The sequence below is a fragment of the Aythya fuligula genome, chromosome 3 (assembly GCF_009819795.1).
Source record: "Aythya fuligula isolate bAytFul2 chromosome 3, bAytFul2.pri, whole genome shotgun sequence".
Lineage (NCBI taxonomy): Eukaryota > Metazoa > Chordata > Aves > Anseriformes > Anatidae > Aythya > Aythya fuligula.
Window position 1 is genome coordinate 75,045,437 of NC_045561.1, and position 115,130 is coordinate 75,160,566.

The 115,130-nt window shown below is 43.1% G+C and overlaps 2 protein-coding genes and 1 long non-coding RNA gene across 3 annotated transcripts; 2 read left to right on the forward strand and 1 right to left on the reverse strand.

The window, feature by feature from the left end:
• Positions 1–5,454: 5,454 nt before the first annotated feature.
• Positions 5,455–114,087, reverse strand: CEP85L (centrosomal protein 85 like). The gene is made up of 13 exons (XM_032185744.1): positions 114,045–114,087; positions 96,984–97,145; positions 68,156–68,925; positions 34,038–34,159; positions 22,296–22,413; positions 20,146–20,322; positions 16,038–16,190; positions 15,619–15,773; positions 13,920–14,037; positions 13,528–13,578; positions 8,193–8,300; positions 7,594–7,807; positions 5,455–6,712 (listed from the first exon to the last, which is right to left on the reverse strand). The coding sequence occupies exons 1-13, from the start codon at positions 114,055–114,057 to the stop codon at positions 6,549–6,551; spliced, it is 2,325 nt and encodes a 774-aa protein (XP_032041635.1). The 5' UTR covers positions 114,058–114,087; the 3' UTR covers positions 5,455–6,548.
• LOC116488269 lies at positions 49,985–61,606 on the forward strand. Its single transcript, XR_004253146.1, has 3 exons — positions 49,985–50,045; positions 54,900–55,010; positions 61,251–61,606. It is a non-coding gene; the product is annotated as an uncharacterized LOC116488269 (long non-coding RNA).
• Positions 56,706–57,017, forward strand: PLN (phospholamban). The gene has a single exon (XM_032185745.1). The coding sequence runs from the start codon at positions 56,804–56,806 to the stop codon at positions 56,960–56,962; it is 159 nt and encodes a 52-aa protein (XP_032041636.1). The 5' UTR covers positions 56,706–56,803; the 3' UTR covers positions 56,963–57,017.
• Positions 114,088–115,130: the final 1,043 nt, after the last annotated feature.

Consider the following 115,130-nt stretch of genomic DNA (forward strand, 5'->3'; position numbering starts at 1 on the left):
GGGTACCACTAAGCTCAGTGCAACAGGAGCAGCCAGGGGTTTTGGACATCTTCTGGCTCCCAGGTGCTGCTGTGTTCTCAGCTGGTAATGCAAGGGAGACGAGCTTTTGTGATATTAAATTCTACACGGTTCCCCCTTGAGGGGAAACTTCAGTCAGAAAACCCTCTTACCAGAAACTTTCGCATTACAATTCACTCTGGACCAGAGCTTGACAAAGGTTTCTTTTCTCCTTCTTCTAGGCAAATGCTTTCACAGGTACACAGACCAGTAAATCAGTTTTCTGCTCTATTAATACACACGGGCTGCATTCTTCGGTGTAGCTGCCAAGCTGTTCATGAAAGAGCCGAGAAGCATTAGCTGAACCTATCGGGTTCCCTACAAGCTGAGTAGGCTGTAACTCCACGGCTTGAAGTGTGGCTTCACCTCCATGAAATCAGGACCTGAAACATCAAGAAAAGACAGAAACAGCAGCAGCGTCCCCCAAAGGGGGAGTAACTCATGGAGAGGGAGAGAAATATGCATATACTATAACATAATTAAGAATCATAGTTCATTGTATACGCTTTCCCTCACCACTTGGAAGTTCTCCAAGTACACCGAACCCATTCATTTACAAAACAAATGACCCAGGGTTGTTAGCAAGTCCCGCAGAATTGTTTAATTTCCATCCAGCAGGTGATCTACTGCAGATTTAGCTGCTGCAAGGTGTCCTCATTCAAGAGGCTGCAGCGTTATGTGCAGCGTTATTGTCTGAAGTTTTATTTCTAACCACATTTGGACTTGTATTTTGTTTGCGGCGTAAAGGCAACAGAACATTTTCTACCACTACTATTGTTAGCAGTGCTTTAATCATGATACTTTGAAACCTAAACCTGACTTTGAACAGTTCACAAAAGGTCACCCTCAGAAATCTCACGGAAAGTTGGCACCTGTGCAGCCCTTTACATACATTTATACAGGGCAGAGGGGGTTTAATTGAATGAGAAGCACATCATTCAACATTCAGTCACAAGGTCTGAGAAAAGCAAGTGAGCTGTACCATGTATAATGCATTAGCTAATTAAAATGAATTTCCCAGCACCTTTGAAGAGAAGAGCAGAGATCCTCAGCTCTCGTGCTCTGCAGAGTGCAGTGCACTGGGGGATGAGAGAAGACGAGTCAAGGCACAGAGATCATCCAGCAATCGGTGCTCCTAATGGGCTCTTAGATTTCTCCCTGGGAACAGCCTGAAAAGAAGCCGTTTTTGGGTAACCACACTTTCCTCAACACTTGGAAAGAATCTTCTCAAGATTTTCTAAAATTGCAACTTTTCACTTTCCTCAAACTGTACTAACTTGACATTGAGGGGGAGTTGACATCGCCTGGTTATGTTGGGCTACGGTGACCCGTGGTGCTTCAGGCAGGCAGGATTTCTGTCTGCCTTAACTGCTTTTCAGTCCGACCAGTCAGTCATTCATGCTAATTGAAAAACAGAAATTAAAAACACTTGCCCTTTTTGATCCCTGGTTTCCCCCTTGGTACCAGACACACTGTTGCTTCACGATTATATATACATGCATATATATACACATATGTATATATATATATAATATATATATATATATATATATACATGTATGTATAAATATACATATAAATATACATAATATAATAATATAATATAATATAATAATATACATATAAATTTTTGCCCTTTATGATCAGCTCTGGGACAACCACTTGTTCCAAAGTTGATGAATCTTTCAGCAGCTCAAACCAATTATCGTAACACCTCTTCCTACCATTTTGTGCCAATTTAGTCTTTTTAAAAAGTCCAACCTATAACCTCTCCAGTTAGCATCTGACAAGGAACAGCAGCAGCAATTTCTAGAAAAGCAGCAGAGACTTTACAAGCAACTCTGCTCTAAAATCCTTTCATTACACACTGAAGTAGAATTTTTGCTGCCAATGCCCTGGTTTTAAAATAAGAACTAATGGCAGGACGAGAGCCTGGTCATCTGATAATGAGGCAGACAAACAGATCACCGGAGGAACGCTGGTTGGGTGTTGGGAAGATCTTGGATGATTCATTCCTTGCCTCCAGCCATCAGTCCAGCTTTGGTCCCTTCCGCTTTATGCCACGTATCAGACAAACGACAGCAATGAAGAAGTCAATTTTGTAACAAAATTTATTTTTGCTCTGTGGATACAAATCCCAAACATCAACAAACAAATTCCAGTGGAAAAATACCAGTCATTAACAATGAAAACTTTTATTATTATTTAATAAATAGAACTTTGGCATTCAAAATTCTAGCTGTAAACCCTACTTTAAAAAAAAATTACAAAAAGAGGCAAGAACAACAAGCCTAAAGCTGAGCCAGCCAGTGGCTCCTTTACTTTTTACAATGAACACATTTGGATTAAGTCATGACAACTCTATTTACATATGAGGTATTCTGAGCGGTTCAAAAATTGAACCCAATTTACAAGACTACCAGTCTGCAGAGACTGATCCAGTACATATGTCAGCTGTGCTTTTAAAAGATAGCTCCAGACACTCCTCCCCACTGAACTAATGATAGACTGTAATTAATATATACAAAATAAACACATTAGGGTTTGAGTTTCCTGCTCACACTTCAAGAAAGCTGCATACTACAACCAGCCTAACATTCAAAGTGTACACCTAGTACCTATTTCGAGTACTTATGCTTCTAGATATTATGCAAGAGTTCTTACTAAAGAAGTCTAGAAACAAAATATAGGCAGGTAAGAGGAAAACAAGGTGCAGTCATCAGCATTCTAACGAGTTATCTGAAGTTCAAAGGGAATACACACATCAGGCAAAAAAGGCACAAAGGTATGCAGCTGTGGAATTAATATTGCTAACAAGCTACTGGAATAAAATCATCCCTTTCGGTACTAACCACTGACTTGTTTGCAGCCTATGAATGCAGATTAATTCTGAAGATCTTTCCCCACTCCTGACAGGACTCATTACACCAGCGGGAAGAGCCCAATTCCACCTGCAATCCCACCTACATAACCAGCAGCAACAGGGACAAAAACTCAGCCCACGGTGACAGACTGCAGCGTGCCACTGCTACCAGTGCTAGGGCAACGGGTCATGGAGGAAGGGTTTTTCTTTCTTTCTTTCCTTCCTTCCTCGTGCTCTTACCCTGCAAGAAAAGTATCTGCAACAACAGGCAGGTAGTGAGGGCAAAGGAAGGAAAGAAACCTTTTGAAGCAAAAAGGACAAAATTTCAGCTCTTGCCATTATTTCAGAGCCACTGGCAGTCTCAAATGTTGAAGTCTGAGTGGGTGGTGACAGCAATCTCAGCAACTTCACAGAACTATCGCACTATAAAGCTACACAGCGGAGGCTAGGAACCTAAATCACGTATACACAATCGAGCTGCATTACTTCTATATAGTAAATACATAGCATCATCTATCGCTTGTCCCAAGACTTTTCTGTCTTTTTCAAAATACATTCTTGAATACAGTAGTTACTGTAAATATCTTCTAAAAGGACTGTATAAATTCCATCTGAAACTATACAAAAAAGCCACTGTACAAATTTGCTAGCAGACAGACCGGTACAGTATTCATTCATTAGCAGTTGGTTTTCAGCCCTTGAGATTGTCTACCAGCTACAGCCAAAAGTTGTCATGACTAAATCTAAGCGATTCCAACGTTAACATTCGTTAATCAACTGCGTATTAAATATGCTGAATGAGACCACACACACTACATTTTAACCAATTAAACTGTCATGCATATCGTAGACAAAGCTTATTCCATTTAGAGGCATCTGTAAACTGATGCATATATAGTAATTGCTACTCCTACAACAGGCCAAATTTTAAGAAATCAAAGCAAAATACTGTATCACTCTAGATATTCAGTCGGTAGCCTGTATCTTTGGCTCAAACATCCATCATTTACCTCCCTACTTGAATCTGACTGAGACAGGTAAAACTCAGTTGTGATGTTGTTGTTTGTTTGTTTTATATCAAGTGCTTTAAAGTTAACATAAATATTACAGGTTTCCCTAAAAACATATTAAAATGCAAGATTACAGCATTGCAATCCAGGTATTACAAATAAAATGGAACCTCCTTCCTGAGGGACTTTCAACTAATACTTACAGAGCAGAAAAGCTCCTCAAGTGCTTTGAAAATACGAACTTACTGATCTCAAATCTGCTGCACAGTATCACTACGTAACAGCTGGGACAGTGGAGCCACACCAGTCAAGTGACCAGCTTAACAGGACACAGTGACTCAAAAAACCTCCTGTTTCTAATTACCCTACTAAACTTGCTTCTTATTTCCACAAAATTGAGAAAAATGTGTTGCATGGTAATTTTTGCAGGTACATTTCCATCTAAAGAAATAATAACGTGCTACTTAGGTATTTAGTCTCTCCCTGATACTTCTGGTTTATTAACTGAAATCCTGTTGTTGAGTTTATGATACCAGAGAGTAGCCATAGACCGGGGACTGTTCCTTCACTGCAGGGCCCAAACCAATAAACTATGTGAAGGGAACTAAGCCAAGGCCCTTGTCACAGAAGCCCATACTGTCAGAGGCACGGGTAACTGAGCAAGCCAATTTGTGCAAAGCTCCTTGTTTTCAGTTTTGCACTAGTATAAAAGTACACCTTCAAAACTATAGAAAGAGCAGCGTATAGAAACATAAAATAAAATTGCCTCCTTTCTTTTTTCTTACCTGAAAGTAAAAGACACTACGCAATTTCACTGGAGATTTCACCTAGACAATGTTTCAGTACTGACAGGAGCTGGACCAGTCAGAGCAATCTATCTGAAAATGCCACATAGCAATAATACGAATTGTAACGCCATTTTTCACAGATTAGTTCACGTGTAGGTTCATGATAGAGAAAAAACATCAAATAAATAAGTCCGTATAGTTTAAAAAAATAAAAAGGAAATCACTAAATTATAAAAACATTAACGCTGTAACAATGAACAAAAAGCAAAATATCACCAAGTTAAAATTAGTTAACTGCAGGCTATGTTGCTATAACCATCTTTTTCTATTAACATAGATATCATCAGAAAACTGAAGATATTGACCCTTTTGCTATAAAAATGTTACCTTAGGATTTGCTTTGCTCTAACCGCTATGTTTTCTAAGCGATTTCTGCTGTTATCTACACTACAGGTCAGCACACTGTGACCTGTGCCGTAGTCACTTGAAACTTTCTTTTAATATCACAACTATGACTGATGCTCATCTATTTTTTAAATAATGGGATTTGAGAGTGGTTTTGCTCCTTACGAGTTCTTGTTTCCTTCAGTTAAATAGTATTTTACATCATGCACTACTGTTCAGCTACCTTTCAGCAATGTTCCAGGAAATTGGACGCGTTAGTATTTCATCTGTCCCACAGCAGTGAAATAGCACTGCCAAGTGACACTCACTGAATAAACTATGGAACATGATCTTTTTTTTTTTTTTTTTTCTTTTTGAAGTGTAATCTCTTCCTACGGAAAGGGAGAAATCAAGAATTACCAAACGACGTGGAAAATTTTGCAGCCCTCAGATAACACAGGATTTAATACTGGTAAAGGGAAATATTCTGTTCTGAGCCCTGACTTTGACAAGTGCCAAACACTCACTTTGTAGCTGCAGCAGAAAATGGTTGAAGTTGTTTACAACCTTGTCGGAGGTCTTTAGGGACACGGATACAGACCAGCCACATTTTGAAATGGAGATGGCAGAAAGAAAAGGTAAGTGTGGTATGAACACTACAATACAGTCTATTCTTTTTTTCAGACAGCCACGTACTATATACTACAGTTTCCTGCCTCCCAGCTTCTTGGGTTTGTTACAGACTCCATGCTATTGGAACTTCTCAAGGTAACGTGATAGTGCTTAAAACAATTTGATAGTGGTAAATTTTATGGACTTCAGGTGCATAGAGGAGTTGAAACTTGATTTTCTTCCACTGTTTGGAAAACAAGGCAGACATACATTACTAAAACCAATGTATTTCCTGTATCAAATTCTTTAGGCAACTTGAAGAGCGGTTAATGCTTGTAGCATTCTAAGACAGCTCTGATTACAATTCCTACAGTGAAATGAAGTTGCAGAACCCCCGTCTTCACCACATACAGCTACAGGTCTCCCTTGACCCTGTGCGCTGATTTCAGAGTACATGTAATACCATTCAGACCCTTGAAGGAGGGAAGGACTGAGAGTAGCAGCAGCACGGCTGTTCTGATGCTCTGATTCCAGAAACTAGTTGAAGCGATAAAACGAGTCCTAATGGAAGAAACAGAGTCCAACCGAAACATTCTTCACAGCTTGTTCCTACATTCAGTAGTTTGGAGAAAAGATTTCTTGTAGTTTGTACCACTCTATTTCAACCGTGACTCTCCCCATCTCACCCGACTCCCGAGATTAAATACGCACGATCCTCACAGAGATGCGTGTGCAGCGCTATTTGCAATCTTCCAATATGGCTCCTGAATAGAAATGCAAAGACCTGTGACACAGCAGCATTTAATAAGTCATTTGCTACCAGATGAAATGTTGTCATTGAGTAATACAATTGTCCCCCATGTCCTGAGCATAACGGTCTGACATTATAGTTCTTAACTCATCGATATCCTTTCGTAACTGACAAACGTCCGACAGCTTCTTCGAAAGAGTCTCTGTGCTGTGGTAATTTTCGTTCTCTTCAGCTGAACAGCTCAGTGCTACAAAAAGCAAAAGCCAAGGTTAAAGCTCTAACAGCTGTGCTCTGCATACTTAAACCGATCAGCCCCTCTCAAAATAAAGGGGAGGTCACTTTAATTAACTCAAATCACGCTTCACTATGATGCAAGGCAACAAAACGAGGTACGGTGTGAACTTGAAGACAGTTGAGAGCCCACCCCTGCTTCGCTGAAAGACATGCTTTTCTGATTGCACCAAGATCCAGGCTTGGTAAAGTCTAATGGCTCTCAACAACAGCAAAAAAAAAACCAAACAAACAAACAAAAAATGGACAGAACAACCATTTGGAAGTTCCTAGACACTCAGAGAAGAGGGGCAGGAGGGCTTGGGAAATGAGGCCAGGTAAGACTACAAGGTGGTAGTACAGATATGTTGCACTATTCACCCTGCTGGCTGATGGCAGTCTCATGGACCTGGAGACTTGGTATATGCTGCCCTGCCCAGAATTTCAGAGATTTCCAGTGCAGATGAAGCTATGTGGCATGTACAGGATGCTGTACTTCTACATCTCTACCTTGGTGAAGGTCCAGTTCAGCAACTGGTCTATCTAATTCTAAATAACACTCAGAAAGCAATTGTATATGATATATGCAAGTAAAAAAAAAAAAAAAAGATCTTGTTAAGAGGGAAAACAGCACAAACTCACTACACTGCAGGTTTGCCTGACTGGCTTTAGGATGTGGTTTCCACCTCCTGGATAACAGCTTAGGAGGTAGAGAAGACAGGACGTGCAACTAGCATTTCAGACGACAGAGCTGCCAGGCACTCAGACTTACACACACAAACACCCACCGCCTCCCCCCAAAGATTGATACTCTTCTATGTCCAAACCATGAATAAGCACTGGAACGAGATCACTTACATCTGATTCCTAGCAGTAAGGAAAGGTTAGGCTCCTTGCCCTGAGCTCTGTGGGTGAGAATACTGCACAGAGCTTTCAAGTCAAACAAGCAATGGGACATCTCCTTGAACAGCTGGTCTGCTACAGGCATCTTCTCAGATACTGGCTGCCGGGACTGCTCCACCTGCCGGATCTGCTCCTTCAGAGAGGCGTTCTCTTCCATCAGTCTTTGGTTCTTTGTGGAAAGTTAAAAGGAAAATAAGGGGCAAATTAGTCTGCAGCATGCAGTGTAGCAGGAAGTTTCCTGTTTCAAACCACAAACAATATTAACTAAAACCAGTTCCATACACAGAAAAATAGTTTTGTACCCCTCCAAAGAATGGTAGATAGACAGCTTCTACACAGCTCTCTCTTCCATGTTACCATTGCTCAGTGGCCTTCACACGTAAAACTTTCACTTCTTGAGGTAGGGATGGCATCTATCATATTTCAGCACAGCATCAAACACAGTGAAGTACGTATTAAGCTCCTAAAGCCCTACCACATGGTATCATAATGGTTTTTTAAGTTTGTTCTTAGTGGGTGTAGTGATGGATTGGGTTTTTAGAGTTTTTACTTACTTCAGAGAAAGTTTTATTCAACTGCTCTATATTCCTTTCTTTTTCTTCAAGCTCATTTGCCATCTTCTGAACTGTGCGCTTTTCTTGCGAAAGCTTCTCTTGCATAGACTAAATTGAATGAAAGCACAAATAATGATTTTACATTTTCATACTGCAGGTTAGCACCGACAAAAAAGCGTGTCCTCAATAATTCTGTACGTTTGTTACTCATTGCTTTTGGATTACACCTTTGTGTTTTTTTTTTATTTTCTACCAAGTTCCACCTCATGATGTTCAACTGGACCCCAAGAGCTCTCAGGAGTTTAGTTGTTCCAAATACCAGTGAAAGCCTTTAGATAAGCAGTATGTGTTTATAAACAAGAAGACTGTACGCATGCAAAATATCACTCCAACATGGGATCCATGAAGTCTAAAATAACCATGTCATCTTGTTTTTTGTATCCAAATTATTTCACTTGAGATAAGCAGCAGATTAATGACAACTGAACTTACTCGTGTACTTGCCAAGTTACTTGAAGACTTTTTTTGGCCTCTATTTTCCAGGGAAACCATGGCAGGAGTTGCCACAACCTTTCAGAACACTGAATTTACTTCTCGAATCTGCTATATAGCTGAGAAAAAAGGCTTTGATAGCTGATACAGAGTGCCAACCTCTTTAAAACCAGTCATGCACAGGATAAATCAGAAAAGCACACTACAATTTTAGGTGCTGAAGTAACAACTACTGCAGGCAAAAAAAAAAAAAAAAAAAAAAAAGCAACTTTTTTGTAGTTTACAGGGTCATTTTTAATGGATACAATAGTATCAGCAAAAAGTCTCTAGGATGCTGCTATATTTATGAACTGGAACTTTCCAGGTTTGATTTCCAGATGAGTCACAAGCAGCAGTAAGCCAACAACCCCTGCACAAGGAATCAGCTGCTGTCAGTTCCCCAGTTTTCACCTACAGAGCTGAAACTGATGATCAGGAGATATTTCTAAAGCAGATTTTTTTTTTTTTCTGATGAATTCAGCATGACCACAGTTATCTTAGATGTCAAAAGCACACACATTCACTCCACTGTCTGGCTTTCAGACCTGGAGGCGTGTCTTTCAAAGTCATCTGGCAAAATTCAGAAAAGGGAATATTCCAACCAGCTTATGTGAACACTAATAGCAATGCATACTAATTACATAAACTCCTGATGCTTTGGAACAAAGAGATCTTTTCAGCTGTCACAAGGAGAAATCCTCTTTTGTCGTTGATGGTATTACTTACATATCTGATGCTGTGCTACCACAGAGCACAGTGTCTTCCCCATCCCTAGCTCGTCACATTAATATGTAAAACCCGTTGGCCGATTTCAATTATAAGATGTAAATCCAATCCCATCATGCTCAAAGTACAGCTGGAGCACTAGTGACAACAGTGCATGCTTTGGCACCATTTTGATTGTAACCTTCCACAGAGTGGAACCAGAGACCGTGATGGGAGGAGGAGAAGGAACGTTTCATGAACCAATGGATCTCAACTTACAGAATGACACTGCCTGAGAAGAATGTTTTCTCTTGAATTTCTGTAGTTAAAATTCTAAAGATTCATCTTCCAAGGCAGGGAACTCTCTTAAACGGAATTCTACGTGGTGCCTTAAATGAAATACTACAGGAAGATCAAAGTCACTCTTCAGTAAGAGATAAGTTCAAATTGCTGCGCTATGACTCTGTAACTTTATTCAAAGATAGAAAAGAAATCAAGCTCCCCACCTGAAATAACACAGCAACTTGTATCTAACTGTGTTGGTTTTGGGGTCTCAGTAAGGCGATTAAGCTTTGGGAAGAAAACCAAACTTACCCTTCCACGAACTACTCCTAAATGGTATGCAGAATGGAAATTTCATGGACCTGATCCCATAGATTGTAACGCATAGGAGACCATCTCTATATGTGGACCTGCCCTATACCACAGAGTGGAGGAGAAGCCATTTAACTTGACCTGCCAGCTGTAAGGACGCTGCTGACAAGGAGGCATGCAGCAGTGAGGAGCAAGGCAGGGCCAGCAGGGAGTGGTATGCAGCCCCAATGAGGTTTCCTAGCACATTCAGCTCAATGTTGCACAAGCACTGAGGAAAAGCCAGCACTTTGTCTCACCTTTTTCAAAAATGCAAAACAATGGTGCTAAAATTTACACATTTAATGTGGACTAAAAAAAAAAAAACACCTTTATTTTCATCTAAGTAATAAGACTCATTAGGCAGAAACCCAGAAATGACTACTTGTTTTTAAAGCATTTTCACACATTTGATGTGCCTCCGTTCACCCACACCATGCCCCTAGCACGGAAGTGCTGAAATGGTGTGCGTCCTAAAGATAAGCTCTGCTAGAAAGCGCAGCTTCATGCTGCAGAGGAAGGGGAAGAAGAAAAAAGGCCCTGCTCCACGTCGAAGGAAACACTCCGGGCCGGGAGAGAGCAGGAAATAGCTCTGCTTGATGTATTTCCTTTGCTGTGCTTGAAGATGAGCGTAACCTGCAGTGGGTTTGAACAGTCCTCTTTCATCTGCTTTAAACACCATCTACTGAAAAAAACAGCCACGTTCGGTCAGACTGAAGGACCATCGAGCTCTGTCTTGATATCTGATAGTCTCTGATGCATTTCTATTCATGAGCAAGTTCAGGAACACCCTGAGCCAACTAGGATACATGCTCTAGTAGTGCCACTTACACGTTTCACATCTGTGTCAACGACACACATTAAAGGTTCGACCACGCAGCCTTCCTTAGGGTGGGTACATGGTGGGGAAGGGGTGCTCAGAAATAAGACCTTCCCCAGAGCTTCACCTGTCACTAACCTTGCACGACTCTGTAGCTCATCCTGACTTTTCCCTTTGGCTTTCCAAAGTTACCATTGGGTGGCATTACTCCCAGCCCTGGCACAGGTTGGGTTATTATGACTGACAGGATTGGCAGATGTACTTGGAGTAACACACGCACCATACAAGCAGATTTCTATCTGTTTTGTACAAAAAAAATGCTATTTTTGCAATATCTAAATTAATCATCCAACTTTTTGCTGTTGTTGTTTTTTTTTTTAAAAAAAGCCACTCTCATCAGTAATTTTTGCCTTTTGGAAGATGTGCTTTATATTCAGCATGACATCTTGTCATGACCAACCATAATTTTAAGCCCTCATGCTCAGGAGAACAAATCAACCAAGCCAAACCACACGAGGAAGATCAAAATCACTCCGTCATGATTATGAGCAAACAGAAACTAGTACTGCTCGATACACTTATCTGAAGCAGAATTTCCTTGGTTTTGGATTGCAAGTTAATACCAGTGAACTGAAAGACGTTCTCAAGCACAGCCTTACAATGAGGCAGAAGACAGGGAGTAAAGTAAGATCTCAGCTGAAGATAAATGATGTCTCCCTGCTGATAGCAGATTTCAATTTCTCATGAGCTAGTTTTCAATGTTTCCCAGGGAATAAATGAGGACAGCAAGGAGGATCAAGGATATAATGAAACTGCTGTAGTCCTACATGCAACTTGAGGGCTAACACCACTTTCAAATCTTATTTTCTGACCATATACAGAATACCTCAAAATGGGAAAGAGAAAGTCCTGGAGAACAGAACACTCTCCCGTTCACAGTCTGCCACAACCACTCAGCATTTCCCAGCCTCAGCTCCCTAAAGCCATTTCAGACTAAGCCATCTGTACAAATGTGCACAAAAATCACTAATGTTTTTAAAATCTCAAGACAAAGGTCATAACAAGAAAAAGACCAGAAAATTTTGGAAAAATGAAAAGATTTAGGGTGGTGAAAACACACGTAGGCAAGTTGTGTTTATCAGAACAAAAAAAACCTGAACTATGGAGAGGGACAGAGAAGCTGAGAATGGTTATGGAGTCCAGTTTGTGACTTTTATTCTTGAATTATTCTTGAATTATGAAAGACATGAAAGAGCTTTATTCGCCATGTCATAATTTTAATAGACAGCAGGCTGCTCTGTGAAAACATCCATTTGATAAATTTTGTCTGCTTCAAACCTGGGAGAGGCTAAATGATTGGGTTTGCTTTTCAGTTAACAGATACACGCAACTCAAATGCCCCCCTACTGCTTCTCTACAGATGTATTTAATACACTCTGGTTTAATTAAGCAAAAATATGGTTGTCAACAGACACCAGGCCTGCTTTTTCATCTGCATAGTTCAAAAAGGGAGCAATTTCATAGGGGAAGACAATTTACTTTTAACAGCTATAAATCAGCAAACCTGGCTCCAGCGTGCAAAGTGCAAGTAAGAAAGCATGTTCTCCTACCCAGCGTTACACGAGCAGTTCTGTATCTTTGCTATTTGGACTCTAGCTCCACAGAGAAGCTCTGCTTCAGAAGGAGCAGGCGTTCAGCTGATTGTTTACTACCATTTTGTTGCTCTCCAAACATAAAGTACACTGAGCCACAGCAGAAGTACCCTCTTTATCCTCAAGGGAAAACCTTGATACTTCATTTTTGCTGCAGGGCATGGAAAGAGGAAATGTGGAGGCAAATGCCAAACTGGAAGAAGAACACAGAATTTATTGAATTTGGCTTAAAATTTTAATGAAAACAGATTTTTTTTGTCCATTTTTTTCTCTAGAGCAAGTCACACCTTCTTCCTTATAACCTGTATAATGTTTCCTTTTCTCCACAACAAACACTGGTCACTAAGTACCTTTCAAGGACCAAGAGCCTGATGTGTTAATCTGATCCACGGTGCTGCCACTGACTCCTAGTAACCTCTGCTGTCTTGAAAGACCCTTGGCTCTAAGCTGGGTGCCCAAGATCCACCAAGAAAATTAAGATACCTAAGTGAGTGACATGTTGGAAACCATCTGAAGAGGGACCTGCTTCAGCTCTGCAATGTGAAGGGCTATGGTTTAGAAAGGCACCTGCCTTGCTAAGGATCTCAGCAGTGGATATCCTAACCAATGCCACTTTTTGTACCTCGGATTAGCATCTGAACCCCAAAGTTTGAGGGGAGGCTTCACTGTTACTTACAAAGGCAGTTCTCAAGACTTGCAAAAGGCAGTTTTGATACAACATCTACTAAGCCAGCTGGATAAGGATGCTATATAGCAACAGTTTTCTACTTAATAACAAATAGCTGCAAAGTGTTAAACCACAGAAACTTCCCTAATGAATACATTATAAGACTGCAAGAGAATGCAGGTCAACTACAGACCATAAGATTACATTCTTGGCATTTCTATCTTTGCCTCCTATTTTGGAAGGTAAAAGAAGAAAATTTAATTTTAATCATGTCATCTTTATGAGCTAAAAATGGACAGAATAAAAAACAGAATATACATTGTTCCTTACCTGCATGTCTAAAATCAGTCCAGCTATCTGTTTTTGTTGATTGTCTATGACCTAGAATATAAAATTGAATAATTTAAAAGGCTTGAATCTCTTCAGCTTGTTTAAAAAAAAAATCAACTTATGGGAGATAGCCATACATTTTACACAGAATCTTTGAAAATGTAGATGACAAGAAATAGCTAACTCTCACACAACTGGAAACAAATGCAAAATAATTCCCTCAAACAGAAACAGGTATTGAAGAGAAAACTGTTTTAGCTAGAGATGTATTATTATTTTATCTTTAGTGAGATACTGATTTCTGAATTTAAAAAACAAACAAACAAACAAACAAATACAGGATTCAAGGTTAAAGATGACACAAAAAGATAAAAGATAATTTGCAGGCTAACCTTACTGGCTTTCTCATTCTTTTCTCTGAGACATTCATTCTCACTCTGAAGCTGTTTTGTGTCCAACATGGGAAGGCGAATACCATCTTCCAGGCATTTTTCTACTTTCTGCTGCAAGCTGTCATTCAACATGAAAGAAAAAATGAGTGTACTGACAGAAACCAAAAGGGCTGTGTGTTCTGGCAAAAAAAAATTAGGAAGTTGCACCATCTTCCAACCAAAACTGTGAAACTGTATCTGGCAGAATCCAGCCTAATGAATGAGCAAACCAACAGTGGATGAATGATGTAAAAATCCTAAACTACTGAAATTACTGTGGCGCTGGCTTGAACTGACTCATGTGGGAATGGTTTAATGTGCCAGATTCTGAGCTGCATCTTCCCCAAGGCACAGCTCCAGCAGGACAGCGTAGTGAGAGGGCAGAGAGGCGCAAGGAACGCCTTTGTGGTACACACAGCTGCTCTGTGCTGCTGTGGGAGGTGAAGCCACCACCAACATCTGTCAGAGCAGTTTTTGAGCTTCTCCAAATTACGAGAGCCTTAAAATCTGGCTCTCCCACTGGGGTATGTATGACTCTAAGCAGAGTCCAGAACCACAGGCTGCTCTGAGTACTGGTGGCCCATCCTCCATGCCTGGCTTGTCAGGGAGGTCATGAAGCCACTTCCACTTCTGCCAGCTGCTCCCATACGAGGGCATGACCTTCAGGCCCTCTGCAGCTCAGCTCAAGCTCCTAGGTGTAGCTGGAGCTTTTGCCTGCTCACCTTCACTCAGAAAGAAAATACATTTTAATAGTGTTCATCTTGCTGTCTAATTTAGAAACCGGGACCACTTCAGCTATGTGTAGGCTTTCAGAAAAGACAAAATGATCCCCCTCTAGAGTATGAGGGCACGAAGAAAAAAGGCCTTTCATTGGTAAGATGGAAACAATGTGACAACAATTCAGCTGGCAAGGTGTCCCAACCGGCTTGCCTTTCATCATGGAAACACTTTCAGACTGCTGTGGCATGCATGTTTACGCAATGGCTGGACACTGAACTGCAGTGACATCCCCATAAATTATTAACAGTGATTCTCCCTGCCCCTTTTTGTTTGTTTATTATTAAATCAGGATTTAATTATCTCCCCTGATCAATATCCCAGTGCCTCATCTGGAATCTTCTCACAGCTATCTGTCCCACTGCTGTTTTCTTATGGTCACGCAAGTTCAATGACAGCAGATGAGCTGCAGCTAAATATCCCCATGAATATCCCCCAGCCTTGATGAAAAGGTGAGAAACAGCTCATTTAAATCTGTGACCCTTCCCTGATATACCCTCAGCCAATATGCAGGGAGCTTTCCCACAGCTCGTGACAGGATTAGTTACTGGGTAGCAGTGCTGACAGCCTCTATCCAGAGCTCCTTTGCTGCACGTTTACTCTGTCCTCTGCCCGGCAGCACTCTGCTGCCATTGAGGTGTTGTCAAACATCTTTAGAAATGACAGTGAAGAATTTCTAGCCAGGGCCTTCTCCTTGACTTGATACAAATCCAATTTTGTTGGATTTTCTCTTGCATTACTCTGTCATTCTGCACGGTAATATATTTGTGCTCTGAGAGGCCACTAGCACTGAACTAGACTGTAAGAGCAAAAACCATCATGTCCTGACATCAGCTGGGAAAGCACACCCGTTTCAGGGCACAGTTCGGGCAGCTGCTCATACCTCTGCACTGTTGTGACCAGCTCTTTTTCCTTCTTCTTCTGACACACCAGTTGCAGTTCTCGCTCTCTGCACTGAGATCGAGCCTCTCCAAGCTTCTTTTCCAACTCGGTCATAGTTTCTTGAAGTTGCTTGTTCTGCTCCTCTAGAATTTGCAGCTAACACAGATTACATTAGTCAGGCACGGTGCCGCATTAGCAGAAGGGCTTGCAGCAGGCCACAGCCTTGTGGTTACCACCTCCTGTATACTCTTAGGCCCACTGCGCTTAGATCTAAGTATGGGAAGCCCTAGTAGCTGCAGTGGTTCCTAATACTAAGCAGATGGGGAAAAAACACACAGTGAAACCGTAAAACCTTTCACAACAGATATTATGGAGCTTGTGGGTATTTTTAAGAAGTAAAGCCAGCGCCTTTCACCTTACCTGCTTAGTCTGACCTTCTATGTCATCCAGCGTTGGCAGGTCAGCCAGGTATTTTTCTAAGGTTTCAATTCGTCGCTGTTTTTCTTTGTTTTGCTCAGACTCTTTCTGGCATTTCTTTTTCAGGCTATTAATATATCGGTCTCTAGTTTTAAGCTAGAAGAAAGTAAGAGTACATGTTTTACAATTGCAATGGAAAATAAACCTGCTTTGGGAGCAGAGGCTGGTCACTCCTCGGGAATTGTGCTCTCAGCTGCACCTGTTGGTTACTGCAGGAAAACAAAACCAAAGAATGATTAATCTCAGTAGCTCAAAGTCCCAGACCTACAAGTGACCTCCAACCACAGCTGCTTCACCTCTGCCTAGAAGGCACCCTTGTACCTTGTGAACTGAAAACATTACAATTCAATGGCTAAAAAAGTACATAAGGGAGCGTGTTCATATCAGAATGAGAATAGGTTGGTTGGAAGGGATCCACAAAGGTCATTGAGTCCAATTGCCTGACCACTTCAGGGCTAACCAAATTTAAAGCATGTTGTTAAGGGCATCATCCAAATGCCTCTTGAACACTGATAGGCTTGGGGCATCAACCATTTTGCTAAGAAGCCTGTTCCAGAACAAAAAATAATGAGGAAATATTTTAGTCCTTCCTCTTCCTTTGGCCTAGGAAAACAACTTGAAACACGGAGCCCTAAGAGCTTAACCCAGTAACAACCACAGCCAAAAACCTGACTTTGATGCTGCCTGACAATTACATCAAACAGCATCAGAACAGAACGGCTGCTTTCCTAAAGCACCTTTTCCACAGGCATCTTCACTGTCTGTGTGTTTGCAAAAGGCTTTTTGTATTGTATCATGTTTGCTTGCATTCCTGGTACTCAGTTGCTTTATTACCTATGTGGAAAAAAAAAGGGTGGAAAGATGGCAGGAAAAAGAGTATTTTACAGTCAGTATCTCTACTGGTTGAAACAATGTGCAGTAGCTCTGAGATAAATACTTTTCATGGCAGTAAATGCAAAATGTACTTTCACTTTGGTGCTTGAGACATCCACCTTGCTGAGGAATGAACGTGTGACAGTGTCAATGTCAGAGGTCTGGGACGCAGCCTACAGCTTAAGTTGATAGTACCTGAAAAGTTTTTCCAGAAGAAGAGTCTTCTGAATAGGCCAGAAAGTTGAGGACTGCCAAAAATTCAGAAGTCTTTACATGTCCTTGTCTTGCACACATACTCCAGGGAATTTCCTCTCCTGCAACTTCTCTCCTCACAGCTACAGGAAGGCTTTAGGATTCCTCCTGCCCCCTCTACATCCCCAGCATCAGCTCAAGGGCTCTTTCTACCTTTTCTCTCCTGACATGAAAAAAAAATAAATATTTCTTTTAATTCACTCTTGCTCACTCTGCTGAGGAGAAATAAAAGCTGTGCTGTTTTTTTGTTTGTTTCTATTTTATTATTTCCTCCTTAACGCACATGATTCATTGAAGCAGGAAGAAAATAGCAAAGTTCTCACCTCCTGGCAATTAAATATTAAAGCAAGCCATAGAAAACGTAAGGCAGAACTACTGCTACTACAGGCGATATCCGTGGTGCCTTAGAGGAGTCCTTCGCAAGTAACCACAGCAGAAGGAGCCAGCAGGGTACAGGTATCTGAACTGAATAATTCCTAGCTCAGCAGTTCACTTTACAGATTAAATGCTTCAGAACTAAAGCGAGTGCTGCAAAATCTGCAGATACCAAGAGGCACACTCGTGCCTGGCAGAAGGAAAGGAGGAACCCAGGCACTGTGGACAACACTGCAGTCTCGACCTGAGCAAGCTCCCTCAGCTTGGAAGCTGCAAGGAGCCACCACGGCTGCTGATCAGCCACAGGAGAGAAGCTTTTTCAGGCTGCTGAAAGTTCAGTGCCAATTGAAATGCTTCCAGTCCCCTCAGTCCCACACCGAGTACACGTGGAGCCTGGAGAAAACAACCCTTCCTCTCAGGCACCAGCATCATCCACAGCGGGGTGCAAATACTCCCTTTGCTTGGCACGTCTGCAGGTAGCACAGCCAGGCATGATGCCAGCAGTGAGCAAAGGGCACCTCTTACCTCTGCTGGCCCTGCTGTTTCTCAGAAGGAAAGCATCCAGTACATCCACCCTAACATGAGAAGTGACACAAGCACTTCGGACCAAGTGTTCTTCTAGCTCAGTGCCTTGTTTCCAGTGGTGGCCATAAGCAGATGTCTTCAGCAGGGAAAGAACAAGGAAAACACATTTTCCAGCCCCCAGTTGCTTTTGACTTAGAGGCCCTCCTGAGGCAGTTATGACTTCTGTGATTTTCTGATGGATGTCTACCTTGTTGCCCTTCTCTGAACCTTCTCCAGTTCAGGCACATCCTGTCTTTGTGATGAGGGAGACCTTCCAGACCTCTCACCACTAATGACTGATGGCCAAGGAAATGGGAGTGTTCCTTTTATTTTCTTTCCTCCCACCTGCACCGGAACAGTCACAGCTTGTCCCTTGTTGTCCCATACTGTATTGAAATTCTGTATGTTTAAAATGCCAGCAGAGGAAAAGATAATATTATTTGCAACACTGGGTCAGACAGAGAATTAGATACGTATGCCAGCAACTTTAACCTAAACTGTGTGTTTCTTCAGGCATGCACTTAAAAGAAAAGCTCATCTCAACTTTAATTTACTTCAGCTTCCTAGCACTTCCCCACTCTCTGGCCATAGCTGGCTCTGGACTGACAAACCTTATCCTCTCTGATTGGTATAGAAATTGTTTTTTTTGCCCCCTAATGTCTGGCCCCACTAAGCACAGACACCCCAGGCCTCTGGGCTGTGGGTTCACCTCCCTGCGAGCACAGCAGAGGAACTGCAGGGGGCTGTCCCCAGGCTCCACACCCAGCACGCTGCGCAGCCTCCCAGCCTGCTGCAGGACCTCACCACCTCTCTTTCCTCCCCCTGCAGGCTTCCCTCAAACTGGAGGACACTGAATGTAAGATTCCAACATATCCTCTCCCTCCTGTTGTTTTTGCTTGTTGAGAGCCTTTTGTTCAGTGCACAGAATGGGTGGGGTGGGTGTCACGGGGTGAGTCAGGCTGCTGGCTGCCAACCATCCAGCTGACACAGGCACTGCTGAGCAGGTCCCCGCCACTGCCACCACTCCCAGCAGCAGTTCTGACAGGGAGGAAGGAGCACAAGCACTAGAAGCACTAAAATAGACAGGAGGAAGCAGGAGAATCCGGCTTCTGCCCTTCCTGAACATTGCCCTTAGTGAAAGGCGTACTGCAGGGTTTATTGGACACAAGAGGACAGAATTTAAGACTAACTGTGATTTTTTCCTTTTCTTCCTACCTGTCACTTCGCTGTGCCATACTGCTCCTGCCTCTTGAACCTGCATAAACATAAATCCAAGTCCAGCAGCAAGGCTCAGTGATCAAAGAAAAGGTAACAGTGACAACAGCCCCCAAAATATTACGAACCATTGATCAATGATGCATTCCTGCCTGCAAGAAAGGCAGGCTGGCAGGACATACAAAGCCACCCTGGGTATTGGTTCAGCTTCCAAAGAAACCTCTTGTCGTGACAGTTCCAACAACACAGCTATCTAAGCCCCTTCCTCGTCTCAGACTGAAGTCTATTCTGCATGTTTTAGGAAAGCTGCAGGAGAATCACTTCTGCTGAGTAGGCACCTTCAGTTTGGTAAGTGCATCTCAAAGCAGGAGGCCTGCTTCTACAGGCCATGTTAAAAACAGTGATTTAATTTCCATGCTTTTCCGATGTTTATAAACGACACTTTATTTACGGTAATAAACATTCAACCCAAATAAATTCTTAGTGAAGGGGAGCAGCTTTTCTTCACAGCAAGTTTAACCAGCATATTGTTAAAATAGTCATTACCAGGTTGGAAATATACATTTTGATTGCCTTTTCTTCTGGTTTCACTTCTAGAATGTATTCACTAGAAGTCCACTTATACTACCACTGTTAACTTTTATCATAGATAAAGTTTAGCTTCCTTTGGAAAACAGCTCTGCAGCCCACTTACTAAGTTGCTTACCTGCAAGCAAAACACATGCTCCTGTGACCGTGACAAAAGGAAATTCAGAACAAGAAAGACACTTACTTTTTCTTCCATCTTCTTTTTCTCCTCGCTAGATTTGTTAGAAATTTGTTTTAGAAGTTCTTTGAATTGTAATTCCTTATTCTCGTCTGCTGCAATCTTTCTCTCAAACTCCTCAAGGTGGGAAGCTGATCTTTCTGACACGTGAGGTTGCAGTGATGTGCCCTCATACTGTGGTTGCTTACAAAAAGAAAGAAAATCATATAAATGGACACGCACATACCACTGCATACTTCAGCAGCAGAGCAGAAAACAATCCTGCTTTTTTTTTTTTTTTTTCCACTGTCAGGAAGGGTGGGGTTTGATTTTCGAACATTAAAATATGTGCTAACAGCATGTATTCCAGGAATCTGCTGGAGAAAAGAAAAAAAGCTGGACACTTCCATTCACAACAGATGAAAATAAACATTGTGGGACTATTTCTCCCTCAGATTTATGGAAGAGGTATGACTTCCCCTCCCAACCTTCCTCCCCCAAAAACAAAATCCAAAGAAAAAATGTTTCACTGCCACTACACTACCATATTCTCCCCTAAAAAGAAAGCCACTGCATAAAATGGCTGTGAATTTGTTAAAGTAAAATATGCTCTGATCTCACAGACCTTGCTAAATCAGAACATTAGTCAACTAGTTAAACCTCAGAGCTACCACAGCTGAGATAAGAAGGGTGCGGGGCTAGCCTGAGATTACAGCCACACCAGACGGCAGGCCTCCCGCCTTCTGTTGTGTCTATGAAAATCCTCCTCCCTTTTCAGCTCCTGCAGTTCAATATTATTCTACCACTCCCACAGCCCATGGAGAGACAAGCACAAAATGGAAATCAACTGCATGCGGGATGAAAAAGGAGACGCATCCCATTAGTCTTTCAGTTTCAATATTCTTTTAATAACATAAACCCGTATCCTTAAAGAAATTATACAGAGAGCTTTTTAAATAATAGTATTCCTTCTGCAAAGCATTAGAAGAGATTAAAATCTCCATTAAAGGAGATTTTCATTTGTAAATTAATCTTATGGAAGGCAAACAAATCAACCAGAATTCCTAAGAGCCATTATAAATTGTTTGTACTTTATAAATTATGAAAGATGAAAGCATCTGCTGTCTTATTTGAAGTGTAATACGGTACACTAATATATGTACGTTCACATCTCAGTTTCTGCAGTATTTTTTTCAAAATCTTAATCTAGACAATTTATTTTTGTACGTATTTTTAAAAAAGAACTTCTGGAAGTACCAACAGCCACATTCTAAGATGTCTGAAAAAGTTCTACCCAAGTTCACACTGAGGTGCTACCTGAATTTCTTGCCTTTCTCAAAAACAGATTCTCACCTGATGCACATCTGTGTTATTGCAGCTTGTGTTATTATTAATGGCACGCTGAAGCATGTTAGCTGAGATCCTTGTACAGTGTTTGTGACAGAAATGATAACGTAATACAAGAGGGACAAAAAAAGCTATTTCTCTGTGTACCTGCCTTTAACGTTCTTTTTTTGTTTGGCCTTTCATATACCTGGAGGTGTTGAGATGGGTTGTGTGTGCTACAGCACAGATCAGTATTAGGACAGGTGTGCTCAGAGTTCAACATGTTCCCTTTCAGAGTAAGTAGTTCAGAGTAAATATTATATCCCTATATACTAAAACGTATATCCTTTTCAGATGACTTGTACAGAAGTACTCTGCCAGTCTCTTTGTTTTCTGACTTCTCTTCCATCTACTCTATCGACACTAGCTCCCTAACTATTCCTGTGGGTACTGCCTCCTTCTCCTTTTCAGAAAACCTTTCATCAGTTTCCAGATACTCCCTTATCAAACGATTTATTTCCTAATATTTCCTTGCACAGCTGTGTTACATGCATGCTGTTAATAGAATTATTCGTGCACAGTGCTGCAATACCTCATTCTTCCCCTATTTTTATCCGTTTTCAAAACAGGTATGTACATACTTGTATTAACATAACTTAAATTTCTGCAGATCTAAAATAAACTACAATATTTACAGGATATTGTACTCTATGCAATTTACAGCTATATAATGACACAACCATCAAACATAAACGCTCTGTATTTTATCCTGCAGTAAATTGTGAGCATCCTTTCAAGTGGCAGTTACTGGGTAATGGAAAGCTTCACTAAAAGAAAAACATCCATCCTACCTGCAAATTAGTCATGTAAGGTTCTTCGCAGTTCACAAGATGGCTCAGTCTTGCATGTTGAGCTCGTAATTCATTCTCTCTTATCTTTTGATGTAAATTGTTAATCTGCTGCTTTTGCCTGTGATAAATAGATTTTATTTGAAAAGGAAGAGAATAGAACAGATTTTAAAAACACTGATCTTAAGACTTACACGGAATGCTGTAAAAATGCTATTCAACTTACTTTCTCTCTTCCACATTGCCAAATGAAGCAGTAACGAATACTCAATAGAATCAGATTAAGCATTTCATAATCCTGAATCTACTTTAGCTGTGGGCTTTTTTCCAAGGCAGCCAGACTGCTACTAGCCTAGTTTAACACTGGAACTGGAACCTCTTCAAGATATGAGCTATTAAACTGAAGTTGCTGTATACCTTTCATTTCAGCATACCTCAAATGGCCTGCATCCAACAGGGAACCATAAACTAATCTTTTATAAATATGTATTTGAAAACTCTACCACAGTTTTGTGGGAGCTGGAGAGCCGCTTCTGTTGTCATTTGTTCCTACAGCCAGAAACGTAAGCTGGAAAAAAAAAGTATCTGGAAAGCAGAATGCAAAGAAACAGAACTCACGTTTTCACTTCACTGGGGCTTCTCCTGCTCTGGACCCGCTCTCTGTGAGAGCTGACTTTTGATACAATATAAAAAGACACGGAAATCATGCGGAGCAGAAAGAAATTTAAAAAGAGAAGGTGATTATACTAGTTGGACAGCATGGCTTTTTCCCTTGCAATGTCTTTCTTTTTGCTCTGCTTAAGACCTTTTCAGTTACTTTATGTAAAATATTTCCCACCCCTGCAGTAAAATACTGCACTGCAAACTAAGCCAGAATTAAACCTCCTACACCAATCATTTGGCCAGTGTACAGCAGAAACAGTATCGCTATTCTATCACTATTTAATTATATCATACATTCTATCACTATTTAAATCATGACTGCATTTGAGCTAGCATGACTAGATGGCAAATACAAGACAGGTCTCAACCCCAGCCCAAGTTACCCGGGAGATAAGGACTCTGAGGTCTGCTGGGCAGAGACTCCCCGGGGAGAGATGGGCACCTCAGTAATTAACCGGAATGGAGTTTGCACCAGAAACACATAGCAACCTTCTCAACCAATTTACAAACAGCTTTCATTCATGCCCAGCGAGTTTGTGGAGTCTCCCTCTTTGGAGACCTTCAAAAGCTGCCTGGGCATGGTCCTTCCTGGGCAACCAGCTGTAGGTGATTGCTGGGCATTGGACCATACAGGCTCCAGAGGTCCCTTCCAGCCTCAGCTATTCTGTGAGTCTGTGTACTCCTTCATTTCCATTTTCTTCTTTTGTTTTTTATTGTCTTTTTTACACCAGGAGAGCATAAAAGATGATGCATGTGCCCAAAACAAATCTTTTTAATGTTTATCTATTTCTACACCAATAAAAAATTGTAACAAATGGGAAATCAGTATAAATAAGCTGCACTTTGTGTGCCTTAAGACAATTCATTCAACATAATTCATTAAACAGAGCAACTGAATGTAGCTGCATGACTCCACAGCAAGTATTAAAATGTTCTGTATCATCACAGGTGATTCTGAGGCTTTCCGTTAGCATTTTTCTATCCAGATGGAACAAACCATTATAAACATAAATGTATTATGTGACACTGAAAAACTTTGCACTCAGACTCTACTGTTCTGGTTGGTGTCTTTCTGTACAATGGCACTACAGGCAAAAAGCTTCAAACTTGTTTTGGAAGAAGCAGATTTGAAAATCAGGAAAAAGAATATGCTCACAACTTGTACAGGAGCTCAAGAGCTTGTGTAATCATGTGAGAAAATATAAAGCCTTGCCGCCTACTGTTGCATGCTTGATCACAGACACCAGGATCATTTACTATGAGTTGTCCTAACCTCTGAACAGAAGTCATTTTTCATTTTTTATTACCTTATTACTTACTAGATATAGCTATTAAAATATCCTTGCCCCATTTGTTTTAAAATTATTTATTCATTTGCCTTTCATCCCTTGAAAACACTACGTGATTTTCTCTTTGTGGCTCATCTTAGCAGCGCCTTCCTTAACAGACAGGAATTAGTGGCCTGAACCAAACCCTACAGAGCGGGGTAAGCGTTTTAAAATATTTTTGAACCTCTAACTACATTACCGTATTTTCTTTCATAATCTTTTCCCTACCCTACCAAATCCATGCAGGAAAAAAGCTGAGACAAATTAATCCGTGATGAAACAGGGCTGAGCTAGCAAAGAGTGTAACCGTTTTACTTCTTTTTGCTCTGCAAAGCACGAAACTCTGCCCCCATCTGAAACCTGGCCAGCAAAACATGCCATGCAAATGGCTCACGTCTGCGTGGATCCTGCACAGCTTCTCCGCATAACTGCCTCTCTCAAAATATCATTAACCTCATGGCACCCAGGAACAAAAATCCTGCAAACAGCCCAGCAGTCACAAGCTGAGTGAAAGATAAGCACCATAGAAACATGTTTACTATTTACATACAGTCCTATAAGTCTTTGGAGGCTTCATACCAGATGCATTTTCTCACTGATGTTCTCATATGCTAAGACAGTTTTAAGCCTCTGTCACCCCACAGCTGTTACTATTAATCCGCTGCATAACCACGGGCTGTAAGCATTATTTAAAAGGAGCGTGGAGAAGTTCAAGCGCTCTCACAAACACGGCCTGCGTGCTGCCGCATGGACAGTGTCCCCACAAGCTCCCTATTACCAATCCATCATGAAAAAAACACACAAAACCATTCATCATTCAGATGCTTTCATATTTCTGATCAGGTATGCAGTGACAGTTGCTCTGGGTAGGCCACAAACATAAAAATAATCCTGAGATGGAGAGGTTTCACCTTCGGGGCAGTGGGGCCGCCTCCCCTTGGAGGCTTTACCTCACGCGCGTCCTCCATGTTGGCGGCGGCCAGGCCAGAGCGGGCCGATGCTCTCTACATGTTTTGGCTGATCTCAGCAAAGACACCAGAGCACAGCCAGGTTCGGTGGAAACACCACCTCTAATACCACAGAAATAACTCTAATTCACAAATTCCATTTTTCTATCAGCCAGTGTTACAATTCTATGGTGATCGTTAAGACCTATTGGCATGTTATATGAATACCACAAAACTTCTCACAGGATTTCCTTAGTGTTCCTTACTTAAATTGATGGTTCAGAACAAAACGTCACTGAAAAAAGTATAAACTTTAACTCTCATATCCAACCAATTAACACAAACACAGCACTAACATTTTCAGAAACACCTCTGGACAGATCTTTCCAGCTCCCCTTCAAGGCATATAGGTATCTCAAGGAACAGGGGGTGCAGGAGCAAACTAAGTCCAAACCTTCATTCAGCAGGAGAAGACTATGGTACACTGAATACCACTTCAATTGCCCACAGAAGAGCTCTGCAATGAAGATGCCACAGACACTTTGGCATTGTTGTAGTTTACTTTAGAGAAGTTGATTTTTCGGGTGCTTTTTTTTCTTTTTCTTTCTTCTCAGAAGTAACCTGCTTGTTTTATCCATATTTTCATTACTATTATTATTTTTCTTCTACAAATTCCACTGATGGCCTGGAGTTTCACCCTATGCCTTTTCACCACCTTTTTTCGAACTTTCAGCCATAATTTATAGCTATCCTAAGACCAATTCATCTGTGTGTTGCTCCCAGATGCGTTTGTTCTCATGGGACTCAGCAGCAGTGACATGTTATCCATGACATGAGATAAACTTGGTGGCTACGTACTCTAAATTCCCCTGTCTAGTTTTTTCATCCTGATTCCCCCATGTTAGTTATTTACATGCTAGCTAGATTATTTAGTGAAAACCTTATCATGTTTGCAAAGTAATGACTTTGCCTACTTTCCAGATCTTGGAAAATGCACACATCTTTTATTCTCTCCCTTTTATTTATTTATTCATTTATTTTACTTTTCCTCAATCATCGTTTCTTTTTGATGCAAAATTGCAAGCCTTCAATCACGTTTTGCTACCAAAGATCAATGACACTTTATAAGTCAAGGAAAAGTTACAAACTTGTCATGGCAGTTCATACAGTTGCCTTGCCTTTCCTGTGGAATTACCAACTACTGTCCTTACACAAACAACTGGCACTAGAGCCTAGGCTACCTGATCAAGATAATCATGGAGTTTAAGGGGAATCATTCACCTTATACGACTGCCTGCCTGTTAAAAATACTTATATTCCCACACAGCTTCCTCTGAGTTGAGCCCACCTTGTCCTGGATGACTAGGACTCTCCTTTTGAAGCTGGTCAGAATCCAGAGGAAAACTACAGGTGTCCTTGACACAAACTAGAGCTATTTAAATGGACAAAAAGAAAATTACAGCCATAACTGTGAAATATCAGCTGAGGGCGATCTTGGTTTTAATTCTCTTGTATTTCTGTCCTTCAGCTCAAACAAACCTTTTTGAAAACTACAGTCAGCACAAAGGACATGGGGTAGCACAGACGCAACTCAGCTCCGCATGCAAGAGCCTGGACTGCCTTCAGAGACCAACATTAATAATAAATAAACTGTTTAATATACAAATTGCTTCTGTGCCTCTCTCAGAACATTAGTACGACATAAATGACATTCACATAATTTTCTTGTATTCACGCAGGACCAGCTAACTGTGCACACATGCTTAGACAAACACTCATATCTACATTCGTCTGGAAACAAGCCAGATTTTCATCAACCTGGGACCAGCTCAATCTGTTCTCTAGAAAACCATCTTATCTTCCACTTATTCTAACGTGAAAACCCACGTTTGCCAGAGAAGCATTTTCTCTCCTCAACTTTTAAGAGACTTAAATTAGCATAAATCTAAGACTCCTAGACTACAAATGAAGATAAAGGTCCGGCATCTTCAGACACTTCAGGGACTGCAGAAAACAGCCTTTTCTCTCACTGAAGCAATGTTAGTAACTTCATAATGAATCAAATGAAAATTGATGCTCACCTTCAAAGGTTACTGAGAAATAGTGCTTTAGATGAAAATGCTTCTGCAGATCTCCTCAGAATCAGGCCATGAAGTATAATGTAAAAAGGGTCCCTCTGTAGTACCAATATTACTTATTCCACACTGCAGTTAAAGATATACTGCTTTGTTTTGTTGCTTTAAGAAGTTGGATACTAATTTTTATATCCCTTTGTTTTAAAGGCACCGTCTCTTGGGACCACTAGTCCAAACGTGCAAAGTACTGATAGGAAGAGAGATCAGCAGTAAACAAAGTCTTAAGAACAATGCAAATACATTTTCCATAACTTGTAAGATAAGGCCAAAGAGCTCTGACACCACTAAAGCTCATGAGAAAAAAAAAAAAAAAAAAAAAAAGGGAAAAAAAAGAGATGGTCTCTGATTTTGTAATGCAATCAAGTCTGGTGGGGTTTTGGGGTGGATTTTTTCCCCTCAAATCATTTTTAAATGATTATTTTGAATATTTTTGACATGCTAGCCTGACTCACAGGAGGTAAGCTAGCACTGATGTAAAGGGAGGCCAGGCAAAAGCATGTTCAACAACTCACCAGACTTTCTCAAATGATCTCCACTATTTAAGCAAGGGGGTGGAAGGAACAAGCGGGACACAGACACGTCTGTCTGCCCACAGAGGACGGCACCCTTACTTCTGCAAGGAGATTTGCAACTCCTGCAGACTCCTGACCAGATGCATACAGAGCAAGCTGTGCCGCTCCCCTGCTGTTCCCATTTCTGCCGAATATTGAAACTGCCTAAAAACATTTAAATTCACAGGGCAGAAATTGTTGCAGCAGCAGTTCCAGAGAAGGAGGTCTGGGATTAGAGCTGAGCACAACTGCACGAGGCGGTACTGCAAAGCCAGGCGCTGCAGAGGGGTGGCCTGTGGGAGAGGCACGTACACGGCAGGAGGAAGGCCTCAGCTGTCCGCTTTGGACACTTTGGGGAAGATATAAAAGCAGCTGGAGAGAATTCAAGGAATAATGAAAGCTACCAGAGGTCTAGGAAACGTGACCTGGGAGGAAAGACTAAGACATATTAGGAAAAGTTTTCTAATGTTTAAGCTCATTAATCAGCAAACTGTCCTACCTAGAAAGGCTGTAGACCATCTGCGACTGCAGGCTTTCAAGAACAGGTTACAGAGATCAGGAGCGATACCACTGCAGCTTATCCTCCATGGCCTGGCACAAACATCAGGCAGGTCCTTTCCAGCCCTACTTTCCCTCATTAGAGCCACAACTCAGGCTGTTACCTAAGGAAGAGCTGTTTGTTTTGACTTCATCAAAAATGGCATCAAATTGTCCCTCAAGTGAACATACTAAGGCTGCAAATCTTAACGGAGCATGCTCAAATTAAGCAAATTACAGCTTTACGCCAGCAGTAACACGAACACTACCAGCTCACATGCAGTTTGATGTCAACAAATCAAGGCAGGCCAACTTGACAGAAAACCTAATACAACTGTCCCAATGAAAACATTGAAGTGTAATTCAACTCTGGATGGAAAGCTAATGATTTAGCAACTGTTTTAAGAATGCAAATGTTATTGTGCCTCAAGGAATGACAGCTATTCACTAAAATTATACTTTTATATCTGCCTTTCCTTAAAAAGCAGTTCAAATGCCCTCAAGCTGTCTGGAAGAGAACCCTGCATGCGGAGTGTTATTCTCAGCAGCTTATGTCATATGTTCAGATATTTGGCATTTATTCACATACCCCCCTATACGCGATCCCTGCCAAACAAACAGTGCCAATACCACACTGGAGACATCCACAGCGGCTGGCCAGCCTTAAAACACATTCCCAATTGCACCAAAACACTGTAATTTCAGTATTGTTAATGTACCGAACAGAGTACACAACACGGAAACAACACAAAGAATTCGAACGCGATGCTGTAATTTTCTAAACCAACACAAACACTGTTGGCTCCCTCTGGTGCTAAACACAATGTAGTGTTACATATGAAACTAGGGGAGAAGTAAGACAATGACATAATCCAATTATTTTGTACAGCGGGTGACATTCTAGTAGTAATTGTTACAGCAGCAGATTTCCTCTTACAGACAAAACCCTTCAGACCCCTGACCCTTATTCACAGCCTGTACCAACAGAACTTAAGTGGAAAAAATGCGATACACACTTTGAGGAAGCGCCAACGTGCTCCTGTGTGCACACACACGCTGGGCTTCCTCCCTCATGCCACATTTTCCCTTTCTGAAAATGAGGTCTTCCCCATTCTTTAAGAGCAGATTTAAAAGCAAATTTCAATCTCTGATTCATTAAATTGGCAGCAATTCCTACCGTAGCTTTGAAAGCAAAATAAATCCACTTTTATACCCACCCATTTCTGCTACTACATTCATTTATACTTGTTCAACTACATGTGTCAAATTGATTTTAAATCATCTACTAGAAAATCTGATATTCATCACAGTGTATAGAACATATATCAAGCCACTTACTCTATTCACAAATGCAAGTGGCTGAGTTTTGTTTTTTTTTTTCAATCCTGTTCATGGCTTTGAATTTCCAGTGACACACCAACCTACCCAGGTGAGGTGATTTACACAGTGAGTGGTGTTCCTTGAATTGTTTTAAACAATAATTTGTTTACAGCTTTTCCAAATTGTTAAGATTGGGATTCTAATAATCTAGTCCTGAAGAGCTGGATTTCTGTTGCTTTTTTTTGTCATTGTGGGGCAAGAAGGGGAACAGGCAGCAGGTTTTTGTTTCCTCCCCCCACCTTTATAACAAGATAAAGGTGAAATAGCTCGATGAGACTGCTACATCCACAGCCTCTGTTTCCTGCATATTAACAGACTTAAGCACTCCACACAGAACAAGGTGTGTGGTGCGAAGTGACATTCAGCTCCTCCACCTCCTGGCTCCTGGCGCAACTCACAGCAGAAGAGTGTGTTTTAACCTCAAATAAACTGGACAGCACCCGGGCAGTTGAAAGGGCAGCTGGTGACAAGAGCAAGATAAGGGTGTTCCCGGGATGTTTCTTCTCATCCAACTCTTCCTTGTACCTGTCAACAGCAAACAGCTAAGGCTGGAGCAGCAGGGCTCGGAGCACCACCCTCCAGTATCCTGCTGTTTGCTGTGCCGCTCCTCAGCTTCCAGACAGCAGGAGGGTAACCCAGCTCTCCCAAGCTCTTGTTCCCCTCAAGAATTAAACAAGTCTTGCTCACATCCTCCAGTTATCAGACAGTAAATTCAACATGAGACATGTTTTAAGAAGACCACACCTTTTAAAACTCTTCAAGAACTACAATCATAAAGGGCTTTTTCGGCCAACACCTACCAAGACCTCTGTCAGCAGCAGAATTCCTCTTCCACTTTCTAGAAACATAAGCAGCTTAAATACCATCATCTTGAATTCTAATTAGCCAAAATTTAGCCAGCTTTGTACAATTATTTTAGGCCAGTATTCAGAATTTGAATCGGCTTGAGGAGCTTAAGGTAAGGCCAAGTAGACCAGTAGCCTTTTGGCCTCACAGCATGGCTGAGGCTGGAAGGGACCTCTGGAGATCCTTTGGTCCAACCCCCTGCCAAGCAGGCCCACCTAGAGCACACTGCACAGGATCACACCCAGGCAGATTTTGAGTATCTCCAGAGAAGGAGACTCCACAACCTCTCTGGGCAACTATGCCAGGGCTCTCACCCTCACAGCAAAGAAGTGTCCCCTCATATTCAGCCGCAACTTCCTGTGCTTCAGTTTGTGCCCACTGCCTCTTGTCCTGTCACCAGACATCACTGAAAAGAGTCTGGCCCCATCCTCTTGACACCCTCCCTTCAGATATTTATACACATTGATAAGATCCCCTCTCAGCCATCTCTTCTCCAGGCTAACAGGCCAAGCTCTCTCAGCCTCTCCTCATGAGAGAGATGCTCCAGTCCCCTCATCATCTTTGTAGCCCTCTGCTGGACTCGCTCCAGGAGCTCCATGTCCCTCTTGTACTGGGGAGCCCAGAACTGGACACAAGACTCCAGCTGTGGCCTCACCAGGGCTGAGTAGAGGATCACTCCCTCAGCCTGTTGGCAGCACTCTTCCTGATGTACCCCAAGGTACCGTTGGCCTTCTAGGCCACAAGGGCCCATTGCTGGCTCATGGTCAGCCTGCTGTCCACCAGGAACCCCAGGTCTCTCTCTGCAGAGCCACTCTCCAGCAGGTCAGCCCCCACCTGTACTGCTGCTTGGGGTTATTCCTCCCTAGGTGAAGGATCCTGCACTTGCCTTTGTTGAATTTCATGAGGTTCCTCTCCACCCAGCTCTCCAGCCTATCCAGGTCCCTCTGAATGGCAGCACAACCCTCTGGTGTCTCAGCCACTCGTCCCAGCTTTGTGCTATCAGCAAACCTGCTGAGGGTGCACTCTATCCCTTCATCCAGGTCATTAATGAGTAAGTTGAACAAGACTGGACCCAGTATGGACCCCTGGGGACACCGCTAGCTACAGGCCTCCAACCAGACTCTGTGCCACTGAGCACAACCCTCAGCAGACCTAGGTTGGGTCCCAAACATCATCCTGATTCTCAGTGCAATGTCTCGTGTCTACCCTGGTAAAATACAGATAGCCTTGAAAAAAGATATTACTCGTACATAAGTATTGTGAATACTCCATCTAATAATAAATATAAACACTAACACTTTATAATGGTTCTCTGCTTCTAGGATTTTGGACAGCATGTATGTACTATTTGCTCCGTGAGCGAAATCATCAATATTTTTTGGCATAGAAGACAGTATTTCTTTATAAAAAAAAAAAAAAAAGAAAATCTTTTGCAAAATCCTTCCAAACATGCAATATCATTTTGTACTAACTTTAAATAACATAAATGATCTATTTGAAATTATTTTATTTCATTTTTAAATCATAAATTTTAAGGCTTTTTTTTTTTGCCCAAATGCAGGCTCAATATTTAAAAGAACACTTTCCCTGTGGTGCATTATTATACTGCATTATTGCAATTTACATTGTGCTTAACTGTAACTCCCAGTGTCTACTTAAAGCAAATGACTGCAATATCACTAAGTGGTCTTTGTTCACTTCAATAGCTTTCAGAGCATATTTTGCCTTTTCAGCTGAATGGAAAGGAATCACCTCAACTGACTTCTCTCTTAAATCCAGAGAGAACCGTATTCGCTATCTCTAAGTCATTCAGAAGTATGTTTTGTACAAAAAAAAGAACAAATACAATGCCATGGGATGTCAAAAAATAGCTTTTCTTCCTCAGGATGGACTGTATCAAGTAACATTAGCAGGTAACTAGGTTGCAAACTGTCACTTCAGTAAAATGAAACTTCACCCTTGACTATAAATCCGTTTTCAGTGTGAGAAGAATAATGTGAACTGACATTTTAGTTGCCACTGTCTAACAAGCCTTCACGTAGAGTGTAGCTGCTCGGCAGAGGCACCAAAGCCAGCCCCTGGCCATCACGCACAACGTCCTTACAAATGCTGGTGACAGCCTGGGCACCGAAAGGCGTGTTGCATGTTACACAGCATTACTATCGGGGAAGCTGATGCTGGCCATCACTGCAGCGACAGCAGAGGCACCGGTCAGATTGCTGGGGGCAGAAACGTTGTAAACCACTGCAGCTCCTTCTTCTGTTGCAACAGAGGAAGGAACAGACTGTGCATAATTCTGCTGCCAAAGAAAATCGTGCCGAAGCTGTCTATCTCCACCCATTAAGGGAGAGTAACTACCAGATGAAGTATGAAAACATTCATCATGGATGCCTGACATTCCTGTGATTAGCATGCACCTGCTTTACACGGTTCTCCTCAGGCTGCGGAGCAAAGAAGCAATAAGAGGGCAAAACTATTTCAAGATCAGAACAACCACTCCTCTTTCAGCCACGAGCCAAGAGTTTATTATTAAAACACAGACTTAGCCAAATGATAATTGTATCAAATATAAAAATGCCCTTCCTAAATGTCCTGCATCCAAACTGCAGCTCCTGATGACATCTGCTAATTTAGTGTAAGCTTCATTAAGCTCAAGCCCTTTCATAAAAGCACGTTTTCCTCATTAAGGCTTCATTTCATCATTAAGTTAGAACTTCAAGAATTCAAGAAATTACTTCAACTATACTAGAAACTTAAAGCAGTGAGCTGCTGCCAAGGCCTATCTCAGACTGATGCCAATTTCAATTAGAAACAATGTATTTCTTGACATACAGAATTTAGTATTTTATTATCTACACAATTTGTATGAGCATTTAAATAGGATTTTACCACTCCATGTTTCTGCAAAGACCAAGTTCTCAAAGCTTTACCAGCTGGTTTCAAATATACTGCATATCTCTGCTGGTCACGGAGAAGAAAATGAGTTCAATGCAGCTTACTACTTGACATGTTGCATCACTCCCAAGACCCGTTCACAAGCAGAAAAATGTCTGATACAAACACGAAGATGTGTAAGAAGCTAGGCTGGGCAGGCTGACAGCAGGACTGGCTGTTGGTCTGCTCTCTCTTTTCCACTGCAGAAGCATCAGACCCCTAAGTACATTCCCAAATCAGTAAAAGACTTTTAGCAAGTGGCCTGTCTTCTCTCCTGGCAAGGTCTAGGTACCACATATTTTGTGCGTAAACATTTGCTGGACTGAAACCTAACAACTTTACTGAATAAGCAGCTCTCCTGAAAGTCAGTTTCTACACCATAGCTTTTATGTCATCTAACATGCAGCAGGAGCAGCTTACTCACCGATCGATCACGATCTCTCTCTGTCTTAGCAGCCCCTCTTTAATTTTCATTAGAGATTCCCAGTTGCTGAAGTCCTGATAGCTGGTAGTTGGGTAACTCTGACGAGATGTTCCAGTCGGAACCTGCATAAAACATTTCTATCATTAGCCTCCAAAACAGTAAGAGTAGATAATCTCCTAGATATCAGGTAATTTACAAAGTAGTCTGTTGTTTCAGAAACGTAACAATGCTTTGTAATTTCTTCGGATTTGCTTTATAGAAAAAAAAATGGATTTATAAGGACTTTCTTTAACAAACTTCATCAGTGATTTAAACACCATTTTATCATGTCTGTACTAATGAATTCACAGCTCTGAAAGCAGTTTGAGATGAAAAGCTCATTTAGAACTTAAACACTTATTAAGGCAACAAACTTCTTTACTTATTAATGCGAACAACACAAAATGTTCATATCCTGCTGCAATTATTCAAGCACTAGAAATGAGAGAGCTTCACACTGACTGATAACTTGCAGATAATGCTTACCATTCCTTTCACAACTCCCACCTGCAATTTTGGCATACAAATACCTCTATAAGCATGTGCATTTGGAATATAGAATATGGAAATACAATTCTGGTTAAATTCTAACTGTTCCCAAGAATAAAAATTTCGTATAATAACAGATTTCAGGCTTGCCATTAATTTTCACAAAGGCCAGGCTGTGCATCTCACCACAAACTGATCTGTAGACAACAGTCATAGTGAATAGGAGCCAACAACATCATGGTTCAGAATCAGAGAATCACAGAATCATTAAGGATGGAAAAGACCTTCAAGATCATCTGGTCCAACCCTACTACCAATGTCACCCATTAAACCATGTCCCTAGAAGAAGAGCAAACAACTAACATTAAGACCGAAACATAGCATCAGTTATTAAAATCAGGTATGTAATATTCGAGTACTATGCATTTCTTGTCAAAGCTCTACTGAATGGAGAGAAATCACTGCCTAAACCTCAGAGCCACGACGCGCTGAAGTCATGAGGTGAGAGACATCCATGGTCTCTTCTCTATGTTGAAGGAGTATTTTTCCCCATTCAGTCTAGTTCAATCCCTAACTTGCCTGTTGATAAAAATGAAATTGAAAAGGCAGAAACACATTTTCCCTCATTAAATTTATAACTTAAAACTAGAAAACTAGATATGAGATCAACTAGTTAAAGAATCTTTTAAGACTGTCACAAAAAGGAAATCCCAACAAGTCCAACTGATCTGCTCCACAGAATACTTCCTCTGCTTAACAAACCGGATAGCTGCAGTACTATAATTACTTTGGTATGATGAAAAAAAAAAAAGAAACCAATCTACACCCCCCCCAAACTACACATTTAATGTCAATTATTGAGAAAAATAAAATAAAATAAAATAAAATAAAATAAAATAAAATAAAATAAAATAAAATAAAATAAAATAAAATAAAATAAAATAAAATAAAATAAAATAAAATAAAATAAAATAAAATAAAATAAAATAAAATAAAATAAAAAATAAAAACCAGCTAATGGAATACTATCAGTCATATGCAAACAAAGGAAAAAAAAATCAACACGCTCATCCAGAATCCAGCCTGTAGATGGTTTAGGGTTGATCATGTACCTTGCTGGACAATACTAAGCATTATTTATTATTGAAAAGGTAATGTTGACATGAAAAACAGTTCCTTTTCATAGAATCATTTTGAGGAAAAGTAAAATGTGAAATAATATTAAAATCAAATTTTACTCTGAAATGGTTCACTGGTTACTATGATTGCCATTTCTTGCCCTATGCCCATTCATGATTGCATCCCCCAAGCAATGAAAACCACTGAAGGCATTTGGAAATTCTCTTAAATGTCATGTCTAAAAAAGGCGCCTCATACAACTGCTTACTGGAGTACATTCTATGTTTGAAAACGATGTGGGAATAAAACCTGTCACATCTGCCATTTCTACTGAGTCCATTAAACCTACGCTTGCTCAGGGAAACTAAGAAGATGGTACCGTACTCTACTGGGAGGTGGGGAAAGGAAAAGCCAAGTGCTGCATGGATTAAGATCTACTACAGATGTGTTAACCGAGTTGTGATTCCTCCTATAAGTAAAACACATGCATAATCTTTACAGATCTACAAATCTCAAATTAATTTTGTCGGCATTGCTGAAACCAGACCAGGTAACTTCAAAGCAGTCTTCGGTTCTTACAGAATACCTTAGGATGGTCACATATTGAAAGCTGACAGCTGTACTCGTGACTGGTTGAATTAATAGTCACCAGCACAAACACAAAACCACTCCAGGGAAAGCCTCTCTTAGTCACACATGCCATGCCCTGCAGTATAAAGTGACAACATCACTAACTATCACTGTACTTCGTGTCATGAAAATTCTTCCTTTCCTTCATCCCGCCATAGCTAATTGTTTTATATAGCCACCTCAGCAGCACTGGGTACAGTAAAAATGAATGAAAGAGTCCTAAACAGCTGGATTAGATCTTTGTTCTCCTTTCCCTACTTCTCTGAGCCAGAAATTCCATCCCTACCCCCCAAAAAAAATCAACAACCCACACAAGAGTTTGACGTGATAAACAGAAGATCCATGGCGTTAAAAAGCCAAATCATCCCATTCACCGAGCAAGGCAAATTTTGTCTCTTAAGACTGAACAATAAAAACAAATCTTCTTCGGAAAAGCAACTGAATGGAGATAGAGAGGGGATGAGACTCAATACAGTTATGTAAGTATGAACCCATCATAACTGAAAATATTTTGGAAGCCACCAGTGGTTTCCCTAGCAAAATTTGTCAAAGCAAGCACATTGCCTATGTGCTAGGTTTAAGTAAACTCTTAATGGTAGTTTGGTAATGGTAGTTTGCACTACCATTAAAAAGAAAGCCTTCAGCTTGGTACAACCAACTATGCAAGAAGTCAATGAAATATTAAGGCTGCTGAAAAGCAAGGCAACGAAGTTAAGAACAGAGCAATATTTTGTCAATTACATGTTCCTAAGTTCCTAAAAAGTCTAATACATAAGGCCTCCTTAGCTGCTGATCAAGATGGTTTGCCTTTGGAATATATCTGATCTTATGGAGCACATGCCAGCTGGGTACATATGTACAACGACCCACAAAACATTATTTTACATTATCTCTGTTGCCCGTGTGCTTCAAGTCATCACTCTGAACAGACGAAAACAACAACAAAAGATCTGTTTCTGTTATCACGTTTCAGCAATTAAAAAAAAAAAAAGAAAGAGCTAAAAATACTTCTTAGCGCTGCCCAGAATAACAAGACACTTTACTCATTTGTGGGCGCGTGGTGTTGACCATTCCAGACTTTTTGGATGCCTCGAATGGTGCGGAACACACAGGTGGTCCGCTTACATTCGAGTGTTTTGTCTCTTAAGGAAATCAAACCAAGTAACGAGGCAAGATACGTTTTTAGGATTCGTATACAGCAAGCCACCCACAATCAACTTGAATCCTCCACAATTACAGAAAAAAACACAAATACAAAAAAAGAACTAGCTTGAAACAGACGGCGTTCTTTTCCATCTGCCCCATCTACCCTAGAAAATACAACTATTTTTGTCGACTGGCACCTCTTCCAAGCGTATCAAGCTTGGACTAAGAACATCTGCTCTGCTAAAGCAGTATCCTTTGCACAGCAGTGTCCAAAGGCCCTCACTAGGCTGTTTTTTTGACAAGGTCCTGGCCTTGACTTTCATGACTTGGCAGGCCTTCAAGTCACTGCTGAGACTCAGCTGGTTGCTGGGAAAAAAATAAAATAAAATAAAATAAAAAAGCCTTTGCTGTGCTAGCCTATGCTCAAGTATTTGTTTCTGAACACACATTGCTGACCGATTCCATCATGTTCCTTAACAGTGGGAAAATAACTTTTCTCTGGACAAGAGTATAGCAACCTTTGGATAATTTAGGCCAGTAACGGCTGGGATTTTAATTGCACTAATTACAATTATCTCCTCCAGACATGCCTGTGGCTTCTGCCTGTAACCGTTCGGTGTCTCAGCCCCCAGAGCAGCACAGCGCCCCACCTAGTAACACGGCCTATCGCGGAGGAGAGCTGGAATCTGAAAATGTCAAAATGACAGCTAATGGTTAAAAAAAAAAAAAAAGTGGATTTTAAAGATTTTTTTCTGAAAGCTGCAGTTGAAATAGTTTACTACCGTCTATACTACGTCAGTAAAGCTTTTACGGCCCACTACTAACAGCCAAAGAGAGCCAGAATTTAAGCTAAGCAAATGATCCCTTTTGGGCAAAGGCCGCTCTGTAGGGCCCTGTCTTCTCTCAGCGAATTTCACAGGCATTCCCTGTTCAGGAGACAAATAATTGTGGGCATCCAAAGGTAACCACCACAAAGAATGGGTGCAACCAAAGTCACCAGACAGCAAGTGGCTCCTTCCATGGGCTGTGCCTTGGGGCTGCCCCTGTGATGGGGAAGGGATCAGATCTGCAAAGCCTGCGCGGTGGTTGCTGATGAGCTCCCAGCCAGAGCAAGGGCAGAAGGATTCACCCATCCCTTCCTCCCCACCCAGACCTCTTCCCAGCATCAGGCGAGTGGTTCGGCACACAGCGTTAGTTCAGGCAGTCCTGCAAGGTCATCCGGCTTCTTGCCAGCACGGCAAGGCAGGGCTCGGGACCTTCACACAGCAGAAACGAGATGAGGCTGCAACGGTTGAGTCAGCCCCGAAATCACTTTAAAGCAAAGCAAGGAGTATTTCTGCAAGGAATCACTTCTACAGAAAGATGCTGTGCCTGGCCGAAAGGCACTAGAAAAAACAGCCAGAAAAACAAACAGACTCCCGGACGGGTAAAAACAAGGCCACGGTCTGAATTAAGAAACCCTGACTTGTGGTGTCTGTATTTCACCACCACCTACTTGCTGCTCCTCTCTGCTCCATCGTTGCCATTTAGGGGAGGCAGTGGTTCTGCTCGGCCGAATGCAATCCGTAAAACTCTTGGCAGGAGCACCTTGGCTGCATCACGTCCTGCTATTCTGCCGCAAGTCTGGAGCAGTCGTGGGGGAGAGAGAACATCTGATTGTGCCCTTGCACCCTCACCCCGTCAGTGAGGTGTTCCTTGGGGAATTTTTAATGAGGAGAAGTAGATAATTGAAGTCAAAATTGAAACATTAAATTGAGGTACTGAGAGATGCGGATGTATCAGGGAGAGGTCAGCATCAAACCACCAGGAAGCGGTGAAATACAACATGAAAGAAGTACCAAAAATCAGTAAAGCTTGGGAAAAAAATCCAAAACATACTCTATGGAGATATGTAAACTGCAAAGTAATGAATACTAGAGGACTACAGACCTACAGGGAGAATAGACCTGCCAGGAGTTCAAAGTTTAACCTGCCTGAAAACAAGCTGCGTGCAAGTCTGGGCTGCCTGCACACGGTATGTCGGGTCACAGAGAAAGGGGGAGAGGGAAGGAATACAACAGCGACTTTAAATAGCTCTGGCACAAACCCAGCTGGAAAAACATGTTCAGTCCCGGGCATCACAGCACCAGAAAGTCACTGAAATAGTAGAACATGTTCAAAGAAGAGCAAGCCTAATATTAGGAAGCTAAGAAAAACTGATTTATGAATAAAGAGCTAAACGCCATGGACATGGGCTGAAGAGACAGCAAATGCTTTGCTTCCCAGGCTGAGAGTATGTGTATGACCAGGACCGGTGGAATGAAATTTGGAATAAGAGTACCAGGCAAATACAGAATGAATGAAATTGGGGATAAGAGCGTCAGGAGAATAAAGAACAAAGTAAAAGAGATAGGGATTAGTAGCTAAAGCATCTCACCAGCAGCTGAAAGAAGATGCAAATTTTAAGAGCTACAGTGAATAAAATTTCGGAACCAAAGGGCAAGCCCTCCCTTACTTAATGACCCATCAGGACAATGGCAGTGAGGTACCAGCCCCACAGGCTGAAAAGATTGAAACTCGTTTAAGAAGGGGCTGGTTTTACACGTACATAGCCCCAGTTGAGCTGCATGGATTTCACACACGGGAGTGCCGAAGAACAGGCAGCCGGCACGACGGATGTGCCAACTGCTATCCCCATGTGCAGGAGGCTAACAGGATCTTGGTCATTTGGAGTCTCAAAATTGGCTCAGCCTTACATGGCCTTGTCCCACAGCAAGCAGGGAGGAGCCTCTGCACCACCGCAGTTTCTGCAGGGCCTCTCCCAGCGCCCTGGGCTGCGGCTGCTGAGCTGCCCCAGGCGAGCGCTGACCCCTGCAGCCGTCCCCCGGCACGGGAGCTCACAGCGAGTCGCTGGGAAGCTGAGCCGGAGGGAAACAACCCCCATGGCCAGGGATGCAGATCACCACGGGGGAAAAAAAAGCGGTTCTGCTCCTGCTGGCATCGCACGGAGGCATGGGATGCAAACTGCAGCGATGGCCACCGCCTGACCAGGAGGTTTCGCTCCCTGTAGCACCTGCAGGGGTATGAGGCAAAAGCCTCCAGCAGCAAACGAGGCAGCTGAAAGAAATGTCAGCTCAGAGGGCCGGGCAGGATCCCCGCAGGTACCCACTGCTGCCTGCAGGAGGGTCTGGCTGCAAGGTGCAGGCACGTGGCCGTCCCCATTGCTCCTCATCTCGGCCACCTTCAGCTACCACCGCGCTCATCAGAGCACGGGGCACCCTCTGCCGCCCGTCTCGCCATCAGCCCTGGCACATCCCTGGCTTTTATGCGCTGCTACAGCATTCCTTCGCGCTCCGCACAACGCCAATATTATTTTTGTCAGAAATCCTTTCCATTTATATTCTGGCAAACGTTACGAACACAAAACACTTCGAGGTGCCACTTAGCGTGACGTTAAAAGCAGCAGCGCCTGGAATTTTCCACTGATAACAATTGGGTCTTTCCTAAGTATAGAAGCACTTGTTTTATTAAGTGTGCGTGTTATCTTCCCATTGCATTTAAATTCAAATGTTCTCTACTAAAAAAAAAAATAAATCAGGAGATGAAAGGGAGCTTCTAGAAGGAAAACAACCAGGATCTTTATTTTTTTTCCTTTTTTTTTTTTTTTTTTTTTTAATTATTAATTTGGTCTTGAAATTTTCTGGGAATCAGTAAAATGAAGTTAAATTCCATTTCCTTGGTTTCCCATTCTGACCTGGAGAGCAGCATGACCAAAAAGTGACTACGGTTAATCAAAGGGTAAAACAAAACGCCCATTGCTTTAAGTGCTGTGCGAATGTAGGGCATGCGTTTTTCTCTGCGAGATTTTACAGGCTGGATGAATAAGGCAGAAATAGATTAGAAAAAACAAAAAAGAAAAAGAATAGTTGGGAAGAAAATATAAGTCATGAATCCATTGTGAATGGAAGCATCCCTGGAAGTACAGTATCTCGGACACTTGCACTCGGACATCCTCAACAAACTTCTGATCACTTATAAAAACCTTTTTGTTAAATATACATTGCTGATATCTACAAATATCAGCTTCTGAAGGGCCTGTGTTAATTGCTCATTCATTACTTATTATTCCTGCTCACTGCTAAAGAAGAGGGGATGCAGAAGTGACCTAGAAAGAAGCAAAAAGGCTTCCCTTTTTGCCAGCCTTCAGGCACCAGTCCTGCACAGAAACGGATGGGAGCCCTTTTGTGACAAGAGGCTGATGAAAAGGGCGTGTAACTTGGGCAAATATTAGGGAGAAAAAAAGCATACCTGCTGTGCAGTAATTGGAAAAGAAAATTTAAAAGACCGTAAGAACCAGATGGCATCAGATTCTCTGGACAAGACATGCAAAGACCTCAAACAAGAGGTGTCCTCCCCTCAAGTTAATGTGAAGCAGGAGTAGGCATTTGGGAAAAACTGATCCTCGGCAAATCCTTCACCAGTGGTGCCCATTTGTCAGATGGAAGATCTTCAGGGTGTTGGCCTCCAGACCAGAAAGCCGGGCCTCTCTTCTGCACTGTTTGTTTCAGCTTTGCTGTCTTTCAAAGAGACATTAACCATGGATTTAACATTCATCAGATTTCGCAGAGGTTAAACGCAAACAAACAAAAAAAATCCCACAAAAATAAAGCATAAACGCTCAAAATATTTATATGAAAACAAAACCGAGTATTCACACAAACTCACACACACACAAAATATTTAAAAATAGCAATCCAGAGCTGGTCTCAATGGGGGCTCGCACAAAGAACGAGGTGCAGCCTTTCAGGTTTGGCAGATGCAGCGCCTGTACCTGTTGTGACTGACGGCACACAGGGAAGGAGCGATCAGGTAGTGGCACCCTGCCTTCTGCTCCCTCTTACGTGGATAAACCTGAACAGTTAAGGAGAAACAACCTCCAAAAGATCCCTGCAAAACCCCCTTCTGTTGTTCTCCAGCTCTCATTACCATGAACAAAGATTAAGGGAAGAACGACAAGGATGTTTTATAAGCAACAGCTTGTGGGGGATTTAGCAAAGTCACCTTGGATTTAGTGCAGTCACCTCACAGAAGATGAGAAGATAAAAACAAGTTCTCCAAAGAAACAGGCTGGTGCAAAGTTAATAAGATGTACGGATTTGGGAGCTCTGCAGTACAGAACTCCTTTACTTCTGATGGTGACTACCTTAAAAAGCTTCAGCAGATGTAAAAATTAGAGGCATACTCAGAGTTTCTGCCCCCACTGCAGGGATTCCTGCTTGGAGGAACCGTGCGTGGTTCAGCCAGCAAACCAAGCAGCACAGCAGGCGGATCTACTGCGAGAAGATCTCCATTGCTCAGGGGCATCGTCCTACCCCCATCCCCGTACAGTACACATACATCATTATGCAAACAGAAATGACACGTAATTTTGAAAAATCAGCTTAAAAAAATATGCAACCAACAAAAAACACATGGAAACACCACCTATCTTATTTGTTAGTAGTTTTGTTTTTTCCCCACAGATTTTAGAGGGAACTACAGAGGCTTTGCCCTACAGAAAGGTCAGGTCCTGGCATCCCAGAAGTCAGGAATTTGAAGATTCTGGCCTGAAACTCCTGCGCCACTGACAAACGCAAGAAACGCAGCCAGTTTCACGCAGGAGCGTCTGTGAAATGTGGAACCACACAAGCACAGAAGGTACTCACGTAGCTCGTGCGTGGGATTTTTAAACTGTTTGGCTTCGGTCCAAATTATGAACCTTTTCCACTTGAGTTTATGAGGGGTACTTGAAACGCACTTGTCTCCTACAGAAGCAGCGGGATGATGTAAGCGTGCATCCGAACATCCGTGTCAGTGTGTGAAGGTGTCTTCCGTCTTCAGGAGATAAATGCATGGGGACAGACGGGGGAAAGCCCTAGAACCCGAGTACAATAAGCAGAAATAGAGCAGAGAAAGATCACACTACAAATAAATAGCACTTCCATCACCAGCAACCAGCACGTCCCACTTGGAGGTCCTCAAGGTATCTTAAAAAGAAAGCCCTCAGAGTCTCATTTTACAGAAAGGACACTGAGATAAAAGCTAAGACAATTTTTTCACAGCTCGCCAAGAAGTACCAAAACACAGCAGATTCTCTAGTGTGGAAAACAAATTTTCTAAGTAAAATACTGGTTTTACTGATACAAATAAAGACTATTCCTGCCTAAAAGAAACCCTACCACCCATTGAACGGATTACGTGATTGAATTAAAAAGAAAAACAAGGTTTTATCCACCCTGAACATTCCTGGAGCCAAAATGAAGACAAAAGTTGCATCTTCTGGTTCAGAGGCTCTGAATACATTTCCCAAAATGCTGAAAATGCTGCACCACACAGCAGCCTGAAGCATCTCTCCTGGTGACCTTTCTGTGTCCAATACAGGGAGAATGAAAGGGAAAACAACTCCCATTGTGGAGGTGGGACCACTCTGCTACAAGTGGGGCATCTGCAGCAAACCCTTCCCAATATACTAACAGCACATCACTAACACCAAGCATTGGGAAGGAACTAAGAGCTGGTTCAAAGCTGTACGTGCACCTCTTCATCCAGTTTCTCTGTGATTCAGGCTCAAAATAGCTGTCTTACAGTCTTGGAAGACATCGAAGGAAACATCCTCAAATCAGTAACATAGCTGGGATTCAAGATCATTGTTCTCCAATTTCTAGTCCTCTTTATTTCCATTAAGCTACACCCTGCCCCTTAGTCAAACTCAAAAGTTTGTTTTAATTCTTAGTGTACTTCTCTGCACTGTCATTACTGAGGCATTTCAGAGGAATGGAAATCTGCAAAATCCCACGTGGGTGGGAAGAAGCACCAGGAAGCCCAAGTGCTCAGTGGGGAACTCAGGAGCCCCTCCATACTTCTGCTTCTGTGGTCTTGATTAAATCCTAAATACTTCTCTACTTAATAAATGAAAACGTTAAATCATGAAAATAAAACCCACGCATACGCCCTGATAACAGGTACCAGCACGATCACAGATGCCAGCACTACTGTCACACAGTGAAAAATTCACGTTCAATATTTAAGCAGTTTTTCAGCTATACAACCCTGGAAGCATATTCAAAGACCATTTTGACAGTGAAGAATTCCCCTTTTTTCCTTTCCCTTCCCTTAACAACTTTGTTCATACTCCGTTCACAGTGGTAGCTGAAATATTAAACTAATTAAATTACATGCTATGGCCTTAATCCATACACTTCTTGATCTACACAGCAGTTACTGCAGTCGGAACAATTTCAAGTTTAATGTAAACACTGTGGTTTATCACAAGAATACACCAACCTGTAAATATACACCGGTCTCTTCTTTTAAAAATAGTACCAGAGTAACCCCAAATAACATGGATTAGGCAACTGTATTTTAGCTCAGGAGGCTTGTCTAGAAGGTGGCAACATTCATGTTTCAGATCGAAATGCCTTGGTTTAATTTGCATTTCTTAATTTACAGAGGAGCACTGCCTTTTATACCAAGTCCCCATAAAGGACCGAATTCATTTTCCATAGAGGGCATGAGAAAGCAAAGAGTTTCTACTGTAAGAAAAGAGTCATAAATGGAGGAAGAAAAGCTCTCTGCATCACCTTGGTGGCCGGACGGATACAGCCAAAAGGACCTGCAGGACTGTGCATGACAAAATTTCCACGCTCCGGTGAGTATGAGCAGAATTTCCATCAGGAAGCAGCTGCCCGTGACAAAATACGTAGCCGAAAAATATTTTCAAGATGGGGAAAATCTATTCTTTCAACTCATACGTGGTCTGAAGTAGAGGAGTAGGACAATGTTTTTATTTTGGCATGTTGTACAATGGAACAAAGAAAAACATGAAGATCTTTTTTCCTTTAAAGTAGTAAGTTTGGGATCTGAATTTTTGGGTGGTATGAGAGAAACCAGAGCAATTAGGCTAGGCTTTTAATACACAGCTGCTCTCAAGAAGAAAAAAAGGGTGGGCAGTGGGCAAGGACACCGACGAGGCAGGTGAACACACAACTGAGGCCACTGGTCCACGAGCTCCCCCCCACGCTACATGGGGGTGGTTCCTGCAGTAGCCTCACCAGAGGATCCCTCAGCTCCCAAAAGCTGCCGGCAAGTCCTCTGCTCAGGCAGAGCTCGTGTTTGTGTTCGGACAAGCTGCAGGTGACGACACGCAGCAGCTGAGGCTCAAGCCCAGCCGCTTCTCCTCCGTCCTGCGGTTGCTGTTCGCGTGGAGATAATCCAGCGGCACCACTTGGCTGCTGGAACACGGTCTTCCAACCTTATCTCTCCTTCATGTGCCTTTGTCCCGCCGCTCGTCCATCACTCATAGCATGTCAAGTGACACAGCTAATCTCTGTGCTTCCTAGAACAGTTTATCTCAAAGACACTCAACACGGTTTCTTAGGTATAAGGATCTCAGCGCACCACCGAGAGCACAGCGTCCCGCTTAGCCGAGTGGGGACACCGGTAAACACCAGGATTCAGCTCTCACACACGAATTTCACAGAAAGGAAGAAACCATCCACTATAATGAAGATCAATGAGCTTCCTATTCTGTATCACGTAGCTATTTTAAAGGCCCTTTTCACCAAACTGCTACCCTCCAAGTTACTGATTTGGCTTTCCTTAGCCTCTTTTCCCTGCTATTCAAGCACGCAGGTATTTGAAGGAGCACAGCTTTTTGTGCTGCCAGTGTCTCGTTGCAAAATAAAAAAGCTCCACGGGTCAAGTCCGTGCTGGCTGTGTTGAATCCAAGGGAAAGAAGAGCTCTCTGCAGGGGTATGGGAAGAGGGAGGCCACTGTGGGTTTTCAGAGCAAGAGCCAGGCAAGATTTCTTGTTCCCCTGCCCCTCTGCTAGCATCAGGCCAAAGCAGCAAAGACAACAAACAGGCACGATACGCCCCAGAGCTCCACGGTCTGCTTTAATGGTTAAAAGTTCATGCCAGTACCACTGACTGAAGTGAAAACATTCAAGCTGACCTTTCTGAAAATGTCTCTGGTCGGTAACAGACCAGGCAACTAGTCCTGCCAGAGTCTTCGGCATTCCCCAGATGAGAAATATTTCAGCCCAAGCTGAAGTTTTCTCTTCATTTACTTTGTACGGGCGTTTCAATCGCTTCACAAGCTGCAGCTTCAGAAACTTCGTCCACCTTGTTTATAATGAAGAACAAAATGTGAAGATCAGCCTACTTTAATGACTGCTCAGGAGAAGTAAATACTTCTTGTCCCAGAGGAGAAGAACACGACGCCAAGGCCTACATTTCTCAGCAGAGCTGCTTCCTACAATGCTAACAGGAGACTGTAAGCCTCGCTTATAGCAGCAGGGAAATCTGCAGCCTCAGAAAGGCAACCTCGACCCCATGCATCCTGAAAACGTCCCTAGGAGACTGTCAGAACCTGACTGAGACCCCAGGTCTGAGTGAGATCACCTAAGTGCTAAAGGATGCATCAGGCAAAGCAGAAGCATTTGGGTCACAAAGCCAGCAAATTCAACTCAGAGGTGTGAGCAACGTGAGCATCTCCAAATTGCTTAGGCTACCTCTTTACCTGCTGTAAATCTGGACTGTTCACACCAGCTGAAAACACTACTTTGCCTGCATTTGTAAAGGGAAGGAAAAACGCCCATCTCCCTTTAAATCAAACTAGGCCTGCAGTACAAATATAACCGAAGGACAGATTAGCCAGATCCTTTCCCTTACCAGAAAACCTCAAAAAGTGCCTCCTAAGCCACATCTGTGGATGCCTCAATGGCTACCAGCAACTACACGTTGCAGGAAGCATCTCAGAATCAGGTCAGGAAACACTGCTTACAAAAGGGAAGTTTTCATTCTCGTGCTCAGCTTTCACGCCACCACCTGTCCCTTTGTCCCAGTTACACACAGAAACTGGTATGCGTTTTGGGGGCACCCGCTTCTCCCTTCTCTTCACTCTTGGTTATTTGAAAATCAAACGTGAGGCAGCATGATGTTGTAAGGGTGTGATTCAGGATTAGGAACAACGGGAGCAGCGCTAGGAAGGGCTGCGGTAACGCAAGTACTCAGACTTACTGCTGGGTTTCTCGGCTTTTATAAATAACGGGGCTTGGGCTATGGTTTGTTCCCATGCAGATTATCAACGGGCCGGATAGTGACATCTCACCATTACACAGGTGGCCAATGTTTTAAAAACCAGCATACAACAGAAAAAAAAAAAAGTCTAGGAAATCATTGCCAATGTGAACACAAGTCTTATTATTATTTAAATAGAGGAGCTGGTATGCTGCAGTGTAACACGTCTCTTTTTGGACATTATCCCAAACATCAACCAGATCTCTAAATAAATTTATGAGAAGAAACATGCTCTGGTGGCAGATCTCTAATCCCACTGGAGAAAGCCCAGATCATCTCCATTTAAGGTCAAGCAAGCAACAGCTGCACATTTTTGCTCCCCAGAACAAAATAAAGCAGACCAAAACCTCCGAGGCGGATGGGCTCCTTTTTTTAAAGCTTTTCCTTTCCGATGCCCGTGGGCACTGGGACCCGCAGGGCACAGCGATGCCAGCGCCAGCTGCCAGATGCCAGCCTGTGGAGAGAGGTGCCCCAGTACCAGCCCTACAGACCAGCCAGGGGTGTGGGGTTTGCTGTCCTTGGACAAACGGCTGTCCACTCTTGCTCGATGTACAGTTCTGTATCTGAAATTGGCACGCACAGAAGGCACGCGTTGTGTTGCTGATGATGCTGTTTCTGTTGGTGCCTCACCTCGCCCGCCGAAGTATCCTTCTTTAACAAGGAGACCTGGCTGTGGCTGTGGGGGCTTGTCTGTCAACTGCTCGCCAGCACAACCCCCGTTCTTTTAGGGCATCTCATCCGGAAAAAAAAAACAACTCCAGAATGATGACTCTGTCCAATTCACTAACACAAAAAGGTGAGAAACTGGGGAAGAGTAACTCAGGAGCATTGTCACTGCAGGATGACTTGATAAAAGGGAGGAACTGACATTACAGCTACCGCAGCGCTGGGTGTGGGACCTTAATAATGAACTACGGATGTGAATTCCAAGTGTAACACTTCTGGTACAAGTTTCACATTACATTTACAAAAAAGCAAACACGGACACGATAGCCATGCATTTGCCGGATGACAGCAAGCGATAAAAACATGAAACTTCCCTCGTAAAAAGGCCAAATACACTTGGCTTGACCGTCAGAGATTTACAACGTTAATAATGCCATTATAAGTAAATGGCATAAACCCTTGGCGCTGCTAAGGAACAAGCACTCCTCGCTGCGGAGATACTCAATTAACTTTCAAATGAAACGAGTGACCCTGAATTTCCTGGGTCTGGTGCTGAAGGCTAATAGAAAGCAGTCAGATTTGTAATATTAAAACTGAGTTTCTAACTTCAATTGTATTATAGCCAATTTTGCAGAAGAGCTAAACCTTATTTAGAAAAATCAAAATAGAGCTCGGTTTGAAACCAGGCGGGAGCACATCGCCTCCAAGGTCTTCGAGTACTTTTGTCCCTGCTTTGCAGCATGCAGCACAGGCAATGAAAAAAAAAGAAAACACAAATGAACCAACTGAAAAAAACGACCTACCGTGTCTGGTGCCTTGTTCACAGCCAAGCACTAATCTCTGCTAAGCAGTAACTGTCAAAACTGGGTCTAAGCGTTTAGAGTTAGGCTCAGCTTCTGTATTTTTGCCTGCCATTTCCAAATGAGGAAAACGCTCACGCTGCCGGGAGCATCCGCACGCCGAGCCTGACGCAGGATGCTCGCAGGCTCAGCAGCCTCGTCCTGTCCTTTCCCATGCAGTAAATCCTCCACTTCCTGCATGCACGAAACCTGCTCCTGGTAGGCAGCCCCTGCAACCAGAGGACAAACCTCACAAGCACGGGATACGGGTGCTGGGGTCTCACCTGGCTTTTCCCTGCAGCAGGTAAGGTGCAAAGCAGCAGCATCCAGCTGCCACTGCTACCCAGAGAGGCAGGAAAGGTTCTCAAAAATCACTCGCGTGGTTTCCAGCCCCAAGAAGGGTGTTGGGGGTGGGGGTGTTTTATAGGAAAGGTAAAATACTTCACATCACACAGGAATGATTGATTTGGGAAATGAACTGATACGTGCTGGATTTTATTTGGAATAACAAAAACTGACCTAGGAATTAACTTGAAAGGGTGGAAGAGGTGTGAAATAGCCCTGGTTTTTAGTAGGGTCAAACATCAGCACCGCTGTAGCGAAAGCAGCAGAGCCACAAGAGCCCTCCGAACAAACTCCTGTTGAAGCTCTCGCCCTGAAGAAGCGGGTGTGAATCGCGGCTCGCCCCTTCCCCGGAGGTGGGAAACCTCAGGGCTGCTCCCACAGGCAGGGAAGGCGCTGCCAAAGCCTTAACGCGCTGCTGCTGGGAGCGAGTGGAGAGCAGCAGCCTGCGGGTGCCAGAAACGGGACCAATCACAACTTCTGCGCTGCTGAATGACACCGCGAGCCCAGCCTCTGAAACTTTTGTTATTTCTTCCCCTCAGCCGGCTCCGATTGTTCCCACCACTTGGTCGCAGACTCGGACAAGTTGCCAGATCTGCAGGCAGCTCCCGCAGGCTGCTGCCCGGCTCCCAGCGGCGGAGGTAAGCCACCTCTTTTCTTTGATGCTTTTTTTTTTTTGATACAGAAACTCAGGCATCCCAGCTCTGCGCCACAAATGCTGCATTTCAGGGGCAAAAAAAGCAGCTGAGCTTCTCCTACCTGCTGGTGGGACCCTAACCATCCTCGGGTAGATGCTTTACACAGGCAGCATCGCAGCAAAGCGAGCAGCTTCCACCATTCTCCTCTGACCTTTGTCCCTCCTTTTAACCTGCTCGGATTTTTGTTTTAAATACCAAACCCCCCAGGAGTAACTCACTCACAGTTCTGCAGACACGTGCGTCCCCGCAGCTGCCTGTTGCACTGCCCCAGGAAGGCAGAGCTCCTTCCCCACCTAACTCAAACAGCACCTTGCTGGTGGAGCATGTCCATAGAGCACCCCTTTTTGTGCTGGATGCCGAAAAAGTACCCTTAACTAAGAAATTTAAGTGGTTTACAGCAGGACTGGCACTGTAATTGTACCGTGTTACTCAGATTTCCATTCTGGCTACTGAACTCGTACAGTACGATTGCTGTGAATTCCTTTACAGGTTTCTTTTCTCCTTCTGGTCACTGTAACTGCCCATTTTGTCCTAGAATGCCTCTAACAACAAAATAATCGCTAGGATTTGTAGCATCACGAGCTGAATTTTCAATGCAGAAAGTAATCCATCTAATCCCAACTACGGGAAGTGCGTAGACACTGTGCAACCAAATGCCTCAGCTTTAAAATCAGTGCGAACAATAAGGGCACAGAAACACACCGCACAAAGGATATATTTTAATATTGAGATATACAATTATTTTTAAAAGAAATGCGATTCATGGCAATGCAGGTGTACGCTCTAGGGGATTTCTCCTTAGAGCTGCTGCTGCCCCCTCCACCACATAGTTAAGGTTCTGCTTCTAGAACACAGGCAGCGCACCCACGCCATGAGGCAGGGTTTCCCTGTTACTGACCACACAACCCCCAGTTCCTTCCCCCAAAACTGACCGGCAGGCACCAGGTAAGAGCAGAGACCTGGTGCTCATCACCCCAGGACCCGTCTCTAGCAGGCGGCTACGGGAAGCACCCGGGTGCTACCACGCTCGGGAAGCTGCTCCCAGTAGGCTGGAGCAGCATTTCAGCCCCTTGGTGCCTCTGAGCCAAAGCCTACGACCTGCAAGCAGATTCTGACAGATACAGATGTTTTATCAAGGCAAAAGTCACTTAAAATGCATTGTCAAGTGAAGAGTTTGGATTTATTCTATCAGAGTGCCTTCCCTCTAGCACACACGCCGCATTCACACACCTGTAACACCACAGCTCATGCATGCACACACGCACAGAAACCTCTCTGCTTGCCGCAGCAATTCCTGGCATACACCTGTAGCTACCAAGGGTTAGACTCCCAGCCACCTCCCCCTAAATCCTATCACTGAGTTGTATTAAAGTGGGCAACAGGGTGTCTCAGCTGTTCAATTAAAGCCAAAAATTTCATGCTGGTAGCATCCCATGGTGCAGACATCCAAAACTGAGTAACAACAGCCGACAGTCGTGACATAAGCGTGCGTAACACAGCGGGTGACAATCGCGATGAATCAGATGTGAAATGCTGCATTTAGCCTGCAGCAAACAACGCCCTCCTTTTGGCACATGGGGATGAAGACAACTGTATTATTAGTGCTTTGTGAGACCAGGTTGATGTATGTATCACATTTCTATTTTTAACAAATTGCATTCAATTCTTATCCTTCAGAAAGGTTAGAGATGCAGAGTCTTTATTGTGTAACGCAAAAATCACTAAAATCAGTTCATAATCCAGGATTTTTAGTGATTTTTTCAGCAAACAAAAATGTATGGGATACACCTACACAGGAACAAGTGTACCTTTTTATCCGCTCTAAGAATAGATTGAACTAGCAATAGAAAAGCACTCCAGCCAGGAAACAAAAAGCCCCACAGGGAAGTTACATGATGATCCCTAAACTATCAGAAACTGGAAGATTGCTTTTGCCTTCTAGAGACCAAGTCCTCTTCAGGGGACTTTCCTGGCATGGATTACTTCCCAGAACTTGAATTTACCTACTAGTTTCTTCTTTCAATCAATGCCACGTCTTTGTCCCCTGAGCTGCTAAAAAGGGTAAAAACACAAAAATACAACTTTCAGAATCCCTTTCCACCTGTTCCTTTAAACACATTAGATGCATTTCAATTTTCACTTCAGTTCAAATTGCACCCACCGCATCTCCTAGTAACAGTAATGTCAGAGGTACCACCAGAACCCTTGAAACTACACGGCTTTAAATACTCAACACGTGCAGTGGACGAAGAAGTTAATTTCCCCATAGAAAAGTTGCGGTGCAATAGGTAAATCATACTAACAGCTTAGAAAACGTGCGTGGCATTATACATCCTATTTTTAATAGGGGAGCAGATGAGTGCGGAGGGCTGAGGCACTCGCCCAAGGTCCCATCGTGCTGCTCTGCAGCAGAGGCAGGGAATTTAACCCAGAGCTAAAAACGAGCCAAAAGCTTGAGCTTCCAGCCTACTTTAATGGACCAACACAGAGATAAAAGTCACAGCTAGCCCTGAGGTATGTGGATAACTCCCAAAAGCAAAATGCCAGGCTTGGCATGTTCGAGTGCTCATCAGTTTAAATACTTGATATCCGCACCTTTTTTGTTCTCATGGACTTGAGCTACAGATAAAGGCTCTTACTAACTGGTGATCTCACTTCGAGAATATGGAGAACGTCAAAACTAGTCCAATGAAAATTGGAAAAGGAATGGATTAGTAAGAAGGGGAAAAAAAACGAATCTAAACTGCTGCTTTTAAAGTGAGAGCCTTCCCCTGTCCTCTCCGAAACACATGCAAAAACACTGACACTTCAGTACAAAACAGACTTTAAAACAAAGAGAAAAAGGATGAGTTTGCTTTTCCTGTTACAAGCGCTTCCCCAGATCTACGAGCTGAATTGTTGCTACCCCATCCCAGAGCAGTTTTCCACATGTAGTTGAAAAAATGACAACATATCCCACAAGTCAGCCTCCAGCTCTCTTCAATGACTTAATGTATTCCAGCTGCAGTTTTCTACTTCCCCTCACACAATCCTTGCTCTTTTTCCACACTCCCACACTCTTCCTTTGCTCATTTTTCTACTTTCCTCCCTCGGCCTGTCATCTCCTGCACTATTTTCTGCATTTGGGCCCTCACCCATCCCCATCTCTGTTTCTGACCTCCAGCCCCTTTCATGTTGTTTTTTTTTTCTTAACATAAAAGAAGTATATATATCAGTTTTCTGTTCTCCGCAGTCAGGCTGCTGAATTGGCTAACATTTCTTCCTTGGTACAATTGCCTAGTGCAACTCTCAGCCTAGGATCACAATGGGAACCCAAATTCTGCACCCTTACTGGAGATAAATACAAACCCAGCAGCCGGGGTAAGACCCAGCAAGTCACCTCCAGACAGTTTCATCCCTTTTACAAGCAGAAAAAAAAAAATGTACCTTTGTAAATCACTTCTGTACTTGAAAACCTGTAAGCAACTTCTGTTTTATCGATGGAAGCTTTTATTCACTGAACTAAATTGAGACTAGAGAGCCAATTCAGATGGCCTCCTCCTTCACTCCCTTCCCAACCCTCATCTTCCTCACACAGACATGGGCAATTTTCAGAGTTGAGATGCTCCAACCGGAGCGATTCCACACAGCCAGCGAGGAGGCATTTTACGGCAGGGTTCAAAACAAAGCAGCACAACTTGAAATAAGATATATACATTAAGGGAGGAAGCTAGCAAAGCTGATGAGCATGCCTACACATTAACTGCAGGCGCTGGGCACAGGCAGAGCTTTAACCCTCTGCTACATCTCCTCCCCGGGGGGGTCCACGCAACCCACAGACAACTGGGACAAAAGGCTCCAGATTCAACCCAGCTCACAGCATTTCTTCACTTATTAAGATTAAGCACCATGCATATAAATCTTTAAATGTACCTCCTCTGAACACGCCATAAACCTTCCTACCTAGGGGCATCACACTGCTCATACAAACACAAAGAGAAATTTCTTACACCAGGAAATTTTTGGTAACAGTTCTAAACACGTCCTAGACCAAGGACTGCATCTTTTCATTGCAAAAACCTATGAGATATGCTATTGCACAATCCTACTTTTAAACAATACCTTTTCAGGGCTTAATTTGGTCGTATGGGGCAGCAACAAATCAAATATGTCAAACCTCTCCTATTCCACTGATATCACTGCTGCTTTTAGTAAACATATGACAGGAAACAGGCTGTGTCTAAAATTGCTGTGGCATTTCCAAAGCAGCCAAATTTATCCCATGTGACTTCAATGGAGTCGATGCAGTTGCACCAGGAATGAGCGTGGCCCCCAGTTTTCACTTTGGCCCCGGATCTCCTCTCGTGGTGAAGGACACCCAGAAACACGGTTAAAAATAGCCTAATACAAACCTGGGAAACAGCCACATGCCAGCCACGATGGAAGCAGTGACTGTGGTCAGTGACTCACCCTATGGCGCTGGGTGTAGGGGATCCCCTAACAGGGAAACGTGTGGGGTGAGCCTGGGGAGCTGTGCTGGGCATAAGGCAGGCCTTTCACATCCATCAACACTGGATTAAACACAGCTGTAGAGCCAACAGCCTCCCTTCTGGCCTTGTCACACCTGAGCACAACACTGTTTGACATTAAAAAGTCAAATGTAACTTGCCCTTTTGCTGCACTTTCCTTTCAAGCAGTGGCTTGTACACGTGTAACACTTCTTAACGTCGACCTAAAACACAGTCAGGGGCCTAAAGAGGAGAACAGCTCCTACCTGTGGCGATGCTCACCCTTCACTTCTGTGTAATTGTTTTTCAGGCTGCCCGTTTTGACCTTGCCAGCCACCCAGCGGCAGCTGTGCTACTGACCCTGCTTCTGTTCACGCATACTTGAGGTGGGTGACAGCGTCATGGAGGACTAACAAGCCAGGTATGTGGTCATTACTTAAAACTCTGCACTTGTAAAGAAAAACTTGTTGAAACGGGCAGCATTTGCTTCCTTTGCTTACAGGAAAACTTCTCCCACAGATAGGCTTAGTAGGTAAGGCAACATGGAGGTGTTTTTAAAACTTCCAAACCTACACAAGCTGTTAAGAAAACCAAGTTGCTGTATTTTGACCTTCCCTGGTCCCTTCTCTACACATTTCTCTAGCCATAAAGGGTATACACTTTAATATACACTACCCAGCCTGCCAGCTCAACTGAGCGTGCCGACTACATGCTTCCCCAAAGGCAAGAGCACTTCTTGTCCCCCCCGAGACATCCCCTGCCTCTCCTCACCACTGACACCTCACAAGCACGCAGGCCGTCCAACACGACCCACAGAAATGGGCTTGGTGTGCGTATGTGCAGCTCCGACCCAACCCTGCTCCCCTCAAACTTAAATCAACAAAATCCCAAGCAAAATCCCTTAGTGGTGCACCCTCTGAAAGACACTTTTTGTTTCATTCTACAGTTCTTCCATTTTAGGCATATCTAAAGACAAATCCACTCAGTCAGGATGTCACATAATTCATGCAGCAGGACACCTAAGCAGTTGTTTTCCTTTATCTGACATATACGAACAGATAGGAAGACAGGCATCGGTATCATTTCTTGCAAAAAAAAAAAAAGAGGGGTTGTGTATCATGATATATACATGAGGGGCAAGCTCAGCTTTCAGAGCAAAGTTTGAGAGACACATATGCCATCGTCACCTTAGGAAGTAATTTCTGACATTGCCACCACACCTGGGAAGCCCTTTGCTGAGCAGAGCAAGCACAGGGTCAGCCCCTCGCCACGCGGGGCTCACAGAGGTGTTTTACACCCCAGCTGTGTGCCAGGAGTTTTAAGCCAGCTGACACTCCCGTCCATCTGCCATCACAAGGGAGACTATTTCCTTGAAATAAAACACGCTCGCTTACAGGACAAAGTTATACACAGGCTTTATTTTGTCCCTCATGGCAGCCCTCTGCCTGTGTGCTTGAACTTTATAACACTTGGTGCCACATGTGGAGAAAAACACTTCAGTCCTCATTCTGCTTTGTATGACGAGAAATATACTAAAATTCCTTGCCTCAGGGATGCGTAGCTTTTGGTTACACACCATAAAGTATTTTTACTTGGAATGGCAAGGCATGGACAAGATTTATTTCCCTCCCTTCCAAAATAAGGGGCTGGGAAGCCAGATGGCCTGCGCAGGCCGCGAGGCCTGGGCCTCCCGCCACGCCAGCGGGCTGTCAGGTGTGCCTCAACCAGTCCCAATGGGGGAAGAGGGGGGGAGGCGAGGCCAGCCCTGGCCTTTTCACAGCCTGTGAGGGATGGGAAGGTTACCCAGGTGGTGGCTTTAGATCCCAAGTCCCACATTTCCATGGTTTCTGCTTTACAATCCATTGCCCCTGCCAAAAAGCAGGTGCTCAGTAGCCTCTGGGAGGAGAAGCACAGTACAGCACAAACCTGAACCTGCAAAACAGAATTGTCAAAATCCCAATTTAAAATAAAACCACTGTGAAGGCAACCTATTTATTTCGGGCTTCTGAGGGCTTTAAAACAATCTCCGTTTGCACTTATCAAAGCACTTTACTTCTGCATTTCTAACTCTTCACTTTCCTGCTTTCCTAGCTCCACAAAGGCTGTCTAAAACAAAAAGAGAAGATAATAGGCACTTTGCACTGTTCCTGACAACTCCTCTTCTTTCCTGCACTCCTAAAACCTCTGATTTGTGCCCTCTGCTTTCTTGTTGCCATGGAGAAGGTCCAATACATAACCCGCTCCGCTCTGAGGAGAGCCTCAACTATTGAGGTCAACCCACAAGCACGCCAAAGGCTCCAGGAGCTCTTTGTGAATTTCTGCCTGATTTTAATTTGCCTCTTGCTGATCTGCATCATTGTGATGCTCCTCTGAAGCTCCAGCACTTCTCTGCACTGCCCGCTAGGAAAGCCACCCAAAGGGAAGAGACCTCCACCTCCAACCCCAATGCAAGGATCCTCTTGGGAGCGGGGCTAGCACTTGGACTAAAGCTGTATGCCGGCCGCCGCGCTCTTCTCTTCCCACCTGCTACATGTATTAAACACACACTTCTGTGCAGAACGGTGTCTCGAGCCTGTGTTACACAGCTGTGCATGACTTAATTTACCTGTCTCGGGCCAGAGCTGTCTTTTGTGACTGGTGTAAAGCACCGCCTCTCTGAGGAGCTGGTAAGTTTCTCCAGGCTTTAGCCAGCTCTCGGTGGTTTAGCCAGTACACGCAAACAGCAACTGCACTTCTTCAGGGCTGGGTGTCTTTTTATTTCTCTGAAAGCCCGTAAGCCACTGGGCCTATCCCAAATGCAGCCACAGCAGAGCTGCAGGCACACAGATCACAGACCGGGAGAGTTTCTGCTCTGCTTACTCCAAGATGCTGCACCTCCGCGTTACCAACTGAAGGCATTCAAATTGTTCTAGCATTTTTAGGAGAATGAGAGAAAGAGAAAAATACCTTCTAGCCCAGATTAAATTACTTCAAATGCTTTTCTCCCTATTTATGGGATCTTATATATATGTATATACACACACAACGTGGATCTGAAAAAAAAGGCAACTCCATTCACAACATTTTTCACTGTCGCACTTTCACTAGATAGAAACTTCCAAGTTTAAAAAACATCTGGAAATATCTTTCACTATGTTTTTACAGGAAAATTGACACTACCATACTGGTATCAATGATTTCATTTTCTGTAAGTGACATTAACAATTGGCACAACTCAAAAATCAAAAATAGTTCTCCAATTTCTTAATACTTGGCTTCAGGCAAGTTTATTATGGCCTGATGCAATGTACGCAGTAATTGCCTTAGTTTAAAACTACAAAAAAGCTTGAAATTAGCCTATGTCATTCTAGGTGGCTTATATTGGATGCAGTAAAGCAAAAGGTTTAGGCTACCCTTACTACTGTGACTGGGGTATACCATAAAAATCCAAGTAACATCACCATCCTCAACTGCAAACACCCCTTAGAGAAAAAACAAGCATTTTCCTAAGATAAATGATACATACCATTATGCACCGGAAGGAAAGCATTGCAGGAAAATCTCTTCAGTATGTAAACCACAGTCTGAACACATAAAAGATGAAATTTCTGCTCCAGCAGTTATTGGTAATAAGCCTGAGCACACTTCCAACACCCCCACGTTGCTGGTGTTAAGCTAAATTTCTAGAAACTTTAGTTTTCAAATTTAAAGAAAGCTCAAGAACCGCAGAGGTCAGACAGACATCTATTTTCAACAGGAATCTTTCTATACTGCCCCATGTAAGCAATCTCATTGATAAATGCAAAAAAAAAAAATATTCTGCCTTTAAGACTTAACATTACCTACATAGAGGTTGACAATGAACAGCTGAGCAGGAAGAGAAGAAATCTTTGAAAAAAATCTGTATTGGATGTAATGAAAGCCCAGTGGTGATGCACAGCCCAACTAGCAAGTAGATGTGCTGAGAGCAGATCACTGGAACAAGGTTAATCACTAGAGTTAGTTAATTAGTTACTGTATGAGAATTAAGGCAAGCACTGATGAAACCAGCAACACAGGCACCCCATTTCGAGTTAGTCTATCAGTATTGCTGACTACAGCTGTCAATAAAAATCTCACTTTCTGTTTCACGCCTTCTGACCGCTCCCACAAATGCATGAGATTTTGGTACGCGTACTTTCCCTATTTCTACTTCTTAAGAAAGTTCACAAACACTGTACTGCTTCAGAGGGGAAAATAATAATCATCATAATAAAGTTACTTTGTTCTCCTTTTAATACTATATTTTTGTGATGGGCAGGGTTTGTAGTTTTAGATTGCCTTGGAAGTGTTTCAAGAAACTTGTACTGGAAATAATCTAACAGTTTTATAGTACTGAAAACTCCCTGAAGAGGAAAGGTGCTAAGAGTAAAATACCAATGCATACATTTTAAGAATATGTTGGAATTAGAGGCTCCACAAGCCAGTCATATACAGAAGTCAAAGCAAAGCATTGCTAAGAATAAGGCAAGCACCACACTCCATAAAAAAATAGAATACCCACATCTCTCTTATGTACCTGAAAATCCATTATTTATTAAAAATAATAAATAGCCAATAACAAAACCAGGATATGAATAGGCTGGAAGTCCTGCAGTTATTTTTCAGCACGTACCATGAGGTTCATTTGTGTCTTGAGTTCTTTTGATATGAAAAACTGCTACCACGCTCTGCATCACCAAATGTCAGCCAAACCCAGAGATAAACCCTTCTGTACATAGTATTCTTCTTTGTATGCTTGTAAGAGCTTTGCAACTAGCATCTACTGTGTTTTTATTTATTAAAATGACTGAAAATATATTAATGCATAAAATAAGATATCCAAATACAATTCAGTTTATAAGTATCCATCCTATTATTTACTTATAAATTAAAATGATGTGAAAAAGAACTAGTTATCACAAAGCTTTCTGATTCTTTATACCTGTCTATTCTGCTTTAGTTTTCAACAGAAATCTTGTGTATTTTGCTATGTCTAAATCGCTTACACACACTTAATTTTCACTCACCGCCTAGTACATATAGTGCTAGTGAATTTTATGGAAGTTTAAGCAATTAGTTCAATACTTCTATGAGCCATAATAAAAATTCCAGACTCAGCAGGTGGCTTGGATTAAGTTTTCATTTCTCTGTTCTGCTCCACCCAATGTTATGTATTTTTGCTCCTTTGTCTTACACACTGATAGTGAATAAAGAAAGCTGAACAGGCGATATTGTAACACTCTTCTCAAAAAATAAGAAATAAAAATAAAATCAAAAAATGGTTCAGTGATTTAAACGGCAAACATCTGTGGCAGCTTTATACTGGGAAAGGTTTGGATCAGGAACAAAAAAAACTACATTGGACTTAAAGATGCACCTTCTCAGCCAGGTCTTCAGCAGATGTCGATAAATCCACCCGTTTTTCCATTTTTCCATTTCAGAGTTTCGAGTTTTGTTCTGGATAGCTGGTGAGGCATTTTAAAGGGCAGCAGGAAGCTGGTATTTTACCTACACTGCTGTGCCAAAATGTGAGCATAGAGTAACACAGACATTCATTTTGAGAGTATCCTCGTTCATATCTGGAAGCAAACTAGTGTACTGTAGCCAGGCACCCACCTTTGTATGGCTATTAATAGTGTCTGTCAGAACACAATTAGAAAATATTTGTGATGTCCTACAAGATCCATAGGGATCTTTTAATTAACACGAAACATGGTCCTTCTATACTTGACCTAGATGTTAAAATCTGAAGAAACTCTGCGTTTTGCTTACAGAAGGAGATGAGCGAACACCTCTTGCTTGCCGAGAGGATTAAAACCAGAATATGTTTGTAAGGATTCCTTTAAAGACTCACGCTCGTCTTAGTCAAAACCCTGGTAATTAAACTCATTAAAACAGGTCCCAGATTTATTCGAATATCTGACAATCAGTTTAGAAAAATACGATTGCTTTATCAGCCTGGGGTTTTTTGGTTTTGAAGATAAGAATGCCAAAAGTCCCATTGTTGTATAAAATCCAGAACTATAAAACACTGCCCTCTTGTGATCTCCCCTCAGAATCCAGCTGAATATTAAAAGGAAGCTCTGGCAACATTTCAGTGTTAGGCCTCACTGGTCCTATTTGTTTCCTCTATTTTTATATACACATTTCCGCACATAAACTGGAATTGCTAAGTTATTAATTTCATCTTAAATGAGCTATTTCATACGTGCTATTAGAAGCACCGAGGATGCATCATCCTGTGCCAGCTCAATCTAGATTCTTAATAAGGAATTTGTAAAGCTGCAAAGAACCCTACGCAGCTCGCTGTTGCCAAAACAGTACCTACCATGCGGCACGATGCCAAAGCCTAGAAGTGTAGGAAATGCTCCTCTAAACAGAGGTACGTTTTTCCCAGAAGATAAAGTTTCTGTATTTAGCACTTACAAAGATCTTGGATAAGTTGTTTTTCAACAATCTTTTGCTAGAGTCTTAAATAAACCCCGATTTCCAACAGAATGACTATTCCCAGTGGGTCCTGAAAAGTTCCATGCACATGGAAAAAGTAAATAAAGAACCAAAATGTATAAAATTCACGTCCTTTCCCCATTAATCAGTTCTTCAGAAGCACAGCAGTAAAATGGAAGCTGTCATTAACTTTAAATATTTATTATTTTTTAAGGTATTTGGAAAAACAAGAAGGCCTTTGGGAACACTCAGATTCCTTTTTGGAAGGGAAAAATCTGTTTTTTGTAAACAAACAATTTTTTCTTAAGTGGCGGAAACTAAGAACAGGTAAACAGCTGAGGACACAATGGAGTTCATGTGAATCTGCACTGCTTCGAACTCAGCAAGCAGCCCAAAGCTGCCACCAAGGGTCTGTTCCAAGCACACGAGGGCGGACAGATGCACATCATGGATCTTGCTCACAACAGAGGTCTCAACTTACTTCTCAATTTCCTGCTCATTGTCCTGGTTCTGGTGCTCGCATTCATCCTTGTGAAGCTGATGTGAACCCCTGTGAGGGTCCTTTTTTTCCCCCCAAATCCTGGTCTGAGGGTTTGGTGGTGGTGTTTGTTTTTTTTTTTTTTTTTTTTGCAATGATAACATAAAGACATCAAACTATGTGACCATAAATATGCCAAGACTGAAATAACTGACAGAGAAAGTGTTCATGTACCTATTTCATCAGAAAGTGAACCTAAAGTTACACAAAATTATGTCCTGCCATTGACTAAAGAAGGCATCTAGAGCCCTGCCGAGTAGAGGAAGAAATCCAAGCGTGCACAAGCAGCTATTCCAGTTTCCTCGCTCCTACAGCTGACCTGCACTTAAAGGTCTGCAAACGATCAGCAGCCTTCAAGGCACAGAATTTCCGCAAAGGGGAAAGCGGAAATCAGATTTTTAAAATGGGGTTTCCACAGAATGCATACTTCACCAGAAACATGACAGGAAGGCAGAACGAAACACCTACACGGGGTTGACAGCACGCATCAAATTTCCTGTGGAGAGCAAAAGCAGGGATGCTGTAGATGGAAGAAGAATGGCCATGAACTGCAGCCTGCAGTTCAAATATGAAAGCATAAAGACCAGGGACCTCTTTTTTGACACCCATGGTTCACAGCAACACCTTACAAGCCAGAAGCCATTTGTGTTATGCAGCAGTATCAAAAGCAGCAGCTGCTAAAACAGAAGAGAAGGGATGTTAGCACAGGTTGTCAGACCCACACTCAGGAAGCCTTGAACACCGCTGTGCAGGTGAGCACTCTGTGCACCCGCGCAACGGCGAGCGTGCTACGTCCCCAACAGGTCGGATTTACCTCTCGTGTGCAGGGCAAGGGTGCAGTGTGGGAGCCCTCGGGCTGCATTGGACACACCTCTTGTTACCTGCCAGAGCAACCCATTGCTCGTCCTTGCCCAAGCTGCAAGGTGAGCTCCTCACGGGACCTTTGTGGGATGCTCTGCTTTGCTCACAGTCCCTGGGAAGGGCAGTGACCAACGGGAGCTCGCTGCTACTGGCATAGTTTGCCCAGAAGGTAGCTCTACACACCCAAGACATGCAGGGAGAGAGGGTGGCCAGAAGTAGATTGTAGACACTACACTGGGGCCAAGCAGCCTACCGTTAGCATCTCTTTCCCAAGCACGCATTGGGAACCAGGTGTACCACCAGACGTGTATTGTGCAGTCCATTTAGCGCCATACATGTGTGTTAGCAGTCAAAACACACAGATGCTGCCCATGGGATGGGGGAACAGCCAGTTTCCAGCTGCCTGCTGCCAGCAGAGCACCCCGGGTTCGGCAGGTACGCTGCTGACCCAGCACCTCCCGCAAGCACTCACGGTGTGACGGAGCTGATCTACTCGTGGCCACGCTCGGGGTTTCCAGACAACTGCTGCTGAAGCTGAACCAACAGCAACCTGCAGCAGACCCGTCTGAGTTGGATCTGTGAAGAGACTTTCCAAAGGAAAAGACAACGTGCTGAGGGAAACGTGAAGTTCACGCAGGTCCCACCACGAACAGGCTTCCACACTGCTCTGTGTCCTCCAGCGCATGGGCACCAGGGTGTGGGGCCACACGGACAGGCAAAATGAAGTTTTTTCTCTCGTGTGCTTTGAAGTATGTGCAATAAACATCTAAAATAGCTTCTGTAAGCTATGCATCTACAGCTTTTTTATGTTGATACAATAATATCAATTCCTGTTTGTATTTAGAGCAGAAAACTGCACAGCTCTATCACTGTAACCACTTTATCATTTATTTTGGTTATCTTGAAATATTCTGCTTTAAAAAAAACATCTATGGAGTTATATACATGGGATATATGTTTTAACAGTTCTGTTGTTGTGTATTGTTTAGAAGGATTTCTACTGGTGCTTGACACTGATAAGAGATGGCACGAAACATAACCAATCCACAGGAATTGTTATGAAGCCCACTCTCATCTAAGGAAGAGTAGAAATGGTTTTCCCTGCAAAATGGCAATTCACTGGTACACTCCTTGGGATCGCACACAGCTTATTTCATGGATGTTCTTCTGTACATGCAAAATTTTCCTTGTCTTAGGGAAACCGCTGTGACAACTGAACAGCTCGAATGAATTAAATGGGTTAGCATTGAAAAAATAATAATCACAGATTCCTTTTAAATAAAAGGACAGAGATGAGTCTACCAACTCCACCTACCACTTATTTCCAACTCAAAAATCACACACAAAGCCTGTAAGAAACTCTGCTATTAGCGTGTAGCTACCCCAAACTTCTCCCAGCCAACGATGAAAATTACAGAATCTTAAATGTGGAAACATTTCCCTGAGATGACGCACAGAACTGGCAGAGTTACCAGCTAACCAACGCCAAGCCTCTTTTTGCAATCAGGCACGGTCCAAGCGTGGTTTTCCATCATCTGCCAGCACTTAGCCTGAGCCCACACGTTCACTAGGAGTGGGAGCCCAGTTGTCAGACTACAGCCAACTTCACTGCAAAAGAAACAACACAAAAGCTCACAGTACTGAATTAATCCTGTTAACTATAGGTGGTAATTTTTCACATTATAAAGCTTTATCTTGCTTATAAGTATGGTTTCACGGAAACGTGACATGGGAAAAATGATGTTAATTTTTTTCCAGTCTTCTGACCTGTCAGGATCATACGAAGAACTACTTTCGAGTTCAGATTTAAGAATAAAATTTTCTGTGGCAACAATGTTATTTGAAGCATGCTGTAACTCTTTCTTCCAATTAAAGTTTTACGTCGTGTTTGCCAATCTTTAGGTATGCACGTGGTTTACTTCTGTTTCAAAATGACCATTGCAACTGTTGCAGCATCTCTTAATTTCTCACTGCATTAACATTTACTTCGCACTAACTGTTTTATATATATATATATATATATATATATATGTGGTATAAACAAGGCAGTGTTTTCCTCGTTAAAGAAGAAACAGGAAACCAGATGCATTAAAGAAAAAGATGCACTTAAGCCATTTCCATCTATTCTCTCTGCTATATTCTGACACAAGTTAGCTCACCATGAGGAAACCATCCAGATGCCCCATGAACTGGAACAAAACCAGGTTCATCCTATCAGGCCCACAACACGAACAGAGTCAATAAACAGACAGAAAGCTTCTGAAACCTTCTGAAGCCTTTCTTACTGTATCATCTCCCACAGGAGAGGGGCTTTAAGAAATGCATTTCTATGCACACATATGGCCTTCATGCAGCCAGATTTGTACGTCCTCCCAGCTCAATAAATGGGAACCCGTCGTGCATTATAAGCATTTTGTCTCTTTAACCTATTCCTAACCATTATTTACCTTGGGCTTTTAAATAACATTTTTATAAAGTATTAGAATGGTCGTGTCTGCTGAAAGACTAAAAGATCAGCTGTACATTGAAAGTAATGACATTTATGGTGAAATTTATGGTGAAATAGAAATTCTGCGTGGAAGTTTTTTTGTTTGTTTGTTTGTTTTTCTGAAGTGCCATTAAAATCTGTTCCTTGGAAGTGTGTAGGAGAATGGGAGAATGCTCATCTTCGAAATGTTTGCATTGAACAGTGCACATGGCCTGGAGAGAAGAGCTTTCTTACATAACTCTGTCATGTTTGGCAACAAGCACAGACCAGATCCTTCTTGAAGATTTCCTCCAGAAACCCGCACACGTCACACCACAGATTAACAATGCGCCCTCCCTGAGGTTTGCAGATCTACACCATCTCTTCTACTGCTGTAAATCACAGCCTGCCTTGAAGGAGGATCTCAGGAGAGTAAATGCTTTACATATGGTTTACAACTGGAACGGGAATGGCACATGAGAGGCTTTCTAATTCGGGGAGCAAAGCCTGATAGGAAACCAACAGGTAGATGGTGGGTTCAGCCACATCCAGCCTCTAAAGGAAGTGAAGAGTTGTTTTAATTCTGACAGTCAGTGATCCTGGAACAGCTTTTAAGGGCTGTAATACATTTTGAATTTAAGCTCATCGTAAAAGAAATCTTATTTTCTAACATAAACTCTAATTCAGAATTTAGCAGGGTAGAAGGTCTCCACTTGTCTGTTATGAGCATAATAATAAAACTGCCTACAAACAGATTTTTTTTTAAGCCCAGTAGCTACTCCTGAGTGATCAGTCCTCAAAATGAACTCAGGAGTTAGCTGTAGGCTGTCCTTACTTTCTTAGTGCCAGCTGTTCTCTACACTCCCTACCTCTACCAGCCTACATAAAAGACACACAGAGCTGCTCAACGTTCATCGTTTAAAGCAAAGTTCATTTTGTTTTCTGTTCGTGGCAATGACAGTTTTAAAGCAGGATTACGATAAATGCCTTTTTTTTCAGTCCTCTAAAAAACACATTTCCATCAGCATACATGCTTACCTACGAACAGTGAAATACCACAAATATTACCCACTAACAGGAAAAGAAAAACAGAAGAATTTTATTAAGGGTTTTGTGGTGCTATTTTAATTCATCAGCTTCCTCTGGGGGGGTAAAAAAAAAAAAAAAAAAAAACTCTTATGCCTTCTGTTCTCGCTCTTTCCTAGGTATATATTTCACTTAGGATGGTAAGTTTATTTATTTTCTCAGAAATAATACCATCTCGGTTCCCAGGTGTGCACAGACTGCATAGTTTTGAAAAGAAAATTACTAAATACTACAAAATACCTTTGGAAACTTATTATAATTATGATGAGGTATCTTTAAAAATAATAATAATATTGTGTCAAAACAACATTCTCCTTTCCTCACCTCTTCTGTCCTCCCTCCTGGTTAGGGCTGTAAGCTCCAGGCAGAAAGGTGGCAGGTAGCAGCAGAGGACACGTGGAGGAGCCCAAAGGCTCCAGCTCTTGCCCACGCTTTATTTTTCTGTTTCGTGGGGTCCTACTGACAACCCCATCCTCTCCCCTGAGGGAATCTGACCGGCCACGTTTCAAGGCCCATCACCACAACCCCAAACCATCCCAGCAAAGTGCGTGTCAGAGCCACAGAGCTCCTCCCTGCCCATCAGTACCATCCTGCTCCCTGTGCTCCCCCCTTGCAACTGGGAGAGGGAAAAGTGGAGAAAAGCTTCAAGGAGCTTTAAGGTCAGCTTTAAGGGCTGACCAGGAGCTGACAGCCCAGCTGAGGACGCAAGGATCCTGTCTGGATCCCGTGACACAGACTGATCCGCATACAAAATCCGGATATGAAAGTAACAGGAGCAAGACAAACGCTTTTAGGTGAAACTTCAACCTGAAGCGTTACAAGCTCAAAACCCTGCCAAGCTGCCGCACCGTTTCATGAAAGCAGCCCAAAAGATAAATGATGTTCGTGCTCCCCCTATTGGCTCTGCCCTCAGAGCACGGCTCAGCATCAATTCCTGTGTGCCTTTTAACTGTGTAGAGAGTTTTGCAGTCATAACCACAATGATATATACATGTTATACGCATACAGGACTTCATCTGTTCCAAACATGCAGCTCTGCCTGCATACAAAAAGGAAACGCTGTATTTCGGCACTGCTGGAGTGACGAAGCACCTGTAAGACGAACCTGGAACAATGTCATTTTGTCAGAGGAACCCCTAAGAATTAATATAAATTACCTTCAACTTTTTAAGTTAATAATAATCCAGGTCATCATTAAGAGCACAACTGAGCCCTGAGAACCTCTGAATTTGTCAGTCTTTCCTCCAATGCAGAGGAAGAAACAAAATTTGAGTGCAACTGTTTGAAAATGGCCTAATATATCTGCAGACTGGAGGAAACAAGCATTTTCACACACAGTTAAGTTACCCCCACTCAGACAATATCCTTTCAGGAAACATTATCTATTCTAATCTGTTTGGGATTTTTATGGCAAGACAACTTTACCAACGTAAGTAAACTTGAACATTTATATTGCAAATGTTGACGTACTTCACGAGCTATCTTTTCCCATTAGGTGAAGAGGTAAAAACAAAGATTGTGAATCATGTTAGAAAGTTGTATCTGCCTCTTGAAAATCACATGCTCGATGTTTTCCATATAAAAAGTCCTCAAATACGACACATAAGAAACTATGTATTATTTAAATAAACCAGATTAGAGCCAATAATAATAGTCCGCTAATTAGTTAAAAAAAGCAGTAATATCAAGCAGAATTCAGTTTTTAAGTCCTGGGCATAGTGATACTGAGTATTTGTTCTTGTGGTATGCAGATATCAGTCTTACTTCTACGTGTGCAGATGCAGCCTCTGCAAACCAATTCAGATCAAAATAGACATTCACACTTTCCCCGCTATGCTGCAACCAAAAGCTCTCTTTAAGAGCTATTAAAAATATCATTTGATAAACCTCTTACTGCATCCAGACTGAGAATGAGATGCTAGTCTCATGTGGACAGGCACGTCGAATTAAACGAAACTGTAAACAGATGTTGGAATAAAATTACTGGCAGCCAAATAACACTGAGAAAAGAGCAGCAGCAACCCCATCCGAAGTTTAAAACAACCACCACCACCTGGGTAGGGGGACTTGTTCCCTCTCCTGTTTTATTGACAACAGCCCGACTCTGCTCCTCAGCTGCGGCGCCTGATGCCACACGATGGCAGCAGACACCAAGCTTTGGCCTTACCTGCACAGGCTGTTCGCCCCCTGGCCTCAAATCCTCCAGCGGCTGCACATGCCACGCAGCCAGCCCGTAGGGCTCCTCGGCAGCCCTGCAGTCCAGGGGGTTTGCCCGCAGCTGCTCTTTCAGCCACATCTGAGTCCTGACGGCCGGCTGGATGGGGGCTCCGCTCACAGCCTGCTGCCCCAGGGTGGCGTATCTCTGCCCGAAAGCTTCACAGCCGGCAGCCACGGGCTGGCTCTCGGGTAAGGCACTGTAGGCGGTCAAGTCTAAGGCATGTCTCCTGCTCGAGGAATCTGAAACGAAGTCGTCTTTGCTGCACGTTTCAAATTTGTATTTGCAGTCCAGCAGAGAAGAGCGCTTTTTCCCCAGCTCCTTGTCCTCGATTTGTAAGAGCTCCATGCTATCATGCAAACAATTCGGCCCATTTGTCCTTAATTGCGGTGACACGGCTTTGTCGCTGCTAGTCCTGGAGTCCACTGAGTGACTGCTACCGTCCTGGCTGAAGGCGTTTGGTGAGCTGAGCTTGGACAAGGAGGACCATTTCCTTACCGGTCTTGCACCCTTCATGTCAAGAGAATTGTCCAGGACATTGGGATTTCTGCCTCCTCCCGACCGGACAAAGCTTGTACTCCATTTGGAGCCGTCGGATGTGAAAGCTTCCCTGTGTTTGGAAAGTGAAGAGCTGGCATTAGACGGCATCACATGGGCAGTGGGAATGGAAACCAGTGATCGGCTGGGCTTAAACGAGGACGTACCACTTGACGTTGAATGATCTGGGGAGAAAGATTTCGGCACGTCAGTACAATACAAAACTCATACTAACATCAGCACCGAGATAGCAAGACATCAAAATCCAGGTGACATGAAAACATAAAAGGAAATGGGTTTGTGGACAAAAAAGGGCCTTCTGAACCATTCTAGATCATGACAATGGAAACCTATGAATACGAGAGCTAATCTACTTTTTCCAGGTGCTGTCATTACAAAAAGAGAGCTGTACTATGGGGATAGCTCCAGACACAGCTACCAGGCTGTGGGCAGCAGGAAGCTGCAGGTAGGATTTCTCCCCCTCCCCACACAGCCGTAAGTAGCTTTTATGCCACAAATGGTACGGGTATCCCAGCTCAGGAGCCCCGGGTCTGGCTCCTCTTCCATTGCCCCTCTTCTCCTTCTTTGAGGAGAAACAACTCACGAAATGCACTTTGCAAAATGGAAGTGCTGGAGGCAAGCCAGCTTAGTGACAGCCTCTCAGACAGCACTATTCATCCCTTTTGGATTTTGCTTTTTTCAAATTACATTTCCCCAGGTGATTGGCTTTAAAAAAAATCTGCAAAAAATTGAGTCCTTTCAGATGTTGTTATTTACAGGCCCATACAACATACCATAATTGATGCAATCTATCCCAAGCCGAAATACCAAGGACAGAGGAATCAGTGAGGTGATATTGAGGAGGGGACAGAAGAGCAAAGCTGAGCAAGGCACAGGGGAGGTCACTGAGGACTGCCCGAGGCCTCCCACAGCCCCAGCACCACGCGCTCAGCATCACCTCGGGCTGTGGGCAACCAGAAATAGGCACCTAATCCGCTCAGAGAGGATCAGCTCCCACCGGGTCACAGGGCTGGACCTCGACCAAGCTCTTGTCGCTCATTAGGTTTAGAGCAGACCCAGAGAACAAATGTGCTCTGATTACGTGATCCTTTGGGGGTCCTTTTTGACCCAGAGCAAGACAGATATGCTCTAGTTATTTCTCTCAGCCTAACCTAGGCAGAACTTACTTCTTTAGGACCTGCCAGCTGGTATAAGGGTAGTGTAATTAAAAAAGAAGAAAAAAACACCAACCAATCGCTCTAGAAGTACAGCTAGCACACTCGGTTTGATGGCTACAGCAGGTTAGTGTGATTTGGTGGAGGCCACAACACATTACTAGCTAATTGGGCACACTTTCTGAGGATATACTTGATGCACCAAACCACACCACAGACAGGAACAGGGAACAAGCTTCCAATGGTGCGACAGATTTCAGGAAGGGCAGTGCTTCTTTTTCTGTGCTATAAAATCAAGTTATCCTTACCCCCAGCTCGCCTGCTCCTCCCTGTTTGGGACCAGACTTCCCCACTTGCAGCACAACACAAAATAACACAGCCACACTCCTCATCCCACAAAAACCCCACAGCATAATAAGCAGCTCCTTCTCTCAGCTCTGCCTTCCTGCCCTCTCTTGGGCACCAGCAGGCACTCGCACTATTCACAAGTGGCAAATTGTATTTGGAGTAGAGCAAGGAAAAACGGAAGTCCCAAGCTAGGCCTAAACTTCTTTTCCTCACTTCTGATTAACTCTTCAAGCGGCCCTAAGCTTGGCATACACCATCTGATAGATCCAGATAGATCTGATAATTTGTTTCAAATTGAAACACGGCAAATCTGGCTTCAAGTTGCCCTAATTAGTCTTCCCATTAGCGCTCACTGAAACATATGAGAAGATTCACACTTCTTCTCAGAGCATATTGCTTCAGTCTGCCTCGGCTGCAGGCTCAGCTGGAAAGAGAGCCAGTCTGCTCCCTGAAATACCTCCCCGCAGCACAAAGGGCATGAAATTCGGAAATTACGCTGGAAATGAGAGAACCCAAAAGCAGGGTGAAGCTTAGAAGGTAACCGGGAATAAATGGCTGCGGTTGGAAGGCACCTCTGGAGGTCATCTGGGCAGCCTGTGCCAGCGCTGGGTTATCCTGACAGAGGGACGTAACGGGAACAAGAAGCTCCACCTGGCCGAACCCTGCCAAAGAGGACTTCATGCAAACAGTCACGCATAAGCAAATGCCTAAAGTTCAGAATAAACCAGTGCTCTCTTCTCAGCATGACTTAAACAGCTTTCATCTCACTGAGACGGGCTTTATTTGAAGGCTGCAAACACTCTTAAACATGACCCGTACATCTCTAGAGTCTGTCAGTGTTTAACATTCTTTTCATTAAAGAAAACTTTTGGATATAGGAGAAAAAAATAGAGCAAATTTCTACAGGTTTTCCTCTGAACAGCATCAGGATTACATGTCAAATCTTGCTTTTCAATTATCCCGATCTCTTCTTTTCTTTTGCCCACCACAAAGCTCCCTAGAGCACCTACCAAACTGGCATCACATTGGAACAGCTGTTAAAATGCTTCCCAGAACACAGAAATGAGAGATTTAGGAAAAAACTTGTTTTTAAAACATGTTACAAGATTTCTATCGCATAACAGCAGAAGACGGAATAAAAAGAACGAAGAGCATTTCATATGGCCTCACTACTACCTTGTGTTACACTTCTGACCTACATTATTACTGCATACCTGGCACAGAAAATGATGAACCGGACCTGATTTTGGTTTTACTACAAACCTGATCACAGAAATTTCATTTAAATGGGAGAGAGCACAGCAGGGACTTTCTTCTGCAGAAGGGGGAGAAGAAACCATCTGACACGGAGCTAATGAACTCCTCCTCCTTATTTACGTGTCCCTGTGCTGTTCTTAAATCCCTAGCGCCAACTGCGTTTACCAGAAGAAACCCCCTGAGGCCACTTCTCAGGCCTCACTCAGCTACTCACATCCTCATCTGTTACTCAGCTACTTCACATCCTCATCTGCTGCCCAGTGGCCGCTCCCAACGCACGAGAGGCCGGGAAGGCTCGCTGCAACCTGAACAACTTCTCTAGCTGCAAAATGAAATGAGTGCTTCAAGAAGCCCCATCCACAGCTCACACTTCTGTATCTAACAGTTTCTGTATCTAACAGTTTCTTCACTGCTCCCAAAATGTTACCAAACAGCAGAACGATGGGCTAGTACAACAGCCCAATACCAATCAAACCCCAAATGTTTATGATGCTTATGTTATGGGGATGCATGTGTACATAACACTGCTAAAAACAGAGACCTTCCCTGCGTGAATGACTTTGAAATGTGATATTTGCTATTTTATCCAGGCTATAATTAGAAAGCCCTGACCACGGAGAAAACGCCGGTATTAAAAACAGATGACCTTCTCTTCCTTCCCGCTCCCCCCCCCACAACACTGACACAGAGTACCCCAAACCAGCAAAATAAGCTGAATTATTCTCATTAATTGATCAGGAGACAACCGAGGGAAGCCGGACCACTGTTATACCCCTTGACTGGAATCTGAGCTCTTCCAGAGGAGCCTCCAGCTGTGCAGCCCAACCCCGCGGGCCCAGCCCACGGCTCCGAGCGGGCTGGCGCTCCTCACACCCTGCCAGCAGTGGCTGCTCCTGCCAGCCTGCTGCGGGACAGCTGCTTTCAGCCATGCCTGAAGCATCTCGGCTCTCTCAGGCGATGGTCAGAAAGCAAAGCCAAGGCTGCAGGATGAGGTGCCGCGACAGCAAGATGGATGCCGCACTGCGTTCCCCACCCACCTACTCACAAACGGGACTGCCTGGATGCAGCCTGTGGAGGTCATCAGGAGCCAACGGAGGGATCCCAAAACCAACAGGCAGGTGGCCAGCCCTAACCAAAAGCGCTGTGGAGACCAACTCATCGCACTCTGCGAGCCAAAGTGTGCAGGAACCAGTCACAGGACGGTTTGGTTTGCTTGGTTGGTTGGCTTTGGGTTGTTTCTTTTTTATTTTCCTGTGTAGAAATCCTCATGGCTGTCCTCACAAGCTCCACTCCTGTTTTGACATAGTAAACTTGAAATAGGAGCTGAATGAATGGAGGAAGTCTCTGAAAACAAACCTCTTCCAAAGCATAAACAAACATGAGTAGGCTTCACAGAAAAGCAGATCAGAAACGGAAACACTGCAGGCTGGGGAGCGCTGCTCCGACCTGGAACAGCTCTGTGTGGAGAGTGAAACCCTCACAGATAAACAAATAACATTTAGGAATTAGTGCTGTGTTTGAACAGCAAGAAACTAAATCAAAAGAATAAAGAAAAAACGTACTACTGGCAAAATATTCTTTGAAGGATCTATTAAAATGCTAGTATTTTAAATTAGTATTACTGTAATACCAAATAGTATTTTAGTATTTAGCATACTAAAATACTGTCAGTAAACCAAGTTGCCTGTGTCACAGTCATGCCTTCAAAGCAAAAGCAGTCCAGAGCAAAAGGAGTTCAGAGGCAAGTTCACGCAATGATTTTTTTTTTTTACATATTTGAAAAAAAAAAACGCAAATTTGCTGGCTTCCAGCATCACCAGTTACTGTACTGGGATAACGCTTCTGTCTTACAGAAGTGCATTGCAAACTCAGGGCCAGTTCTTCTACTCTGAATAAGCCAATTCCTGTATTATTTTCTGTAATCCACTGTGTCACATACCAAAAAACGCAATTGCACCTAAAAAGTGCTAGAAAGCGTTAAAAGTTAAAGTAATTTAATATCTACACAGTTCACTAACAGAATGAACAGTACAAGCCTGAATACTACAAATACAAACTTAACAGGCTGCAGCTGAGACAGGATTTTCAAAAACTGAAGCAATTTTGTTGCTTTTATTATTTCCCTTCAAACAGCATCATCAAAGACGTGTGATGAAACACTAGCAAAGCCACTACCCTGAGCAAGTTATTGCAGAGAGAACTCAGAGGCCACCCTTACAGGCCTCCTACAACCTAGAGAAAACAAAAAAATCGTGCAAGAGGAGTTTAAAGCCTTTTCAGCAGAGAGCAGGAAGCAGCGCGGGCAGGAGCACAGAAGCTGTTCGCAGACGTACAAGGGCAGTACGCACACTTGCCCTCGGAAGGAAACAGAGAGGTAACACCAAGTTCCAGCAAACAGTAAAAAGCTTCTCTGACATCCTTACAATCAACGGGAATATTAACTACGTACGTAAAATACTTCAGCAGAAACTTTCCTAACATGTCCCACCTAACTCGTCATGGACTGGCCATTTGGTGTATCTTCACTACCCTCCTCCTCTTCAAATAAAGACTTACCTTGTTCCCATTTGCCACATCTCACTGTTTCCATAACCCCCTTGGCAAGCAGCAGGGAAGGTAAGATAGCGAGGATCCCACTGGGTGGGAGAAGCGAGGGTGACACTCTCACCTTTGACACGGTTTGAAAGCAGGCGAGCGGGAGACAAGGATGTTCCAACGTTAGTTAACGAAGCTGAACACAGTAACCGATTGTCCTGAGCAAACCGAAACTACACCTTGTCACTGAGCAGAAGAAAATTATTTACTTGTAATGAGAATTTTTTATTCACACTTCACTACTTCCATATACCAGGTAAGGCCTGTTTTCGGCATACCACAGAAAAGGTCACCCGGCCTCGTTCACATTTACATGCCTCTCCCCAGGTCACAGCATGGAAAAGGCACCGGCTCTGTAAAAGTTACTTCGCTTTTTACCCTAAAAGTACATTCAATTGTAGTAGTTAGGGTACTGAAATACTGTGTGAAGCCTGCTCTTTGACCAACAGGACAACGCAGACCCTCTCCAGCTTTGGTTTATTTGAAAAATGCTGTCCCATATGTGAGAAGTCACCCGTGTATACCACGGCAGGTTTCCACCTCACCTCCCGAGACGTAGTCCTGGCAAACCCTCAGCGAAGCTGTTAAGATTGCAGCAGCAAGGACAAGCAATTAAATGATACAACGGGCCACAGAGAACGACAGCATATTCATATAACCTCATTTCGGTACCACAAATCAGCCTCTGAGTTTCCAGTGGCCATTTCAAGAGCTAAATTCCCTAATTTCATCATTTTTGTCACTAGCTGACAGAGAGGCAACCTGAATACCTTCCCACAGACTTGCACATCGGTAATCAAACCAGAACCAGTGCCAAAAAGAAGCACAGGATGGAGAGTAGCCTTTTTTTTTTTGTTGTTTTTGGAAGGTCATACATTTAGGCTTAGTGGTTTTTAACTTAAGAGAGGCATGCACAGCAGAAACTGTTTATTTTCTCCTATGTCCTGTTGCAGTAAGGTTTGAGGTTAAAGTTCCCAAAGGAGTTAAAAGACACTTGGTAGAACAACCTGTCATCCAAACTGCCCCTCATTAAAAATTAATAAACATTCCCTTGCGGTATATGATTACTTGGTGTAAGACAACACCAGGTGAAACAATTGCCATCCTGCTTGTAAAATTGCCTAAGCCCTCTGTTGGCAATAATGAATCATCAGAGGTCTCAAATAATAAAAACTTTCAGTGCATTTCCTCAAATTAATCTTAACAAAAACTTGTTTGTGTTTTGTAGCGGTTGACTTCAGAGAGACCGTACCAAACCAATGCAACAGAAAGAATTTAGCAGGATAAAACAAAGGTAAACCTCACAAACAAATCAACAAAGGAAAGGCAAACAGATATGAGCTGTACAGGAAAAATCCCGGGATCTCCTATAGTAGGACGGAAGCTTTAACATGCCCTAGATACACACATGCAGAGGGGTCCACAACTCCAGCAGCCAGCCATCTTCAAACAAATGCATTACCTTTTTGAGCCAGATCTGGGTCAAAAAGCCCACCCACGTGATCCCTACATCCAGAAGATGATTTAACATTTGAATGTAAAGGAGAGAAGCACTGTACAGAAGTGTCGTGCTGCCACTCCAAAACCAAGTGAGGTATCACACCTGTGCTGCAAGGACAGCTTTAACAAAGGGCCGCATAAATCATAAAGCTGCAGGGGAAATGTGTTAGCCAGGAGATTATTCAGCAGAGAGAAAAAAATACAGCAGAGTCAATTACTGCAAGACTATTTGGGTTTCCTTGCTGCACTCAATTATTCTCACTGTCAGTGTCAAAGAAATGTGGAATTGCAGATCCACTGGAAGCATGTCATAAAAACAGGCAAATAAAATACCATGGTTTCTTTGTTTGTTTTTACTGAAATAGAAGAGATTTCACAGACTTATAGAGGTTAAAGGAAATGGAAGGTAAGCCCAAGAGCAAGTTTCACTCCACCCCAAGCACTAGAAACAAGGCATAAGTAACTTTTCATGGGTCCAAGTTTGCAATGGCAATCCAAAATGAAAACTGGGTTTCTGAATCAGATTTCTCTGCTAAGCTCATCTGCAAAGACGAAGGCTAACCTAGCCTACATAAAGACTTTTTAAATGAGAAAACGGAGCATGTTTAAATAAAAGTAAGCATTAAAAATGAACTTGTTTTTACCAGAAACACTACAAATTTCTTAATTTACGTGTTTTACTTCCCTGTCCCAAGGATACCATGCACCCACAGTCAAATATGACTGTGATGTCCACAGACACAACACAATAAAGGATGCTCTGAAGCTTCTGAACAATTGGTTTCAAAGTTAGCTCACTCAGCAAGGAGCATCTACCTCCCTGCATGAACAGACACCCCACCCCCAGTGCTTTCTCTCCATGTACCTCTCTGTCTACAAACTCCTCAGCATTCAGCTTTGGTGCTATTTCATAGCAGCATCAGCACAGTATCTGATAGAGAGCTGGGCTGCAGGATGCTGCTGTGGGAGTACATGCGAGTAACAGGCAACTGGCCACCACAAAATAGTACTGAACATTATATAAAAAAAATGTAATGTTCTATATGTGCTGAACAAAAGAGAAATATTCTACCCCATATCATCAAATCTTTCTTTTCCAGCAATCTGGAGCTATTTTTAAGCAATAGTTACATAACTAAGTAGAATGATTTTTAGATTAACAGGTTCTATTTTTTCCCCCAGTTAAGAGGATAAAGCCATGTTCCAGCACAGCCATCACGTAATCAGCAACTCCATTTTGCTGAAATGAAAGAATGACTGAAAACTTACACTGCCGCAGGGATTCTTTCTTCTTTTTTTTTCAACTTAAAGTCTAGATCTCAACTTGTTTTGCCTTTTTGTGAAGGCTGCCTATAGCTTCCAATTCCATTTTCCTCAACAATAAGCACTTAACAGTGAAGACATGCAGAAATCAAATACGCCCCTAGGAACCTTCATAAAAAGTAATGGTTAAAGGTAAAAAAGATAATACAGATGTCACAATGTATGTTTATTTCCCAGTCAGCCACATATCCACGCCACAAATGCCACTTCAATAGCCACCAGATACTGCCTTTGCTGGCATTATTTCTTCATCCCCACCTGGGGATGACTGTCCAAAAAAAACATAACCTGGCCCATCTGAACAAATCCATCCCTGCGTTCCAGAGAGGTAAAACCCCAGGTATTTTTCAGTAACATCCAGCAATGGGAACATGCCTACCACTCCACCTAACTGTACCAACAAAGTTGTACTTTCCGAAGCTCCAAAGGAAACTTATTTACAATATTGCACCTAACTTATTCCAGGTCCCATCTCCAACACCAGCACTCCCCCATCAGCCAACCTGATGCCTTTCAGCACCAAAACCACCTCAGCTAAGGTACGAAGAGAAGGGAGATGCACGTGCGATGAACAGGCAGGACTCCTCCCTCTAGCTCAATGGCCCAGAGCCAGGCTGAGGGTTCCCACAAACCACAGTAATTCCAAGCAGTTCAAACTGTTGCTCCTGACCACAGTGTTTAGCATGCCCTTATGTGTTATTCCTAAGTACAACCAGGAACAGAGTCTACAACTTAACGTAAACTCTATTTAGGACTTTCAACTTCCAAGGAGACGAGTTCCTGGCAATGTTTTCGAGATTATTTGTTAGTGTAAATTTAATCTGTGTTCTTACTAAAATGGTCTTTGCCTTGAGAATATCATATTCGGGTTGGTCTGGTACCCATCGGGCTCACCGGTAAGCAGCAGCCCCATTCTCTGTACTCAGAGGCCACTGAGAACAGCTCTGTCCAACAGGAGCAGCAGCTTTCAGCTTTACGCCAGGCTGTGCAGGTGTGGAAAAGGAGACGTACCTTCATCTTCAGTATCTCCCAGCCTCATAGTCAGCACCATTTCCTCTACTACTCTCCCCCACTTCAGCCCTACACGCAGTAGCCATGCTCCCAGCTTACCGCTGTGCGCTCCCTTTGGGCCCTGAGCCCCAGCTCCTCACGGGTGACCCTTCCACACACCACACAGGCGCCTCCATGACACACATGCAGGTGCCCGAGCTTTAAAGCCGATGGAAGAAGACATCCTCCCTGAGGCAGAAGCAGGTGCTAGGCACTGCCCCTGCTCTGCCTGGTGTGATATATCCCAGTCCATCGCCCCCTCCTCCCCGCCACAGGCACGGGTCAGGCCGGGCCTCATCACACAGCCCTCCCACCGCCGCGTGCATGTCCCACACGCAATTTACTTCACGTGGTTTGGGAGCGCCCTCATTGAGCAGTAATCCCTTCCAAGGGCCAGAAATCATCCCCAGGAATCCCAAAAATTCCCCCATTGCCTCCAGGATACTTTAACTCTCTGGGAAAGTCTCTCCCCTTCTGATGCTGGTCCCCGAGCGGTGATGGAGTAGCACGTTCATAGTGACTGGATGGGACATGGACCCAGCAGTCTCAGTCTACGTAATTATTTACCAAATTCGGGGAAAAAGCAAGATATTAAAGAAAATAAGATCATAAAATAAATACACAAAAGAGCAGAATGTGACATCGAACTAGCTCTTTATTCACACAGGATTAACCATAAATTGGATTTAAGCCTAACTCTACATCCTAAAGATGAATTCACATTTTATGCTTCAGAAAACGAAGCATCGTTGTCCTCATTCCCCGTATGGAGAACTGGATGCCGAGCATTACAACTCGCCTGACATCTCTCAGTAAAACTGAGCTGTTTCCACCCACTGCTCCCTACGCTCCCCCGGCGTACTGCACGCTCTCCCAGCGCAGCGAGTCCAAGCGGAACCGAAGGAAGGAACTGGAGGGTGGGGGCAAAACCCAGGCACCAGCAGTCCTCAGCATTACCTTACTGCAACGAAAAGCTTGACATTGCCAAGAGAATTTGACACTCCTGCTACTAACAGAAATATTTCTGAAAATGACAGCGGCAAGAAGACATGGAAAAGCCACTGAAATCTACCTTACAAAACAGATTAAAATCTAATAAACGGATGTGGAATAAGCTCAATGTTCTTGCACCTTTCTTTCATGAAATACCTGGCTTTCACCATTTTGACTCTAGCTTTTAATTATTTTTTTTCTTTTGTGAAGCCATGATTCTGGGACTGGCAATAACTGAACACTGTTCCATTTCTAATTTCCCTACAACATAAAGCGAAGAAGAGGGATTCACGTTTCTGTAATGCCCATTAACAGCCCCACATCCAAGACCCCCACCTTCCCCACACGTGCTCTGAAGACTTAATTTGGCTTTTCTTAGAGGACAGTTGACAGTTTGAGCAAATGTGAGTAATACACTGACAAAATTAGCTGCGTTAATTCAGAGGCTATATTTAGAACTAAATCTTACACTCTTAGGAGGATTTCTGCACTGTAAAAGACGAGCCTCCTCTCCAGAGAGAGACTATACTTCCTTCTTTATGTCTACCATCAAAGAAGTCACAAAATACAATTTTAGAGGCAAGAGGAAAAAAATCACCTCATAAGTGTTGCCATCTGAATACTGCTGCTCTGAATTTTTCCTGTACGCGTATCTTCATGCTTACCAGCTCTTTTTCACCTGCTAGCAGCCTGCCTGCAAAGCAATGGTAGTTATGTAACAGTGGTTACCTACAAGCCATCTGGACCTGTAAGTCACTTTTTTTGGAAATATTCTGGAAATTGAGAGCCATTTGTGTTCTTTGGAAGGAAAAAGACCAGCTGAAAGATCTGCTTTTAATTATAAACAGATACCAAATTAGGAGAGAACTATGTAATACCCAGTACAGTCTTTTATCCTGGCTTTTCCTGAACAGAATACTTAGTTTTGCAATCATTTCTAAAATAAATAAATAAATAGATGAACTAAACTAAAAAATAAAGAAAAACTAACAGCAATTTATTATTTCCCCATTCTTTCACTGGCAATTCAAATAAAACAAAGACAAAAAATGTCGCTTTTAAATTGCTTTCTTTTCCTCGCTGCCTACACTGAGGAGAGGATGGAGTTGACTGCCCTGACATGTTTCAGAAAATATAACACACACTAATTAAATGAAAGTGACAAATCCAGCTAAACCACAAGGGTAAGAAAGAGTACATCATTAAATACGATAAGAGTTTTAAAATAATGTATCTCATCCTGAAAGATCAGAAGTTCTTTTGCCAACTTGTATACATGTCAGGCACCATTTGGTCCACCAAATCCATCTTCCCTGGTATGAAACACAACACTTGCTCCACATGCCATAAACACTCTCACGTTAAAAGACCTGGTCCCCTGCAGAGAAGAGAACTGTAACCAAACTCCAGCTTGTATTTCTGAGATGTTTCTACAGTCATTCAAGATGAGAAAATGCTAAAACATTCAAAACAAAGAGAAGACAACAAACAGACACAAACTTTTCCTTCCTCAGAGAAGTTTTAGAGTGATGGTGATCGAATCCCAAAAATCAGTTTGTCATGGCAAGTCCTGCCAGGATGGATGACCCAGCACCTGAATGGGATGCTGGTTCGATGCCAGCAATCCTCCCCACCCACCCGCTGCATCTCCAGCATTACTGAGGACAGCTTTCACGTTTAAATGAGCAGATCATATGGCACGAGAATTGCAAAGTTGTTCCAAGAGCTGCTACCTATACTGCTCACAGTCTTCTGAGCACTAATGCCTACGAAATGCAGCAGTAAACCATGAGAGGCATGCTGTCTACAAACAACTAACAAGATTGACAAGAGCAATCAGAATTAAACTTTTCTTTTAAAAGTTTGCCGATCACTTCTCTCAGTAGGCTGTGAAAATTATTAGACAGATGGCTTGTGTGTCCAGTTTGTTTTCCAGTGTGCACAGATGTGAGCACAGAGACAGAGGTGGGAGAGCGGAGAATGTTTCAATTGCTGCCTTTGATAATGGAAAGAATTTAGTGTTTATAAATTTATTTCCAGTTGCTGGCTCACGTATTTGGGTATTTATAGTACTCGTCACTATGGTATCCAAGCACATTAGCAGTGCTTTGACCCTTGCAAAACAATGAAAGGCTGCTGCTTCTCTGCTCTCCAACCTATTCGGAAACACCTCAGTTTTGGTATCACTAGCACAGCACGTTATAGAAATTAAAAACAGAACTCTTAAAAAGCTAGACTTGAGTTCAGATTTTGCTTTTTGATAAAAACAAGCAGGGAACAAAGTACATCATAAAACCAGGCTTGGGAGAAAGTGGCTCACTGGGACCTGCTCCCTGGCTCTGAAACAGGACCAGCTCCATAACCACCAGCTCACGCATTCTGAATTGTCGACTTACGACAAGTATTTCAAAAATGATATATTATTTTTGTCTAATGATGTTAATAACTGAAGTCTTCTTTCACCCCAGAGAAACACAAGAGAGCCCTTTTGCGCAATGCAGTGTCTAGCATGTTTTCTAGCGTTACCTAATAGCACCAGCAAATCCCTAACATAGCAAATCGTAATGGCATTCATCCCACATCCAAGCTACCAGGATGAAATTTGAACCTCTGCAAAGGGCAGCAATTTTAGAAGCTACGTACAGATCTTCCCATCATCACTCAAGTGGTGGAAGGCTATTAATGCTCTTCAGCTTTAGAAGAGAGGTTGACACAAATGATTTTTGAGAAATCAGAACTAGCGTGCTTCACATTCCATAAAATACTTGTAAAAATTAACCACGGCTCAATTCCCTTTCACATCGGGCTAGTGGTTGTAGGCAGATTGGTGCAACTAGGACATTGAAATGACGGAGCAGTGGAAACAGCAGAACTGTATTGGTAACAGCTGTAAATACTGAACGCAAGAACAGCTTGTTAACAAAAAGCAGAAAGTAATTATCCTTGCTTCTGTACTGCACGCTGTTTTTAAACTTTGATTGATAAGGAAAATTTAAGTCCTCTTATGAGACCTCTGAAACACAGAAGTCCACTGTGTTTGCCACACTCACCATCAAGTCCCCACACCCACACCCCAGCAGCAGGAATAACAGCCACTCATTTAAGCAAGTCTAATTAATGTTTTTCAACTTTTACTGTAAATTAAGGGCATACTACTCTCATGGAAGTCTACAACTCCCAAAGGATTCCTGTAAACAAGAACTCCTGGCAGTAAGTCACGTTTATTAATTCTGCCAGACAACATGACCTGCCAGAACTAAATAAATATTCATATATATTCCTAATATTTCTACCTACTCTGAAGTCCCATTTCCATCCAGGAAAGGTTTAAAAGGATAGGGAAGTTTTTTATGGCCAGGCTGGATGGTGCTTTGAGCAACCTGGTCTAGTGTGAGGTGTCCCTGCCCATGGCAGGGGGTTGGAACTGGATGGGCTTTAAGGTCCCTTCCAACCCAAACCATCCTGTGATTCAAAACATTAGAAGCATGTATTTAAGAGCATTTTCATTTCTCATATTCCTCAACTCTTTCCAAGATATTCCCTCCCAATTTTCAATGAAAAACTGTTCTGGAACATGGTACATGTTTGACGGTACCCATGTCATGGGTACACACAACATCTGCACCTTTTTTCCATTCATTCGTTGCATCCACATATACGCTGCCTATTCCCATCCTGCAAGAGTTTGATTACATCACTTACTGATATTAGTCTTAACATTTAGGAAAACCTCATTTCACAAGGGAAAACAAGAAAAATCAGCACAAAAAGAAGCCAAGTGTTCCAGCACCATCTCGTGAAGATACTCTAAAAGCAGAAATCTCTCAAGTATAAATTAAGGCCTGTTGCTTCTCTTATTTGTATCACATACAACTTTTTTTAAGCCAACAGTAAAGACCAAACTTTTACATGGAGAACTGAGCCATAACTAACATGAGAAGTTATGTCAAAGATGATAAACCAGGAAGTCTGGCTAGAACCATGTTTCATGCCTTTTCTTTGACAAATAGCTAGTGAGGAATTGGCAAAGCAGCAAACTGGAGCAGTTGTGCCAAGTGTGGACTCACCGTAAAGCTGAGCATCCTGTATAGAAGTCCTTTACCATAGCCCCCTCAGCATCAAGGAGTAAGGTAATTTGAGTATCTGGTGAAGATTAGAGAGGTTTCGTGGATAGGTCTGAACGTGGAAAGCACACTTGCACACTCCTTCAAGTCAGACTGCTTTTCTCCCTCTTATCCCTCACCGCTATTGGGAAAGAAAAGATGGGGCAGTCACGAGAAGCACTAACAGGAGTGCTGCCACTGGTGACACTGATGAGAGTTGAAAGAAGAAAAAAAGTAACATAAGATAATGGTTGGACCATATGCCACAGGGACAGCACATTTCCAGGCCTACAGAAGCCACAAATCACTTCACTAAAGATTTTCAGGAGGCTGTGTTATAGAGCAGATACAACATAAGTAACAGGAGCAGCCTCCACAAGAACTGCTATTGTTTTATTCACCATGGATATTTATTCCCAAGTATTTTTTCTCCTCACCTACATAGGGCAAAAGAGTCCTTCTTGCCCAAGCAGTACCACCCAACAGAACAAACTTTCTGGTGTAACTTGCAAACTTACAGAAAGGCCGTGATTTCTAAGATTCAATGAAAAAATAATAACAAAAACCAGCCTCCTCTTCAGTTCCAAACCAGAACGACCCTTCTTAGATCTGACATCAGACTCACATGTGCACGACAGTAACCACATGTTTTTGGAGCTGATCTTTTTACCCTGAATTCAGTGATGTTACTTGGTTTTGCAGCTCTCCCCCCAGATGGAGCACAGTCACGCTGTATGCCAACAGGGCTTTCCTGGACATTAATGCAGAAAGTTATATAGAGTTTAAACATCCTAACTCAGAGATAATACTACTCAAGTTTCTTTTACATAACGAAACTTAGGAGGTGTACACAAGCCACTAGTGTGCATTACAAGCACACATTTGGTGCAGTAATAAAAGATGTTTAAGATTCTTGCTTTGAAGCAGCCTGCTAGAAAACAAATGTTAAATCCCAAGATCATTATGCCATGTTAGTTAATCTTATCTGCATGCTCCTTTTACTAAATGCCTGCACCATGATCTGCCAGACCTTAGTTTATTAGTGCCTGAACTCAAAAAAAAAAAAAATACATCCCATCTCATTTAAAATTTTTAATATTCTCTAAAAACATTTCAAATAGACTTCTTTAGCCATTAAGATTTACCTATCACTTGAGGATAGCAGCAGCTAATGGTTATGGGCCCCAGTGAATCCCTTCTCTTCCAGGCACTCTGAACATGTTTTTAATTCACTTCAGTGTTCAGAAGTTCAGCTAATTATAATCTTGCAGTCATCGTCAGCAGCGAAGAATGACTGCACACAGACAGCTAACACAGCGAGAAAGAAGGGAATACTTCTAACCATACCACTTCTCAAAGGAAAACCTTATTCCAAAAGCATTTCTCATCCAGCTAAAATGTAAGTGGCTCCTTGGCAGCGCTTGCATACAAGCTAGAACAGTAACCTTAATTCTGCACAGAATCTCTAGGTGCTCCTGTAATAAAACTTTTAAGTGGGAAAACTGAAAACCTCCTGTCGCTTCATACAAAAAAAGGTCATTGTTTAAATGAGCCTAGAAAGATGGGTCTATTTTTGAAAATACAAGGTATTTTTAGCCTTTGACAGTGACAGGCTAAACTCTGATGGAAAAGGATGTGCCACTAAGAGTTTATCATAGCTCATACAACTTCAGGAACATGCACAGGATGTTCAGCCTTCTGATGCACACACACACATTGAGAATAAAATCACCCTGTATGCTTAAGAGTCGCATCCCAAACACAGGGAGGCATGCTCTGTTCTTCCAAGCGAGATCCATTTACACATATACAGACATTACACAATATTATATATATATGTGTGTGTGTGTATCATATAGCAATATAATATATACAATAAAAAAAACCTGTGTTTGAGTATACATACATATTATTTATTCTTAAACTCTGATTTGTAACACCTAGGCTTGCTAAAAACACAATACACAGTCTTGGCAAAAAAATAATCTGAAACATGCACATGAATGGCGGATGCTTAAATTTATTGGCCACACTTCCTGAGGTTGTAGCAGACAAAATAAGGGCCAACAGCCAAAAACTTCATGTCTGCCCCGGGTCACAGGACAGACACAAAGCAGGGTTCAGGTCAGATCTGCCACAGGCATTCAGTGCCAGGTGTGACATAGATTTAGGAGGCGATGGCCATGTCACAGCTACCTTATCTGGTGGGCATCATGCAAGAAGAACATTTTCCACTTACATCTCCTTTCCAAAGCCATCTTCTCAAGAAGGATGTTATGATCTCAAAATCAGAAAGTGATTTCTCCCGGAATAGTAAGTTAATCGGGAAAGAAAAAGGTCTTCTGCATTCCCTCAGATTTGTTACCAACATCCTTACAAACTTTCTGGTCCATGCCACAAGAGTAAAAAATAAGAACAGAAAAATAAAGAAATCCATCCCATCACCTCAAGGAAAAATATTGTCATGTAAGGATAACTAATGAGGAGGGGTGTAATATGTATGTGTAATATGTAATCCATACATTCAAAAAGTTATTAACACATGCCAAATACAGCTCAGTTTTACCATTCTTTCTGTTTCAAGGGTTGAGTGTCTGAAGGAACAGCAGCAGGGAGTGCACAGAAAAGGCTGCAAACCCTGAACCTCCCAGTGATACCAGACATACGGTAAGCAGGAAGAAATCGATCTAACATTTAAAAATTTACTCCTGCATCTTTTACAAGAACATTAAGGTTCCTGTTAATCCAACAGAAGCAGACCACTATTACAGTATGGTCTGTGGTCTGATCCCCCACACACCATAAGGGTGTTATCTGCTTTACAAAACCAAACTGCTTTCCCTTTAAAAGTACAATACATCTGTTCTGCATGAAATTTAAAAAAAAAAAAAAAAAAAAAAAAAAAAAAAGCAGCAATCTTCTTTATCAAACCAAGAACTAATATACCATCTCTGAAAAGCTTCACTCTGTACTACGTTATTAGAAGAAACATGGAAAAAGCTGCACAGAGCTGCACTATCAGCTGGGAGTACGTTTTTGCATTAGAAATAATAAAACATTTGATCTCTTACCAATCACCCTTCTCCAAGTATAGGCATAATTTTATTCTAATCTTAACATCTGAATTGCCTTGTTTTGTTTTTAAGACCTCTGACTAACAAGATCAGAAATGAAAACAATACTCATATGCTGAAGATACTCTTCAGATCTACACAGCTAGTATTTCTGTCTAGGGTTGCCTTGAAGTGTTTCTCTGCAGAAAAAGCTTGCATATTCACTGAAAAGCTATTCATTACTGGAGTTACATTTGTTTCCATAAGCAGAGTGAAGCATAAACTTTTCAACACATTTCTCAGGAAAGCTACTATAAAAGAAAATAAAATTGCAAAGGAATAAATCATCTTTAATGGAGTCTTTTTGTCTCCAACAATTTCAAAAGTAGTCCAAAGGCAGGTTAATAAATATTAAGATATTTATTACCCATAGAGGGTCCTAAAATGAAGCAGCACACATTCACAAAGCATCCGTGTGGTCACTTCGTGAGAGGACTTGCTATCAGTAGGGGGAGCTTATTTGAGGATTTCACAGGAAAGCAAAGTTGTGTTTTTTGCTTAGAGGTTGTTTCAAAAAAGAAAACCAGCTAACAATAAAAATGAAACCAAGCCAAACCAAGAGAAAAGTTTCCTCTCACCAGGGCCAATATTCTGCCATCCACGGGATGAGACTCAATTTCTACATTCTAAGGCAATTTCCTTCAGAACAGATTCAGAAGAGATCTAACTTTAAGCCACATTATAAGTAAAACAAAAAGAGCATCACAGCAGGAGTTTGAGGAGCAGCACCTAAGACTTGCTACACAAATAAATAAATAGATAAATAAATAAATTTATGCCTTTAAAATCCACTCTTGAAATTGAACATTTTTTCTTCAGTAGCACTGCCAAAGCAAGACAGAGCAAAAACCATACCTTCTGAATTGGGACATAACCTATGGTTTTCTTAGCGACTGGCTTAAATTCGGACGCATTCAGATGTCCTGTCTGTAGCAACAGCCTTTCATTTCACTCTTTTACTGTGAAGCTACAGAGCAAGCAACCAACTGGAACAGGAAGAAATGGACAAGGGTCCCCCATCTCACCCCCAAATCAAAAGGCTGTTTATTTCTCTCTCTCAAGGACCATTCTGCAGCCAGGAGGAAACGCAGGGCCTCCAAGTTCTTTTGCTGTTTCTTTCTTTATTCCTGGCAGTACCAACACTACCAATACTGTCTAGTTCTTAATAACAGAGCCACACAAAAAGAAAAAAGCTTAAGCAACAACTTCATTTCAGCCCGGTCCCAAATTCAGCACAGCTCTGAACTTGGCTAAAAACTGCTGATCCTCAGAACAGGTCACTTGGTGCTGCCTGGCACATCCTAACAAATGCAGTTAGCAGCAAAAACTGGACAAGAAAGTCTTGTCTCTGCATTTTGTATAAGAAAGATTATTCTTCTGACTACGTACAGACTTCTTACAGATTATTTGAAAATAGCACCTGCAATATTATGTTTCAGATGTAGCAACATCTACTTTGGAGATGTTCTCACCTCCATTCTCCTGATGTATTTCATACAGATTCCTTTTAAGCACAAGTGGATTTTGAAATAAGAACCTGCCTCTTACACTTCATCCCTACAACCTCACTACTGGTGGAAAAAAAAAAAAAAAAAAAAAAAAAAAAAAAAGAGAACAGCAAAGCTGTCAGAAAAAGGAATTAAATTCACTCACACACTTCTGCAGCAGTACCAACAAAAAGCTTGTTCTCTCCCATTACAACCCATCAATGACCAAGTCTTTTTTGCCACTTGGTTATTGCTCAGTTTTCTTCAAATACTTCTATTTGTAATTAATTAATGACATGCTACTTTTATATTTGCATTTTTAGCTGAAAACATTAAAAATATTTAAACTTGGGTGAATCAGCTAGTGCAGGTAAGCAAGCATACCTAAAGCAAGACAACTCCTCAAGGTCTCCAAAATTCAGTAAAACTACACTGAAGCACTGCAGGTCACCACTCCAGGACACAGCAGAAGCAACCTTTATGAGCACCACGAGACCACAACGTGATGGAGTGAGAATATCAACATCAGTTCCCAGAGCTTTAAAAATGCCTAGGGATAATTAAACTACACAGAGAGAAGTTATTTACCACAGCATGTAAGCGATGGAGGTCTCATTTGCAACTTCATTTCAACACAGCTGGAAGATGAGATTTCATTTTCTGAGGACTACAATAATCACTGAAATGAACACCTCCAGTTAAATAAAAAATATTTAGGAAAACTTCTTATTACTGTAATATTATCTAAAACCGATGTGACTCATTACAAAAAATAAACCAAGTTTATTCCTTTAGATAAACAAATCCTTTTAAGCTACTTAGCCCTTGTTTTCCTAGGTTTGCTGCAACCTCTTTTCACCTCAAAATCCGTGTTCCAGTGATCTCTTCAGTCTGAATGAAAATACACTTGTATAACTGAAATGAACAAGTCTGAATTAACTGAAAGACAGCTGATAGCTGTTGATAGCTCTATATAATGTAAAGAAATATGGATTAACCCCATCATCATCTCAACTCATAGTTCTCATAAATTCAAATTAGCCAGGGGCACATCTAAAAGAAAGTGTCTGGAACGAATGGTCATTTCCTTGTAGTAAAGATGTGACCCTTGTGTAGCTGACTGTCCTCTATGGTGCAGATTTCCATGGCTGCAGCTGACAACTGTGATCATTATTACAGCAAAATCTCCTCTCTCAGCACTTTAAAGTGAAAGGAGAGGGAAAAAGAAGATTTTTTTTTTTATCATGTTTCCATTGGGGGACAGGGGACCACCAGTTTTGCTTCTAAATTTGATTGAGTAAGAAGTATTTAGTAATAGTGAAAAGAAGATATATATATATTAAAAAAAAAAAAAGCACTTTAAAAACAAAATGGTCACAGCTCCATGCACTCACACTCTCTCACTTCCCTTACCCTGAAGGAAGTCAGTGAAGAAGGAAGTGAGATGAAGGGGTAAGTACGCTCCATCCCAGTGTGGTCTCTCCACACTGCTCTTTGTTGCTGCAGTTGTTGCAGTGCCAGAATTGCTGTCAGCAATCCATCTCACTTACCACAGAAGCACACAGAAACACAAGTGAGGCCTTGGAGGTTCTCTTTAAGGGAGCTTTCACATTCTACTTCAAAGCTTTTTACAACAATTATTTATTATCAGTACTGAAATTATAGTTAATATAAAGGGTGATGTTGAACACACTAACTAGACTTTACATTAAAAAAAGGTGGGGGAAAAAAAGGTGTAACCAGTGCTTGCATGAAGGAAGAAACAGGTCTGTTGAATAAATACTAAAAGCAAAGAAAAAGTCCTCCAGAGCCAGTCAGTGGTATAAAACTGAAGGATTTACAAACCTTTCTACAGGGAATAGGACCAGACTTCTCTGCCAAGTCCCAAACTAGAACTCCCGGCAGCATCACCGGGTCTTGTCTTGCTCAGCAGGAGGCTAGGAGCAACTCACTCCCTACATCCAAATGACTGCAGGCTACCCACTAAGTGCACTACTTTGTCTAGAGTGGAAATGTTGAAAGAGGACTCACGTGATTATTTTTTTTCCAGGTAAGGCTACAAATGCTGCATTAAATATTGAATAGTAACTGAATATGTTTCCAGTGTTCATGCAATGGTAGTTTCTGGCTCAAAATGTTCCTCTCTTTTGCTGTTCTCTGAAACCAGTCTCTGATCTGACTCCTGTTTGCATCCTGAGACCTCAAGTTACAGAGCTGGTGAATGCAGACCCACGAGCTTTGCTTTCTGTAACTTAACTGTAGCAAGGAAAAGTGCAAAGTCCTCCCTGAAATCTCTCAAAACGTATAAAGCTCGGCATGCCCAGGTCCCATGATACTAACCCAAACATAGACAAGATCATTGTATGATTCTCCTTGTTTTCCTATCAGGATGCCAGATATCCACTACAAACACAGATTACTGCACATATTAAAAAACTCCCCCAGATTACACCTTGCCTGGTATTATTCTATAAATGACTGCATAAATTGGAGTTTTATATTACCATCTACTTAGAAATTATGTTCTTTGTAATGCTTACAAAGATTTAGCTTTTGAGACCCGCCATTTGGTAGCAGAAGCTGCACTGTAAATACAAAAATACGACTATATATTAAATAACTGACTTGTTTTCTCAGAAGACCAATAAAAAATACCTCAGGGGAAGATAGGAGGCAAGAAAGCGGGAAAAGGAGATCCTTTTCTCCTCCTTAAAAGGAAAAATCCCACTTAATTTCACAGAACAGCTGAGGCAGGAAGGCACCTCTGGAGATCACCCAGCCCAATGCCCCTGCTCATGCAGGATCCCCCTCAGCAGGTTGCCCAGGACCATGCCCAGGCAGGTTTCAAGCAGCTTCAAGGATGGAGACTGACTCTCCACAACCTCTGTGAGAAACCTGGGCTTTACCACCCTCAATTTTTCAAAAAGAGCATCTCTGTCCATTTATTCAGATGGAACTGAATAGCTGAACTGAATGGGTATTCAAATGGGAACGGCCCGTAGACTCCTGGAATAGTATCTGTGTGTATGATGAAAATATGCTGACTATTGTAGGGCCTGAATATCATGGAAACTGTATGGAGTAAGGGGTGGAGATTGTACTGGGTATACTAGAGGTATTTTTTCCAAAGTAGCCGTTGCTCAGCCATTGCTGGGCATCCCTCTGCTGGTGGTGCTTTTGCATCACTTGAGTGTTTTGTGGATTTGTTTTTTTTCTTCTTCACTTGTTAAACTGCCTTTATCTTGAACCACATTTTTTTTTATATTTTATTTTCCTCTCTCTTTGCTTTTGCTCCTCTGATCCTCCCCCCCATCCCACAGTGAGCAAGAGACTGCATGGGGGCTTACCTGCTGGCCCAGGTGTCCCCAGCACACCATCTTACCCACATTCATTCGGACACAACTCAAGCAGGAACATAAACTTCCAAGTTATATATGACAGAAATAACTTCTTGCACAGCATCGAAGTGAATGCTGCCAAATCCTAAATAAGCACTATTTATTTTCCCTGAGTTATTTCTGATGAGAACAAACAGAAGTGGTCTTTCTGAGGATCACGTACTGATGTGAGCTGAAGGCAAAATTCACCAAGCGTAAATGGGCAGAAACACTCCCACTAGTTGGAGAAAAACCCTGCCAATAATTTTTATGTGAGGTAAACTGAGCATGCCCATCCTAGGAGTTTGTTTATATGGACAGACTACCACAAAAGAAGGCAACGTATCAAGTCAAAGCAGCATGTATTTCTCTCTGCAGAACATACTCACATGTGGTACTAGTGAGTGCCTTCGAGCCAATTTTAAATTCAGAGTACACAGATCCACAAACATAGCACACTACAGGCAATTTCCCCATGACTTTAGTGGAAAGTTAATGGCATAATTTTTTCCATCAACTCCTAGAAATATTTTAGTAGACTTCTGAGATAAAGCAGGTTTAAATTTTGTTCAAATCCTCGCAAAAAAACTCAGAAAATAAACAGCCAACCTCTGAGCATTAAATATTTATACTCCCCTCAGAAATACAGACATTTTACTTGCAGCAAGGAATGACACTACCTCTCCTACAAGGAACAGAATTTAATACAGGCTTAAGCAAAGTGCACGTTTCTGATCATCAGGACAGATAATATCCAAGTAACACAGCAAGGCTGACTCACAGAGAGCATTGCAGAACGTGGGGCTTGGCAAGTAGAGAGGAAGGAACAAAGGAAGAACAGCTCCAACTTATTTTCTTCCCTCTGAATAACCAAGCAACTTCATCACACTTACACCACACCTTGCTAGGATCCAAATGCTTAAAAGACTGATCAATACTCAGCGTTTCAGAGAAATCCCTTTAAATGATCATCTTCCAAAACCACAGAGCACAGTAGACGATGAACACGGAGTATACTTGCCAGCTCTCAAGACCTGGGATCCTTCTGCTACTGCACCTTCCTGGCCAGCATCAGAACAGACAGTGCAAACCAGTATTTGACTGTATGCGCTCTCAATCCCGTTATCTTTAGCAGCATGCTAAACTAAGCAAACAAGAATGCCTCATCAGTAGATTTTGCCTCCTGACATTCAATTCTGCCTTTCACTAAGTTCTATTCAGTAGCTATTTTTATTAGCTTTTCATTTTTCCTCTCAATAAAAAGAAAGAGCATCAGAATACAATGCTCAGGACCTCCTGGAAGAAGGCTCGAAATAGCAAAATTAAATAACTTCAGAGCTGGCTGCACTATGTTCCCTGGTGTATAAAGAAACACTACAATTAAATTGAACTAATTAGATTTTTTTGATCCGATAGAAAGGTAACATACTCAGGAAAAATGACAGACAAGAAGCTCCTCTGGGCCTCATGGCATTAAAACAAGTTCCTATTCTATCATTCAAGTATCCCAGCGAAGTCCTGCCTATCCCAAATGCACTGATAACGTATCAAGCATGCTGCATCTGATCTGTAACGCTCCCCAAATCACCACTTGTGAAACCTCTCTGCCAAAGGCAACCTCTTTATAACTGCGGAACAATGTTTTAAATTGCAAACAATTTAAATAAAGCTTATTCAAAAATAAAGTTTATTCAGCTTTAGATATGAAAAGAAACACTGTTACCCACCCATCTTATATCAGCATTTCTACCAGGATTTATTAAAAACCAGTTTAACTAGCAGAACATCAACTCCCCAGAGAAACAGCTGTAGCTGCGATCTTCTGTATCCTCCCTCTTTCAGGAAAGCACCATTTTATGAATTTTATGCTTATTAATTAGCAACCTTGACCTGCCATTAGTGGTTGCAATTTAATAAAGAGAGAGAGAGATCTGCTTTATAAGGATGTTTCCACAGGAAAATGCTTTGGCCTACAAGAGCAGCGTGCCCTGTATCTTGCCACTTCAGTATCTAGTTCTTATCCCTCCTATCCAAAAAGCAAAACTCAAAATACACAAAAAAAGAGCTCTGTTGAGGTTTACACTCCATTTAATTTCTGATAAGACCTTGATTCTCCAATTACGTAAACCAAATAAAAACAGTCTCAAAAACACTTAAAATGTAGACTTCACATTTCCTATGCACATGGTATTGAGAGAACGGTATTGAATTCAGCGACTGCGGGACGACTTGCATAGGTGTCACAATGGTTATTAAGAACTGTATAAATGCTATCACTGCTGATGGAGAACAGGAAGCTGTGTTTCATGAATGCATGCCACATTTCCATGTAGTATCCCACATCTATTTCATCTATTTAATGGATATTGCAAATTGCAAAGAAGCACTTTAATCTAGAACATGCATTTTAAGTAAACAGAAGAGTAAAGAATTTGTAACAGCTGAGTTTACCATCACATTTCCTACATCAAAAGACTTCTAAATATTTATTTGGTAACTCTCTGAAATCTGCTTCCATTTGGAAAACTTCTGAGTTGCACAAAGATAAGGCACAACACCCTGTAACGGGATATTTTCAGAACTTTATACCTGCAGTTTTTCACTACAAGAGAGGCTTTTTCCTGCCACCCACCTCCCCCTAGCCTTATTTCAGAACTCAAGCTAAGAGAGAAAACATTAAATGACAACTTTCTCAGTCTGAAGCTTAAGGGACAACCTATATCTGAAGGCCTACCAATAGTATAGCTGCTAGATGTTTGACATTGGGTGGTATCTTGCTGATTTCAGAGCTGCTAATGAGAACAAAAAGCAGAGTAAGATGGGTCAGACAGGCTTTGCTGGTATCTGATCAACTATTAGGCACCAATACAAACATTTTCTTCCACACATTTCTTCCTGAACACACCCTCCTGCTATACCAGAAATAAAGGAGTTTTTGCAACATGAACAGCAGTTTCATAGTGCTCTATATTTCACTTCCAACATCTTTCCTAACAAAGAACACGACATTTTTCTGAAGACTAGCTGCATTCAACATCCAAGAGCAAACAACTCACAGGACAAGATGAAAATAGTACTAACACTATTGCTTGCAAGTAGAGAAAAGTTTAAAAAGGAAAGGATCTGGAAAAGATAGTATCAAAAGCTTTTCCTCCTGCTCCACACAGTATGTTTGTGTGTGTTTTTCCTCCTCACTCAAAAGCTGATCCGAATCCAGAATCGCTTACTAACAGGAAAACAACACTGAACACCACACTAGCTGTTATTTACACAAAGATAAAACACCTTTTTACATTAATCCTTAAATTAAGAACACATTAAATTAGAAATTTTGGACCTTTCTACCCAAACTAACATCCCTACATTTAAAGTTTTTTTTATAGTCTCATTTTTTTCCTCAGCTTCCTCCAGTCCACATGAACATTGCTCAACTTCAATACTGAAACTCAATTAGTCATTTAATTTCCTAATTTTTCTATTTTTGCACAATATAACATAAAAACAAACAGTGGAATAAATTTTATCTTGCCCTTGTCAAAACCCATCCCTCCCCCAAGTCATATACACGTGAGCAGAACACAAGAGCCACTTTGTTTTACTTTTTAAGCCCTGCACTTTCAAAAAGAACTAATGCTCCTCAGATGAAGCATGACTAAATAGATGAATTTGAATGGATATTTAAGATCCAAGAAAAAACAGTAAAAACAGATTTTAAATGCACTGGAGCTCCATTCCCTCCACCAGTATATTTACAAGTAACCACGTGTCTGCACAAATTAATTCACCTGCAATTCCCGTAATTAAAGATATTAGCATTAATTCTGAAATTAGGTTTTCGATTTTTAGTAGGCGTAGTAGAAAGGAAATAGCTAGGCCACATTTCATTCTCTGAGCATTGTTACAAATTGTAATGATCTGCTGACTTGTGAAAAAAATTCCCTCTGCAAAATCCCCAAGGGCTTCTTCCCAAGCCCCACATTGAGAGCAGATGGCCAGCATCAAGCCTGCAATTACTGGCCTGGCAGTCCCACAGATCGCAACAATATTCTTTTCTTTTTGGGGAAGCAGCTTGAGATGCAGACAGCTAGGTATCTTAGGCAACAGCACTTTCCACTAGAAATGTACAGACATTCAATATCCAAACCTGGCATACACTCCTTGCCTTAACTTTCACTTTACGTTTCCCTCTTTTCTCCTTTAACATTTTCTTTTCTACTACTTGAAGCTTCTCAAAGAAAGTGGCAGGATACTGATAATATCAAAGATACAGAAAAATTGACCATTGTTAAGTATTGCCAGATGCACAAACATCAGGAACTAGTTGCTGCTGCAAATTTTTTCCCTCTTTACTTTCTGTTGAGAAACTCCAAACACAGATTGTAACAGCGCTCTGCTGAGAGCATGCAAATGGACAGAGCTATTAGTTAAATGGTAACAAATGACTATCAAACTTGTGATTGCATCAGTGTGTCATCCCTCTTCCCACCCACCCCCAAGAACAGTTGTGCTGTTCTCTTCAGCCAGGAGAACATCTGATGAAAAGGTGCTGTTTCATTTCCTCTCCTTCCTCCCACCCCTCAAATGGGGAAGCAAGCCCTCAAAAAAAGAAGGGAGAAAAAAAAAAAAAAAGCAAAAAAAAAGCATGGTTTTAACTCAAATACTGTATCTTAAAATGCTCTTCTGCAACACTTGGGTGAGTCAGCTTGTACACACATAGTGTATATGAGAGAGATTCACACCCCTTACATTCCCAACAACAACAAAAAATAAAAATGCAGTAAGACTTCTTCATTAATAACCATTTAATATTTGAATTTCACATCAAAGAGCTTGAGTATTTGAGTAAAATTTCATTTTAGCAAACCTAGCAACAGATTAAAAATAAAAGTTTGTGTCAAGAAAGCTTTAAGGAGTTTCCAAGGACAGCCTTTCCAACCTACAGACACAACAGGAAGGGGGAAAGGATTCCCTCATCTACAAAGCCTAACAGACTTAACTCGGCATCATTTGGACCTCCCTTCAGCGTTCACTCAGCCCTCCTGTAGAGACTTCTGCCTCTTACAACGTACAGCATCCCTTAATTCACTTCTACTAATTCTCCCCGTTCTTCCTCATTTCAGCTGCCAACTCCCTGACACAGAAATGCACAGGAGAGAAGTATGCTACAGCCCCATTTTGATTTAGCTTACTCTTGAAAATCTTACTGGAATGTAAGTTCCCAAGAAGGCAACCTCAAGCCTTATTACTGCCTGGTTTCCTTCTCATTCGGCCTCATTTCCTATTCCCACATGCCCGTGGAGAGGGTAGCAATATTATGGAGAGGCTGCTAACTTAAAGGCTGAACCCCTCCCTGACAAGCACAACTTTGAGTGATGATGATTTAGTCCAGACTGACTTTTGACAACCTTTACATGCCGTTGATATGCCTCAGAGATCTTTGGCGATGTGTAAAAAGCCATGCAATAAAACAAACATATTTCCCAACAAGAGAGGACAACAATCCCATTTTCCTCCCAGTCCACTGAGTAAGCTTTCTCTGCTGAAGCACACAATAAACACCAGAAAGCACTGCCCCTTCAGCAATTGCCTTTTTTTTTTTTCTATTTTTACCAGTTGTTTACCAAGTGATGGTGTATGAGGTATTATTTCTCTGTTTAAATCTGGCACCTCTTGTAACTGCAATTCTCAAAAGATGGAACACAAGTACAGGCGCTGTGGCAGAAATGTAAGTGAATGCACACAGTTCATGCAGAAGTAAATTAATTAAACCTCACCGAAATAATGACTTGGTACAGTCAGCAAAACACAGAACTGCATGCTCTCAGCTTTGGAAAAGCACCATTATTTTAGAAAACATAACTTTAAAACATTTTGGATCGTTTCTCTCTCAGAAACATCCAAGATTTGACAGTGTCAACTCACCTTCCACACTATCAGAACAGGAGGTACCAATCCCAGTGTCCCCGCTGTCGGAAGCTATACTGTGTCTTCTGACAGGATTGCTTTGACTGCTTGATGCAATGGCTGCGGACTGCCACGGGGATTCAGTACCAGGTAACCATCCCACTGAGGAATAATCTGAGCCTACAAAGAAGGAAGCCAGAAGTCTGTCATTACAGATACAGTACAGAAATCAACAACAAAATACTGGTCACAGTGAAAAATGAGCCCTGTGTTTCATAGTTCAGGTCTGAAACAGGTTCTGTGCCAATGTTTGTTTGTTTTTTTTTAAAGTAAGGTCCTTTTGCTAGGTGGAATCCTCCCAAGAAATCCAAGTAAATACACTTTTACTATTTAAAAACACAGCCCTCCAGCTGTTCTTGCAATAACTTTACCAAGATTCTTATCTTGTATTTTCTGTCCTAGAAACGGTTCTCAACTCGCAGCAGGATTTTGCACTGCAAGCACTCAACTACAAGCAGAGAAATGAAGGTGTTCCAGCAACAGAAACCAGCTGAAGATTTTGCTGTTGGAACAGTCATTCCAACTGTACAAAACCCACAGGACAAAGGTGATAAGAAACAGCAATGAATTGGTTAACACTGGTGTCTAGAGCCCTTCACTCTGTTTCAGTGTTACCAAAAGCTGTCAGTTATCACAGGAGGGACTACCACCTCAAGCAGGGACACCATGGCTGCACACAAGCTGGCTTTGTGAGACAGCTATCCACCTAGGGTTACTTTCATTTTGCTTTTTTATTTTTTCATTTTTAATAATGGTTAAAAGGTTTAAGCACAATTCAGAGCAGCAAGTAAGGCCTTTGTTCAAGGAATTTTTCTCAGTATGTACCTATTTTATAGTCAGTCCCAAGTGAAAATACACCACAGAGTACCACCCGAGAGGACCATCACAGCTTCCAACAACCAGCATCTAAACCCAATTGTTGTTTACAGGCAGAACACCGACTGCTGTACTTGGGGCTCCAGATCAGCAGAGGCACAGAGGCAACCCAGGAGACGAGCACAGCTTTCTATATAACCACACACGTCCACCCCCTCCAGCAGCACGCTTTGCATAACGCTTGCAGCAGGAAGTGACTCACCAAGAAGTATCAGTTCACATGTAAAGTCTCTCAGGCTACATGTGGATATTTTTAGGTCATTACAATATTTTCAGCAGCGTCCATCCAAAGTCGTGAGAGCAATTTACCTCTGCAATGACATCTGCAGCTCATTCCTAACTCCAGCTGTACTTGGTTCACAGAAAACTAAGCAGAATCGTAGAGTATCCCGAATGGGAAAGGACCGACAAGGATGTAGTTTAGAAAAGGATGTTAAAAAAGGATGTAAACATGTATATATATAAGCACCCCAAACACATTTACCTATCTTACATTTACTGATCTTCTTTCCTTTGACACATTTTTCTACCTTTTCTCCCTGTCTTCAGTACCTCCCTCAGTACCCCTTCCCCTTTGTGCTGGTGCACCCATGCCTTGTGCAATGTATTCCCTTCTCTTCCTCAAACTTCTTGCCTTTCCTCCTAAAAGCCTCTTAGCGCATAGTTATTCCACAGAGTTGCTTTCAAAAGCCCCAGGATCAGGTGGCTGAACCCAAAACCAGAGGCACCAGGGCCGGTGGGCCATGGAGAGCAGCCTGTGCAGAGGCCCAGCCATGATCCCCTCGCGGTGCCACCACAGGTGCCACCTCTGCCTCAGCACCGAGCACACCGTGGTGCGGTAGCTCACACAGGGCTAGCGGGAAACTGGGACGCTTCTTCCCCGCCTGCCACCCGGCACATCTTTCACTGAACACTCTGGCTGCGTTGGGAGCAGTAGTTTTTCTCTGCCTCTCCCGAAATAGCCCCGCTCTCGGCAGCAGGCGCACGCCGCGCTCCCAGGCCGCAGCGAGCTATTCCAGCACGAGCCGAGCTAATTAAGCCTGAGGCAGTCCTGGTTTAGGAGACGTTTAAAATACATTTATAGAAGAGGAACTTCAGTTTCATTTACCCTTTTAGTACAATACACCTCTTCGGTGTAATTCCAGCTTTTATGGCATTAAGCAAGCATTAAATGAAATGCAGCAAATAACGCTACCGTAACTCCTGCACATCAAATCAACACAGCACTGAATGTCAAACTCTTCCAACCTCTTGGTCACAGGGATGCACAGTATTGGGACCTATGATCATCCCTACACAGCCCCTCAAAAGGGTAATAACGTTACCCTTTGAGTAATAACAGCTTCAAACAGCACAGAAGGACAGAATAATGTAGGTAGAAAATGACATTCAGAGGTCATCCAGTCCAGCCCCCTGCTCAAAGCACGGCTAATTGGATCCGACTGCTCAGGGCCACGTCCCGCTGAGTCTTGAGCACCTCCAGGGACAGATGCCACGATCTCTCTGGACAACCTGTTCCAGCATTTAACCACCTTCAGTACAAAGAAGGGTCCCCCAACACCTCACGAGCGTGCATTGCACATCCCAAAAGAAGGAACAGTACACTGCAGCTGGACCCTACAAAGTGTGCTAACATACTGTGGGGTAGGCAGTCAGCCCCGCTGGGATCTCTTTAGTTATTGTAAGTAGAGGAAATAGAAAAGCATCCCAGAACACCCTATTGTAACCTCATGCAGGTTCTGGACATGTTGAGCCCCAGGTGTGGTGCTGAAGTGTGGTCCAGTGGGACTGCCAGCACAGCGGGACAGGAGCACACCCCTTCCTGAGGCACCTCTGCACCTGGGGGCCACAGAGCATTTCCAAGTGAACTCACAGAGCCCGACCCTCGAGCTGGCAGTGCTGAAGAGCTCTGTGCTGTACGCACACAGAACTCACACAGATCAGCATGAGTCCAGCATGAGTTTATCAGCCCAGGCCTGCCAGATCCCACTTGGCTCTCCAGGGGAGCACCTCAGGCTGTCTGCACTGTGCTCGGGACTTCAGACGGGTGTCCTCACTCAGGTGCTCCCTGTTGGCATCCCCACTGGGATCATGCCTGACCCTTACAGCAGAGGCCCAGAGAAGGGGCTGGGAGGGGGCAGACCGGTCTCACTCCTCACTCGCTGAGCTTTCTCCATTTAGGAGACCTCTGTTTAGTATATCCCAAGGAGGAGAATAGTCTTAAAATTGGAACAGATTGAAAAACACACCATTTCCCTATTTTAGATGTGCCAAGAGATCATGCTTGTGCTTGGATACTTCAAGAAACACCTTCTCTTTGCCCAGAAGTCCTGACATTAAACCTGTTGCATCCTTTAGAAAAGATAACTAACCACATACTCCAGGAGTCTAAACTTTTTACTTTTCATGGTGTATCTACATCTTCTGACCTCTCTGGCCTAATGGTGATTCTCCACAACACACAGCTATTATGAAAATACACTGTTTATATGAAAAAGAGCTTTTCAAGGCTAATCGAACCCATTTCCACAAAAGGCCAGAAAAGGCACAAGATAGTAGAAATATGCTCATTAAGAAGTCCCAACAGTAAGTTAAGGGTACCTGACTCGAAGTCCCAGAGAGCAAATTAAGCCCCCCATCACTGAGGGAAGGTAATTATGCAACCTTACAGGCCCCATTAGCCCAGGTCATTATTTAAAAAATAATCTGCTAGTTTCACTATCTGAAACAGGCTTTCAGAGAGAAGTCCTGACAAACCACCCCTTGCCACGCTCCTCAATTTACGCTCCCTACCTCCTTTTGAACAGCTCTCTGTGAATGCCTGACCTCTCATGCAGCAGACAGCCTACACTGAACAAACCAAGAGTAAGAGGAGAAAAAGATACCCAAGGCTGCCCTCTCTGCTCAGCTAGCACACCTGCTTTACCCTGCTGCTGTAGTCCCAGACCTGCCCATCGCCAGCCAGGGTCCCAGGGTCCATCTGTCCAAAATACAGAGTGGGGCAAGAGAAGCAAGCCCAAATTTCTTGTAGATTTATGTGCTGCTTGATTGTATGTTGTCGTTTGACTACAAGCATTGCTTGTTGCATCAGGAAATATGAGCAGTTGACTGTATCCTTGAATTTGGCCACCTAAATACACTGCCATGGTGCTGTGCCTGCATTTCAAGCAGATCAGCTAACAACAGAGTATATGAAGTGCAGGAAGTAGCCTATTTATTAAAGGCCAGCAGTTGTTGAAATTTCACTCCACAAAAACATCCATCTTTTTCTGTGTATTACAGACTGCTGGCAGGGAGGCAGCTAGTTAAATCGGGATCATTACCACCCCTAATTTCCGTGGCATGCGCAGAGCCCACATGACCTACACATACAAAATAACAGCACCACCATCTTTATATTCGGTTCCTAAAATACCTCTAACTTGCCTGAACGCACAGAGGCTTATTTAAGTGACAGCTATGGTACTGCTGCTCTACCTAGATGCAGAACAAAAAGCAACGGCACCAGACTTAACTGGGTTTCACAGCAGATGCATCCCTACCAAAGCAGGCCTGTTTTTCTATTCCACACCGTGACTTTGACATGGATCGTGACCAGAAGTGAATCACCAGTGACAGCCGGTGTAAGTTTACACAGCCAAAAGATCCTGACGGGGAGATTTTACTACAGTGCTATCAAAAGCTGACAGCTCTGCAAAGCTCACCGTAGTACAACAATATTTCACACCAGGATGACATTAGAGCCTGCCTAAAGCTCTCTCAAGGACAGAGTCAGCATTTCAGACCAATCAGCCAACGTCAGTGAGTTCACCCTCACCATCAGCAGCTCTACTTTCAACTAAATGAAAATTTTACCATGCCACGTGAACAGCTATGGACACCAGAACAGCCCCATAATATGCTAACCAACACAAGGCCCACCTCCAAGATGAGATGCTACATCATTCCTCATGCACCATCTTACAAGTTCGGGGGTTCTTTATACAAAATAAACCAGAGATCATCCAAACACAGCAAAAAGGCTGTGACATCTGGTGACAACAAGACGACACCAATGCACTGTCACCAAGAACGCTCACAGGTATCTCCCTTCCGCCTCCCTCTCCAGTCTAAGGAGTTTTCATCCAAAAAGGATGATCTTCCAAATAAATAAATAAATATATTTTAAATAACAGCCCGGTACCAAATAGAAAGTTGTTAAAATAAAGGCATGCACCTGCCTATGACACACCTCTCCCATGGAACTGACGGGGTGGGAGACCACCACCACCCCACTACTTACGCTGGAAGAAGCTGACGCTGGTGTTTTGAAAGAAGTCACCCCCTCCACGCCAGCTTTCCCCCTCAGCTTCCCCTTCAGAGAAACCCTCCAGGTTTCAGAGTCCCTCTTTTGTGTCTCTCCCTGTCCCACAGCAACAAGTAGCCTCACGTCTTCCCAAAAGCAAGAACCTACAACCACCACCAGGCAAAGGGACTCCCAGTGAGCTGTTCGCTGCCTTGTAGGAATAAAAGGTGCGGACAGAAGCTTCAAACAAACAAAAAAAAAAAAATTAACTTCAGTTGGAAAATGTTTTCCTCACCATAACTGCAAAATCACCGTTGTTGAAAAAGTAAAGAAAACGTCACTTCAGTGTGTGTTTTGTGCATGGCAGTTCTTTGCCAATAAATATTCTATTTTTATCCACTGCTGGAAAGACGACACAAAGAGCAAGAGAAGGAAAAGGGGGCAGCAGAACTTAAAATACAAGAAAACCCCATCCAAAAAGTAGACACAAGAGCAGGTGTTGTACTTTAACTCATTTATATAGTCTGAAAAGAAACTTGATAGTCTGATAATGATTTAACAGCAGCCTCCTTCGATCAAAGATGAGGCAAGAGATAAACTGGATTCATTCAATCTGCCATCCTGACACAGTACAAAGAGCCACACGTGTAAGATAAAGGCCTTGCAGATAAAGGCCAAAAAAATACACATGAACAAATAAATACTCTTGAAAACAGCAATAAAAAACCTGGCAAGCACCTCATCCCTGTGATCCTTCTGCAAAATGAACTGCAACTTTTATTAATGCAAATGCCTCAGACAAGTTTCAGGTCTACAACACAACCTCTGCTCTTCTAAAATCCTACGCTTAAGATGAGCAGTGCCCTGGAAAGAGAGTGTCTATGATGTTTCCAGGGAAGGCGGCCAGCCGACAGCATCAGGACCCTTCTCCCAAGGCTCTGGAGGAGGTGGAAGCTCACAGCCCCACGAGCTGTGAACTGAGGTGCCAGCAGGTCCCAGTCCCTCCTCCCTCCCAAAGGCAGCTGAGAGTAGGTGGATGACACAGCTTCATCTCAGCGCACGAGTGAGCAGAGTGAGGTGGGATGAAGTGACAGCCTTAACTACTGAATCTGTACATTTCGGTTCCCAAAACCACTTTACAGTGTCAGCTAGCTGAAATATGATTCATCCTGAGGACTCGCATCCTTTATTAGTGGGCTTTCTTGACAGAGCTTGCAAACTATTTAACCAAGCTCTCCTGGTTTTTCAGCTGGAAATTGAATAGAACAATCATAACCATGAAGAAAGATAAAAATGTACAGAGTGGGAACAAAATGTGTGAGCTTAAGCAAAAGGATATTGAAAGAGAAGCCTTTCTACTTGCATTTTTACTTGTACAGCCTGATAACACACAAGGCAGCACACAAAGGCCGATAGCTGTACTCTGCTCTCATCACCCACAAAAGAACTCACTGGGGAGAGACAAAAACATCACAAAATAATAGAGGAGAAAAATGAGAGGAGAGGAACCCAAAGGTGCCAATCCTCAAAGTACAGTCCCCAAAGTGAGCATACGCCTGATTGGCAGTATCAGAATTTGCCTAGAGTCCTATTTTAAGGAGTACGTACTCATACTGCAATTTCCTAAGAGAGCCACATTTTAACTAGATTGTGACACCAAACCTCTGTTTTTTTATGCCTCAGGAATTCGCTGATAAAAGGTTAAATCTTTTTTAAAATAGAAATAGCTAAACGTACAATCTCTCTTCATGGATAATTACAGCTATGAAAACTGACTTCTATGCAAAACAGTATCTCTGTGAACTTTCACAAGCTACAAATATTCATGACTTTATAAACGTGTACGACAATGCACAGTACTAGGCCAACCCATGCCGAGGTCTCTCATGCAGGGAAGCATGCGATCTGGAAGGAAGAATGGGAACTAAGAAAGATAAATTCAGAACCTCGCCATGGTAGCTGAAGACGGACACAACCAGCTACCTCTCTTGTCCCCAAACCCACACTCAGGAGCAAACGGCGAGCCAGGTCTGCCTAGCAGCAGTGCCAAGCAGGGAGTGGGGATGTAGAGGAACACTGGGATGCCCAACAGCAACCAGCTCATCACCAGGCCAAACCGCCCGGCCAAATAACCCTGCTGCCAAACTGCACATTAATGCAAACTCTGAACTGGAGCAAGACTGGCATAAATTTCTGCAGGCTTCACTATGCAGGGCAAAATCTGTTCAGCGAGCGGAAAGCTGTGCTCAACGCAGCACTTTGCTAGCTTTTTAGACAGCAAAATCCTTGCACTGACACAGTACAATAATAGACTGAGCCTCTCTGATTCCTAGTCTAGGAAGTATGTAGAACAAGGACTCAATTCGTAACACTTTGTAACTTCTATACAGACAGCATTCAGCTGCATTTATTTAATTTATCAACCCGACGAAATTCCTACCGTTGTCAGGAGAGCAAAGGGTTTGCTTCCATTTCATCACTGACAGGGGCAAGAGCAGGAATCCAGCCCAACTGTTGATAGCACCCCTGCGAGTTCTCCTTTTCCAGATAGAGCCCATTTGCATAAGACAGGACTTCAAAATCCAAGCTGCAGATGTTTCTTATTTTGAGCTTGGCACACGGACGACATGTATTACCTCATGCCTGCTACGCTGGCTTGCCTCTTTGTCTTTGGACTCCGTGCACTATTCACCCCACAGAAACACAAAATGATGTTCTTAGCCTCCATTCATGTCCATGTGGTAATGGCCAGCCTACCTTTTGTACCTGCTAAGTTTATCACAATACGAAGAGGGGAATGTCCAGCAAAATAAACACATTGTTATGCTTAAAGTTAACACAAACAGCTAAACCTCAGGACACCCAGCCAGTTCCTGGAGTCTGTTAAAAGGCTGTGTGCGCTGTAGGTGAGCAGCTAAATCCTCTGTCTTTAAAAATAATAATAATAATAAAGCAGCCAATGACTGTAAATTATCATCTGTGTCTAAGCCCCTCTCGGAGTTTAGCTATATTGGAACTCAAAACCACAATCGTTATGTTTTTCTTTGCCATTCCAACATTTTTCTTCCAGAATTACCTTTGTCCTTGCTCTGTTTAAAGAGCTAACTCCATCTCCTCTATGCATGGGGAAAAGTGAAGTCATCACAGCTGCTACAACAAGTCAAAAAAAAACTTAAATGATTTTATGCAGTTCCCACACTTAGCAAAATGGATTGAATAAAAAAGTCTAACAGTTTCATTTTTTTTCAGAAGGAAGTGTAATTTCTCTCTTTTCCTTGAAATCAGATCTAAAGATATCCATGGCACTAAAATAACTGGTAAAGACAGAGACCAAAAATAAAATCATTTCACTGATCCAGTTTGCTAAACCATAACAATGATAGCATTTTCCCATCTTTCTTCAAAGAAATCTAATGTGCATTATACACACAGCAGAATCCACTTTAATTTGGATGTACCAGAGACAGACAGAGCCTTCAGGCTATGTTTTCAGTATACACTTGTAGAAGCATGCACAACACGTAAGGGAGTTCCTACATCTGTGTTAAAAGGGTCAAATTCAGACTTCATGCAAGTCATTAGCAGACTGACTGCAGGAGCTTTCAGTGCTTTGGTCACGAGGTACAACATCCAGTTTCCCCGTTAAAAACTCTTCCTTCCACTCATGCCTATTGAATATATGAGCAAGGAGAGAGAATCTGGAATTTAAAAAAATAACACGGTAGTTTAAAAAAAAAATAAAATCATAGTCTTTATGACTTAACGGTACTCATTAGGATATTTCCAGCCAAAACCAATAATTTATGTGTTTCCATCTTCAAAACGACAATCACTTTTGATGCAAAAACCTTTCACTACAGTAATTCTACTGACCACATGTGAGCCCCTGTTCAATCAGTGGGGCATTTAGGATGAAGTGAACAGAGAGAGATTAAGATCGCAACTCTTAGCTGTGTTTCCCACAGTCTTTAGCAGAATTGATAAAGTTTTAAGTAATGGTATTGTCAGTGCCTTTTCGTGTTTCTAGTTAGGTCACTGTTCCCCCACTTCCAGCCTCTGATCAATACAAGTTTCTGGGCTTTTCTACAAAGCATTTTCACATGCATTAATTCTCAAATATAAGATTGTCTCCAAAGGTTCAAAATTATGAACACACACAAACAGTTTTGGTGTAGAGTGGGCACTCAGGAGAGAACATACCATCTTTTAAAGAAATACAGACTTAAAAAAAAAAAAAAAAAAAAAGCCTTATATATTCTGAAACCTTGAAAAAGTTGCAGCTTCCCACACCATCTGGAAACTATGCTACGAAAGGAATAAAGCAGACATTAAAAACATACGGATACCTTATAAGGAATCTCAGATCTGACTCCAGGACGATTCGAGAATGTTTCCTGCCTGAGTACTGCACCGTGAGCCTCTTAACGTATTAGGGAGTTGAAAGTTAGAAAAGCATCATTTGCTGAAAGCCTGTTTCAGGTATTTTAGTCCATAAAGAGGCAGCATGAGTTTTCCTTGACACTGTTTGCACTGTGCTTCCTCAGCAAGACCGAGATGGTCTCTTGCCACCTCGCCAGTCATCACCCACTATCCTGGGCCAGCTTCAACCTGAATGTAAGTCCACTGAAGGGCTGAAGCTACAACGTCCAGTATAATCAATGTCACTTTTTCCTGATCCTCTCCCTTAATCTTCCTTGGCCTTCACGGTAAGTCAGGATTAAGGATATACTTCCTGATGTCATCAGCAGCACCACAGCGGCCAAGCAGGACCGTGCTAGGGGATTTTCCCCTCCCTGTTAGCTGACTTCAGAGCCCGCCCATTTGACCCCAGGTATTCTGCATGTGCCTGACACCAGCACAGATGCCTTCTGCTGCAGTGGCTCACCTTGGGGTCAGGCAAAATCCCTCCTTTATCATTTCTTTACCATTAGCAAAATCCCTCCTTTATCATTTCTTTACCATTAGTATCCTTGGTCCAGCCCCTCAGATGAGCCTGCCATAAGGCTGAATGCGTGCCAGGCCTGGCCCCTCAAGAAGGGTAGGAACAGCTATGCAGCAGATCATTTGAGCTGTAACATGAAATCATGCCCTGCAATTCACACACGTACACCACCTCAGGCAAAGAAGGTGTCTGTCTGCCACATCTTCCAAATTTCAGAAACCATTATACCCTGAAACTGAACAAGAAAACTCTCTGGGCACTTGCCCTTCCCTTTTTGTTTGAGTTACCGCCTCCTTTCACAGCGGCCGGCCGATTCTCAAGAAACAGCAGAGGTCAGGGGGGAATGGGAACAGAGGGAGGCAGTGCCACTCGCAGCAGAAGTGGGTCAGTGTGCACAGCTGGGCAGGCAACGGGACGCTCGAGCCGGGCACCAGCGCCAGATGTCGCGGAGCTGCCTGAGGAGAGCGGCCTTTCCGCGGGAGTCAGCACTTCCAGGGGGAACGAGGGAAGAGTTAAGACTAATATAAGCCTAGGCATAGTTGTGAACCTATCTACACAAATTGTTCCCTATTACGTCTTCTCTAGCCATCCACCCCCGGGGCTCTGCAGCTGGTCTGCAGGCTCCCATGCACTATGCGTCTCCTCGGCTTCCCCCACGCAGCAAGGAGCTCCCACGTGGGAGACCAGGACAGAACCCAAAAATTTCACAGACCTCAGCGTCCCTTCCAACACCCTCCCTTAGCACTAGCAGGAACAAACTTCAGGGCTGCATACAGCATTACTCCAGGCGTACCAAGAGGGACTCGGAGGGTTCTCCTCTCCCCAGGCTGTACCAGGTGCTGGCAGCGGGGGCCTCAGGAGAGGCCAGTGGCTGCACCTCTGGAAGGACGTGCAAGGAAAGGTCTTAAAGCACTACCCAGGAGCAACGAGTGAGAAACAGCCCCGCAGACACCAAGATGTCACTGTGCTGGAGCAGAAAGTGCTGACAGGGGTAGGCAGGGGGGTGTCCGGAGCGAAACCAAGCCTGGGAGAAGGCGGGAAGGGGAGAGAGGGTGTTTTTGTGGTGTTCTCTTTGTGCGTGCTTTTTTTTCTTTGTTTCTCACTACAGAAATGTACTTTAATTGTCAGTAAGTTAAATCCAGCTGCCCACACAATCTGTTTTGCCCGGGGTGCTGGAGAGGGATCCCCCGTCCCCACCTAGGCCCACCAGCTGGTCCATGCGTGCGCCCCGGCCCTGCCAGCGGGGTCGGCCGGGAGGGAGCCCGGCAGCCAGACAAGGCCAAACCCCCCAAAGTCACTTCGAAGGACGCTTTCTGAACCACGTAGCATGGTTTAAACATGTTTTAAAGCTAATTACAGCCACAATGAGACTGTTTTATTGTCGGTGTATGGTTTCAGGACACATTTGGGCATCTGACAAACAACTGACAACTACGATCATGTCAGCACTTCTTCAGCCAAAAAGCAACTAGCGCAGGAGTTGGATTACTTGGACTCTCTTACTATTGAGCCACAGGCAAGTCATACGACAAAAACAAGCACCCCAAGAACACATCAGGCTGAGCTGGTATTGGGGGCAGCGCTGTAGATGTGCTCCTTCCCTTAATTAACCCATCCACAGCAAGCAGGCTTTGCTTCCAGCAGGGGCAGATGATCATCTCCTGATACAACCTCAAGTCACGGGAGGCTTTCAACTCTTCTTACCACTGCGTATCATTACTGCATTTGGCAACTCGTCTGTACTCTGAGAGGCACGGGTCTTTTAGCTGTCCTTAAACACCTGCTGCTGAAGTCTTAGCACGTAACCGTAACAAGCAATAGTAATTCGGTGGGCATAAATCCTGGGTGTTCAGTGGAGAAACCACAGGTGCTCTTATCCAGCTAGCACTTCCTTCACCTCCCCCCCTCAGCACAGACGTGATGGCTCTGGCTGCCTTTTACCAGGCACTTATTCCGCACAACTGTTTAAAATTAATGCATTCTTCTCAAAATCATTAGACGAATTACTGCTTCCTTTAAAAGGAAGTATTAAAAGGACAAAAATGTCCTTTCATGGTGTGAAACCACAAGCTGATTTTTCGGTAAACACGTTACAGACGCGAGATTAGAAGTACTGCTAACCCCTAAGAACAAGCATGTAATACGTTCGTGCATCTTTACAGTTTGAGAAACTACTGCTGTCTTTGCAGCCGGGCAGCTGAGACATTTGGGTTTTGTGTATGTTAAAAGAGCTGATACTAGGTCCACAAAAGCGAATTGCCTGGAGGGAGGGACAAAACGCATTGTTCTGAAGGGATGTACCTAGCGCCTGTTAGCTCGCCACCAGCACTGGAAGGCAGGCTGTCATTTCACAGCCACACGGCCCATGCAAGATGGCAAAGGCCGTTCTACCAGCCAGGCTTGTAGATTTTTAACACTAGATTTCTAAGCTCAGGTAATCAATTTTATGATGTACTATACGTATAAGTATATGCATACATTTGTAACTGGTAATCAACCCCAAGCCTGCCCTGGTGATGTAACTCACCATTTACTGCCGTGCCCAGCCTGCCAAGATAAGCCTGCCTTCTCAGATGTCTCAAGCACTGCCACGTCTTCAGCCACAGGCTCCCAACAGACCAGTGAAACCCTTTACAGACAGGAAGCCATGGGATTTCTGCCCCCCTTCCCCAGCCCAAGTTAGAGGAGCCCCCCTCTCCCCACTGCTCTGTCGCAAAGCTGCCTGTGAAGCCCATGGTGCCCAGGAGGCAGCGCCCCGTGGCCTCATAATGTGCCATGACCTTCATTTTGGTTGTGACATCATTAAATCGCCACAGGGACAAGCCCTGTGGCCAGGGCCCAAGGAGCAGAGGGCACCACGCGGCTGCTTTTATAGTGCCAGTCACATCCTTCGGAGCAGCTTGCTTCATGCACTTCATCGCTCCTCACTTCTATCTCCTAACTAGCACTTACCACCAAATTTCGGTGGTCAGCTACTGGCAGTACCGCTCAGCAGAAGGAAGTCTGAGTGGAGGCAGTGCAGTTGACTGAAAGCAGTGAGCATTTGGTTTTTTCCTTCGAAAGTGGACATTTTCCACTTTCCACTGGCATCTGTTGCACACGCGCAGCCTGACCGACCGGCTGCCGCCCCCAGAGAAACGCCACGTGCAGATGAACACTTTCACAGACTTGAACAACCTGGGGACCAACTGCACGCTTCAAAGGATGGCGTCGATGAGCAGGCAGAGGGCTTGAAGCCCTGCGCATCCTTCACCACAGTTATTCAAACTCCTGCAGCACAGTGGGTAGCTGTTGCCTTTACGGGGGGATAAACCATGCTGCAGGGTTTTCAAGAACAATTAAACGTTTACAAGAAGGCTGGAAAACTAGAATCAATCATACACGTTCCAGAAGTAGAAATGTCCTTTTTCAGGACAGGTACTAAAAGTGTTAAGAGTGAATTTATTTTGCATAGGCAGCAGAATTTGTTGTTCAACCCACTGGTTAAACAACAAGCACCTACCTAGAAAAAAACTCAGAGATGTGCAAACAAGACAGCACATCTTTTTCAGAGAGTGTGCTCCTATTAAACGGAAAATGAAGAAAAATCTGGGAATGACAAGAGGGAATAAAAACGAAAGCCAAAACCAAAATAGTCCAAGAAGTGACCTTGCCTGTTACATCTGAAGAAAAATCAGAATGAATTTGCATCTATTACTGAAAATTTGATAATTGCCCTACATAAACAGTTACAGGATTCGTCAGTAGGCACCTACACCTAGCTTTGTAAGTGAACTGTAAGACTTTCAACATACCCAGAACTTCTGAATACCCATATCCATGGATGACTAACATACAGGTAGCAAAACACAATGCTTTTCAGTAATAACACAGTTTAGCAAGGAAACACGGTCCTCAGCTGTTATGCTCCCACACCAATATTTAAAAGACAACATAATCAGAATCCCTATTAAAGAACTGCTGTTAAAGAATTAAACATATTCTGTCAGAAGAAATATTCCTCCAGCTTCAAAGTAAGTGCTTAAACTCCTGCGTCCTAGTAGGACACTACTGTTCTGTCTCCAAAATACTTTTCTCACAGACAGCTTCTCTCTCCAAACATGAATAAATAAATAAGCCTAACCTGTCAATAATATCATAGCACAGGATCTCAGCAGCCATTACCCCTTCATTATAATACCTGCATGGAGCTAATTAACTTCCCCTTCTTTAGAGGAGTTAGAGAACCTCACAAAACAGCTTGTCGACTATTTCAAAGCAAGACTGATGAAGGAAGGGACTACTGTGTTGGAAACTCCAGTGCAGACATTGTACCTCAAGGTTAAACTTCAGCTTTATGCACTTGCTTTCTAATGAACCACTACCTTCTGTTAGCCTCTGTTATCTCAAATTCGGCCTATCTACAACAGTTTTGCTACCCTGTTTCTTTTCCCAAACTCATACATAAACATATATTTTGAACTTCTCATTAACTCTGGGTATTGAAGGAATGGAGGGATGAGGAGTAAGGGAAAACAACAAGCACAATGAGTTCTCAGATCTCACAGCAACATCTGAGAATTAAATTCTGACAAGCAAGCAAGAGGAAAACATTCATCCAGTCCCTTACTGATCAGCACTGCTGTACTAAAACACGCTATTTGACCCCCCAAAAAACAAGGGAGGACAAAGCAATGAATGGCCCAATCCAGAGTTTTCTGAAGCAAACGTAAAAATGAAGACCAACAATGTCAGTAACAGTGCGGAGCCAGTGAATGGCACAACCAGAGCACGCATGTGAGAGCCTCCCAGTGTTCCTGCCCCAAACACAAATAACCAACAACTGAAACACCAAATTCCTGCAGTTTCTACCAAAGTAACTGCAATCTGTGCACCTAGCTCAGAATACCCAGCGGCTCTGCACCACCAAGATAATGTAGCTTCGTTCTTTTACAGGAAGCGTTAAAAAAATCCACGCTTCAGCAGGGCAAGCGTGTTATACATAGGAATTAATAATAGTGGTGAAGAAAAAAGGAACAATGCCTTCTTTCACATCACAGGGGACGAACATTAGACTATTTGCAGAGATTCAGGCAGCTGCTGAGAATGTCTTAGCAGCTCTTGTATTTGCAAGAAAAACCCTGTCAACTGAAACCAAAACAATCCTGCCATTTAAATGCGTCAACCTACCGTGTATGCAGTCATATTTTGCGTTTCCAGCATTTAAATATGAAATCGTGAAGGGGAAAAAAAAAAAAAAAAAATCCAACAGCACTACTTCGCACTGGGCACTGCGCAGCCAAGCCACAGACCTTCACCGTGCTCTGTGACTTCAAGCAGTGAAAAATCACAAAATACTTGCAGGAACTCTGCAAGGTGAAACGAGTCCGTCATGCTCCCAAATCCTGAAAAAAAAGGCGTCCAAAAACACTTTGCTCAGGGTCTCGCCTCTGCAGAAGCGCTGGCCGTGTCACTGCGGCCGCTTGGCCCCTCGCTGCCGAGGAGATGCCGGCTCGAGGTGACCGCCTGGCGTCCCTAATTCCGAATTTAAACAGAATTTTAAATTAAATTTAAACCCAACGTAAGCTGCCCCCTGCCAAGCTGTGGGTCCCAGCCTCTCCTTAGCCTGGACACGGATAGAAAAGGGATGCAGAAAAAACCAGGGCTCAACAAATCCCGGGTGTCGCGGGGATTGCTCGCAGTCTAAGTCACTAAGTCACATAAAACAAAAAAAAAAAAAAAAAAAAAAAAAAGAAGAAGGGAAGCAAGGCTGCTTAGATCCGCTGCCCAAGGGTATACTAACAAAACAAGCCAAAAAAAAAAAAAAAAAAAAGAAGAAAAAAGAAAAAAGGAAAGGCAGCCAGCCAAGCCCACGGAAGCGGATTAGGTCGGAGCCAGCTTCACCCCGCGCCGCGAGTCCCGGCGGAGCACGGCAGGCCCCCGGCCCCACGCACGCCAGGTTTTAAAAACTAAAACAAGTTTAAAAATTAAAACAAGTACAAATTTGGGAAACATAAAAGCCCTTCTTCACCCCCCCACCCCCCCATCTTCCCCCCGAAGGCAGCCGCGGAGCCCGGCGCCGCGTCCCCCCCGCCGCCCCGTCCCCGTCCCCGTCCCCGTCCCCGTCCCCGTCCCGTCCCCAATGCCCGGGGGGGTCCCGGGGGGGGTCCCGGGGGTGCCTCCGTCGCTTACCGGCCCTGTAGCCGCGCAGGCTGGCGCCGAGCTGTGTGTGCAGCCCGCCCCACATGCTGCCGGCCGCCGAGCGGGGACGGGGACGGGGCCGGGGACGGAGCCGGGGGGGTGTTAGCGGGGGTCTCCCCGCCGCGGGGGGGCCGCGGCCATGTCGGTGCCGGCTGCAGGCGGCCGGGGCCGCGCCGCCGCCTCCCGGCCCTGCGGAGCTGCGAGCGGGGCGGGGACGGGGGCGGGGGCCCCGCGGCTGCGGCTGCGGCTCCGGCTCCGGCTCGGGGGGAGCCGGCGGCGGGGGACGGGCCCCGGGCCCCGCCTCGCCTCGGCCCGGCCCCGCGGAGGCCCCGTGCAGGCGGTGGGAGAGCCCCGAGCCCTGTGGTGGGCGCCAGGCCTCCGCCCGCTGGGCACAAGGGGTTTGGGGCCGGGACCAGCCCCCAAAAGGCGCCGCTCCGGAGTGACTCCGCTTCAGGAGGCCGAGGGTGCCCTGTGGGGGTCGGGGGGGTTCGCAGGTCTCCTGTGAATCGGCTCCGCCGCAGGACTCCCGAGTGTCACCATCAAGTTTAAGCCACAGGGCTGGAACCAAAATGCCCCCGTCAGCAATAACTCAGAGCCAGAAAGAGGCTTCCAACCCCTTGAGCCCGCTCCAAGTACTCGGGGAGAGGATCCTGGGGAGACGATCCTGCAGTAGCAGCATTCGTGTTTCTGCTGGTGGTTTGCAACCAGAGCCCAGCCATCCCCCTTCTGAGCCTACCAGCAACCCACATTGCCCATCACATCACAAAGCGAGGGAGAAGATGCTCGAGACAGCTTCTGACTTCAGTGTAACCATCCCAAAATCACAACACCCGCCACTGCCAAGATGGCACTTTTATTGCAAAGGCCGATGGACATAGGCGTAGAGGTGAGGTGAAACGGGAGCGCTTCATGCGGAAACGCACGCGATCGATAAATAAAATCTGTGCTCAAGGACTTCCTGCTGACCGAATGCATTTTTAATAGTAGCTGATTATCACAGAATAGCTTTTATCTCTTTGGGAAATTATAGGTTAGATTTCAGCACAAGTCATATTTTATTTATGCCTAGCTAGGTATCCAGAATGTGCTCAGTAAAAGAGAGGCCTCAGAAGCACAGGAATGAGCTGGTAGGAATGCTTGCATATTGTTTTGTCTTCCTCCTTACCCACAAAAAGTCCTCACATTGTCAGCAAAGACTTGACATGGCATGCACTCCTCACCAGCTCATTGTACCTGGGGAGCAAAACTATCGCTTTCCTAGGTAAAGCTGTAGAAACAGGCTTCAAAAAGTTAGTAAGTACTATCTTGCAAAGCACCCAGTACCAAGGAACAAGTAAACAGCTTAGTCCAAGACGTCTTTAAAGAGCCTGCCGGTGTACAACATTGGTTTCATGCTGCTTTGTTGAGTTTGCTAAACTCTGGGTGAGCCTTGTGTAGCTAGCATGCTCGGAAGGGCGCACAGCGATCTGTGAGGAAGCTGAGCACCAGGAAGGGGAAGGCTTCGAGCATCAAGTGAGTAGAAAACTTCCCCCATCAGTGCAGGACTGTGGTGTCTGTGACGCTGCCCCATAGCACAGCTGCGAGAATCATGACACCAGAAAGCTGCATGCCCAGGAACCACGTGGTAACGGGTCTCTGGTCTGCTACTACACGTCGCTGCAGTGCTGTTACGTGTCTCGGCACTGCCCTTCGTGGAGGCTTTACAGTTTCGTATGTCTCTCGTCTACTCATGAACAATGCTGCAGAGGAAAAAAAGCAGGGAAAAAAGAGGGGATCGGCGTGGCAGAGCACCAGCAGTTGTTTGGGCTGAATCATTTCCGTC

Bases quoted from the DNA above. Each gene is read 5' to 3' on its own strand.
- CEP85L (XM_032185744.1), bottom strand. The intron at 22,414-34,037 runs GTGAGTAAGCTG...TATTTATCACAG, and splicing joins AGAGAGATCGTGATCGATCG to GCAAAAGCAGCAGATTAACA. The intron at 6,713-7,593 runs GTAAGTGATCTC...TGCTTTTTGTAG, and splicing joins CTTACTGCTAGGAATCAGAT to CACTGAGCTGTTCAGCTGAA.
- PLN (XM_032185745.1), top strand. From the start codon at position 56,804: ATGGAGAAGGTCCAATACATAACCCGCTCCGCTCTGAGGAGAGCCTCA.